This window comes from Pelophylax lessonae (assembly GCF_965119305.1).
Source record: "Pelophylax lessonae genome assembly, chromosome: 1".
NCBI lineage: Eukaryota > Metazoa > Chordata > Amphibia > Anura > Ranidae > Pelophylax > Pelophylax lessonae.
This window is the reverse complement of record NC_138768.1, coordinates 312,447,011-312,591,189: the sequence shown is the minus strand read 5'-3', so window position 1 is coordinate 312,591,189 and position 144,179 is coordinate 312,447,011. Positions and strand designations below refer to the sequence as shown.

The following is a 144,179-nucleotide window of genomic DNA, read 5'->3' as shown; positions in this document are numbered from 1 at the left end:
GGCAGGCACATCAGTATCTAGGCAATATCACACTTGGAATTACATTCCAAAATTCAAGGCACAGGATACACTTTACACGGTATAGTTAGTTGCCATTAACCAAAATATTCGATATATAGTAAAACAGAAAAACTTTACTTTAATATTAAAGAGCTATGTAACACAGAAAGATACATTTTTTTAAGAGAGCCATGATTTTGATCCAGGCACCAATGGCTTTTAATTGCTGTATTACATTTGGTGCAAGATTCATTTTCAGGACGTTGCCTATTATGTGGTCGGACAATTATCTTTGAAGAATGCCTCTTTGCAAATCTGAACTGCAATGTATGATTCGAGGATATTTCCTTGCGTTAGTCTGAACAATCCTGAACAAATCTCATCATTGTTGCCGTCTAAGGTTATACATTTTGTAAATAAAATACATATTGCAAGAAAATCAACATAAACACATATCTTAAAGTCTACAAATTAACCACTTTAAGACCGGAAGGATTTGCCCCCTTCCTGACCAGGTCCTATTTTGCGATTGGGCACTGCATTGTTTTAACGGAAAATTGCGCGGTCGTGCGACACTGTACCTAAACAAAATTCCTTTCTTTCCCACAAACAGAGCTTTCTTTTGGTGGTATTTGATCACCTGTGCGATTTTTATTTTTTGCGCTATAAACAAAAAAAGAGCGACAATTTTGAAAAAAAAAAAAAAAAACAATATTTTTTCACATTCTGCTATATGACATTCCCAAAAAAGAAAATTTAAAAATCAAAATTTTTTAAGATTTTAGGCCAATTTGTTTTCTGCTACATATTTTTGGTAAAAAAATAGCAATAAGCGTATTTTGATTGGTTTGCGCAAAAGTTATTTTTATTGTTTTTTTTTTTACTAGTAATGGCGGCGATCTGCGATTTTGCGGCGGACAGATCGGACCCCTAACTGACATTTTTGACACTTTGGGGGTACCAGTGACATTACTACAGTAATCAGTGCTAAAAATATGCACTGTTACTGTAATAATGCCATTGGCAGGGAAGGGGTTAACCCTATAGGTGATCAAGGGGTTAAATATAAGCCTAGGGGAGTGATTATAACTGTGGGGGGCATGGCTTCTGAAATGACCATAGAGACATGTGATCCTATATAGCAGGATCACATGAGCTCTGTGATCATCCCAGGGAGAAGGACGGTCGGCTGTGTTTATAACAGCCGACCGTCCTTCTCTCTCAGTGGGGAACGATTGCGGGCTTCCTCGCTGACGAGCGGGGGCGGGAGCGCGCTGGCCGCAAAGCGCCTGCCCCCTAGACTCCTGAGAGCGAGCGCCGTACACGTACAGCGATTTGCCTGGGAGCGGCTGTCTGCCCCAGTATATATTAGTATATTATAGTATATACTGCGGCGGGCGGTCGTAAAGTGGTTAAAGTGATTGTAAAGTCTTGGTTTTGTTTCTACTAAAATAACAAACATGGTACACTTACCTGCTCTGTGCAGTGGTTTTACACAGGGCAGCCCGGATCCTCCTCTTCTCGGGTCCTTGATTGGAGCTTCTGGCCCCTCTCTCCTGCCGAGTGCCCCCACAGCAAGCAGCTTGCTATGGGGGCACCTGAGCCGAGCTGCAGCTCTGTCTATCCATTCAGACATGGAGCTGCCCTTTTGGCCCCGCATCCTCTCTCTCCTGATTGGCTAACTGTGTTTGATTGACAGCAGTGGGAGCCAATGGTGCCACTGATGTGTCTCCAATCAGGAGAGAGACGGCTGAAGCACTTGTGGACATCGCTGAATTGAGAGGGGGCTCAGGTAATTATTAGGGGGGCTGAGGGGGGCTGCTGCACACAGAAGGCTTTTTATCTTAATACATAGAATGCATTAAGTTAAAAAAACCTTCTGCCTTTACAACCCTTTTAACTGGTTTGCAGGAATTGCAGCACGGATGCGTTTCTTATTGGTCAATAAACACTAGCATGGATTCATGAAGAATTGTTCTTGCCAGACCAATCTATTGACCTTCTAAGATGAAGTGAGCTGCCATCTAGATAAAGGAAAGCCTGTGGAAGTGGTGTATCTGGACTTTGCAAAGGCATTTTATACAGTTCCGGACAAATGCTTACTGTACAAACTAAGGTACATAGGTATGGACCATAGAGTGAGTACCTGGATTGAAAACTGGCTTCATGGGCAAATCCAGAGGGTGATGATAAATGGCAAGTACTCGGAATGGTCTGGTGTGGAAAGTGGGGTCCCCTAAGGATCTGTCCTGGGACCAATCCTATTTAATATATTCATAAACGACCTAGAGGATGGGATAAACAGCTCAATCTCAGTATCTGCGGACAATACTAAATAAAGCAGGGCAATAACTGCTACGCAGGATGTGGAAACCTTACAAGAAGACCTGAAGAAAATAATGGGGTGGGCATCTACATGGCAAATGAGGTTTAATGTTGGAAAATGTAAGGTAATGCATTTGGGTGCCGGAAATACGAACGTAAAATACTCACAAGGGGGAGAACCTTTGGGGGAATATAAGATAGAAAATGACCTGGAGGTCCTAGTAGACAACAGCCTCAGCAATGTCAAGCTGCTGCAAGCAAAGCCAACAGAATACTGGTGTGTATAAAAAAGAGGATTCACTCCAGAGATAAAACAATAATTCTCCCAATCTACAAGACTCTGACCTGGGCTCATCTCGAGTATGCCGTCCAGTTCTGGGCACCGGTCCTCAGGAAGGATGTGCTGGAACTGGAGAGAGTCCAGAGAAGGGCAACAAAGCTAATAAAGGGAATGGAGGACTTCAGCTATGAGGAAATACTACAAGCATTGAACTTATTTTCTATGGAGAGGGGACACTTGAGAGGGAATAAGATATCAATGTACACCGCGACCCTAGCATAAGGAACAAACCTTTCAGCGAAAAAGAATGTAAAAATGTGGCCATTCACCAAAATTGGAGGTGAAGTGGTTTAACCTTTAAACTGCGTAAAGGGCTCTTTACCGTCCCAGCAGTAAGGATGTGGAGTTCTCTTCCACAAGCAGTGGTATCAGCAGGAAGCATCGATAGTTTAAAAAAACTATTAGATGGGCACCTTAACGACTACAACATACAGGTGTATACAATGTACTATTGACAGCAAACACACACTTACTCATCATAGGTTGAACTGGATGGACTGGTGTCTTTTTAACCTCACTATCTATGTAACTAGACTCATCCAGGAACCAACATTCTCAAGGCCTTTCATGTAACATTATAGCTCAGAAGTGTGAAAGTGTGATGAAATCATCGCTCTGTATCGATGACATCACACATTGGCTTTCAGGGCCTCCTTGCATTCAAAAGCCAAAAATGATCCTCAACCACCATATTGTCAGGGACCAATAAAGTTTACTGGACCTCGGTGCTGTTGCTCTCAACTACTGAACTTATGTAAACATTGTGGAAGGTTAGAGAGGTAAGTATGCACCAAGGATGTACGACCTGGTATTGTAGGAGAACGTTTTTCGCATTTGTCCCTTTGGAAAATTTTGGATGAAAGCTGTGTACTAGCGATCAGCGCAATCGCTTAGAAAGCTGTATTTTTTGTTCAATTTTCTGATTGTGTGTAGGGGCTTTAACTGTTTCCTCCTAATGAAATGCAGAAAACAAAGCTACGGGGACATGGCCCTTTTACAAATTCAGACCTACAAAGAAATGCAATTATGTTAGCTCCGTATTCTTCAAAAATATGTGAAAAATTCCACTTAAAGCCCAGACAAACTGATATTCCTGCTATGTATGGGAATGAGTGTTTCAGTAAAGTCAGAGGGAACTAGAGGTATTCTTTACGGAATATGCTCTGACTTCTGTGTCACTGTAAGCCATATTCCTGTGCTCCAGTGTTTCATTACATTTATAAGCATTATTGACACAAAGCACGGGAAAAATAGAGAACAGACCTCTGAAATCACACTAAAAATCAACAGATGTCACATGCATCAATAAAGCAAACATACATATGAATGTTTGTTACACTCCTCCATGAAAAGGAGAACGCACAGTCGGAACTCTATTGTGTTTACAAGCATTTAAAAAAAAAATACATTTCAAATCTGCATAACTGGCAGAAAAAGACACATTTCAAATAACAGCAAATGACTGAACAATTTGCAACCAATACATTAGGGCAATAAAAATGGTTTACAGGTTGTACCTTACTGCTTGAAAGCATCAATATGTAAGCAGTAAGTGACCTGCCCTGCTAACTGCATGGGATGTCCCAAAACCTTGCCTTATGGGCCATACACACTATAAGATTTTCTGAAGACTTTATCCTTTAGACTTACCAAAACCATATAATATGAGGTCAAACCTAAACACTTTCAATTTGTATGCAATCTGAGCAGGCCCTTGCTCTACATAGAAAAGGTAAATCTGAAGGAAAAAGTCTTCAGAAAATCTTATAGTGTGTATCCAGCTTAAGTGCAGCCAAAACAAAGAACACGAAAATCAGCACAAGAGACATAACATACAGCTGGTAGGATGTGTCCCTTGTGCTGATGCCTCTTCTATTGGGTGAAATCCTGCTCAGTCTATGCTGCACCCTACAGTGGCGGGGCTTAATAGAAATAAGGGAGGAAGAGAAGCTTGTGTTTACATAGATCCCAACTGTCCCTGATTTGGATCGACTCTTCCTCATGCAGAACAAAGTCCCTCTATCGCCCTTTCCTCCTCATTTGTCCCTCATTTTGGTCTGATCTATATAGTTGTGTATAAAATGCACTACTTATCTATCAAAAAGTGTTTCCCAGTTCTATACCTTTTATCTCATTTCTAAATTCCTGCATTTGGAAATTCCAAAAGCCAGTATAAAGGAATAGTGATAAAAACGCACTTGTTGGTTTAACCAATCATTTTCTTTTTTTACAATTCTCCTTTAAGGGGGCGTGGCATGGTATGTGTCCTTTTCCTACATACTTTGAGTATTATATGTCCCTCATTCCCATTTTAGAAAGTTGGGAGGTGTGCTATATGTCTATATCCTAGCAAATCATGAACAACTATGGACAGACTATGTAGGCATGGACTTTGTGTGGCAGAGGCGTAACTATAACCTTCAGGGCCCCGGTGCAAGAAACCATGAAGGGCCCCCCGGACCCCTGATCGGGGCCCTTCCCTTCAAGCCTGGGGTTCTTCCCACTGATCCTGGGGCCCTTTACTCTCGTTGCGGGGCTCTTTGTTATGGTCCCTCAGCGGGAACCTTTTACAAGTTCTGCAGTGGGCCCCCCTTCCTGCCATCTTGGGGCCTCCCCACGGTGGTGGAATGCCAGGGCCCGGTCGCAAGTGTGACCTTTGCGATCCTGGAAGTTCACCCAATGGTGTCAGAAGTTTTTATTTTTTGGTATTTTAATTGTATTATTTTTATAATTTTATTTTATTTTTTTACAATGTCACTGACTATAACTCTGTCCATTCAGAAAAGGAAGAAGCTCGTAAATGACATATTTACCAACCCCTTCCTGGTTCTTTATTGTGACACATCCCCTGCAGCAGCTGTCAGAAGAGGGGAGAGAGCACAGTGGGGGGGAGGGGAGGGAGCACAGTGGGTGGAGGGGACCAGGGGAGCACACAGGGGCCCAGAGACAGCAGAACACAAGTGAACTGGATAGGAGGAGTGGCGGGGGCAGCATACAGAGGAACCAATCTCCTTCATTTTCCTACTGCAGCTACAGGAGGAAAAAATGAGGACAGGGATTTCTCTACATGCTGCCCCCGCCGCCCCTCCTATACAGGTGTACAGGTCCCCTGGAGCATGGGGCCCGGTTGCAATTGCAACCCCTGCAACCCCTGTAGTTACGCCCCTGTTGTGTGGACATATAGAAGAGGAACTGAGTACCAGAAAAACAACTTTATTATGTATCATGAAAAATCTATTACAGAACATTAAAAATTACTCTCCAACATGCAAAGATTCCAATTACAGTACACATGTTTACTTGACATTTCAGGAATCTTTTTTTCAGGAGCACGTGTGACAGAATCGGTACACTGGAACCCACTCCTAATCTTTAATAGAGTAAAATCAGCCAGTAGGGTAGACTGGAATTCATAGCATGGGTATGTTGCCCATATAAGTGCAAATGAGTAAGCCAAGGTGAAGCCACTTCCTCTCAGATGGAAAATTAGAGTACATTCAGTAAACAGCCATGTTTGTATTATGTACTCATAACTGCTTGCCGACCGCCCAGTCTGGCGCTCCCAGGCAAAGCGTCGTACATGTACGGTGCTCGTCTGGGAGGAGCTAGGGGGCGATCGCGCACCACCGGAGGCGCGCTACCACCCCTGCTCGTCAGCTGGGGAGCCAGCGCGTGTGCCCGGTGGCTCCGATGGCTGCTGGCCACTCGCAATCTCCTGCAGCAGTGAGAGAAGGACAGACGGCTGCGCACATAACTGTGTTTTTCAAGCTGGTTTTTATCATCCAAATTTTAAATGTAATCCAAGCTTTTATTAAAAAAAGTTTTAAACGTATTACGCTATTTAGTCTCCCTTTGTCTGTACACATGTTGGAAGGGAAGGCTGGCCAAGCACCACCCATCTAACATTGTGGGATCACTTCATTGATCATTTCCACTTATACCTCAAGCGAATGTGATCCCTATAATTTGAGATCATATCAGTCCAGTAAGTGCTGTGCGTTATATGTGGTGGGAGATTCCTTTCTATGAGTATCCTTTTCCCTATTTTGTTCAAGACATAGTTTAAATACAGCATATTAGACCCCATTCACACTAGCGTGACTTGTCAGGCGACTTGGTCGCCTGACAAGTCGCGGTGGGTCGCCTGCCATTGATTAGCACAGGACCCGTTCTAATAAGTCGCTCCGACTTAGAAAAAGGGTCCTGTACTACTTTGGGGCGACCTGGAGGCGACTTGCATTGACTTCAATTATATGAAGTCCATGCATGTCGCGCCGAGGTCGCCCCAGCAAGTCGTGTCGCCCCTGTGTGAATGGGCTCTTAATTTCAAGAATTACTCATTTGGGCTTAGATATTAAGAAGTTTGTTTGAAACTGTCACATATTGTATGGACTTCATGCGTTTGTAGCAAAGATTTTATTTTTGTAGCAATATTTTTGTAGCAATATTTGTATTTATTTGGTTGATTCACTGAATTGTTGCTATAAGTGCCGGTTCACACTAGGTCGCTCCAACTTCGGGGGCGACCTGTGAAGTCCCGTGCACCGCGACTTCGGCAAGACTTGCATGGACTTCATATAATGAATGTCTATGCAAGTCGCTCCGAGGTCGCCCCGAAGTATTACAGGACGCTTTTTCTAAGTCGGAGCGACTTGAGTCGCTACTATTAGAACAGGTCCTGTAGCACTGCATGGACCGTGACTTGTCAGGCTGACAAGTCGCCTGACAAGTCGCGGTAGTGTGAATGGACACTAAGGCTCCATTCACACCTGAGCGTATCGTTTTCAGGTGGTTTTTTTTGGAGGCGTTTTTCAGGCGTTTTTTTGGGCATTTTTTGCAGGTGTTTGGAGGCAGATATTGACATCTAACAAAAACTATTATAATCTGCCAAAAAGCAAGCTCATGTATTTTTTTGAGCTTCAGGCGTTTTGCTTTAGGTGACAAAACACTCATATGTGAACAGGTGCCGATGAAATGAATATTTTGTTAGTTGGGCGTTTTGAGACTTCAGAGATGAGCGTTTTACCAGCTAAAAAATACTCAGGTGTGAACAGGGCTTAACGGATTTGGATACACTGTTCAAGTATTGTGTATACACATAAAGGTATTTTAGAGGAGCGTCCCAATAATTTTTTCTTTATTCTGTACTAAGCCTGTGTTCGGACTTATTGGGTTGCAGCCTTCTTTACTTATTCATTATTGTTTTTTGAATCACTAATAATTTTGTATTGATCACTTTTTGAAAGGTGGGGGGATAAGCACTGGGTTGTTTATTATACACAAAAGAGAAGTATGGACTTTTTTTTTATTTTAGATTCATACTTACCTAGGTGGATGCAGCATCCGCCTGATGCTGTATCTGTCCCCCGCCAGTGTTCCTTAAGAATCGGCGACCCGTCAGATAATGTAACAGAAGTGACGTTCCATCAGCTGCGCATGCATTCACCACTACCAGGTTTGCTAATCTGCAGTCAGAAGAAGGCGGCAGCAGACATTTTACTACACCCAGCTACACCATGAATTTGAGAGTGTGCAGTTTGCTGTGCAGTGCGGGGTGTACCAACATGGCCTCCGCCACCTTCCTACTGCTGGCGTCCAGCTTCTTTAAAAATTTAACATCAAAACAACATCACAGATGTCAACATACTATATTTGTTTATATCCGCTCACTTTATTGCTTAAATTACTGTTAAATTCAAGACGTAGCTGGGAGTAGTAAGATGTCCACTGCCGCCTTTTTCTGACTGCAAGTGTTCTGTCAGATTAGTAAACCTGGTAGCGGTGGACGCATGCGCAGCTGATGGAACGTCACTTCCGTTACCCAATCTGACAGGTCGCTGATTCTGACGGAACACCGGCTCTAACACTGAGAACCAAGAGCTCTACTGTATTGTCAGTCATCAGCTCTCCGCTCGCTCACTGGAGAGCTGGGCTGTAGAGGGGGCGGGAGCGGAAGGCTCAGGCTCTTACCGACTTGCTAAGAGGCTGAGCTGGGTGCTGCTCCAGGCATGTGGGCGGATCCTGACTCCATTGTCACGATCTTGGACTAGCTCTGTAACGTCAGCAGACAGCGGACTTCAGCCTGCTGTATGCTGAAAACGGTTCACAGGAGTGCAGAAAAAACTGTACTCCTGTGATCCACAGGAGAACTACAGCCAAGCGAGCTTTGGCTGTACTTCTCCTTTACTTTTTTCCTGTGAAGACCAGAAGTTGAGGGAGGCAGCACTGAGAGAGCAGGAGCCAGCAGCATTGAAATATATAAACTGCAAGTACTGGGGTAAGAATTTTAACAATTAGCTTACTGGGGAATGTTTATTTTGTTGTGCTCAGTGTGATAAAGCAGTGGCAGCTGGTTCTCCATTGGCCGGGGGGACTCTGCACCCCGAGCCCACCCTTTTTTGAAGCCTAATAGAGCATCTGGCTCTAATCACGTGCTTCATAAAAAAAAACCCCATTGGAATCCATGTGTCCGGCGCCTTGCATGTAGATTAGGGGGCCGGACGCATGGATGGGGGGCGGCAACCCCTGTGCCCCCAATTAAAAGAGAAAGCTATTGCTTTCTAAAAAAAAAAAACCATAAACATTATACCCACCTAGGTGGATGCAGCATTGATCCCATGCTGCATATGACAGTCCCACTTCTACTGATGGGATTCACTGAAGGGCACCCTTTTTCTTTAATGGGATTAGGTGGGGGACATTCTTCTACTGATGAGATTCATTGGGGGGCAGCCTTCTACTGATGGGAACACTTGGGGGAGGTAGACTTCTAATGATTAGGGTTAATTTGGGCGCAATCTTCTACTGATGAGATTCTTTGGGGTGGTAGATTTCTAATAATGGAGCTAATTTGGGTGCAGTCTTCTATTGATGAGATTAATCAGGGGACAATCTTCTACTGAGGGGATTCAGTGGGGGAGAGCCTTCTATTGATGAGATTCATCAGGGCACAATCTTCTACTGATGGGATTTAGTGGGGGAGAGCCTTCTATTGATGAGATTCATCAGGGCACAATCTTCTACTGATGGGATTCAGTGGGGGAGAGCCTTCTATTATGAGATTCATTAGGAGACACTTCTAGTGATGGGATTCAGTGGGGAAGTGCCTTCTCTTTATGAGGTTCATTAGGGGACAATCCTCTACTGATGGGATCCAGTGGTGAAGAGCCTTATATTGATGAGATCCAATAGGGGACACTTCTACTGATTGGATTCAGTGGGGGGGAGAGCCTCCTATTGATGAGATGCATTACGGGACACTTAAACAGATGGTATTTTTTGGTTGAGAGCCTTCTAGTGATTAGATTCATTAGGGGACAGTCTTCTACTGATGGGATCTAATGGGGGAGAGCCTTCTATTAATGAGATTTATTAGGGGACACTTCTAGTAATGAGGTTCAGTGGAGGAGAGTCTTCTCTTTATGAGGTTCATTAGGGGACAATCCTCTACTGATGGGATCCAGTGGGGGAGAGCCTTCTATTGATAAGATCCAATAGGGGACACTTCTACTGATGGTATTCAGTGGGGGGGGGGGGCTTCTATTGATGAGATTCATTAGGGGACACTTCTACTGATGGGATTGATTCAGTAGGGGAGAGCCTTTTATTGATGAGATTCATTGGGGAACACATTCACTGATGAGATTTAGTGGTGGATGCCTTCTCTTGAGGTTCATTGGACATATAGACAGTAATTTGTCTATGATAGGATTTGTTGGAGGACATAGACACACAGCACTTGTTTGCTGATGATCACACTATAGACATATGACATGTCAGGTATTTTGTCCATAAAAGCTGTCACCTATAAATATTTAGCACCCCAAACACATTACACCTGAACAGAATCCATAAACACACTATTATCTAGCTCCCTGTGGAGTTGATGACCAACTGACAGTACAATGGACAGTGCAGAAGAAGAGCCCCAGTGTCCCGCTTACACGGCTGTGCTCTGTGCTGTGATTTCTAGTAGCAGAAAGAGAAGCTGCTACAAAAGAGGCGGTCCATAGACGTCACGTGATGCTGACTCAGTCGCCCCCCTCCATGCTGCTTTTCTCACACCTCTCCCGCACATCTCGAACTGAGCGGGATTCGGCCACGCCCCTCGGCGTACACGGCCCCTCCCTTAGTGTTCTACATACGCTGAGTAAAGAAGCTCCGCCCACACGGTTCGGAGGCACGAGGTAAGTGACGGAGGGAGCGGGAAGTGCGGTGTGTATGCAGATAAGATAGGTGTGAGGACTGACGGTGAGTAGGAGCGTCATGGTCACCTAGTTAGTGCAGGGAAATCTATAAGAACACGCCAAGCAAAAAGTAAAGCTGGATATGTATTTTGGGAGGGCAGGGGCAGCCTGCGTTCCCTCAGGTGTACACAGCTTGGATTTCAGTTGCTTCTGACTTTTATCCCATTGACTTCCTGTATAGGAGGAGGATCAGTATAGGAGGATGCTGCAGCATGGAGGTGAGTATGTGTATGTATTTTTTAGTAACCCAAACTTCTCTATTAATAGATCTAAAGGAGGTCTCCAGCAACTCGTAGGTTATAGAAGACTTTTTTCACTCCTCACAGAAGAAGTGTCATCGTCACAGGGGCTAAAGAACTGTGTAGGGGCCAGAAAGAGGAATCTTTAGGCTTGGTCACATGGTCAGATGAGGAGCAGTAAAAGCAGGCGGTTGAGCTGCAATTTTACAACCCCCTGACCACTCTTCTAAACGGGAATGCAGCCACCCAGGGCTCTACATATGCTTTCGATGTGTTGCTTTGCTTTGTGGATGCAGCAAAAATGAAATGGCATGTCGCATTTTGGCAGGTGGTAGGGCCATTGAGGAAAACTCATTCAAGTAAGTGGGGCTGTGCCAAAACTGTGTGGGTCGCCATTTTGAGGGTTAAAGCAGATGGTGAGAAGGCCTCCTTGCTGCCTGTCAAATGCCCTCTAAAAGAGTTTGTTCACACCACAATATGGGTGTTCCAGATGTTTTCTTGCATACACATTTACACACTGAGGGGTTGATTTACTAAAGGCAAATAGACTGCACTTTTGCAAGTGCAGTTGCTCCAAAGCTTAGTAAATGAGCAGAAGTTCTGCTGGCTTCCATCATCCAATCGTGCAAGAAAAAATGCTGTTTTTTTTATTTTCCTTACATATGATTGGGTACTCTTTGCAAAGTGAAGCCTTGCCTCATTTAATAAGCTCTGGAGCAACTGCACTTTGCAAAGTGAACGGTCTACTTGCCTTTAGTAAGTCAAAACCAGTGCATTTTTTTTTTTGCATCAGAAGCTCATGGACAGTAGATTATATGGGTTCCAATGCCATAGTTCACACCAGTAAAAAAAAGTAGAACATGCAGCATTTTTTCTACTCAGAACTAAAGATGGGCTCAGGCGATTTCCCGGTCTGTGCAACTGCGGACAGGGAAATGTCTCTCTGCCTGTGATTTGCGGTGTCGGCTTTCTGCCAGGATCGGGCACGTGGGGGTTGGGACTAGGATCCCGAACACGCCCAAGCCCATCTCTACTCAGAACTGTACTGGAACATGAAAAAACTCATCAAAATGCACTGCAAGGCATCTAAATGCATCAAAAACGCACTGGAACATATCACATAAAAAAATAATATTAACCACTTGCCGACCGCCGCAAGTACATATACTGCGGCGGTCAGCTCCTCACTGGCAAAGTAACGTATGGGTACGTCACTAGCCTGTGAGGCTCTGGGGAGCGAGCGTGCGCTGCCGGAGGCGACCCCCCCCGCGCGTGTGCCCGGTGGACCCGATGTCCGTTAGAGCGGGAGAAAGGCAGACGGCTAATGTAAACAAGCCACCTGTCATTCTCCCCTGTGTAAGAATAGTGATCATACGGTTCTACTATGTAGGACCGTTGATCAGTGTTCCTACATCTCAAGCCACAGCCAATCACAGTTAGAATCACGCCCCTAGGGACACACACAACCCCTCCCTCTCAAATAAAGTTAACCCCTTCACTGCCAGTGTAATTTTACAGTAACAGTGCATAAGTATTGCACTGATTACTGTAGTAATGTCACTGGTAACCCCAAAAGTGTCAAAAATGTCAGTCAAGGGTCCGATCTGTCCGCCGCAATGTCGCAGTCCTGCAAAAAAAATCGCAGATCGCCGACATTACGCGTTAAAAAAAAAAAACAACAAAAATGACAAAAATCTTTCCCTTAGTTAGTAAACGCAATAACTTTTGCGCAAACCAATCAAAATACGCTTTTTGCGATTGTTTTTACCAAAAATATGTAGCATAAAACAAATTGGCCTAAAATGTTAAAAAATTTCGATTTTTACATTTTTTTGGGGGAATTTCATATAAAAAAATTTAAAAAATATTGTTATTTTTGCAAAATTGACGCTCTTTTTTTGTTTATAGCGCATGATCAAAAAATCGCACAGGTGATCAAATACCACCAAAAGAAAGCTCTGTTTGTGGGAAAAATTTTTTTTTTTGTTTGCCTTTAGTAAATCAACCCCTTTTTGTGGCTTCAGTTTTGGCTTAGGGCTGTTTTTGCCTGAAATGCTTAAGCTCCATGCACAGCTGTGCATTTTGGGTGCAGTGCATTCAAAAACTCCTGTTTGCTGCACCCTTAATGTGCTTTCATTAAAATATATATATATTGAGTTGAATGGTAATACACCCAAAATTCAACACACCTGAAATGCACAGCATAGATGTGACCAGGCCTTTGACTAAAGCTGCCCATACACTGGTAGACCATTCATTTGAAAAATCTTGTCAGTACATTTGATAATACCATCAGCTGCTTGAAGAATGTCATTCAAAACTACTTCAAAAGTTAGTTTGCTTTTAACATTTGTAATAAATGGAACTTCTTGAATGAAAATCACATTTAATATTAGAATTTTGTTCATTTGAGGAAAACATTCCATCCGGTCCTTTTTTTTTTTATTACAATCCAAAACAATCATTGGAGGAATAAAGGACTTTTGTTGGATGATAACAACAGTTTGCAGCCACTTTTCATTTTCTTCTTGATCCTATGAAGTGGCAAGCCGGGGTCGGCACTTGTCTGTTATCCTTCTGAGTATCCCAACTTGAGCAGTATATTGCTTACTATTGGATCCAAAACAATCATTGATTAAAATAGATAGCAAAAACAATCATATTTATTGTTTTACATTTTTTTTTTAACATTTCTTCAGTTACTTCCTGGTTTCATGCCTAGGAAAATCATGTCATACATCCAGGGAGTCTTCAGGAGGGGAGGAGGAGCTTTTTCAGCTAAGCACATACTCTTACCTGCATTCCTGAGTTAAGGGGTGGTGGATTCCAGGAAGTAAATGCTAAATGACTCCTCTGCCCTTTTCCAAGATGGCCCTGTCCAGAAATGCTAGGGTGGCATTTTTCAAAGTGATTTCTCAGCAAAATAAAGCATGGAAACATTAAAGGCTGGATGGGGGGGGGGGGGTTGGTTTAAATAAAACTTTATAAATAGCATTTTTGGTTTGTGGTGCTCATACACAGTGTAGTTCTGCATTTATGTAGCTACAGGGAATATAAAGGTAAAACTAGTAGTGAGGAATTGGAACCTCTGATGAGGAGATTCATCTTCACTATTTGTCTTGGTAATGATGGTCAATTCAACTGAAATTATTGGAATTAAAATTATTAGTCATTACAATATATTACATTTTCACTGGAACAGGAATATATAGGAAATCTACCAATGGGGACAGTTGTCCTGGTGAGAGTGTTTTTCTGTTTTTCAAGAGATTTCCTTTCACTTCCTGTTGTGTCTACAGGATAAAATGTGAAAGAAAATACTGTATGCCCAATGTGACACAGACGGCAAAAAATAAAAAGACGGGCTTTAATAATTCTTTATTTTATCCAAAACTAAAATAAAAATGTTGTCTTCAGATATATATTTTTATGATACAATTCTTTCCTGAAAAGAATGCTGGATCTGTTTTGCAAAGCTTCCAAATAATATATTTTTTTTCCTTAGTACTGCACGAGGTATCTCTAACGACTTATGTATTGATGTTCTTTCTTCCTCCTTTAGGCTGCCTGAAATCTCTTCCTCCAGTTCCCCTTGATTAAAGTGACAGGTTCTCTTGATAGCCCACCTCTCCACTGATGATCTAATTTCTTGTGCCACCCTCCTGCCGAAGCCCCAAGACTTTTGTAAGCTCAGTGTTGGTATGTGTTGGAACTTAACCAGGGTTATTGACCTTCTATCCTCCCACATGTGATGGTGTTTGGGCCTGGCATTTAACATGCTGCATTCTGGAATGAAAGGGGAAAAGGCCATGTATCCCATACCCAGAAGTAGCATATTTGCCAATGGAGCAGCAAAGGAGAATGGTGAAAGTGAGTATCATTGGAATGGTGTGTTTCTTCTAAAACATGTTACATTGCAGTACAGCCTGAGTGGTTCACAATCTTTTCTGCTATGCATTGAGTTGTGGAAAACGACTTAAGTATAGATTTCCAGCAGTTTCATTAGCACTATTCTAAAAAATATAATGGGTTTTAATAAAGGTGCAACAGAAATAAACGTTGTTTATAATAGCACAATGGCTTAGTGGGGAGCCCTTCTGCCTTGCAGCACTCAGGTCCCTGGTTCAAATCCTGGTCAGGGCACTATCTGCATGGAGTTTGTATGTTCTCCTGTGCTTGAATGGGTTTTCTCCAACACTCCAAAGACATGCTGGTAAGTTCACTGCCTCCTTGTCCAAATTGTCCCGTGTGTGCACATATGCATGTGAGGTAAAAAACTTAGATTGTAATGCCTGGTACACACGATAAAAAGTAGCGGACGAATGATCGTCCGTTTTTTTTTTGTATGCTAATCTTATATCAAAAATAAAGTTTACTAAAGTTATGAAAATTCTCGTACGACAAAATAAAATTTGTGAAGAGATTTAATGTGGTGTAGTGTATTTGTATTGCATTTTTGAATGACAATTGTACTGATTAAACAAAAATAATCTGGTATCATACAAAAAAAAAAAAAAATTGTGTGCATGTCCGATTGTATAATATAGAATGAACTGTCATGATCGGCTCACGAAAGCTCTGTGCTATGGATCAGATTATTGTACCATCGCTCTGAATGCGGTATTTTTCGTACAATTTTCTGATCGTGTGTACGGGGCTTTAGCGTCTCAAGGGCAGGGACTAAAGTGAATGTATAACATATGTAAAGCACAGTATAAATTGTCAGCGCTATATAAATAAACACGCGTTGTCATTCTGCTTTAGCACAGGTTATGTACAAATCCACATCTGGGGCTATGGCAGACTTTTGAAAACATGGCAGCCCACTGAAGAACTCCTACCTGATTTTCAGGATGTGCACAGAAAAGAGAGGATCACACATCAAGCTAGTTATTTTCCTTCACATGCAGGAAATATAGATTTTGGCATTATTTCCCTGCGATTGACTAGAAAATAACGGACTACTAAAAGCGCTAAAAGGGTTTCTAAAAAGCACTACAAATGGTGTTTGTTTTAAATTTGGACAACATTACTTGGTGCATCTGAAAATGGCGAATGTTCCCTGCGTCACTCTATTGACTTTGATAAAGAAATAAACAGGGAAGCTGTGGTGTTAATATTCCATGTGCAGAGCTGCGTTAAGAGAGGAGAAGCCCTGATTATTCAATCAATCTTATTAATATTCATTAGAGATGATAAATATTCATCGTCCTGTTTTAGACGACTTGTTTCTATGGCAACCAGCTACCCTCCACCCCCCCCCCCCCCTGCCCCAAACAAACACACACAGCTCTGTCACTGCACCTCAATCAGACACAGATGCACCCTGTGCTATTCCAGCACTCGCCACACAAATCCACCAGGCCTCAGTCATAAAATGTCAGTGAATCTCTCCGCTTGCATTGTGCACACATCACATATGCGCCTAAAAACTGGAACCATGTATATATATATATTAAGGATAGAACCTGATCACCTAGAATTCTATATACATGTGTTTCTGAGGCTGGGATTTATATCTGATGTAAGTGCCGGATACTGTTATCTGGATATTGATTTCTTCCAGTGTGACTGTGTACATTGCTATACCAGCAAATTACACAAAATGACAATGTGGGATGGATGATGGTAAAATGCCTGATCCAGATGGGTGATTCTGCTGAATGCAGAAAATAACTGTTGTGAATTCATAGAACTGTGCCCATCAATATCTATCATATACAACAAATACAAAATAGTTTTAGGAGGCTTTATTTGTAAAGAATGCCTTGCAGATGCACCGCTTTGATAACCTGATAAATGTTTTATTGTTGGGGTAGTTGGTCTGCCAACTGTCCCTTATTAGTAGGAATGTCCTTTACTTTCATTAAAGGTGAATTACAGAGCAAAAAAAAAAAAAACACCACTTGGGGTCCATTTACCTTTTACACCAGGTGCATTAGACTTCTATGCTCAGCGTAGTTCCAAAGCGATTGCCCTTTGTTAAATTTGTTTTGTTCACATCGCTGTGTTGTGGTGTGCACTGAAAAAAGTAGGACTGTTGGTGTAGTGTACCTTACTGTTTTGTAACTATATTCTGAATCTTACTTCATTTATCAATTTTATTTATCAATAAAAAAGTAGGACATGCAGCAGTATTTTTTTTCACCACACTTTGTTGCAACACATTTCTTTTTTTTTTGCAAATATAAATGTTTAACATCCAGATAATGGGCACATCATTACAAAAGACAACAGATAGAACAAAGTTGCAACACATTTTATCACATTCCATCACGTCTGCTGTAAATAAACATACATTGATATTTTGTAATATTCCAATAAAGGTAAAAAGAAAATATAGTAAAACAGTGCTGTAAACTGTAATCAGCTGATATAGAACATGCAGACAGGAGGAGAGAGCAGAGTGATGACCTAATTTGGTGCTAATAATTGTTCATTGTCCAGTCCACAGGCCGGGGGTGTATTCTTGATCAAGCTGTGTTTCTTCTAAAGTCAATGTCAAGCATTTGGCTGTGTCTGGATCATGTCTCGATGACTGGCTGAACAAATTCAAAACATTTCTATGGCAGGTAACAGTTCATCTATATGCACTGTTTTTTTTGTTTTAAACTACCGAAAAAATAAAAACGAAAACACTGGGGTCAACAAGCCCACCTAAGGGCTATAGTTAAAAAATTGTTGCTTATTGCGGACCTATACGCCACCTCACCCTTAAGGGTGGGGTCACTCAACAACCAATTAATGTACTTAACCACTTGCCGACTGCCTAACGCCGATCTACGTCGGCAGTCAGCCCCTCACAGGCAAAGTGACGTAGGGCTACGTCACTAGCTTGTGAGGGTCTAGGGAGCGAGCGCGCGCCCCCGGAGGCGCGCTCCCGCGTGGTCACGGACCCCCCCGCGCGTGTGACCAGCGGACCCGATGTCCGCCGGTCACTCGGCGATCGGCGGGGGAGAGGGAGAATGTCAGGCAGCTTGTGTAAACAAGCTGCCTGTCATTCTCCTCGCTGTAAAGACACTGATAAAACGGATCTAGTATGTAGATCCGTTGATCAGTGTCCTTACAGCTCAAGCCACAGCCAATCACAGTAGAAAGCACGCCCCTAGGGATACACACAGCCCCTCCCTTCCAAATAAAGTTAACCCCTTCACAACCAGTGTATTTTTACAGTAACAGTGCATATGTATAGCACTGATTACTGTAGAAATGTCACTGGTAACCCCAAAAGTGTCACAAATGTCAGTCAAGGGTCCGATCTGTCCGCCCCAATGTCGCAGTACCGCAAAAAAAATCGCAGATCGCCGCCATTACGCGTTAAAAAAAAAAACAACAAAAATGACAAAAATCTTTCCCTTTGTTAGTAAACGCGATAACTTTTGCGCAAACCAATCAAAATACGCTTTTTGCGATTTTTTTTACCAAACATATGTAGCATAAAACAAATTGGCCGAAAATTTTAAACAATTTTGATTTTTACTTTTTTTTTGGGGGAATTTCATATAAAAAAATGTGAAAAATATTGTTATTTTTGCAAAATTGACGCTCTTTTTTTGTTTATAGCGCGTGATCAAAAAATCGCACAGGTGATCAAATACCACCAAAAGAAAGCTCTGTTTGTGGGAAAAAAAGGATGCCAAATTTGTTTAGGTACAGCGTCGCACGACCGCGCAATTGTCCATTAAAGTCACGCAGTGCCGAATCGCAAAATACCCCCTGGTCAGGAAGGGGGTAAAATCTTCCGGGGCTTAAGTGGTTAAGAACAAAGTTTGAGGATCAAGAGGTGACTATCCAGTCAAGTAGTTGTAAAAATGAGAACCAACTGCGGAATTAGAAAAATTTGAAAAAAGTCTTTATTAGTTAGCAGAAATTCAAAAATACTATTCTTTTCTCAGATTGTCGATCAATTGACCAACAACCCCTCCAAAATACCAGTAATTAAAATTAGGACAATGTTGTCACAAACAAAAAATGAACACCATGTACTCAAACGTGCCCAGGACCACACACACCCAGTCAAACAGGCAATATGGCACTAAAAGTGTTGTGACAGGCTGTAACAAATCAAGCAATTTGGACCATCACTCCGGGGCCAAACGGGCTTTGATATTAAACACCAATCTAACTGGATTATAGCTGGAGTGCAATGGCCCACCTGTTTGTATATGTTACAGTGTTAGTACGCTAGTTGAAAAGGGGGATGTTAGTCCAGAAGCACGCCACTAATAACTCGTTTTGTGAACTTGTAGAGGCTCAACTTGGCCAGTGTTATCTACGGTCCAGCTCTGGCAGTAATATTTGCTAAGGGCAATTCTCCCAATGGTTAAAGGTGGAATCAGTTAAACCATCTGATAAGGGTGGGACTATAGCCATCATGGACAGCAGCCAATATGTCTCAATGTGGCAAAAAATATTATCTAACAAATCCTTTGTATCACCTGATCTCACGTACAATAATTGATAAATACCAACAAGAATTTTATGAATAGGTAGATCTCTCCTATCTCAATGGAGTTATTACCATAAATCAATGGGACTTTATCCATACCACATTTCCCTACCTTATATTTTTTTCCTAAACTTCACAAAAATGCCCAATGTCCACCAGGAATACCAAAAATCTCAGGAAATGGCTCCTTACCAGAAAATCTAAGCAAGCTAGTTGATGAACATCTACACCCACATGTCACCAGTCTGGCTCTGTACCCTGTAGGTCTCTAGTTTGGGTTGGTGTTGTGTAACACCAAATTTAACACACCTGCTCCACATTCACACCTGGGACCTTGTAATACTAAGTAGTCACATGACACCGGGGAGGGAAAATGGCTAATTGCTCCCAATTTGGACTTTTTCACTTAGGGGTTTCCCCACTTTTGTTGCCATGGTTTTAGACATTAATGGCTGTGTGTTGAGTTATTTTGAGGGGACAGCAAATTTACACCTTTAAACAAGCTGTACACTCACTACTTTAAATTGTAGAAAAGTGTTATTTCTTCAGTGTTGTCACATGAAAAGATATAATAAAATAGTTACAAAAATGTGAGGAGTGTACTTTTGTGAGATACTGTAGAAGCACTGTACAGTTTCATACCACATATTCTAGGCATCTCATGCATTTGTAGTGTCTTATCCCAATGTACACGCCATGATTGGAAATATAATGATTTTTTTGTTCAATCTCTCAATTTAATCTTAACCACAATTTTTTTTTAGTTTTGACGGATCCCATTTCCTCCAGGTGCAGGGAGTAGCAATGGGGACTTGTTGTACCCCATCATATGCCAACCTGTACCTGGGGGTGGGAACTGACCCTTTTCGAACCAGAAGTCATGGCCAGCTTTGCTGACTGTGTGGTACTCTGGTATCGATATATAGACGGTGTATTTGTGGTATTGGAGGGCCCAATAGATCTTCTACAGGAGTTCCTTGTAATAATAATCTGCTAAACCTGAGCTTTACCATGACATTCAACACTACATCGTTTTCCTTTTTAGATATCAATATCTATAAGGATGAAAATGGCTATTTGTGTGGTAGCCTTTATCGAAAACCAACAGCAGGCAACAATATATTGCATGCTACCAGCTTTCACCCCCAGCTCTTTAATTCGGTCAATACCATATAGCCAATAATAGCAATTACCGTGATAATGTGCCCAAACCCCTAATAAAGTGTACAACAAAATACTAAGAAAAAGATAGTGCTTTGTATGGGCAATTGGAGAGAGGATGATCACAATTATCACACCATATAATTAAAAATTACTTTCTTTATTGAACAGACATGTATTTATAAAAGAAAGACAAAAATAAAATATACTATAAATACATAGAAAGAATGGATAAAAGAAAAACGCATATGTAGAAATATATTCCCATAGGGAATGCTGATACAGTGTATCCCATTAGATGTTACGGTCTCTAGATAGCACAGTCTAGGGTCCCCAGCAAGCCTCAGCCTTTTATCCATTCTTTCTATGTATTTATAGTATATTTTGTTTTTTGTCTTTCTTTTATAAATATATACATGTCTGTTCAATAAAGAAAGTCATTTTTAATTATATGGTGTGATAATTGTGATCATCCTCTCTCCAATTGCCCATACAAAGCCCCATCTTTTTCTTAATATTTTGTTGTACCATATAGCCAATATTTAAGGATAAGGAGAAACTGCTCAGATAACCAATCTTTCAAAAAGGAAGCAGACCAGTTGAGATCTCGTCTCCTTTTCAGAGGTTATTCTTCCACCGGCCTCAAAAAGGCTTACAGATGTGCTTGTAATAAACCAAGACACTATAAAAAAACAAAAACATCTGACAATATCTCTACTCGCCTCATAACTAAATTCTCCAACCAACATATTCAAATTAAATAAATCATTCACAAATACTGGTATCTTCTATCTATAGACCCTATGATGGGATCAATTGTCTCGGCTTCACCAGCTCTAATAGTTAGACGAGTAAAGTCAATTCAGGACCAATTGGTTCTCAGTGAATACAATTAAGGGGGACTTAGAGACCAATGTAAATACCTGGGTACTTTTACCTTCAGAGGCTGTGGCTGCTGCCATTATATGTGCACCATACGCAGTCCATCCCTCCCTAAAGGTACAAAATTCAAACCTAAACAGCATGCAAATTGTAGAACCAGGGGCGTGGTGTACATGCTACTATCCGATTGCAAATGCTTCTATATAGAAAAGACCAAGCAAGAGCTCTGGCAACGGGCAAATAGACACAGCCTGAGCATGAAGTCCAAAAATAGTGAGCTTCCTCTGGGGAGACATGTGATTGCCTTCCATGGAGGTATCTCTCCATGGAAGGCAATGGATTCCAGACAGAATCCATCCAAGTTCCTGAGGAGGGGACTGGAATAAAAAACTGCTTCAAAGTGAACTAAGATGGATTTTCCATTTAAATGCTACCACATTCCCCGGACTAAATTAGAGTGTGGTCCTACAAACCTTTCCTTGAGGGCATTGTAACAAGAAGAAATGAAAAATAACCCCCCCCCCTCTTTTTTTTTCTCTTTTCTTTTTCTTTCATCTGCATTTCCCTTTTTTTTTTTTCATTTTTTGTGTTGGGCAAATATAGGTAGTGCAGTTCTAGTAATTATGTAATTGAACATCAATGTATACTACTGTATTACAGGGTTTACTATCATTGCCTGAAATGTCAGTTGTCCTGCGGCCGGGTGGCGCTCCCCCTCTTAGAGTGCTCATCTGCATGTAGGCCTCCCCCTTTTGTGCCTACTTTATTGCCCCTACACTCTAGCACCATGGAGATCTAATATTGCTATGATCTCCTTCGGCTCCGCTTAGCTGGCGTTAATGCACTCCCCATCATAGGTTTCTTGACAATTGTCACGCCCTTGTGGCCACGTCTGCTCATCTCTGTCATCTGCTACTGCAAGGCTTGGTAGCATCCAAATATACAATAAATAGTGCAGCGCTAGTAACTAAATATAAAATATAAAAGAATAAAGGTAGAAAGTCCCAATGTGAAGAAGTGTGATCATGCACAAAAATGGTAAATGTGCTCCTCTTAGTGCATTCAATATTACATCCATTACACACCCATTCACAAAGTCTCCTCACCTCAATATTAGCCCGTGTTTCACCAGGCTGGCTAATGTGGCTTTTACACTGTCTCAAAGTTCAGCCTGGTCCTGATCCATATGGCATATCTCATAAGACCGCAGATCCTAAACCAGGAGACTCTCTGTGTAATACCAGACCACTTCCTGATGATAATAGGGCAAGTAAACTCCAATCCTCAAAAATTCCACTCAGCCATAAAAGAGAGAAGAGGTCTGGGCATAGTGCTTTATCCCTCAAATGATACTTTATTGATATACATGTATAAAATTACCTGAAATGGCACTGAGCACAGTGCAGTAAGTATGCCTGACAGAATGACACTCCAATCATGATGGATGGCGGATGACATCACTGGCCCCTCCCTCTCCGTACGCATTACGTCCCTGGGCGGGATTTCCTCATTTCATTTAAGAATGAGTTACATGTTTTGATTGAGTAAGGAAAAGGTTGGGGAGTTTTGACTAAAAAGGAGGCTTTATATCTTGACCCATTGTTCTTGACACCAATTATATACTGTCTTCCAAAAATTCATAAGAATGCGGAACAACCACCCAAACGTCCAATCGTCAACGGGATAGACTCGGTCACAGTGGATTGGGTCAATACATAGATGTTTTTTTGCAGCCCTTGGTGGTCAAAACTGACCACAACTATTGGAATCACTTACCTGTTCCTCTTCTACTTTAATGGTTACTGCAGACTTGAGTTCGCTTTATACCATGATAAGCCATGAAGAAGCACTATCAGCTGTGAATTGGGCATTCGGAACATCTGACCTACCGAGGAAGAACCTAAGGTTTTTACGTAAGTGTCTGAGCTTTTGCCTTTCCAGAAATGATTTCTGGTATAATAGGCAATACTATCTACAGACCAGGGGGGTTGCCATGGGAGCCCGTTTCGCTCCCAGTGTGGCCAATTTGTTCATGGCCCACTTTGAGTTGGAGGTGGTGTTACATGCCCCCCCCCCCCAGAATTGTTATGATACCACAGGTATATTGATGACCTGATCCTCATTTGGGAGGGGGATATTGGTGGTTTAGAGTCATTTATGGACAAACTGAATAAAACTAATAAAAATATTGCTTTAACTTGGAATGTTAGCAAAGAGAAAATCGTATTCCTCGATCTAGAGGTCTCCATTGAAGGGGATCACTTGATGAGCAACCACTTTAAAGGAACTGATCGGATGGCTTATATTCCGCTCGAGAGTTACCATCATCGATCGTGGCTTTGCAATATTCCACGGAGACAGTTTGTCCGATTACGGCGCAACTGTACCTCGGAGTGTGATTTTTTATTACAGTCGGAGGTACTGGTTGACCGGTTTGTTCAGAAGGGTTACTGTAGAAATACATTAACCAGTGAAGTGGCTAAGGTGAAGCAGCTGGACAGAGGTACATTGGTAGCCCCTAAACCAGTTGCTAACCCACCCGCTGGAGATGGCCAGTTTAGATTTATTTTTGACTATAATCTCCAATATAAGATAGTTGAAAGGAATTTGTCTATTCTCAGGCAGGATAGGGTCTTGGTCCCCGTCCTTCCTGACAGACCGAAGTTTGTTTATAAAAAAGCCCCTACATTGAGGGACCGACTGACCCCGGGTGTAGTTGACAACCCTGTAAGGTCGGAAAATAGGCTGTTCTTCTTCCTGTTGGGTTTTTACGCCTGTGGGCGTTGTGTAGCCTGCCGACACTCTAAGGCGAATTGCAAGAAATGCAAAGAATTCACTGCGTCAGCCACAAATAAAACCTATATCATCAAAGGTCTCATTACATGTACTACGGTAGGAGTGGTTTACATGCTAGAGTGTGGGTGTAGCTTACAATACACCGGTAGGACGTCCAGGCCCATACAGGTTAAATTAAGAGAACATGTGGGGAACATTAAAAAGGGCCTTAAGACTCACAGTGTATCACGTCATTTTCGGGATGTCCATAACCGTGACCAAATTTGTGCCAACTTAGTTGCCGTGAATCACTCTGGATTTCTGAGACTAAGGTTTCAGAGGTCTTAATGTTAAGTTTGCTCATAATTGTTTTATTTCAGATCGTTAGTTTTTTTTTTCTTTTTTTTTTTTTTTGTGCAGCTATTTGTGTATTTTATTTTATGTGTTCTTTAATATTTTTATATTTGTGGTATTGTATTATTATTTGTTACCTGTTTTTTGTAAATGGATGGCTGGTTAGTAGTCCTGGTCCCTCTCCCGTGGTTTTTAGGTATAATCACTGCATTTATGCGGCAGTATTTACCTTTAAATAACCTGATTTAGGTTACCTGCCATCCATCGTGATCGGAGTGTCATTCTGTCAGGCATACTTAGTGCACTGTGCTTAGTGCCGTTTCAGGTAATTTTATACATGTATATCAATATCATTTGAGGGATAAAGCACTATGCCCAGACCTCTTCTCTCTTTTGTGGCTGAGTGGAATTCTTGAGGATTGGAGTTTGCTTGCCCTATTATCATCAGGAAGTGGTCTGGTATTACACAGAGAGTCCCCTGGTTTAGGATGTGCGGTCTTATGAGATATGCCATATGGATCAGGACCACGCTGAACTTTGAGACAGTGTAAAAGCCACATTAGCCCGCCTGGTGAAACGAGCTAATATTGAGGTGAGGAGACTGTGTGACCGATTGTTGGATGCACTAAGCGGAGCACATTTACCATTTTTGTGCATGATCACACTTCTTCACATTGGGACTTTCTACCTTTATTCTTTTATATTTATATTTAGTTACTATTGCTGCACTATTTATTGTATATTTGTATTATTTGGGATTTTGATATATTGACCCTTGGTGCATTGCAGCTTTCATCATAATTATTGCTCAGGTGCGCTGATTTCATCATTTCTTTATTGGTAGCATCCAAGCCTCGTCTTGGATGCCCGCCCCTTCTGAGGCACTTATGCGCCCGTGGCCGGATGATGCGGGCCGCTGTCACACTGTAGACGGGGCAGCGCCGCTTGGCCGAAGGATCCCTATTGGCCACAGGCCTTCTTTTTTCAATTCTATGCAGATTATCCTCCCATTGGCTGCCTGTTACAAGCCCTTTGCAATTTGGGTTCTTATTGGTTGAATCTGAATCTTATGCTGCCTTTATAATTGTTATCTGCACCTGATTTAGATATCAGTGCTTTCCAAACCCCACATATGATTACAATGGATCTATCCTAGGTAACTTCGCTCTGACAGCTCTGCAAAACTTTTCACCAATACTATAACTATTTATGTAAGTTTAATCATTTTCTTATTTAGTTTACCATTTTATTTGTTTTTTACTTTGCAGACCCTTATGAGTCACTGAACTTTTCTCACATGGGAACAGTCTTATATAATTTTTTTCAAACAAGACTGCCTACTGCCAGTTTGTCTTGAACTGTTATTAAAAAGTGGTGCCGCGCTCCCAAATGCTAATGTGCTAGTATCCCTTTAAATCTGTTTGCATAGCAATTTTCAGAATCAGCATATTATATCAAACCATATATACCATAAACAAAACAAAACAAAAAATGCATCAGTCCATAAAGTGTCCTTTGGTATGAGTTTGCTTGCATATGCTCAATCTTTCATGAAAAAAAAGGCTTGTGTTCACATCCAAACTACTTCTCCCTTAATTAGCGATCACCGCTAGGGATGCACCGAAATTTCGGCCACCAAAATTTTCGGCCGAAAATGGGCCTATCCCATTTCGGCCGAAAATGGGCCTATCCCATTTCGTCCGAAAATGGGTTAAAAATGCCGAAATTAATGTGAGGAAGGAGGAGGGCGCAGCGCAGGTTTGAAAAGTCCCGCCTCTGGCCGGCCGGCCGCCCTCCTCTCAATGATGTCCCTACTACTACGATGTGTATGAATAAACTGACACACCGAGCGGGAGGGCGGGCGAGTGGCCGCTAATAGCTATAACTATGTGAGCGCTTCACTTCCCTGTCATGCGGGTATCTCCTCTGACAGGGAAATGAAGCACTCACATAGTTATAGCTATTAGCGGCCGCTCGTCTTTTGAAACTGGAAGGACACCGGAGGAGCAGAGTGAGTAGGAGATTTTGCATCCTTGGGATGGGGAGGGATGCTGAGGCGGGGGGGGGGTGTACTGCCGAGAGGAACGCTGAGGCGAGCTTACCAATGGTATTAGTATTATGCAGCATGAGGGGGTTAATGTATTGCCACTGCTGGTCACTGATTCATTAGTGACCGACCAGTGGCAGTTAATTAACCTCTTTGTGCTGCCTTAGTGCAACCAGTATCAGTGCAACCAATGTTAATACTGATACTGGTTGCACTAATGCAGCACAAAGGGGTTAATTAACTGCCACTGGTTGGTCACTAATGCATCAGTGACCAGCAGTGACAATACATTAACCCCCTCATGCTGCATAATATAAATACCATTGGTAATTAAATTAACCTCTTGCCAACCCGTCACAGTACATATACTGTGACAGGGTGGCAGCGACATGTGTACGTCGCTGCCTGTTTTTGGTGTATGCCCCTCTTCTATCTATTTTAAAATTATTTGGGGGAAAAAGTCATTTTCGGTTTTCGGCCAAGGGCATCCTGCAGTTTCGGTTTCGGCCCAGAATTTTCATTTCGGTGCATCCTTATCCTCCACATACATTAGTCATAATTTCTTCATCCGATGTGCCCTCACCTGAGGGATAAGACCAACCAATGGGGATCTGTTTTATACTGTTTCACTCCTTTGGTGGCAATCTTGAATTTAGAATCCTCCTTCGCTTACACTTATCTCCATATGTCCAAATCCTAAAGAGAGAAAGCTACACATAGTGCTTTATCTTTTAAAACAACCGGTTTATTAAACACTAAATATAAAAAACGCTAAATTTTTCCTGGTGCTTAGAGTGCATCAAACTGTAAAAAGCATTCAGTCCTCACAGTGCGGTTATTAGACAATCAGACAGTATTTCCATGGTATGTTCATAATGTGCGCCTCAGTGTGATGACAGATTGGCCCCTCCCCTACACGTTACGCCACAGGGTCATGTGGCTTCCTCAGGGGGATAATTTTGAATTATCTTGAACTACTTTTTCAGCAAAGGATTCCCTAAAATGTAAGCATCTTTTTTTGGCTTTTATACAACCATGGGAGGAGGCAAGTCTATCTGTATATATTTTTTGTAGTACTTTACACATTAAAAGGGCAAAAAATTAAATTACATCATGTTGCATAAATCATTAATTAAACTTATACATGTTATTTATGTCCACACATCATCTATGATATATGAGAATTTTCTCTATATCCTGTGTGCCCCTTGAGGGATCCTTGTAGTTCTTCTCCAGAGGGCTAAAAGTTGTGGCCTGGCGGCAGGAACATATTTTGGCAACAGCACTGCAAGAGTTAAGAGGGAGGTTATAGGGTACACTGTCTCTAATTCTGCTTATGAACATTCCTCACCATAGGCCATTCCAATGCTGTATAGGAATCGAACGAAATTAGATGGACACTCTACATAGTGCCATTTCATCCTACGTTTTACCAATAGTGTTATGAGGAGTCTAGACCAATGGCCTTCACACACTGTGTGATTAGGCTATGATCATCTTCTGTTGGTCTTTATTTCTTGTGGAGGGGCTGCTGAAATGGTTCCACCTTTATCCATTGGGAGAATTGGCCTTAGCATATATTGCTGCAAGAGCTGTACTGTAGATAACACTGGCTGAGTTGAGCCTCTACAAGTTTGTGAAACTAGTTATTAGTGGCGTGCTTCTGGACTAACATCCCCCTTTTCAACTAGTTTTCTGAGTGTAAGGAAAAAAAAAAAAAAGATCTCAAGCTGCTGTTTACATCACGTGATCAGCTGTCATTGGCTGACAGCTGATCACATGGTAAGGGGCCGGGACTGGCCCCTTACTCCGATCTTTGATCAGCCAAGTCTCGTGGGCTCGCTGATCACAAAGCGAGCCGCGCGCACTCTGCAGGGAACGCCCAGGCAGCTCATGCAAGGGAGGACATACAGGAAAGAAATAGGTTAGTTTCCCTGGCTTGGAGATGCTTTTTCTCTTCCTCGCTGCCATCCTATGTGACGCTGGGGTTGCGGCTGTGTAGAGCGGGTCAGCGCAGAGATCCTCCCGTTGTGTGTGTACCCGACAGCCTGCAGCAGAGAGGAAGTCAGTCACAGAGTGTCCATTCACTTCGGCAGTCAGCCAAGCCCCTAGCCACTTTTAGTATAAGCCCCGTACACACGTACCGATTGTCGGCCGTAAATATTCGGCCGCCGACCGATCGGCCGATTGCAGGCTTGTTAGTATGATGCTTCCGACAGCCGACAGCGCATTTTCGGCCGAACAGAATCTGTCGTGCAGACTTTAAAATATTTGTTGGCCGTCACCAGAACGGCCGATTGTTCGCCAGTCAGTACAGAATTTGGCCGACAAACAGCAGATTAGCAAGACTGGGCATGCTCAGAAAAGAAAAAACACACGGAAAGTTAACCATCACATGACATCACGTGTGCAGTCTTTAGCACTTTTCAGCCGACAGGACAGCACCGGACAAAAGACGGCCGATCGTTCGGTACGTGTGTACGGGGCTTTAGGGACACTTACCTGTCCAGGGATCCAGCCATGTCAGCACCCTGAGACAAATCTTCAATCGACTTCAGGTGCAGCGTCTCCTACTGCGCATGCGCGAGTCGCACTATGCTTTCTGAATAGCCCTGCGGACTTCTAGAACCTTTGTTACCCAAACGGCAGCGAGGGGAAGGAGGAGGGGCCAGACATACTCGGAGATCATCTCGGTGATCTTACCCAGAAGTGGGAGCAGCTACCTGTCAAAACCAGGTTTGTTAAATTATTCTAATCCTTCTCCATCTCTCTATGTGGAAAAAAAAATGTAATGGCGCAGAAAATGCCACTTTACTGTGATTTTACAGCCATTCTGCCACGATTTTACTTTGCTTATGGTGTGTTTTTCATAGCTCATGTGACTCAAAAACCACATAAAAAAGTAACACAGGTGTGTTATTGATGCGTTCTTGCTGCATATTCAATGCATGTGAACAGGAAGGTGCAGTTTTGGTGCGTTCTTTTTAACTGACCAAAAATGCAGCAAGCAAAATTTTTAACACAACAATGAAAGCGCAAGGGACCAGAAGGCATACATAGAATTTAAAAGAATGCATTTTTCTTGAGCTTTTCCTGTGCTAAAGGTGCCGATAATGGCGTCAATAAATTAATATTTATTTAAATTCATGATAATTATTAAAAAGTTGAATATAATACAATTATATATAAAAATATATATTTAAAATAAAAAAAAACTGTCATTTTCGATTTTGGTTTCAGCCAAGTGCGTCCTGAAGTTTCGGTTTCGGCACCAAAATTTATATTCGGTGAACCTCTAGTTTCAAATGACATTTATTGTGAAGTGACAGGTCCCCATGAAGAGTAAAAATACTAACAACAATTTTTTAAATTTTTACTTTCAGTTTCGTTGTGTTGCATTTACATTGTGTACATGTGCATTGCGCTAAAATGCAGAGAGGTTGTGTTTTAACGGAATAAATGTGCTCACAATTTTGTGGTGTGAACAAGGCACATAGAAAACCATTGTTTACTATGTGTCCTTGCAGTGACCTGCTTTGATCTGGTGTGGAAAAGCACAGGTCACTGCACATTGTGTGAACAAGCCCTAAAAATAAGGGCCCAATCTATTTGCATAAATGTGCAGCAACGCACGTTAGGTGCTCTGGTACAATGCAGTGTCATTTTTATTGGCACCTTAATACACCTTACAATGGACACGTGTAGCAATGTAGTGCGCTGCCAAAAAATGGTGAATGAACCATCCAAAGGTGTGTTGGGGTGCCACTTATATTAAAAGCTACCACATCACACCAGCACACCTAACATACATTGGTGTTGAAGGTGTGAACAGGCCCTAAAAGGAAGGCCTGGCATAAGATTTGTCAAAATACTAAATAATTATCATTACTATGTGGTGCAGAAGGGGAAAATATAAAATTACAAAAATATACATGTGCATGATAGCCCTCACAGACTGAACAATAATTGGCCTGACTCAAACCAGCTTATGTGTGTAAATTTAATGTCTATGATTTGTAGTCCATAAAACACAAACACAGAAAACTGGTTACTAATACTTATGTAATTTTCCTTTCCTGACAGACTCCATGGCAGCATGCTTTCGGGTAGCCCCGCCTCCTCTCCTACCATATAGGACCCCACTCCCATAAATCTTTGCTCCTTTTCAGCATCCATGTTCCTTTTTGTCCTCCTCTGAAAGGACATGGAGGTGCGTTTCTACCGTTTGGATTTCATCGGGTTTGGCACGGAGCGTGGGTCGCTGTTCCTCCGCTAGGCTCTTGCTCTTAGCAGGGTATGGAGGGGGCATTTGAAGAAGCCTCTGTTGGAGCATTGGTGCTGGCTGAGAAAGCCAAGCTGCTGCAGGTGGCCCCGCGTTGCCCAAAAGTCCGGTGTTGCGTCCCAGTGCCTGACCCGTCCCTATCCCTGTGGAGCTGTATGGTGTATTGTGTTTGGTTGCTTACCTGTCTTACTCAGGTCGTCTCACTATGTCTGCGCATGCGCGGCCGGGTCCGAAACCAAGGATTGGTCGCGCAAGCGCGGATTGGGTAGCGTGATGTAATTCGGGCATGCGAAGTTACCTGCGGGACCGAGGGCGGCCGTTTTAAAAGCGAAAAATGCCTGGAAGCTAGTGGGATGTCTGCAGAGACATTGCAGCTTCCCTGAGCTCCAGGACTTCTGCCCAGAGGTCAGTACATTTTGGGGGTGTCTATTCCTGCCCCTCCCCCCTGCTCCTGGGATAATATTATTAAGGTTTTTCATCTTTCTTCTTATAGTTTCTTTCTTATAGTAGTACAGTTTTACACGCCACTCTGACATGTGGCCAGCCCTCTCTTGGCAGGTACCTTTGGGGGGAGGGGACTGAGTTTTTTTTTTGTCTTCTATGGTTTCTCTTTTATCTTTTAGCTCTTCCAGGTCCGATCCGCAGCACAACGCATGCAAAGAAGATCGGCATTCTAAATTACAGCACCGGTACTCCTCCTCCCGGTCCAGGCGCAGATCCTCTCCCAGCCCAAGGCACCGTAGCGAGGGACAGGCCTCTCCATCCATGTCCCACAGCCGCTCAGATCATCCTCGCTAGAGGAAATGCTGGGGATGTGGGCTACGGGTTCCGGACGGAATGTCCCTCTGCAACCGCTGCTATGCCCAAGCGACTGGCGAAAGGGAAAGCTCTGACCAACACCTGGAACCTGTGGTGCGTTGTGTTCTCAAGGACTCCCTATCCGATTTCAACAGCCCAAGTGCGTCTGTGGATCTGCCACGCTCGCCTGAGAGGGAGGATCAGGGTCAGGATCTCTTTGAGTCGTCTCAGCCAAGCCGTCCTTCCATCTTACCTTTAGAATCTGATTCTGAGACGGAACGACCCTTGTCTGGGGTTTGATTTTAGTCTGGTTTCCCTCTTGGTGAAAGCCGTAAGGGAGGCACTTGACTGGGAGGGCCCAGCGGTCTCTCTTCCCAAACAGAAAAAGTTCTTTTTTTTTTTAATCAGATTATTTTTATTGATAAATTTTTTCAAACACCGTACAAAAACAAAACCACATAAAAGAAAGAGACAAATTGGCAATTACGCGTCACAGCCTCAGGATGGAATATATTGCGCATAGAATAACAAGCCATACACAAACATTGATCGTCATAAGAACATCCCAATGGACATCTCTTGGGAGTTTTAGCGCGTCAAAGTATACATGACATCGAACTGTAACCTAGCTAGGTAAATGGACACCATCGCCAATTAAAAACAAAAAAAAAAAAAAACCCACATAACAAAACAAAACAAAACCAGTGAATTCCATCAAATTGCCCATATGATTTATACTAATACCGATGTCCCGTAGTTAGGTACCCGCATAAGGTACGGATTAACGGGAGTATTCCCCCTCCCGACTGCTTGCGCACAGGGTCAGAGCAAATAGCCACACTACGCTGAGGAGATTACCCCACCCAACAGCCTGTTGGATACCAGGTGAAGAGGGGCCAGACCCGGTACATCAATCCAAGGTCCCCAAATGCGGTCAAATTTATATGCATTCCCTCTGTGTTTGTACGTGAGGTGCTCCCTGTTCAGGAGCATCTTCATTTCCTCAATCCATTCAGCATGAGTAGGTGCAAGGGCGGAAATCCACTTCCGCGCTATTAGTTTCCTGGCAAGAAAAAGAGCCCTGAGGACCGCGGTGTGTACTTCTGGGGGGGTAGAGTTCTTCATCCAGCCAGCCCAGTATACACAGTTTTGGTTCCACAGCGAGAGACAATTTCCAGATATCATTGATTGAGCGCAAAACTGCATGCCAGTAGCGATGCAACTTCGGGCACCTCCAGAGCATGTGTAGCAAGTCGCCCGTGTGCACCTTACACCGAGGGCAGAGGGGGGAATCCCTCCTCTGCCAACGATGCAGGCGCTGCAGAGTCCTGTACGAGCGGTGCAGAATAAATAGCTGCGTGAGCCTGTACGAAGAAGACAGGGAGACCTTAGGTATATTATCAAGTATGCTTGTCCACTCCTCTGAGGAGATGGGACCCAGATCCTCAGCCCAGTCCTCCCGGCACTGATATGTCATAGCCCTAGAAATTTGTCCCATAAAGGCTGTATATAATGAGGAGATCTTCCCCTTTTTAATGGTAGTGCTCACCAAATTAATAAGTATAACAGGATTACACAAACCCCAGGGAGAGACCCTAGTTTGAGAGGCAAGGGCGTGTCTGAGCTGCAAATATTGGAAAAACAGGGAGTTGGGGAGGCCAAACTCATCACGAATAGTCTGAAAATCTTTAAGCACCTCTCCTCTGTACAGCTGGGAGATAAACCTTACTCCATAACTGTCCCATCGCAGAGAACCCCGCAGTTTATCCAGTTCGGGATAATTGACATTGTTAAGAATGCGAGAGTACCTTGAGAAGCCATTGTAAGCAAAGTGTTTTTTAGCCCTCTGCCAAATCCTATCAAGAAGCACCAGGGTGGGACAGCCAGGAGAGCCCCGCAGGACACCAGCCTCCAGTGACTCCACCAGTGCCCCACCTGCCAGATGTGTCCTGACGACCCGCTGAATAAGAACAGAGTCACTGTCCAGCAGCCAACCCGTCATGTGCTGCAGCTGGGATGCCAGGAAATAATAGTAGGGGTTTGGAACAGCCAAACCGCCACCATCTTTAGCCTCCTGAAGCGTCTCTAAACAAATTCTAGATGACTGCTTCCTCCAAATGAGTGCACGGTATACCGTGTTAAATTTCTTGAAAATGTGAATGGGGATCCACACAGGGGCGTTGTGCAAGGCATATAGTAACTGGGGATTCCAGATCATCTTGATCAGATTACATCTGCCAACTACCGACAGAGGCAACCGGATCCAACTGGCTAACTTCTCACGGAATTTATGCAGGAGAGGGAGAACATTTAGCTTAGCATACTGCCTCAGATCAGGGTGGATCACCACCCCCAAATAACGGAACCGGTCCACCACCATGATCTGTGACGCAGCAGGAGGCAAAGCGACCTCAAGAGGGTCCAGTGGCAGCAAGACGGATTTGTCCCAGTTTATTTGGAAACCCGAGAAGGGTCCGAACCTGCCTATCAGTTGCATCAGCGCTACCAGCGAACCTGACGTGTCTCCTAAAAACAATAGTACGTCATCAGCATATAACGCAATCTTATCTTCCCCCGCCCCCCCTCCGAAAACCAATAATAGCTGGAGCAGCCCTAATAGCCGCCGCCAGGGGTTCCACCGCCAGGGCAAACAGCAGGGGCGACAGCGGACACCCCTGCCTAGTGCCCCTGTGCAACGGAAATGACTGAGAAAGTGAATTGTTGACCTGGATACAGGCCATAGGCGCCCTATACAGTAATTTAAGCCAGTTAATGAAGGACGGACCGAAACCAAAGCTCTCAAGGGCCGCCCATAGATACTGCCACTCAACACTATCAAAAGCTTTAGCAGTGTCGAGTGACAGTATTGCTCTATGACCACAGTTATCAGAAGGTAATTGCATATTCAGATACAATCTACGGATATTGGTAGCTGTGGACCTGCCAGGGATGAACCCAGATTGGTCCCCATGAACCAAGTGAGCGATAACCTTAGACAAGCGGTTGGCCAATACTTTAGCTAATAGTTTCAGGTCAGTGGGCAGTAAAGAGATGGGACGATAAGATTCAGGGTGCAGCGGATCCTTCCGGGTTTTAAAAGGACCACCACCACAGCGTCATACATAGATCGTGGAAGCTCCCCTCCCTCAAAAGAGGCTTGGATAACTGTAAGCAGTTCGGGTAGCAAAACTCCACCAAAGGCTTTATACAGCTCTATAGGGAGCCCATCCGTCCCCGGTGCTTTAGAGTTAGGGAATGATGCCAAAGCCTCCTGGAGTTCCTCCAACTTAATGGACGAGTCCAGCATGGTTCGGTCTCTGGTGGATACCTGTGGTAACTGAAGTTCCCCTAAAAAAGTTTGTAGGTCCTCCGGATCATAAGCCACCTTGGAGCAGTACAGATCCTCAAAAAAGCAACGGAAACCCTGCGATATTTCGGCTGTGTCTTCAACCACTCGATCAGAAGGAAGTACCAGCTTATGAATAATGGATGGAGGGCGTTGAGCCCGGGAGATGACAGCAAGCATGTGACCGGTTTTCTCCCCCTCCTCAAAATAAGCCTGAGAGGCGAAGAAACGCTTATGGTCCGCCTGCTGTTGCTGTACAGAACGGTAGAAGCGCTGCGCTTCCAACCAGCGGCCCTCTGTGTCAGATGTGGGGGAGCGCAGGTAATCGCGTTCAGCGCGAAGCACTGCCTCACCGACATCCTGCGCCCAACTCCTGCTCTTAGATTTGATAGTAGACACCTCTCTAATGCATAGACCACGCAAGAACGCCTTCATAGTATCCCACACAATACCAGGAGCTGCAGAGTGTCTGTTGTCAGTAAAGAAGTGTTCCAGTTGGGTACTGAGGGAGGCAGGGTCAGGGAACAGCTGTAGCCAAAATGGGTTCAGCTTCCAATGCATGGGATGCCTGGGTCCAGGAAACTGAAGGCTGACCAGAACCGGGGAATGATCGGAGAGACCCCTAGCTAAATACTCAACTATGGGTGTAAGAGTATGAACTAGATCCGAGCCAAAGGCTAGATCAATGCGAGATAAAGTGGAATGGGACAGTGAATGGCAGGAGAATCCAGCTTCCAAGGGATGTTTTCTGCGCCAGAGATCCACAAGACCCAGCTCCCCCATAAATTTGGCAAAGGGAGTGGGTGTTCTGGATCCTCCAGGGCAAAAGCGTTTATACAAATCTAAGGTCGGGTCAAGGATATTATTAAAATCACCCATCACCAGTACCGGAACCTGAGGGTGGCTCCCCATAAACCGAGACAGACACTCTAGCACCTCAAATGAGAACGGGGGAGGAAGATATACATTTGCAATAAGACATTTAAAGACATTCCAGATACCCACAAGAAAAATAAATCTGCCCTGAGGGTCTATCACAGAGTCCAATAGTTCAAATTTTACCGAGGCAGAGATCAAAACAGAGACCCCCCTTGAATATTGACTGTGAAACAAATGAAATTGGACTGGAAACCTCCGAGAGCGGAGACACCCAGCCGTGTCCTGAGTAAGGTGGGTTTCCTGCAGGCAGACCAGAGCAGGAACACGGTGAGACAACAGAGTCAGCACAACCGTGCGTTTACGGGAGTCCCCCAGACCTCTCACATTCCACGAGAGCATAGATTCCTTGGTGTCAGCCATGGGGAGAGGTCAGTATAGGATAAGGACAGGGGAAGTCTCCAACAGGTAGTCGTGCCAGTTCCCAGCAGGGGACCTCATCCTGAAGCAGTAGGTCAGAGAACCAATGGACACAATCAGTAGCACCAGAGCGGTAGGACACATCAGGAACAGGTAGAGCATCATAGGGGAATTCACCATAAAGTACGCCAGACAAGAAAAAAAAGAAGAGAACTCACAACAAAAAAAACGGTAACAACAAAAACCGATGGAGAGCAGCTGTCAGAGCCACCTCCATCCATGCCCCGCAGGGAACAGTCTGTAGGCCCCATTGGGGCTAAGGGGTAGGAGATGAGGGCCCGAACTCGGACAAAGTCAGAAACCCGGGATTTCCCTGCCACGGGCTTCAAAAAAGGAGCGAACAGTAGAGCCATAGAATTTCAAGCAGAACTCTGCGTCACGACTTCAAACAGGGGACTAATAGACCCGGCAAAGCAAAACTCTTCTACTTGCTTGAAGACAGTGTTATTCCACAGCCGCTCTAAGGTGCCGCTCCTGACGGTCCAGCCAGTTAGTTGCCAGGGCAGGATTCTCGAAGAAGTTTACTGTGCCATTCGCGACCACTCGTAGTTTAGCCGGATACATCATGGAGTAGACCAAAGGGATGGCACGCAGTCGTTTCTTCACATCATTAAATCGCGCCCTCTGTTTTTGCAGGGCAGCTGAAAAGTCAGGGTAAATGGAGATTTTAGCACCCTGTATTTCCATACGGGGTTGCTGGCGGGCCAATTTCAGAATAATGTCCCTGTCCTTGTAGTGCAGGAGCTTCAGTAGGAATGGACGGTCAGGGCCCCCGGGGGGGGGGGGGGAGCCCTGAAAGGCACCCTGTGTGCCCGCTCCACAGAAAAGAATGGTGAAAGATTGTCCTTCCCAAAAGTGGCGATCAGCCACTGTTCAATGAATTCCACAGGCGCTTTACCCTCCGTTTTTCGGGGATGCCCACCAAGCGCAGATTGCTGCGGAGTAATCGGTTCTCCATATCCTCCATACCCCTGAGGAATTCATGCGCACATCTTGCAGAATGGGGGGTAAATCATCCTCCACTGCACTCACCCGTCCCTCCAGGGCCGTGGTACGTTCTCTCATTTTCTGCATGTCCTGACGGATGTGCAGCAGGCCTTCTTTCATGCTTTTCACCTCAATGGACAGTTCAGAAAGGGATGCACCATACGTGTGCACCGCAGTTAAGACATCTTGTATGGTGGGGAGAGGCTGCTCAGCATCCCCCAGAGAACCGGGCCTGGCAGCAGGGGCGGGAGGTGTACTCACTGCGGTCTCCTGGGAAGGCCCAGCCGGGTGATCGGGGCATGGAGACATCGCTGCCGAGGGAGGAGACGGACGATCACGGGGAGCCGCTGAGGAGGTCGTCGTGAGGCATGTGAGTGGTGCTTCGTGGGATCGCGGGCGAATTTCCCCAGTTTAGATATCGCTGTAGGCTGTTTTTCACGGCCCGCGCGCTGGGGAAGCGGAGTGCCGCCATCTTGGGCCTGCTTCTGGGAAGAAGCACCGTCCTCCTTCTTCTTGGACATCGTGGTTCTGAGCGGCCGGGCGTCCGGAGCAGTCACTGGGGTGATGCAGGCACGGGAGCGGAGCAGTCGATCAATTGTAGCGGGAATTCGGGTCCAAATATCAGGATAATTACAATCAGGATCACAGAGCCAGCTCAAGACACGACTGCTCACATGAACGGTTCAGCCACGCCCCCGAAAAAGTTCTTTAACCAGTTGAGCAAGGAGCATTTCAATTTCCCGTTCCTAGGAGAATTGGGTAAGATTATCGCCGAAGAGTGGAGCAAGGTGGAGAGGAAAAACTCCATGCTCTCCAAGATGTCGAAGCTCTATCCGTTCAAACAGGAAGAGGTCAAACATTTGGAGTCGCCACCTTTGGTGGATGCGGCGGTGATGAGGCTTGTTAAATACGTGACTCTCCCTCTGGAAGATACAGTGTCCTTCAAAGAGCCCTTGGAGAGGAGAATTGATTTAGATCTCAAGCGGGTCTATCTCACAGTGGGCATGGCCTGCAAGCCGGCCCTGGTTCTAGCTACAGTGTCAAAAGCTATGGAAGTCTGGACCGACGTCCTTGATTAGACCCTCAAAGGGGTCTCGGAGGAAGGGGCTAGGAGTTCCCCGATTCAGGAGCTGAGGATGGCCGTGGGATTCCTGGGAGAGGCATCCATTGACATCATCCACCTTCTGGCCCGAGTTATGTTGTCCTCCGTCACTGCTAAGCGCGCCCTTTGGCTCCGGCCCTGGGTGGCTGACGCTGCGTCCAAGCGGGTATGGTATTGGATCCCCTTTTAGGGTTCTTCTCTCTTTGGAAATAAGTTGGATGCCGCTATATCTCGGGCCACTGGTGATAGGTTGGGGTTCCTACCCCAGGATAGGCGCCTGGTTGGCCAGAAACGGGCTCCTCCAAGGAAGCAAAATGCGGGTCGTGCCAGGGAGGCGCGTAGCTACAAGCCCGGAAAGAACTTTGGGAGAAGCTGGAAGTCCAGGCAGTCCTCTTTTCAGAAAACCTCTAAAGGAAATTAGTCCGGTGATCGGGAGGCTATTAAGTCTTATTGAGATTGGGCCCGCAATAGTAGCACTATCTTCCTGCCCGAAGAGAAAATCCCAGGATTGCTCTTGCTCTTTCTTCCTCCCATCTCACTGCCCGGCAGTGCCTGAGGATAGTTAGGACTCTTGTAGCCATAGCTCCCATGGTGAAATGGGCATTATGGAGGATGCGGCCCTTCCAGAGAGGCTTCCTCCAGCATTGGACGTCAGGGGACATGTCTCAACGCATCTTTCTAACTTAAACCGTGAAAGTGTGCCTTCCCTGGTGGTTGCTGTGGGAGTATCTCCTCAATTGTCCTTCCATAGCCCCTGTTTCATGGGTCACGGTAACCTCGGATGCCAGCAATACCATGTGGAGAGCTCACTGTCTGTGGGAAGTGGCGCAGGGCAGATGGTCCTTTCCCTTCCGCGGAGTAGTCTCCAATGTCCTAGAGCTTCGGGCTGCCTTCAGGGCACTGCAAGCCCTTCGTCATCTGACTCGGGGGGGGGGGGGGCCTCGGTGATGCTCAGGCTGGACAACACAACGGTTGTGGCCTATGTGAAGAGACAGGGAGGAACTTGCAGCTTGTCCTTGCTCTGGGAGACAGAGCCAATTATGTCCTTTGCAGAGAAGATCCAATCTATCGGCAGCTTATGTTCTGGGAGTACAGAACATGGAAGCGGACCTTCTCACGGGTCAGACTCGACAACAACAAGTGGTCTCTCCATCGGGAAGTATTCAAGTGGGTTCTATCTCTGGGGTTCTCCCCGGAGGTAGACCTCTTTGCAGCCCCTTGCAAGAAGAAACTTTCAAAATACTACGCAAGGTTTCGAGATCCCCCGGGCCTTCGGGGTGGATGCTCTTATGGACCACTGGAAGTTTTGAAGAGCCTATGCCTTCCCACCAGTTCCAATTATTCTTCAGTTTCTCCGGAGGCTGAGGGTGGAAGCGGTGGAGGTCCTAGCGATAATCCTGGACTGTCCCAATAGGCCCTGGTTTCCTCTTTTGACGCTTCTCAGTTACCAGGATCTGATCTCCCTACCGCTCAGGCCGGATCTGTTGTCTCAAGGTCTTAAGCCGCACCCATTTCCGGCACGTCTGCATTTCAAGGCTGGGTTCTTGAGAGGGGGAGGTTGGAGGCCTTTGGATGCCCAGTGGAAGTGATCCCCACACTTATGAACGCTAGAAGGAAAAGCACCAATAGGGTATACGAGAGAATATGGTCGAAGTTCTCTAGCCATTGGTCTCCTAGGTCCGGCTCTGGGGAAGCACCTATGGTCCAGTGCAGGTGTCTAGAGTGTGGAGTGTGTGGACTGCAGGTGTCGGCCATCTCAGCATTTAGGGGAGTGTCTTGGGCCAAGCACCCACGGCCACATCTTCCTTTCGTCAGTCAGATTTTATTTTCGTTCTTCATGGAAAAAAAAAAGGAATGCGTGCTTCATCCAGAGCGGTTGCTGCGTGGATCGTTCAGGCCATTCAATGAAAGTACAGAGCAAAGGACTTGGCTCCTCGGGAGGCTTTGACGGGACATTCAACCCGAAGGGTCTCTACATCGTGGGCAGTTTCTAGGCACGTTGCTCCTGAAGTGATCTGCAGGGCAGCTTCCTGGTCGTCTATCAACACCTTCCTGTCCCATTATTGTGTCGAACCGGCTGCCCTTCTTGTGGTAATTTTGGTGTTCAAGTGCTGTCGGTTGATGGTACCAATTAAATGTTTTGTTCAGCATCTGCCCACCCAGGTGTGTTTGGCAAATTATTTCCCGAACGTATGCTGCCATGGAGTCTGTCAGGAAAATGAAAAATTATTGATCAAATACTTACTGTAATTTTCCTTTCCTGATGGACTCCATGGCAGAAGGAGTCCCCTCCCAGTTCCTGAGTAGGCTAGTTACAGAACATGGATGCTGAAAAGGAGCAAAGATTAATGGGAGTGGGGTCCTATAGGGTAGGAGAGGAGGCGGGGCTACCCAAACGTATGCTGCCATGGAGTCCATCAGGAGGAAAAATTACAGTAAGTATTTGATAGACAATTTTCCATGTTTCTGATGTGCCTCCATGCCATCACAACATAGAGAGCAGAGCCAACCTATGTGTGATGGCATTGAGATGTCAGGAAAATGTCAATTTGATTACCAATACTAACCATAATTTTCCCTTCATGGAGTGCCTCCATGGCATTACACCATCCTGGGTGCCTTCATGACATTACACATGGGTTGACTGTTCCCTGTGTGTGATGCCATGGAGATGTCAGGAAATGTATTTTTGCCCAAAATTGTCACATTAAAAGTTGGTAAATGTCATCATGTAGTAGTAATTGCTTGTTGGCATTATGGTTGCTTATTGGTAGCTGCACAGATTTAGGCCTGGTTCACACCTATGTGTTTTTTTTAAGGCCTTTTGCAGAAATGAATTACAGTTCATATAACACGACTTCCTATAGGACATGTTCACATCTATGCTTTTTATTAGCCACTGCGTTTTTGGAAAGGGTCAGGGACTTTTTTACACGCAAAACAGGGCTTTTTTTGGTTCAACAGACTTCAATTTAGAAGCTGCAGAAAACCATTTAGTGCGATTTGCGTTTTGTGTTTTTTATTCTGCCCATCAACAAATTGGCCAAAAAAAGCATAGAAAACGCAAATTGTGGTAAAATTGCATGTGCAAAAACGCACAGCAAAAAGCACTGCAGAAATGGATCAAAAGCAAACTGCATAGGGGTGATTCGTTAGATTTTGTAATGTATTGTATTTAGTTGTGTTTAAAAAGTTAATAAAGGCTCAAATTTATTTTTACTATAAAATAACAAACATGCCATACTTACCTGCTCTGTGCAATGGTTTTGCATAGAGCCTCCCCAATCCTCCTCTTCTTGGGTCCTCTGCTACCAGGCCCTGGCTTTCCACCACTGTTAGGGGGCCCAAAGAGGCAGGAAGTGAGTCCACCAGCCTGCTGCCTGAATGATGATCCTCTTTGGCTGGAGCTGAGCAGCCTTAACCCTGGGCAGGAAGTGACTCTCTGTACTGAGCTGGGCAGCCTTTCATTTCCCTGGGTCGGTATTAAGCAGGGAGCTGCGGAGAGCTGAACCTGAGCCAGAGCTCGGCACTGGAGGGCGGAACCTTTACTTGAGCACAAGTGACGAAGCACCGGAAGGGTCTGAGGAGGTTGGCGATGAAATAAGTGTGGAGCTCTCTGACTGCTGCTTTTCCCTCCACCAGGAGCCAGTTGGAGCTGTGGTGAGCACTGTGGTCCAGGAGAGGAGTGTCCTGGGAGAAGGAATCAGCAGGATCACAGTGAAGGAGGGCAGAGTGTGGGCCACTCTCTTCATACCGCCCAGTGAGTGTGCCCAGAACAGGGGATCGGGGTCCCTGGGTGTTACATGGAGCATCCCTGGTATGAAAGGGAATCAAGGTCATCAGGTGTACCATGGGGAATCGGAGTTACTAGGTGTGACATGGGGGATAAGGGTCATCGGGTGTAACAGGGGTTCGGGGTACCTGGTGAGCCATGAGGAATTGGGGTCCCTGGGTGTGCTATGGGGGAATTGGGTGCCCAGATGTGACACAGAGAAACATTAGGGTCCCCAGGTGTGCCATGGATGAACATCAGGGTCCCCAGGTGTGACATGGAGGAACATCAGGGTTTGACATAGAGGAACATTGGGGTCACTGGGTATGACAGCATGACATGGAGGAACACGGGGTCCCTGGGTGTGCCATGGAGGAACATTGGAACGTCTATATCGGTGCCATAACTACTTTGTGTTGCCGCACCGATCCCAAAAAGTATTTTCTGTACTACTTTTGGTGCTTTCGGAGGGCGATTTCCATAGACATCTGTGCAGGAACCCGCACAGATGTCTAAAAATCGCCCCCCAAAGTCGGACTAAAAACTCGCACGATTTCAAAACGTCCTCAGTGTTAACCAGGGCTAAAGCTTTATTCACATGGGCTATGAACACACCCTGCGATTTCCAGCAGCAAGAATCTGCAATTTCCTGGCAGGACACAAAATGCATGCAGCCATGATCACCGCAGGTAATCACTGGCTGTGTGAACAGTCACGAATAGCTGTGGCCCAGTCAGTCTGTCATTGTTTTGTATTGGCTGAGTGGCTGCAACTATTCTCACACACCTGTCATTCAAGATGCCGGAATCCACAGATTCTTGCCGCTGGAAATCGCAGGGTGTACTTATCGCCCATATGAATGGACCCTAAACAATTACAAAGAATGCTAATTAGGCAGGAGCTATACTGGAAAACATTGTGCTGTAATTGGACAAATGTTACAGCAGGGAACATGCACACAGTTTTTCCCAAGCAATTATCTCTAAGTACACGTGCTTGAAAAATCAGGAAACTATTGCTCTCTACTAGTAGATACGTCTTTAGACCGTTGTTCTCTGGAACTGGTACACCTGCATCTAGTTCCCTTATAGAAGTGCACCTGCTTGTCTCTACTTGTTCCATGCATAGTCCAAGCTCTGCAGGTGGCTTAGTCAAGTAGCCAGTGCATTTAAATATCTCAACTAGTGTCTTTCCTACTATTGTCAATGAAATAACAGACTCCCTGGCTAGTTAAACAACTGAGCTACTATTATGGAATTGCTGCCTCCTGCATTGGTATTCATTTTTCTACATGTAGCCTAAGCTTGGAACCTGATGTGTATCTTTTCCTCATATTTGGGTAGGTATAACAAGGAATGTAAGATGGGTTCTTATATGAAAGGGTAGAGGACTGAGTGTCCTAAAATGAAGGAAGTTCAGCTAAAACGTTTTATTTTTAAGTTTTAGCTGTTTAGAAGCTCTAGAAGCGATGTCGGGGTTTAATTGCTATCTGATCTCCATTGTTTTTCCACACTTCCTGTCACAGTGATAATGGTTGTACTAGGCAGGAAGTGAGGGAATATCTGAAAGAGTGATACAGACAGCAGTAACAACCTGACAGGGGTTCTAGCCTTTCTCAACTCTATTAAAAATGTATTTGTTTTTCCTGCTATCAGAGATTTTACTTCACTTTGTATCTGATGAAACTATTGTCACGGGGACAATAAAAGCAAAATCGTAAGTAAAATTTTCGCACAATGATCTGCTGATTTTCTGATCATTAGTATAGTGCTTTTGACAGCTGTTTCTGACTTTTCGGACGACAAAAATTGAAGGTGGAGGCTATAAAATTTTTATCGTATGTGAACACAATGTTTGATTTTTGTTCAACTAGTACAGTTTTTGTCTGAAAAAAAAAATGTAAGAGCAAGACTACGCATGCTCGGAACGGGAAAGAATACATTACAATACAATTCACCTCATTACATCACTTCTGAAGTTGTATTCTGTCGTACGAAAATGTTCGTCTGTTGAGTAACATGTTTACTTTCGATAAGAGACTAGCACGCAACAAAAAACGGAGGATTAATCGTCCGATAATCTCATCGTGTTTACGAGGCTTTAGTGAGGGAATATTTCTTTAACTGAGCCCTGGATAGCAGTAAAGACCCAACAGGGATTTTAATCCTGCTCTACTAGATCTATAAATAAGTAAAATAATAAAGAAAAAGTAAAACGTGTATTTTTGCCGAACATACCCTTTTTTACCTGATAAATAGTTGCTCATGACAGTTTACATGCATTTGCTTTGAAAACGTGTCCATTGTCAACCTTTTTTGAGACCAGGTAAATTACCTTTTGACTCACTGGTAGTAGTGACTTCTGTCCTGACAACAGACAGACATCTCAGAATGAAGCCTGTATCATATGACACTGGCAGCTACAGAAAACGTACAAGTGACAGACAAGTCACTAGTGTATTAAATCCCCCAGAACCAAGAAGCAGACTCATTGAAAACAATAAAGGGTCAGTCCACCTAAAGCAGGGTATACATGTTCAGTTTTTGAACGAAAAAAAACCAAAAAAACTGATAGATCCCTGCATCAACACAACGATGCGATGTGTGATGCAAGGATCTCTCCCACTGAGCTATTGTATTCTGACAGAAGAGCCCCCCCCCCCCCCCCCCATCAGAATACACTGATCAGCACTGCAGCTGTTGGCTGAAAACGCTGATAGAACACTGATTTTCTAGCATGACTGTTGGACAGAAGCCAGTCAGCTGTATACACGGACCAAATTTTGGTCCGTGTATACTCAGCTTTAAACTAATATTTCTCTTACGTCCTCCGACAGTCGCCGCCTCTCCATATTCGTCACTATGGGGTTATTGACCTTTGCTCCGTAGGAGTAGCTAGGCAACAGAATATGTCAATATTAAAAGCTTTTAGCATATCCCACCCCCAGGGGGTGGTCCCCTCAGTCAATACCCTCCTGCTTCCTGTATCCATACCTCAGTTTTCATTGTCTAGCTATCAGGAGTAGCAGGCTGTTTCTGTGCTGGGGCTTTTTGTCTCAGCCTTTATCTTCTTTTTTGATTTTATTTGAGTTTTTTTCTCTCTCTTTACTTAGCTGTTACTTTTTTCAGCATTAGTTAGTTCTTCTGATGAAGAGGATCGTGCGGGCTGGGTCTCGGGCTGGCCCCCCTGGTCGCAGGTTGTGGGCCAGTGGCTTCCCAGCCTGCCATCGAGCGTTCAGTCAGGTTTTTTCCTGGCATGTGTGAACGTCCCATCCCTGTTCGCTGCAGGGATGCTGCGGTGAGGTGGCTACCTCACTGGACGCCATGCGGTTTCGCACCGCAGTTCTACTGCATCCTGGCTGCGACTCTCCCTGTCTTTTGTGCAGCGGCTTGATCGCTTGGGCGGGCTCCCCACGCCGTTCGGAAGGTAAGTGTACTCTGTGTGGGGACCTGTCTGTTTATTGGGTGTCAGTCTGGGACTGTGTAACCCTGCATTTCTGTACACACTATTGGGCTCCCTGTCTGGTTTGCTGCTTTATGTGGGCTGCAAGGAGGGGGGCCATCCTGCACTGTGCTGTGTTGCTAGCGGTGTATTGTTTTCTGTGTGACATGCTGTATGCTGTGGGGCATGATGTGAGACATGTTTATGCATACATGCGGCGGCCGCTGCTGCGGTCCGCCATTTTTTTTATTATTAGCATATGCTGGCCATTACTGTGTGAGGAGAGCGGCGCTTTTGGCGCCAAGCGCCGCCATTTTGGCGGCGATCGCTAAGACCACATGTCAGCGCTGCATGCTCTGCCTTTGCAGTCCCCCACCGGCGGCCATGTTTGTGGAGCCTTCCATAGGCTTTATAGGAGCGGTCTGTATTACATCACTTCCTTTGCCCTTAGACCAGCGATCGATGCAGCAGCCTGAGGGATCTCTCCAGGTTTACCTTCCTTATTCCTGTATTCCTTACCTAAGTTTTTTTGTACTTCTCCCTGTGGGGGTCGGTGTGTGCTGTGTGTGTGCGGTGGGCTACGCTCGCCGCGCTCTTAAAGGGGCAGTACCCCTTTTTTTTCCTGCAAACTTTTGGGGCATGGATTCTCAGGAAAGCAAATTTCCTCCCACTTTAGTGGGGGGCCAAGGGTCTGCTGCTTCCCCCGAGGGGGGCGACTTGGCTACCATTGTGGCTAACCTAGCTGCTCAGGTGCAGATGCTTGTGGCTGCTCAATCCCCAAACGGCCCAGAGTTTCAATTTCCTCTGATTCAGAGGGTGATGGGGCTGCTATGGCTGGGGTCCCCTTATCGGGGTCCCGTTCGTCCCTGGACTTTGTAGGGTTGGAAGGGGAGGCAGAGGTTGAAGGGGTTGATGATTCCCCCCCTGGCTCGTCTGAAGAGCTTGCAATCATGGATGAATTGGTTGCTTCTATCAAACAAACGCTGCATTTGCAGGATAAACCATGTCCTCCTGCCGTCCTGGCCTCTTATGGGACGCAGCGGAGACGCAAATCATCGCAGGTTTTTTCCTTGCACTGAGGATTTTCAGTGCGCTGTTAGTGAACAATGGCGCAATATAAAGAAGCCTTTTGCTGTGCCAAGTAGGTTCAAGCTGCGTTACCCCTTCACACCCGCCCCTGATGAACGTTGGTGTGTGCCGCCTCCGGTGGGTCACGCTGTGGCGGTTTTGAATAAATCTACTGCGATTCCGGCAGAGGATACCCCGGTGTTCCGGGATCCCACAGACAGGAGACTGGAGTCTCTTGCCCGCCATACTTACTCGGTTACCGGTTCCATGCTAGAAGCTATTTTTGCTTCCCTTATGGCAGCTCAGGCTGTCGCAGATTGGACGCAGGTGCTCAGGCGCGTCCTGGTGGCTGATTCTGCCCCGCCGACGACGTTAGCTATGGTGGATCAAATTCATCAGGGTGTCATGTATTTGTGTGATGCGGACTTAGTTGTAATCCCTTTGGCTGCATGTGTGCACAGCGTGGCGGTGTTGACACGCCACTTGATTTGGCTGAAATGTTGGTCTGTGGACCAATCTTCTCGCAAAACTTTAGCTAATCTGCCCTATACGGGATCTCGCCTTTTTGGCGACTCCCTGGATATGCTGATAAAGGGGATCTCTGGGGGTAAGAGCATGCTCTTGCCCCAGTCTCACAAGGCTAAGGGTGCTCAAGGTAAGAAGCATGCTTCGTTTAGACCCCTCTCAGGGGTCCTTTCGTGCCTTTCGGTCGCACTATAAGGGCAAACCATTCAAAGGTCAAGGCTCCCAAAAGAAGCCGTGGACAGGTAAGCAGAAGTCCGACCAGTCCGGGTCCGCTGCCCATAACAATGCGGCCTGAAGGGGCGCCCTCACCCAGTTCTGGGGTGGGGGGACGTTTGCTCGGTTTTCTTCAACCCTGGCTGGCCCGCGTTCGGGACAGGTGGGTTCAGGAGATCGTTCGGTCCGGTTACAAGATCGAGTTTCTCTCTCGGCCGGCGAGCAGATTTTTTCCCTCAAATCTTCAACTGTCTCCGGAGCGTTTGCGAGATCTGCACCTGGCGGTGCGGGACCTGTGGGCTCAGGGAGTGGTGGTTCCGGTGCCTCATCAGGACAGATTTCGGGGGTTTTATTCAAATCTGTTCACCGTGCCCAGGAAGGAGGGCAAAGTACGTCCAATTCTGGACTTAAAAGCTCTGAACCGCTTTGTGCGGGTTCGCAAGTTCCGCATGGAATCCCTGCGCTCGGTGGTGGCTGCTCTAGTTCCGGGAGAATTCATGGCATCCATCGATTTGAAGGATGCGTACCTTCACATCCCCATTTTCGAGGGTCACCGGAGGTACCCTCGATTCGCCTTGCGGAGGATCATTACCAATTCGTTGCGCTACCTTTTGGTCTCGCCTCGGCTCCGCGGGTGTTCACCAAGGTGCTTGCGCCGGTTCTGGCTTTATTGAGAGCCCAGGACATCTCGGTCCTGGGGTATCTGGACGACATTCTGGTTCGGTCTGCGACCAGTCAGGGTCTGGTGCAAGACTTGTCAGTCACGATGCAAACTCTACAGGAGTTTGGTTGGACGATAAACTTTCCAAAATCGACGCTGTGCCCGTCGGTTCGTCTTCCCTACCTGGGAATGATCCTGGACTCTGTTCAGGCGAAGGTCTTCCTGCCGGAAGACAAGCTCAGGACACTTCAGGAAGAAGTACGGTCTCTCCGGGACGTTTCGTGCTCGTCCCTCCGGACGGGCATGAGGTGTCTGGGATAGATGGTCTCGGCCTTCGAGGCGATCCCCTTTGCCCAGTTTCACACGAGGGGTCTCCAAGCGGAGATCCTGTCCAGGTGGGACGGGCGACCGCAATCTCTGGATCTTCAGATCTCATTGAGTCCTCGCACCAGAAGGGATCTTCTGTGGTGGCTACAGTCCCCGGCGGTGTCGGGGGGCAAGTCTTTTCGCCCTCTTTCGTGGACGGCGATCACCACGGATGCCAGCCTGTCGGGCTTGGGTGGTGTTCTGGGCGTTCTGTCCGCCCAGGGTACTTGGTCGGAGGGGGAATCCTCCCTTCCGATAAACATTCTGGAATTGCGGGCGATAAATCTCTGCCTTCGACGTTGGACGGACAGGCTTCAGGGCTGTCTGGTTCGGGTGCAGACGGACAATGCCACAGCGGTGGCCTACATAAACCACCAAGGGGGCACCAGGAGTGCCCGAGCGGCTCGGGAGGTGGCCGACATTCTGTCTTGGGCCGAGACGCACGTCCCGGCGATCACGGCGGTTCACATTCCGGGGGTGGAGAACTGGCAGGCGGATTTTCTGAGTCGCCAGACCCTGGACCAGGGGGAATGGTCGCTCCACCCGGATGTCTTCCAGATGTTGTGCGCGAAGTGGGGTCTTCCAGATGTGGACCTGTTCGCGTCTCGTCTGAACAACAAGGTGGGAAGGTTCGTGGCAATGATGCGCGATCTTTGGGCAGACGCGTCGGACGCGTTAGTGGCTCCGTGGCATCAGTATCGACTGATGTATGCATTCCCACCGCTTCAGTTACTATCCAGGTTCCTTCGCAGGTTGTCCTCGGAACCGCTCACGGTGATTCTGGTGGCGCCAGACTGGCGGTCGATGCTCCATGGCGTCTGCCTCTTCGAGAAGATCTTCTGTCTCAAGGACCGATATTCCATCCTGCTTTACAGTCGCTGGCTTTGACGGCCTGGTGGTTGGAACCAAGGTCCTAAGGGATAGGGGTCTCTCCCCGGAGGTCATTCATACTTTGATCAACGCTAGAAAGGCTTCTTCGGGGAAGGTTTACTACTGTACTTGGAAGGCCTGTTTTGCCTGGTGTCAGTCCAGGGGGTTTTCCCCACGCTCATACTCGGTGTCTAGGGTGTTGTCTTTCCTTCAAACGGGTGTGGACCAGCGTTTGGCGTTGGCCACGATTAAGGGTCAGATTTCTGCGCTGGCCGTTCTTTTTCAACGCCCTGTGGCGTCTAATTCTTTGGTTAGCACTTTTGTTCAAGGGGTGCGACACCTGGTCCCTCCTAGGAGGGAGCCTTTGCCTCCATGGGACTTGAACCTCGTTCTGTCCGTGTTGCAACATGCTCCCTTTGAAAAGATCAGGGAGATCTCGTTGCCTCTGTTGTCCAAGAAGGTCGCTTTTTTGGTGGCGATCACTTTGGCTCGCAGAGTGTCGGAGCTGGCAGCCTTGTCCTGCAGGTCTCCGTATTTGGTGATTCACTTGGATAAGGTGGTCTTGCGACCTAACCCTTCTTTTCTTCCGAAGAGGATCTCGGAATTTCATCTCAATGAGGACATTGTCTTGCCTTCACTTTGCACGAAGCCTAAGCATCCGAAGGAGGTGGGTTTACATTCCTTGGATGTTGTTCTGGTGATCAGGGTTTACCTGTCAGCGACTAAATCCTTTGGCAAGAAGGATTCTCTATTTGTCCTTCCTGAGGGGCCTCGGAAGGGCTTAGCGGCGTCGGCTTCTACCATCGCCAAATGGATCAGACAGACTATTGAGCAGGCATATATTTTGAAGGGAAAAGTTCCCCCTATGCCTGTGAAGGCGCACTCTACCTGATCTCTGAGTACGTCTTGGGCCTGTCATCATCGGGCTTCTGTGGCCCAGGTGTGTAAGGCAGCGACTTGGTCGTCCTTCTCAAAGTTCTACAAAGTGGATGTTCAGGCATCGGCAGATGCTTCCTTTGGCCGCAAGGTTCTTAGTGCGGCAGTACCTTAGGGTCCCTTATTTTTGGGCCCTTGGCTGTTTGGGATGTTTTTATCCCTGGGTTATTTGTTTTTCCTGGGTTGTTGCTCTTGTTGAGCAAAGTTTTTTTTCATGCTGCCCAGCTGGTTTCCTTCCTTTGGTAAGGTTCCTTTCTCTGATGTGGGTCCTGCGTTGCCTTAGGCGCGGCTGCGTTTCCCACCCCTCATGTATGCACTGCTTTGGGACGTCCCCATAGTGACGAATATGGAGAGGCGGCGACTGTCGGAGGACGTAAGAGAAAACAGAATTTTTGTAAAATCTTACCTGTAAAATTCCTTTCTGAGTCCTCCGACAGTCGCCGCCCCCGCCCCTCTTTTGGGGTTTGTTTATGTACTCTACTGCTATTCTACTGAAACTGAGGTATGGCTACAGGAAGCAGGAGGGTATTGACTGAGGGGACCACCCCCTGGGGGTGGGATATGCTAAAAGCTTTTAATATTGACATATTCTGTTGCCTAGCTACTCCTACGGAGCAAAGGTCAATAACCCCATAGTGACGAATATGGAGAGGCGGCGACTGTCGGAGGACTCAGAGAAAGGAATTTTACAGGTAAGATTTTACAAAAATTCCGTTTTTTTCTTTGTGGCTGCTCTCAGTAGGACACCATTGGTTCTGATTCTTTCAGGGGAATGCAATAAAGCATAAAAGTCCAAATGCTGCGCTTAAAAGTAAAGCCTATGAATGCCAAAAGTCCATGCAGAAAAGTGTGTTCCCATCTCCAATGGTCTTATAAATGAATGGAACACACCAGTCAGCCTAGGGATTTAACCACTTGACCTCTGGAAGGTTTTACCCCCCTAGGTTGTGGATGGCTATGAGTCAGCCAAGGGATTTAACCACTTGACCTCTGGAAGGTTTTACCCCCCTTCATGACTAGAATATTTTTTGCTATTCAATACTGTGCTACTAAGCCCCGGAGGATTTGGCTGCTCAAAGACCAGGGCCTATTTTGTGATTCGGCACTGCGTGATTTTAACGGACAATTGCGCAGTAGCGCGACGCTGTACCCAAATAAAATTGACGTAGTTTTTTTCCCCACAAACAGAGCTTTCTTTTGGTGGTATTTGATTACCTGTGCGATTTTTACTTTTTGCGCTATAAACCAAAAAAGAGCGACAATTTTGAAAAAATAACAATTTCTCTTACGTCCTCTGACAGTCGCCACCCACTCATACAGTCTTCACCGATGGGTATTGACCTCTTATCCACAGGAGCAAGCTAGGCATAAGACTTGTTAAAAACAAAGCAATTTACATAGACACACCTACAGGGGCTGTCCCTCTGGTCCAATACCCCCGGCTAGCCTCATTCCCAATTCAGTTCGTCTTCTGCCTAGTTAGGAGTAAGATAGGCTTTCCCTGTGCTGGGGCTACATGTCTCAGCCTTTCTTCTGTTTATTACTTTTGTTTTCTTTGCACTACTAGCTTTTTATTTGTTCTGTGCTTAGTTAGTCGGATCTTCGGAAGACTACAGCGTTTGCGGAGCTGGGAATCGGACTGGTCATCCTGGTACTCCAGGACAGAGGATCTTATGGAATCCCAGCCCGCCATCGAGCTTTTAGCGGGCTATGCGTGCGCCCTGGCCTAGCAAACAACCTGCCCCTGTCCTCAGGGGCAAAAGCCAGCGAGGTGGCTACCTCGCTGGGATGCCTCAACATGCGGTTTTGACCGTGCGACGCATCCTATTTCGGCTGATGGCTCCCCCGCCATCTGGGGTGGGGGGTTCCCGCGATATCGAGGCGCCCACGCCATATGGAGCGGTAAGTAACTTCTGTGTGGGGCCTCTGTTTGGGGATGACCGTCTGCTGATGTCTGTGCTCTCCCCTCATGTCTGTATCCGGGGCTCGCATCCCTCCCGGTCCCTGCAGGGGGCTCTTGGCGCATGTATCGCCGTGGGGAGGGGGGGGGGTTTGTGGGGGTCCCTGTCCACTTTATCAGTGTGTTTGGGGGTGCAGACATGGCGGTGCGGACCGCTGCGGTGCAAAAAGCCGTGGGTCCGCCATTTTGGGTATGGGCAGCTGCTCTGGCCTCACTGTGGGCACTTTCTGCAGCTCTCTATGTAGTGTTTTTGGCGCCTTCGGGCGCCATCTTGTGTGTGGCAAGGTGTTCTTCTTTGCACATGTTCGGCGGCCATTTTCCCGGAGCCTCCCATTCAGATGCATTGGCAACCATTTTCCCTTAGACCAGTTCCTGTTCAGCCTCTAGCAGGTGACATCGCTTCCCTTCCTGTATGCAGAGATCGTTTCCAGCAGCGTGGTAACTCTTCTGGGGGTTCTTTTTGCTGGTTTTGGGGAATATTATTCTGTTTTCAGTGCTTTTCCCATCTCGGGGGGGGGGGGGGGTACCTTAATGTAATCCTTATTGCGGTGCATTAGGGTGGGTCACCGCGATCGCGTCTTAAAGGGCCAGCGCCAGAGTATTTTTCTCCTGGAGTCCCATGACTGCAAATTCCCCCCAGCCTTGGTGAATGATTCAGGTACCCCTGAATCTTCACCTTCTCTTGACCTTCACCTGCTGCACTTGCAACTTTAGCGTCCAAGGTGGATTTATTGATGTCAGAGCGGGGTTCTAGAAAAAAAGCTAGGATTTCATTATCCTCTGATTCTGAGTCTGATATGGTTGCCCTGTACAGTTTACCCCCTGAGGGGTTTTAGTCCTTTCATGCTGATGTGGAGGGGGAGGAGGAGGATGATCCTTCTCCTGAAGCAGCTAAAGAACGCGCTGCTGTGTCTGCGCTTTTTGCTTCTGTTCTGACACTACATTTAGAGGATGAGCCCATCCCACCGGGTAAGCAGTCTTCCTTTGGGACTCGCAGAACCCGAAATGCGGCACAGGTGTTTCCTTGTCCCGCAGAGTTTCACGAAACGGTGAACGAACAATGGCGTAATTTAATGCGCCCTTTTGTGGTACCAAAACGGTTTCCATTCCGTTGCCCTTTCGCGTCTCCTACGGATTCGCGATGGACCGTGTCCCCTAAAGTGGATCACGCGGTGCTCAGGTTAAACCAGGCCACTCTCATGCCCTCGGAGGATTCTCCGGTGTTCAGTGCTTAAACGCACTCTGGAGGCGGATTCCGCCCCTCCGACTACTGTGGAGATGGTGGAGCAGATGCGTCTGGCAGGTTCTGTACCTGTGTGACGCGGCCTTGGAGGAGGCTCCTCTAGCAGCTCGGCTGTCTGGTGTCACGGTGCTGCTCCATCGTTTAATGTGGCTGAAGAGCTGGTCGGCTGATCAGACTTCCAGGAAGATGGTGTCTGACATCCCTTATGAGGGGAATCGACTTTTTGGGGATTCTCTGGATGATTTGGTTAAAGGGGGCACTGGGGGCAGAAGCACTCTGCTGCCCCAGAACCCCAGGGGTAAGTTTGTCCGCGGTAAGCAGGGCCCTTCCTTTAAACCAAGTCAGGGGTCCTTTCGTGCCTTCAAGGCACAGGACAAGGGGAAACCCCTTAAGGGCCAGGGTGGTCAGAGGAAGCCCTGGGCGGGCTAGCTAAAATCCACCCACGCCGGCCCGGCGGGTCCTTCCGCCTCCACCTGAAGGGACGCCCTCACCCATTACAGGGGTGGGGGGGACATCTGCACAGTTTCCTAGAACCTTGGCTGCTCCGGGTTCCGTACAGGTGGATTCAGAAAATCATTTGATCGGAATACAAGCTCGAATTCCTTTCGCGGCCAGCAGACAGATTCTTTCCCTCAAATCTTCATTTGACCCCAGATCGGTTGCACGATCTTTGTCGGGCGGTTCAGGATCTCCTCGCCCAAGGGGTGGTCATCCCGGTGCCTCATCAGGACAGGTTTCGGGGGTTTTTACTCAAATCTGTTCACTGTGCCCAGGAAGGAGGGCAAGGTACGTCCATTTCTGGACTTGAAAGCGCTGAACCGCTTCGTGCGGGTTCAAAAGTTCCGCATGGAATCCCTCCGTTCGGTGGTGGCCTCCTTAGGTCCAGGAGATTTCCTGGCTTCCATCGACCTCAAGGATGCTTATTTACACATCCCCATATTCGCAGGTCATCAGAGGTTCCTCCAATTCGCAATCGCGGAGGATCACTATCAGTTTGTGGCGTTACCTTTCGGTCTCGCTTCGGCTCCAAAGGGTGTTTACCAAAGTGCTGGCTCCTGTTCTGGCCCTGTTGTGGGCACAGGGGTTTGCGGTCTTGGGATATCTGGACGGTCTCCTGTTAAGGTCGAGTGCCAGCCCGAATCTCTTACACAATCTGTCAACTTCCGTTCAGACGCTCCGGGAGTTCGGATGGACCATCAATGTTCAGAAGTCGACCTTGTCCCCTTCTGTTTGTCTCCCTTATCTGGGAATTGTCCTGGACTCTGCCCAAGCAAAGGTTTTTCTGCCGGAGGACATGCTCCGGACTCTACAGGACGAGGTCAGGTCCCTCCGGGACAAGGATTCCTTGTCACTCAGGACCTGCATGCGGTCCCTGGGGTTGATGGTGTCAGCCTTCGAGGCAATACCGTTTGCCCAGTTCCACACACGATCTCTTCAAGCGGAGATCTTGGACAGGTGGGACAGGCATCCTCAATCCTTGCAAAGGAGGATATCTCTGAGTCGCCAAGTCAGAGAGGATCTTCTCTGGTGGCTCCTGTCCCCAGCTCTGACGGAGGAAAAATCCTTCCGCCTGTTGTTGTGGGCGGTGATCACCACGGATGCCAGCCTGTCAGGCTGGGGTGGCGTTCTGGGCATTCTGTCTGCCCAGGGCACTTGGTCGGAGGAGGAATCCTTCCTGCCGACGAACATCTTGGAATTGCGAGCGATCGGATTATGCTTGCTCCGTTGGTCGGCTCATCTTCGGGGCCGCCCTGCGTGGGTCCAGACGGACAACGCCACTGCAGTGGCTTGCATCAATCGTCAAGGGGGCACCAGGAGTGCCCGGGCGGCCCAGGATGTGACCGAAATTCTGTCTTGGGCCGAGACGCACGTCCCGGCAATTTCGGCAGTTCACATTCCGGGTGTGGAGAATTGGCAGGCTGATTATCTGAGCCGCCAGACCCTGGACCAGGGGGAATGAACCCTACACCCGGAGGTTTTTCAGATGCTGTGTCCGAGATGGGGATCCCCGGATGTGGATCTGTTCGCCTCTCGGCTACCCAACAAGGTGGGAAGATTCGTGGCACAAACGCGCGATCCTCTGGCAGTCGCCTCGGATGCGCTGGTGGTGCCTTGGAATCAGTATCGCCTGATTTATACCTTTCCTCCGACTCGGTTGTTGTCCAGGTTCCTTCGCAGGTTAGTCTCGGAACCGAAGTTGGAGATTCGGGTGGCCCCTGACTGGCCGCGCCGGTCTTGGTACGCGGCCATCGTCCAACTGGTCGTCGAGACTCCGCGGCCCGTTACGAGACGATCTGCTGTCTCGGGGGCCAATCTTCCATCCTGCTTTACGGTCGCTGGCTTTAACAGCGTGGCTGTTGAAAGCCAGGTCTTGAGAGATCGGGGTCTTTCGTCGGCGGTCATTCCTAACCTGCTCAAGGCTAGGAAGGCCTCTTCCGGTAAGATTTATTACCGTACCTGGAAGGCTTATTATGCCTGGTGTGAATCCAGGGGCATTCATCCTCGTTCCTTTTCAGTGGCGAAGGTGTTAGCCTTCCTGCACTTTGGTGTGGACCAGCGCCTTGTGTTGACCACGATTAAGGGCCAGTTATCTGCACTGGCGATCCTTTTTCAGCGCCCCTTGGCGTTGAATTCTTTGATACGCACCTTTTGTTCAAGGGTTGCGTCATTTGGCTCCTCCTCGGAGAGCACCTTGGGACTTGAACTTGGTTCTGTCCGTTTTGCATCGTCCTCCCTTTGAATGCATCATGGAATTTTCTCTGCCTCTTCTGTCATGGTAGGTTGCCTTTCTGGTGGCGATCACATCTGCCTGCAGAGTGTCGGAGTTGGCGGCCCTGTATTGCCGCTCCCCTTACCTGTGGTTTATAGGGATAAGGTGGTCTTGCGACCTAACCAATCCTTCCTTCCTAAGGTGATTTCTGATTTTCACCTTAATGAGGATATGGTCTTACCTTCGCTGTGTGCGAATCCTGCGCATCCTAAGGAGTTTGCTTTACATTTCTTGGATGTAGTCTGGGCGATCAGGGTTTACCTGTCGTCCACTGAATCCTTCAGAAAGTCGGGTTCTCTTTTTGTCCTTCCTGAGGGACCTCGGAAGGGTACGGCTGCGTCTGCGGCGATCGTTTCAAGATGGCTCAGACAGACGATTGTACAAGCCTGTTCAATTAAGGAACGGGTACCGCCCTTCCCTGTCAAGGCGCACTCTACCAGAGTGGTGAGTGCGTCATGGGCTTTCCGACATCAGGCTTCGGTGGCCCAGGTGTGCGAGGCTGCGACTTGGTCGTCCGTGCACACCTTTTCCAAATTTTACAAACTTGATGTTTTGGCATCAGCGGATGCCTCCTTTGGCCGCAAAGTTCTGTGTACGGCAGTGCTTTGAGGGGGCCCTGGCTTTGCTGGTCCCTGTCTGTTGGGTTTGTTTTCCCCTTGGTTATTTGCCTTCCTGGGTTGTTGCTCCAGTTGAGCTTTTTGGTTGCCCAGAGGGTTTACCTTTCTGTTCAGATAAGGTTCCTTTCTCTGACTTGGGTGCTGCGTTGCCTTTGTGACGTTTGCGCTTCCCAACCCTCATGTCTACACTGCTTTGGGACATCCCATTGGTGATGACTGTATGAGTGGGCGGCGACTGTCAGAGGACGTAAGAGAAAACTGAATTTTTGTAAAATCTTACCGTAAAATTCCTTTCTCTGAGTCCTCTGACAGTCGCCGCCCCCGCCCCTCTTTTGGGGTTTATGGACTATCTACTGCTTGCTACCAAACTGAATTGGGAATGAGGCTAGCCCAGGGGTATCGGACCAGAGGGACAGCCCCTGTAGGTGTGTAATGTAAATTGCTTTGTTTTTAACAAGTCTTATGCCTAGCTTGCTCCTGTGGATAAGAGGTCAATACCCATTGGTGAAGACTGTATGAGTGGGCGGCGACTGTCGGAGGCGACTGTCAGAGATTTTTACGGTAAGATTTTATAAAAATTCAGTTATTTTTCACATTTTTTTTATATGAAATTCTCAAGAAAAATGTAAAAATCTAAATTTTTTTAACATTTGTAGGACAATTTGTTTTCTGCTACATATTTTTGGTAAAAGAAAATCGCAATAAGCGGATTTTGATTGGTTTGCGCAAAAGTCATTGCGTTTACTAACTACGGGAAAGATTTATGTCATTTTTATTGTTTTTTTTTTTTAACTAGTAATGGCGGTGATCTGCATTTTTTTGCGGGACTGCGACATTGCGGCAGACAGATTGGACCCCTGACTGACATTTTTTACACTTTTAGGGGTACCAGTGACATTACTACCGTAATCTGTGCTATAAATATGCACTGTTACTGTAAAAATGACACTGGCAGGGAAGGGGTTAACTTTATCAGTGATCAAGAGGTTAAGTGTGTCCCTAGGGGCGTGATTCTAACTGTCAAGGGGCGTGTCTAGTGATGTAACCACAGAGACATACGATCCTACATAGCAGGATCGTATAGTCTCTGCAGTTACACCAGGGGGAATGACAGGCGGCTTTGTTTACATCAGCCGCCTGCCTTTCTCCCTCTCCAGCGGGAGATCGCGAGTGGCCGGCGGACATCGGAGCCGCCGGTCACTCGCGCGGGGAAGTCAGGGAACGGGCAGGGGCGGGAGCGCGCCTCCGGCGGTGCACACTTGCCCCCTAGAGGCTCGTGGGCGAGCGACGCACCAGTACGTCGCTTTGCCCAGGAGGGGCTGACCGCCGCAGTATATGTACTTGCGGCGGTCGGGAAGTGGTTAAACTGGAAATTGCACAGTCATGCAACATTGTACACAAATTAAATTTATATGATTTTTTTTCACACAAATAGGTGCTTTCTTTTGGTTGTATTTGATCACCACTGTTTTTTTTTTTTTTAAGCTTTTATGATCATTGATGATCATTGTACCAGCAGTGTTTTGAACTGTCATGAATGGGTTACATTCACAACAGCTGTGATTACTAGTGATCTGTGATTGACTACACCTAATCACATGGTATAGGGTGCTGTGTTTGGCCCAGGTACCATGTGATAGCTTTGGGCCAATCACAGGAACACTATAGGAATCACAAGCTGTTAAGAATTAAATTCATGCATAAAAGCTTTGATGACATTGTGATCATGTCAGGTATAACATGATTCTCCAGTAGCTGAAAGCAGCAGGGTATCAGGATCCGCAATCAGCTGTGTCCGTTGCATGAACAGGCTGGATCACGTACATATATGTGATCCATCCTGCCCGTACCGCCCGCCTGCATTAAAAGTACTGTGGGCGATCTTAAAGCGGTTAAGAAGATCACCAAATTAAAGAACATTAGAGAAATGCTATGGTTTTCCATTGAACATATTGGCAAAGACCAGGCCTTCTCCAACAAAGTGCTTTAAAGGAATGAATCAGACAGAGCTCAGACTCGACCTGTTTGCCGAAAAACCAAAGGCACAATTTCAGAAGACTTTTTCCACAGTATACAATTACATCTGTTGATATGTGTGCTGAATAGATGAATAAGAAGGCACAATTTCCTTGAGCTCTTTTTAAAGTACTGTATAGCACCTTTATCTGCAGACACTGTAAGACTAGCTATACATAGACTAATTTCTTTTGTTCAGTCTGCAGGCCTGATAAGTCCCCTATGTGATAATACAGAGGCAGTGATACATAATCTATATGGAAACATTAGGGGTCTAACAGACTCATGATGCCTCTTCTGTTTTCAGCCACTACAGATCGTGGACAGAGTCTTCAGTCCCCCAATCTGAAGCCTATCCTGCCACCAGAACACTGAGCCTGGGAACCAGAAGGAGGCATTTGGAGCAAAAAGCAGAAGACCAACACTCCTGTCAGAAAGGCCCTAGGACACTGTAAGCATTAGACGGTATTGAGATCAGTGGGAGAAAGAAGATAAGTTAGGCTTAAGTTAATTTTTAGGCTTGCTTTATCTGTGACACTATGTGGATAACAAATGATCGTGTTGTTAAGGCCTTGTAATTAATGATAGAAACTAGCAAATGTGCGCCCATTCATTGTTCGATATGAAATTTTTCCTAGCGGCAAGAATAAGGCTGTACATAAACTGTACATGTTTCATTTTTCCCTCTGAGCTATTGTAATCTTCCAGCGGGAGTCTTCCCTGCCGGTATAATACAATGATCAGTGTTGTTGGTTAAAGCCGGCACAGACTGTTCGGGAAAAAACTAGCAGGCTGGTTGTAAACAAGCCAATTGATTGATCGATATGTTTAGCCCATACATGGATTGAAATGTGGCCAATTCAGCAGGGACTGATTTTGATCCCTCTATGGCTCTCTAGTCCTGTTTATTTAGTTCTGTCTATTGATATGAATATTTTGATTTGATTACTGCTATGAAGTATATAACATAAAGTTCAGGGTGGAGTGTTGTCAGAGATGTCGACCCAGCCAAATATTTTAGGGTGATGAGCAAGTGGCTAATTTGATTAAAAAGATTTGGCTTATTATGAATACAGAGGGTAAAAAAGGGGCAGAAATATTAATCATATTTTATGTGTTTTATAGAAAGCAGCAGTTTCATGGACATCTGGTAACAATCCAGGTTATGAAAGTTGTCATTATCAGCTATTCTCTGTAAAACACAAATATTGCGTTAATTATCAAAATCCCAGCTTAACAGAATCAGAACTGACTGGTATATACAATGTATAGGAAAACCCTTACAATTATAATAAGGATATGATCCTCATCCAGATTTGAATAACCTGGAACTTAAAGGAGAAGTCATCTGGCTGTACTCCTGTTCTGCACTCCTGTGACCAGTTTTCATTAGACAGCGGGCTGAAATCCATTGTCTGCTTACAGAGCCGGTCCAGGCTCAGGCAAGATCACAACAATGGAGTCAGGATCCAACCACTTGCCTGGACCGGCACCTGGCTCAGCCTCTCAGCGAGAGCCTGTGCCGGCCACTCTCGTCCTCTCCACAGCACAGCGCTCTAGTGGGGGGGGGGGGAGTCAGAGCAGAGAGCCAGTGACTGAAAGTCAGCTGGTCTCTGCTCAGGGAGCCCTGAGAACCGACCGATCAGTGGTCAGGTTCAGTGTTAGAACCGGCGGGGGACAGATACAGCATCAGAGCCATGCTGCATCCAGCAGATTCCCATACTTCCCTTCCAAAGTCCAATTCCAGGCTGCTTTTTAATGTGTCTATGCAGTGGAGTTCCTCTGGCTCTGCATGAATCAAGTGGTCATTTGTCTATGGGAGGGGGATAAGTACAAATAATTTATTCATTGCTCCCCTATCCGGTGCTCTCCTCCACTGTCTGATGCTCTGCCCTTCATTGTCCTTCATGGCGGTATCCTCATCCGGGGGGGTGTATGTGTGGTCGTTGGACCTGGAGCAAACTTTTGCCTGGCTATACCAGGGTCTTAGGCATATGAGGTGTACCCACCTCGCCTTCCTCTGTTTGGATTTGAAGGCCGTGGGGTCTTCCTCTATCTGGCCCCTCTAATATTTCGTTCCCGGGTGTCCATGACAGGGTGTCCAGGATTCTATCAGGACCTATGTTATATGACAAACTAATTTCCATGTTATTCTTGGCATATGTATTAGGCAGTTTGCTCCAACCACAACGTACCGACCCCCTCGTTACTCTTTGTAGCCTACCAGGCTCAGTCCATTACAAAGTTTTATCACCTGAACCTCCTTTCAGATGTTTGCTTACACCACGTGCTCCAGAGGAAGCTTACTATGTTAAGCGAAACATGTAGGGCAACTGGGATTTAACTCAACATCTGTTTATTCACATTGTACAGACGACCTCCAGAGACGGTTACCATCCCTCTCTATGGCCGCCTTATGAATACAGGTTACTTTGTGATATATGTGATTGTTGTTACAATTATAATTACCTAGTAGGCTGTGCGAATTCATTTGCACACCGTTTTAAGGCTTTGCCGCCTGATTTTATTGTATGTAAACTGTATGTCTGTTATTTTGTATATTTCTTTTCTGTCTTTGTTTTAAATGTTTTCCTGTGATTGTTCAATAAAAATATACATTTTTAATATCGGTGCCAATAAAGTCCAAATTTCTTTTTCCTCTATCTTCCAGTATCTCTCCAGAGTCTGGACCGAGTAAGGGTCACAGGAGTGCAGAATGAGTCCTGTGACCTACAAGAGAAGTAGGGCCAAAAGAGATTAGTGTGTAAAGGTAAAATCAATTACAAGGCAGTAATAATATTTTCTCTCTCGTTCATTGACAGATGCAGTCTCTGATCTTCATATCAGTAGGGTTATACTGCCCCCTACAGGAGTAGGACACTAGGCAGAAAAAAGTTCTTTGCAAAGCCTATGGGCATTGCCAGGGAGTATACCCTCTCTCCCTGCTATAGGATGTCAGTTTTAATCTGCCTAGTCAGTGCTGTCCAGTGTGCATTCACGGCCACGGCCTTGGCTTATGTCAATCACCAAGGGGGCACCAAGAGTGTCCTTGCGGCCTTGGAAGTGGCCGGCATCCTCTGATGGGCGGAATGCTTTGTTCCAACTCTTTCCGCTGTTCACATTCTAGGAGTGGAAAATTTGCAGGCGGATTTTTGACAGACCTTGGATCAAGGGGAATGGTCTCTCCATCCGGAGGTGTTCCAGCAGTTGGGGCTCTCCAGATGTAGATCTGTTGGCGTCTCAGATCGACAGAAAAGTGCAAAGGTTTGTGGCCCACGCCCGGGACCCTCTGGCAGATGCCACGGACACGCTGGCCTGTGGGGTCAGTATCAGCTGATGTATGCCTTTCCTCCTCTCAAGTTGCTGGCAACACTTTTTCGCAGGATCGAGGCGAAAGGGATTTCGGTCATTATTGTGGCTCCGGACTGGCCTCGCCGAGCTTGGTACGCCGACCTGGTCAGGCTAGTCGCAGACGCTATTTGGAGACTTTCTCTCAGGGAGGATCCACTGTCTCAAGGGCCAATATTCCATCCTGCTTTACAGTCACTGGCTTTGACGGCTTGGCTGTTGAAAGCCAGGTGCTGAAGGACAGGGGTTTGTCTGCTTCAGTGATTCCTATTCTGCTTAAAGCAAGGAAAGCAAATTCTAGGAAGATGTATCATCGTACATTCAAGTCGTATATTGCGTGGTGTGAGTCTCTTGGGATTCCCCCTTGCTCTTACTCGGTGGCTCGGATCTTAGCTTTCCTTCAATGGGGAGTTGATCAAGAGTTAGCCTTGAGTACTATCAAGGGTCAAGTTTCGTCCTTGGCAATTTTGTTCCAAAGGCCACTGGTCGCCCATTCCCTGGTGCATAGCTTTATCAAGGGGGTGCAACACTTGGCACTTCCGTTGGCACCTTGGGACCTTAATTTGGTGCGGTCAGTTCTCCAGAAACCTCCTTTTGAAAGTATTCTGGAGATTCCTCTTCTTACCCTATCCCAGAAGGTGGCCTTCTTGGTGGCTATTACTTCTGCGTGTAGGGTGTCGGAACTGGTGGGGTTGTCCTGTCCTCCTTATCTGGTGGTTCACAGGGATAAAGTGGTACTTCGTCCAGATCTGTCCTTCCTTCGAAGGTGGTTTCCAGTTTTCACTTAAATGAGGACATCGTGTTGCCCTCTTTGTGTCCTAAGCCTAAACAGCCTAAGGAAATTGCACTGCATACTTTGGATGTGGTTCGGGCACTCAGGGTGTACTTGGCGACTACTGAGTCTATTTGAAAGTCAGATTCGCTCTTTGTACTCCTGAATGGCCCAAGGAAAGGGCTGCCTGCATTTGCTGCGATTTTCCAGATGGATCAGACAGACAGTTGTGCAGGCTTATTCAATTAAGGGTCAGGTTCCTCCTTTCCCTGTTAAGGCGCATTCTACTCGGGCGCTTAGTGCTTCCTGGGCCTTTTGCCATCAGGCATCTGTGCTTCAGGTTTTCAAGGAGGCTACCTGGTCGTCTGTTCACACTTTCACAAAGTTTTACAAGGTGGATGTGCTGGCATCTGCAGATGCCTCTTTTGGCCACAAAGTTTTGCAAGCTGCCGTTTTAAGGGTGTTTTATTCTCCCTTGAGGGTGTTTAATATTTTTTCAGGTGGGTCTCATCTTGTTGTTCTGATGAGTCCTATGTTGCCTGGTTGGCTATGGTTTAGCCCTGGGGAATTATTTTTCTGCTGTTCCCATCCCTCATTTTTATGGCATTGCTTTGGGATGTCCCTACTGATATGAAGATCAGAGACTGCGTTCGTCAATGAACGATGGAGAAAATTGTTGTTTTGTCTTACCGTAAAATCCTTTTCTCTGAGTTATTTGATGGACGCAGTACCCGCCTCTCTGTTTGAGTTGGGTTGGTATTATTTTCCCTGACACTGTTTTGACACAAAACTGACATTCTATAGCAGGGAGAGAGGGTATACTCCCTGGCACTGCCCATAGGCATAGCCAGAACTTTTTTCTGCCTAGTGCCCTACTCCTGTAGGGGGCAGTATAACCCTACTGATATGAAGGTCAGAGACTGCGTCCGTCAATAAACTTAGAGAAAAGGATTTTACGGTAAGACAAAAATCCAATTTTTTGTTTCTGTGTGCGTTCTTTATAATTCATAGCCTCTTATCATTTCCATGTACTTCTTCATTCTGAAATACTTGGTTGATCCTGCCAGTCACCTTTCTTCCTTGTTCTAAACTGACCACACAAAGCACAGAAACGGATCTGTTCTTGCGTGGTCAGTTTTCATCCTTTGGCTGGCTTCTGAGGGGTACAGAACCTGGCACAGACACACAGCATGCCTGTATCGGGTAGCTTCTTCAGCCACACCTCCCCCTCCCAATCACAGCCTGATTCTGGCACACACCTTCTTCCCAATCACAGCTTGCCTCTTGAACATGCCCCCTGCTCAAGCACAGTCTGCATCTTTGCATCAGACAGAATAGACTATGTGTGTGCACAATGTCCTGTGTCCTCCCACTATCAGGAAGAAGAGGTGCATGGCCACAAGACAGAATTTTTGAACCTTTTAAAAAAGATAAGAAAGATCCTTTCTGAAACCAAGCAAAAGCAGTTATGGTGCCTGCATAGTTATAACTGTATTAGAGAGTATCTATACCATGTATGTTCACATCTACTTTAAAGTGGTATTAAACCCAAAGGCAAACATTTATTAAATTACAGTTTACCAATTCCTACATGGTATGACTGCATTCATTTTCTTTTTTAGACTTTTTTCTTCTATTTTCATCTGGTGGTCCAGCCAACAGATCTGTTGTTTTTCAAAAGAACAAACTCTCCAGCAGAATATATCAGTTACAGAGATGAGGCAAACCATCCAACAGGGGTGCTTACAATGATTAGCTTTTATCTATTTATGTAAAACCTTTACCCCAAAAGGGAAAAAAAAAAGTTTGCTGTAACTCATAAAATGTAAGCTGGGCTTAGGTTTAAGTTTTTAGTGTTTTTTTTTTTTTTTTGTTTGTTTTTTTTAATCTGCTAACACATCTATTCTAGCCACCCCCCACCCTCCCAGACTGACAATGATGCTGCCCAAAGTGCTCCCTGTGCTCCTTTATCCAGAGTGGAGGCACTCTAATATAGGAGGTGTGTTACTGGCCAGATCACCAGGTGAAAACAGAGGGAAAAAAGCCTAAGAAAAGAAAAGTGGTGCAGCCACCACATCCAATGATTGGTAAGCTGTAATATATTACAATTTTGGTTTTGAATTTAATAAGGCTTTAATATTTTAATAATAAGGCTTTAATATTTTAACAATAATGTTTCCAACTTAGCAAAATCTGAATTTTGTTAAAACATATTTGCTAAGCTTTCAAAGATATATTAAAGCTGTTCAGGAGCTACTGTATGGTCTCCACTTGCTAGGTGCTTCTTAGTAAGAGAAGCCTCCTTGCAGTATTGTACATGGTTGGCTTTTCAGTTAAAGCCTATGAAGATTATGATGGGCACATGCAATATAGCATAGCCCTGCCAGCTGAGAAGACTGGAATGCTGGCCAGCACCCCTTACTGTGTATCCCCCTGCCATTCAGTACCCCATGTCACCCTGCACACTTGAAACTTCACATCATTGTCCCTCTGACACTACGCCTGCCTGCTCTGTGCACTTCAATAACACCTAACTGCCCTGACATTGCAGCTCTCTGCCACCGAGCACCTTGTCATCTTCCTTCCTTCACTCAGAAACCCCATGTCACCCTGCACCCTTGCCACTGCCCTACGCCAAGAACCCTAGCCTCTGGTCCTCCCCTGCTCTTCATCATACCTGCCATTGATTCCCCCTGTCACCCAAAATTCCTGCCACTACTCCCTCCTCTTCCCAGTACCCCTGCCCATGTACTGTTTGTCAGTTCGCCCCCCCCAACACACACACACACACACATCTACGACACTGCACTATACCACTGCCAACCAGCACCTCTGGCACTGCTGCACCCACCTTCCCATCATCCTTTACAGCTTAACCCATTGCCATTCATCTCCCTTAAATCAGCAACCATATGTCACCCAGCACACCTAATGCTGATCCCCCTGGCACTGCTCTCCTGTGTCACGCAGCATCCCTGCCACTTCTCCCTTTACTTTCCTGTCACTCAGCTCCTCTGTCACTGCTTCCTCCTGCCATCCAGCGCCCTCTGTCACCCTGTAAACCTGTCACTGTACCTACACCCAGTTCTTCAGCTGCACCCTTTGACATCTAGAACCCCTCGGAGATCAGTTCCAGGTCCCTGTGGTGGGTTGCAACTGGTTTCTACCTATTGCAAACTAGTAGACAAATCTTGAGAGTTGACATGTATACAGCATACAACACAGCAATGTATAGAATGGGACACCCTACTCCAAGATCCCATCAGTGGATTAGCAGGCTTGCGCTTGTCAGGCTGCAGGAAGATCTGTACATTCTGACCAGCACCTTTTCTCTTGCGTCCTCCGACAGTCGCCGCCCACTCATACAGTCTTCACCAATGGGGTATTGACTTCCTCTCCACAGGAGTAGCTAGGCATAAGACTTGTTAGAAACAAAGCATTTACATAGACACACCCATGGGGGCTGTCCCACTGGTCCAATACCCCCCTGCAATCAGCCATCCCAGCTCAGTTTGTCTTCTGCCTAGTTAAGGAGTAGATGGGCTTCCCTGTGCTGGGGCTACAGTCTCAGCCTTCTTCTTCTATTTTATGATTTTATTTTCTGCATATGTCATTTTTTCTTTGCATTACTAGCTGTTTTATTTTGTCAGCGTTAGTTAGTCGGATCTTCGGATGAAGACGGCATTTGCAGAGCTGGGAGTCGGACTGGTCGTCCTGGTTCTCCAGGACAGAGGGTCAGATGGAATCCCAGCCCGCCATTGAGCATTTAGCAGGCTATGTGTTCGCCCTGGCCTCGCAAACGACCCATCCCTGTCCTCAGGGATGCAGCCTGTGAGGTGGCCAACTTCACCGGACACATCCATGGTTCGTCCGTGCACTACTGTTGTCCTGCGCTTTTTGGCTGACGGCAGTCCCCTGCCATCTGAGGGCGGGCGGTTTCCCGTTTGATATGAGGCACCCCACGCCATTGAGTACAGGTAAGTACACTCTGTGTGGGGCCTTTGACTGGGGCTGGCAGTCCTGTGTGTCTGTGGTGTCCCCTCATGTCTGTGCGTTTTGGGCTCCTTGATCCCGGTCCCTGCGGGGGTTTTTTCTCTCACAGCCAGCTCTGTGTGGATTTTTGGGGATCCCTCTCCTGTGTCACTTTAGGGTGCTTGGAGGTGCAGACACGTGTGGCCACCGCTGCGGGGTTAAAAAACCGCCGGTCTGCCATTTTAGGTGTGGGCAGCATGTCTGGCTTCACTATGGGTGCTTATACAGCATAGTATGTAGTGTATTTTGGCGCCTTGCGGCGCCATCTTGTGTGTGGCAAACGATCGTTCAGAACACATGGCGATGACCATTTTACCGAAGCCTCCCATTACTTTCTATAGGCAACCATTTTTCCTTAGCCTGCAGCCTCAGTTCAGTCTCTGGCGGTGACATCACTTCCTTCTTTCACTTAGGAGCGACCGACTGCGGTGGTAACACACTTGTGGGGCTCTGTTCTGCTGTCCTTTTGTCCTCCCTTGTACAATCTTCCTGGCTTTCAGTTTGTCCCTGTGGGGGTCTGTGTTCCACAGTCTTTGTAGCGGTGTGCTGCGGGGGTGCGCGGCACGCTTAAAGGGCCAGTACCTTACAAAAAACACTTTTTTTGCAATGGAATCCCAGGACAGCAAATTTCCTCCAGCCTTGGTGGGGGACTCAGGTTCCTCTGAATCCTCTGCCCTGACTAATTTGTCTGCTGTGGTGGCGACTTTGGTGTCCAAAATGGATGTGCTGATGACTGAACGTGCTGCTAGAAAAAGGCCTAGGATTTCTTTTTCTTCTGATTCTGAATGTGACATGGTTGCTGTAGGTAGCATACCCCTTGAAGGGTCTCGCTCTTCTCAGTCTGAGGGGGAGACGGAGGTTGCAGGGGTGGATGATTCCCCCCCTGGGACGCCCGAGGAACGCGCAGCTATGGATGTGCTGATTCTTGCCGTGAAAGAAACACTACATTTAGAGGATGAGCCCACTCCTCCGGGCATTGTGTCCTCTTTTGGTACACACAGGACCCGCAAGACGGTGCAGGTTTTTCCTTGCCCCGCTGAGTTTCATCACACAGTGAATGAGCAATGGCGCAGTTTAAAACACACCTTCACGGTGCCAAAAAGGTTTCAACTGCTTTACCCTTTCGCGTCTCCTACGGTTTTGCGCTGGTGTGTGGCTCCTCAAGTGGATCACACTGTGGCCAGATTAAACAAGGCTACTCTGGTTCCCACTGAAGATTCTCCGGTATTTAGGGATCCTACGGATAGGAGGCTGGAATCACTTGCCCGCCATTCTTACATGGTGGCAGGTTCCATGCTAAAACCTATTTTTGCCTCTGTCATGGTGGCTCAGGCTGTGGCGGATTGGACCAAGGTGATAAGACGCACCCTTGTGGCGGATTCTGCCCCCCCCTACTACCTTGGAGATGCTGGACCAGGTTTATCAAGGGGTCATGTATCTGTGCAATGCGGCCTTAAATGAGGCCCCATTAGCTGCGCGCCTGTCCAGTGTTGCGGTGCTGAACCACTTAAGCCCCGGAGGATTTGGCTGCTAAAAGACCAGGGGTTTTTTTGCGATTTTTTTTTTTTTTTTTTTTTTTTTTTTTTTTTTTACTGCGTGACTTTAACGGACAATTGCGCGGTCGTGCGACGCTGTACCTAAACGAATTTGACATCCTTTTTTTCCCACAAACAGAGCTTTCTTTTGGTGGTATTTGATCACCTGTGCGATTTTTCGATCATGCTCTATAAACAAAAAAAGAGCAACAATTTTGCAAAAATAACAATATTTTTCACATTTTTTTATATGAAATTCCCCCCCAAAAAATGTAAAAATCAAAATTTTTTAACATTTTCGGCCAATTTGTTTTATGCTACATATGTTTGGTAAAAAAAATCGCAAAAAGCGTATTTTGATTGGTTTGCGCAAAAGTTATTGCGTTTACTAACAAAGGGAAAGATTTTTGTCATTTTTGGTGTTTTTTTTTTTTAACGCGTAATGGCGGCGATCTGCGATTTTTTTTTTTTTCCGGTACTGCGACATTGCGGCGGATAGATCGGACCCTTGACTGACATTTTTGACACTTTTGGGGGTACCAGTGATATTACTGCAGTAATGAGTGCTATACATATGCACTGTTACTGCAAAAATGACACTGGCAGGAAAGGGGTTAACTTTATTGGACAGGGAGGGGTTAAGTGTGTCCTAGGGGCGTGATTCTAACTGTGCAGGGACATTGCTATTGGTGTAAAAACAAAGATCAACGGTTCTACATAGTAGAACCGTCTGATCTTCATTTTTACACCAGGGAGAATGACGGGCGGCTTGTTTACATAAGCCACACCGCCTTTCTCCCTTCACAGGAGCGATCGTAGTGTGACAGTGTGTAGTGTCACACGCACTGACTTGTCTGTGAACGAGCCGCGGCGGGCGCGCGCCCGCCCGCAATTGGCTCGCAAGTCAGTGACAGGCGAGTGACGTATCCATACGTCACTCTGCCTGGCCGGGGCTGACCGCCGCAGTATGTAGTCGTGCAGCGGTCGGCAACCGGTTAACCGTCGACTGATCTGGTTGAAAACCTGGTCAGCTGACCAGAAATCCAGAAAGACGGTGGCTGACATTCCCTATGCGGGGTCTCGCCTTTTTGGAGACTCCCTGGATGAATTGGTTAAAGGAGTCACTGGGGGCAAGAGCACTCTGCTGCCCCAGAATCCTAAGGGCAAGTTTTTCCGCGGCAAGCGGGGTCCCGCCTTTAAACCAAATCAGGGGTCCTTTCGTGCCTTCAAGGCGCAGAACAAGGGTAAACCCTTCAAGGGCCAGGGTGGCCAGAGAAAGCCCTGGGCCAGCAAACCAAAGTCCGGCCATGCTGGTGCGGCGGCTCAGTCTGCCTCTGCCTGAAGAGGCGCCCTCACCCATTTCAGGGGTGGGGGGACGTTTGCGCGGTTTCCTCCAACCTTGGCTGCTCCGAATTCCGGACAAGTGAGTTCAGGAAATCATTCGATCAGGGTACAAGATCGAATTCCTTTCGCGAACTGCGGACAGATTCTTTCCCTCAAATGTTTATTTGACCCCAGATCGGTTACAAGATCTACTCGCCCAGGGGGTAATCGTCCCGATGCCTCATGGGACAGATTTCGGGGGTGTTTACTCAAATCTGTTTACTGTGCCCAGAAAGGAGGGCAAGGTGTGTCCGATTCTGGACTTAAAAGCTCTGAACCGTTTTGTGCGCGTTCGAAAGTTCCGCATGGAATCGCTCCGCTCGGTGGTGGCCTCCCTGAGCCCAGGAGAATTCCTGGCCTCTATAGATCTGAAGGATGCGTATCTACACATCCCCATTTTCGAGGGTCATCAGAGGTACCTCCGCTTCGCTATTGCGGAGGATCATTATCAGTTTGTGGCGTTACCTTTCGGTCTCGCTTCGGCTCCAAGGGTCTTTACCAAAGTGTTGGCACCTGTTCTGGGCCTGTTGCGGGCACAGGGCATTGCGGTCTTGGGATATCTGGATGATCTCCTGTTAAGATCGAGTGCCAGTCAGAGCCTGTTGCGCAATCTGTCCACTACGGTCCAGACACTCCAGGAGTTCGGATTGACCATCAACGTTCAGAAGTCCACCTTGTCTCCATCGGTTCGTCTCCCATATTTGGGAATGGTTCATGACTCTCCTCAAGCAAAGGTGTTCTTACCGGAAAACAAGCTCCGGACCCTGCAGTCCGAGGTCAGGTCCCTCAGGGACAACGAATCCTCGTCACTCAGGACCTGTATGCGGTCCCTGGGGTTGATGGTGTCAGCCTTCGAGGTGATACCATTTGCACAGTTTCACACGCGATCTCTCCAAGCGGAGATCCTGGCCAGGTGGGACAGACTACCTCAGTCCTTGGACCTGAGTGTCTCTGAGTCGCCAAACCAGAATGGATCTCTTGTGGTGGCTTCAGTCCCCGGTTGTGTCGGAAGGAAAATCCTTCCGGCCGTTACTGTGGACGATGATTACCACAGATGCCAGCCTGTCGGGCTGGGGTGGCGTCCTGGGCAACCTGTCTGCCCAGGGCACTTGGTCAGAGGAGGAATCCTCCCTTCCGATAAACATATTGGAATTGAGAGCAATCAGGCTGTGCCTGCTCCACTGGTCGGATCGTCTTCAGGGCCGTCCTGTACGGGTGCAGACAGACAATGCCACTGCGGTGGCGTACATCAACCACCAAGGGGGCACCAGGAGTGCCCAGGCGGCCCAGGAAGTGACCAGTATTCTGTCTTGGGCCGAGACTCATGTCCCGGCGATATCGGCAGTTCACATTCCGGGTGTAGAGAATTGGCAGGCCGATTATTTGAGCCGCCAGACCCTGGACCAGGGGGAATGGTCCCTGCACCCGGAGGTTTTTCAAATGCTGTGTGCGAAGTGAGGATCCCCGGATGTGGATCTGTTCGCGTCTCGGCTAAACCACAAGGTGGAAAGGTTCGTGGCAAGAACGCGCGATCCTCTGGCAGACGCCTTGGATGCGCTGGTGGTGCCTTGGCATCAGTATCATCTGATATATGCCTTTCCTCCGATTCAGTTGTTGTCCAGGTTCCTTCGCAGGTTGGCCTCGGAACAAACACTGGTGATTCTGGTGGCGCCGGACTGGCCACGCCGGTCCTGGTACGCGGACATTGTTCACCTGGCCGTCGAGCCTCCATGGCGGCTGCCAATGCGAGAGGATCTGCTGTCTCAGGGACCGATCTTCCATCCTGCTTTACAGTCGCTGGCTTTAACGGCATGGCTGTTGAAAGCCAGGTCCTGAGAGACAGGGGTCTCTCCGCAGAGGTCATTCCTACTTTAATCAAAGCTACAAAAGCCTCGTCTGGTAAGATTTATTACCGTACATGGAAAGCTTATTTTGCCTGGTGTGAGTCCAGGGGCTTCTCTCCTCGTTCATACTCGGTGGCGAGAGTGTTGGCTTTCCTCCAGTCTGGTGTGGACCAGCGCCTGGCGTTGGCCACGATTAAGGGCCAGGCGTCTGCACTGGCTGTTCTTTTCTAGCACCCTGTGGCGTCTGATTCTTTGATTCACACCTTCATTCAAGGGGTGCGTCACTTGGCCCCTTCTAGAAGGGAGCCCTTACCTCCATGGGACTTGAACTTGGTTCTGTCCGTGTTACAACATTCCCCGTTTGAAAACATCAGGGAAATCTCGTTACCTCTGCTGTCTAGAAAGGTTGCCTTTCTGGTGGCGATCACTTCGGCTTCCAGAGTGTCGGAGTTGGCGGCGTTGTCTTGCCGCTCCACTTACCTGGTGGTTCATAGGGATAAGGTGGTCTTGCGACCTAGCCCGTCCTTTCTTCCAAAGGTGGTTTCTTATTTTCACCTTTATGAGGACATTGTTTTACCTTCGCTTTGTGCGAATCCTAAGCATCCTAAGGAGGTTGCCTTACATTCTTTGGATGTTATAAAGAAAAAAAATATAAAGAAAAAAAGGAACAACTGCGCTAATTCAAAAACAAAAGAGCAGCAACTTCAAGTGCGACCGACACCCCAAAACAAATTATATAAAAATAAGTTGCGCTAAGGATTGAACCATCAAATGAAATAGTCCATAAATGTCCAATAAACAAAGATGAGTATGGAGACTTGTGCAGGTACCGCTTACCAAAAGCTGAATAAAGGAAAGCCAAATGGAGAGTGGTTCCAACTGTCCTCAGAAATTGTGACACGATGGACCTCCCGGTTCCGGTGTGGATCTCCTCAATAGGACATTCTAAATAAAAGAAAGCAAACACCATAGTGTAAATCCGAAAAATAAATAGGGAATAGCACCCAAAATTGAAGATATGCCTTGTGCAGCTACCACTTACCAGAAATATGAGAAAGAATGGCCAGATAATAAAGGGTGACTCCAACACGCCTCAGAAAATACGGATCAGGGGACCTCGCGGTTCCGATGTAGATCTCCAGCAGTATGATGTATAAGGTTTATATGAAATAAAAAAGGGCAAACGCCATAGCGTGGTTTTACGTGGTTTTACGCTATGGCGTTTGCCCCTTTTTTATTCACAATTTCTGAGGACAGTTGGCTTTCCTTTATTCAGCTTTTGGTAAGCGGTACCTGCACAAGTCTCCACACTCATCTTTGTTTATTGGACATTTATGGACTATTTCATTTGATGGTTAAATTCTTAGCGCAACTTATTTTTATATATTCTTTGGATGTTGTCAGGGCGATCAGGGTTTACCTGTCGTCGACTGAATCCTTTCGAAAGTCGGATTCTCTCTTTGTCCTTCCTGAGGGACCTCGGAAGGGTATGGCTGCATCTGCGGCGACCATTTTAAAATGGATCAGACAGACAATTGTTCAGGCCTATTCGTTGAAGGAACGGGTACCGCCCTTCCCTGTCAAGGCGCACTCTACCAGATCGGTGAGTGCGTCCTGGGCCTTCCGGCATCAGGCCTCGGTGGTCCAGGTGTGCAAATTCCAAATTCTACAAAATTGATGTTCTGGCATCAGCTGATGCCTCCTTTTGGCTGCAAAGTTCTCTGTGCGGCAGTACCATAGGGACCCTGGTTTTGTTGCTGTCCCTGACTGTTGGGGTTGTTTACCCCCTTGGTTATTTGCTTTCCTGGGTTGTTGCTCCTGTTGAGCTTTCTTGTTGCCCAGAAGGTTCCCTTGCTGTTCATGTAAGGTTCCTTTCTCTGATGTGGGTGCTGCGTTGCCCTTTCTATGGTTGCGTTTCCCACCCCTCATGTCTGCACTGCTTTGGGACATCCCCATTGGTGAAGACTGTATGAGTGGGCGGCGACTGTCAGAGGACGTAAGAGAAAACTGAATTTTTGCAAAATCTTACCGTAAAATTCCTTTCTCTGAGTCCTCCGACAGTCGCTGCCCCCGCCCCTCTCTTGGGGTTCTTGTACACCTTACTGCTTGCTACCAAACTGAGCTGGGATGGCTGATTGCAGGGGGGTATTGGACCAGTGGGACAGCCCCCATGGGTGTGTCTATGTAAATGCTTTGTTTCTAACAAGTCTTATGCCTAGCTACTCCTGTGGAGAGGAAGTCAATACCCCATTGGTGAAGACTGTATGAGTGGGCGGCGACTGTCGGAGGACTCAGAGAAAGGAGTTTAATGGTAAGATTTTACAAAAATTCAGTTTTTTCCCCCAGGCTTATCTCTAACATGAAGATCCATCCATTTCTTTCGCATTATTTCCCTACCCCTCTCACTGTTGGCCAGTTCACAAAACACAACAAAAAAACTGTATGGAAAAAAAGTTAGTAAATATACAGTATCTCCCAAAAGTGAGTATACCCCTCACATTTTTGTAAATATTTTATTATACCTTTTCATGTGACAACACTGAAGAAATGACACTTGGCTACAATGTAAAATAGTAAGTGTACAGCTTGTATAAAAGTGTAAATGTGCTGTCCCCTCAAAATAAATCAACACAGCCATTAATGTCTAAACTGCTGGCAACAAAAGTGAGTACACCCCTAAGTGAAAATGTCCAAAATGGGCCCAAAGTGTCAATATTTTGTATGGCCACCATTATTTTCCAGCACTGCCCTAACCCTCTTGGCCATGGAGTTCACCAGAGCTTCACAGGTTGCCACTGGAGTCATCCTCCATGAGAACATCATGGAGCTGGTGGATGTTAGAGACCTTGTGCTCCTCCACCTTCCCTTTGAGGGTGCCCCACAGATGCTCAATAGGGTTTAGGTCTGGAGACATGCTTGTCTAATCCATCACCTTTACCTTCAGCTTCTTTAGCAAGGCAGTGGTCATCTTGAAGGTGTGTTTGGGTCATTATCATGTTGGAATACTGGCTTTCAGACAAGTCTCCGAAGGGAGGGGATCATGCTCTGCTTTAGTATGTCACAGTACATGTTGGCATTCGTGGTTCCCTCAATTAACTGTAGCTTCCCAGTGCCGGCAGCACTCATGCTGCCCCAGACAATGACACTCCCATTACCATGCTTGTCTTTGTGCTCCTCACCTGGTTGCCGACACACACGCTTGACACAATCTGAACCAAATAAGTTTATCTTGGTCTCATCAGACCACAGGACATAGTTCCAGTAACCCATGTACTTAGTCTGCTTGCCTTCAGCAAACTGTTTGTGGGCCTTCTTGTGCATCATCTTTAGAAGAGGCTTCCTTCTGGGACGACAGCCATGCAGACCAATTTGATGAAGTGTGTGGCGTATGATGTTAGCACTGACAGGCTAACCCCCTACCCCTTCAACCTCTGTAGCAATGCTGGCAGCATTCATACGTCTATTTCCCAAAAACAACCTCTGGATATGACGCTGAGCACGTGCACTCAACTACTTTGGTCGACCATGGTGAGGCATGAATAGGCTCAGAAGAGTGGAACCTGTCCTGTTTAACCACTGTATGGTCTTGGCCACCGTGCTACAGCTCTGTTTCAGGGTATTGGCAATCTTCTTATAGCCTAGGCCATCTTTATGTAGAGCAACAATTCTTTTTTTATCAGGTCCTCAGAGTTCTTTGCCATGAAGTGCCATGTTGAACTTCCAGTGACCAGTATTAGAGAGTGAGAGCGATAGGACCAATTTTAACACACATGCTCCCCATTCACACCTGAGACCTTGTAACACTTAACGAGTCGCATGACACCGGGGAGGGAAAATGGCTAATTGGGCCCAATTCGGACATTTTCACTTAGGGGTGTACTCACTTTTGTTGCCAACAGTTTAGACATTAATGGCTGTGTGTTGAGTTATTTTGAGGGGACAGCAAATTTACACTGTTATACAAGCTGTACACTCACTACTTTACATTATAGCAAAGTGTCATTTCTTCAGTTTTGTCACATGAAAAGATATAATAAAATATTTACAAAAATGTGAGGGGTGTACTCACTTTTGTGAGATACCATACTTACCCTCAGCTTTATTGGGAGGAATGTGATCCTTCAGGGGATGCTGAGTAGCCCAAATTTGATGAGATGCTTTTCGAGTACAGTGAAGGAGAATCTTCTTGTGAGATTTGGGCTACTCTGCATTCCCTAGGATATTGCAGAAAGGCCCAGGATGTCACCCACACCAAGGCACCCTGGGCGTAAATGAGGAGTGTTTAATAAACTGGTGTGAATGCGCCCTTTATCCATAAAGACCAGTTATGTTTTATAAACTGTTGCCATATTACTGTAAAATGACCTTTGCTTGGTTGCTGTAAGTCTTTGTATTCCTGTGTAAAATAACCTGATATAGTTGCTTAAACTTTTCTGGATTGCATACATTAGCGACTACTATAATAATATATTACAGTGAACTAATCTCTATAATAAATGTATTACAGTTAAGTAATCTATTGGTGACTAATATTTTATGTATCCAACTGACAAACATTGTTTGCACTTAACCTATCTATATACCCCCAATATATCTATATACGATAGATAGATATTTTTATTTATTTCAGGTACTTAGATAGATAGATACATACATACATACATACATACATACATACATACATACATACATAGATATATACATACATAGACAGATTTATTTATTTATTTTTAAGTTGCACGGGCAGCTTTTCTTTTGCGTGTAATCTGTGTGTCTAAGAATTGTACATATATGTGTATATTTGGGAAGGATGTGTATATCTGTCTGTATGTAAGGTGATAGTGATTTCTTCTTTGCTTCTGTCTCTCTCCTCTGTGTTGTCATTCAGACTGTGTCCTCATTATCTGCTGATCAATAAATTGAGTCTTCACGGAGATGTGAGGAGGCACGAAACAAACAGGAAGACAGAGAAATGGAGACAGAAGATACAGGTAATGTACCAAATAGAAAATGGAGCAGGAAAAAAGCATATAAGGGGGGTTGATGTAGATAAATTAAAGGGCATATGGAAAGAGCAGATTTCTCTGTTTCAGGTAAATTGTAAGCAAAACAAGAAATGCAAAGAAGACAGACAGTGTGGGTGAGAAAGTGGAGAAGCAGGGGCGTTTTGCAGAAGTCATGTAGCATAGTGCAGGCAAAATCCCAAATTGTACCCTTACTCTTTAAATCGCTTAAGAAACAGAACTGGGGCACACATGCACAGAACTTTTGGCTTTGGTTCTGTGTAGGACTAAATTGTATTAATAAATAAAATGGATGGAACAGGAAAATATTGGGGTATCCTGCGTAAAAAGTGACAGAGCTTTTTTACCTTTACGAAAGGAGCGATTTCTGTGGGTAGGACAGAGGTACGTAAATCGGATGTTTACATGCAGTGTACATTAAGCCATGATTTTGGACATGCAGTTACATTGCAGAAAGCATAAAACACCGGTCCAGACCATCAGCAGACATGACCTGAATGGTGCACTGTGTAGGCACAGTTGTAGACATGTGACAGAGTTGTACCTTGCCACAAATGACCACCACAAACTGAAGACAAAGGCAGAGGTGAGGACAGGCAAAAAGCAATAATTGAGAGGGCCATGCAGAGGGGGGATTAGAGGAGACACATAGTGCATTTGAGGTAAGCATGTTAGAAGGAAGAAGAGACTGCAGAAGGAGATGCAGGTGAAGGAAGATAACTAGTGTAGAAGACAGGCATACTAAATGGAGGGAATTCATGCCATGGGGCATAGGTGACAATAGGAAAGGTGAGAGATTCAGGATAAATTATAGCTCGATTACTAGAGAGTGACAGACATGAGAGCAGATGTGAGACTCATTGTGAAAGAAAGAACCTCAAAAGAATTATATAGGTGTAAAGGGGGAGGGACCGTGTGAGGATTCAGACAGGAAAACTGTGGGAGCGAGGAAGCTACGGGAAGAGAAAACCAAAAGAAAAGTGTACAGAAAAAGATCAAAAGAGAGAGTTCAGCAGAGTGAGGAAGAGGGAAAGCGGGACAGAGCAAACAATGAAGTGAGATATTAAAGGAATGAGTGAGGGAGAGAAGGAGGGAGAGAGAGAGAGATTATAGAATCAAAGAAAAAAAAAAATCAGCCCAGGGAGAGTGAGAGAGACAGAGCAGTGTTGACAGACAGAAATTAATCAATAGGCAGACAGGAAGAGAGACAGGGGAAAGAGAGAGGCTCTGAAAGAGAGACTGTTTCTAAAAAGAGAGGGAAAAGGAGAGAAAGTGAGAGAGGCAGTCAGCGAGAGGAGAGAGATAGAGGAGGAGAAGGGGGAGGAAGGGGGGCATCCATTTTTGTGGCGGGGATTTGAGCTGCTTTTGTGTAACTCTCCCTGAGAGATCGCATGCTTGATGAAAGGCCCTTAGAAAATGCAAATTGCAGCACGCATGAAAAGCACAAAGAGGCATCTCGCTGTCCCTGCCATGGGTTTAATTCTTCACCAACCACGTAGCGCTGACGTCGGGAGCAGATAATCTCTTCTCTGCCCGGGAGTGTGAGTATAACACACAGACTTTACTGCTTGGGGAACACTATTTTATCCATTTATTGTCCGGGATCGGGGACTCGTATCCCGCATCAGGGTCTGGGGAGGACAGATGGAGTAGTGTTTGGGAGGATGTGTTTTTTTTCTGGAGTGGGGGATAATTTTGGTTTGTTTTTCTGTAAACAGTGAAAGAAGGGAGTGAAATAAAATGAATTATTGGTTAAAAAACTTAGCAGGTGCAGAGGGTTAGTAGAGAGGAGGGGGGGGTAAAGAGAGAGGGAGGGTAAAGAGACACACAGAAACGGGAGAGAGAAAGAGAGAGAGAGAGGAAGGGAGGAAAAAGAGGAGAGAGGGAAACGGAGAGAGGGGGCGGAGAAAGGGAGTGAGAGAGAAGGAGAGAAACAGAAAGAGGAACGAGAGAGAGTGAGAGTGAGAGAGAATCCTGCGAAGGATGCAGAGAGGCATCGGACGGAATGAGACAGGGAGAAAGGAGACAAGTGTCAACATGTAAAATCCAAAATAGCTTGATTAAGAAAGACTGTTTAAAACCAGGAAAGAAACATTAGGAGAACAACAGAGCAACTTTTTCCCTTTAAGTGTGTGTTTTTTCTTCTCTCACTCTCTCTCCTTCTATGCCGAGCATGGGGAAGGGGGGTAGGAAGAGGGGGAATGTGAGAATAAAGGAGGGAGGGTTAGGGGAATGAGAGGGTCTTTGTACTGTGAAGCAGTGGGGGGGTGAAGAGAATGAAGGAGGGGGGAGTCACAGAATAAGGTGAAAGGGTTTTTGGTGAAAGAAAGAGAGGACAGGGTGCAAGAGGGAGGGGGGAGAGATACAGGTTTAACCCTGTGAATCATGGAGTGAGCAGAAGACAGTTTGATAGTAAGTACTTTAACCCCTGTCTGTGACAGAGCAGCCTAGGCTACTTTACATGCCTTCCTGTTGGCAGAGAGGGGGTTAAGTGGGGTGCAGCAAAGGGTGGGTTCTCACCCCCGCCCCACATATACATGCCCGCCTGTCTGTCTGGGGCCTGGGCAGGGAGGGGGTAGAATGAGGCCTTGTGATTTTCTGTCTCTCGCTCTCTCTGTCTCTATTACATGGCTGAGTGAGTCTGAGTAATGAATGTGTGATGAAATTACACGGGCGCACACATACACACAGGAATATGCACACTCACAGATACATACAGAAAAACACAGGCATGCAGAAAACTTATCAGCTCGTGTAAGTCTATCCACAGACAGCAGACAGAACCTGTCACACTGCAGTACACATATGAGATTACATGTACAGACACAGTTATGTATACAGTTACAGTGATGAACACTGGGCTTTTCTCAAGGGTATACAAACACGCACAGAAAAGTTATACATACATAGTCTCCAGGGTCTCTCTACACAAGGAAAACATAAGCACATATACCAATAGAGAAAGAAAAACACAAACTCCTCACTCTGACATTTTTCAGTATTTCAGAATGTGCTTTGACACAGAGCAAGAGAAATAATTGGTAATAGTCATGTAAATAGAAGGCATACAAAGGGGTTAACAAACTCCACACTCAGGCATTTTTCAGTAATACAGAGGGCAAGGGGAAATAATTGGTGATAAAATAGTTATGTAAATAGAAGGCATACAAAGGGGTTAATAGTCTTTGCAAACAACATGGATTACATGTCCTGAAAAGAACTTATATACATTTACACAATCTCAATATGTGTTTTTAGATAATAATACTGCTGTGTTGGGAACAGTGCTGTATCATTTGCAGGATTAATATTCATTAAATTGCCGGAGACTTGATCCTCCCATGTCATCTGTGCCCCAGAATGTATAATGGCGACTTGATGCACTGCAATAGAGGCACAGGTGCACCGACCTAAACATGCAGGGTTACGTATAGAATATATTTCACTCATCCATATAGTGGCATATAAAAAGGGTATAGGTGGCCACAGATATTCAGTGAGCAGAATTACAGGGTCAGCATGAATGTGTTTGCAAAGAAAAAAAAAAAAAGGGTCCTGCTTGTGATAGTTTACTATCTGTGATGGGAGATGATATTGGAGATGGAGGTTCCTCCTGCTGTGAAATGTACAATAGCTTGCATTACAGCTCTAAAGTATCAAGGCGCTTTGGGAGTGCTAGGAGAGCCAGCCACCCATATGGTGCTATTGAGGAATGGAAGGTGAAAGTGTGTTGCCCACATGGTGCATCCCCGTAGGGAACACATGGTGGCCACACAGCTGATTCCACTGGCAGTGATGTCTGTAGTACAAATATAGACAGACTAGCTGCACCTGATAACCTTATCTCATTCAGGATATTTCTGTTATATTAAAATAAAAAACATTTCTGTATATTGAGATAAAAATTATTTTAGTGATTATCTTCAGCCTGTAGTTTTAAATCTTTTGAACTGCAGACTTCTTTGGGATGTTACAGTATACAGCTTCATTCAAGATTTAATACAGAATTCCAAATAAATCTGTATATCTTAAAAAAAAATGCAGTCATTTTATATGCCACATATTCTGTTCTAAATATCTGTATTTTCTTCCCTTAATAGTACCTGTGTATTTATCTGAAAGTGATTTCATACAGTATGTAGACAATACAGTTAAAAAGTCACTAAACTTTTAAGAATTTTGTTAATATGTTATTTGACCCAAACTTTAACAGGAAAAAGCATGCACGAACTCTTACAGCCAATTGTCAGTCACCTTTTACTGTTCATGCTGCAACAAATCAATGGAAGGTGAAAGGCAATTGGTTGCTGTTGGTTACTACACTTTTCATGTCTTCGCTACATGTTGTGCTACCTATTTCTACAAACCTGACTAGGCGATTTAAACAGACATAAAAAGTACAATCTGTGAGCAAAATGTAGGTTTTTGTTTAGCAGCGACAGCATTTTTGCTGTAAATTTGCTGTTGTAATAATATTGCTGAGGGCCGTTCACAACTAAATTCTGAAATGTTAAGCTTTGTGTGATGTAGTAGTATACATATTGGGGACATTAAGAATGTTTAAGTTGGCCATGCCCTCTGGTGTCTAACTTATGAAATATCCCATTTACCTGACACCCACTGTTCCTTGCTTGTTGGCAATCTTTCTGTTTAAGTCCCTGTTCACATTTGTGCGATGCGGGAAGGCTGCGAATATATAGCGTGTTCCCGCATCGCATCCGAAACCCCTGGCAGTTCACACTGCCATATGCGATACGCAGGGAGTGTCAATTAAGAGTTGATGACACCCCCAGTTGAGATCGCATATTGCAGTGCGATCTGCAAGTTCGCACAGAATCGAATCGCACTAGTGTGAACCACCATGCGATCCGATTCTGCTGCGGATTAAAAAAAGGGTCATGTGCGTGTTTAGTGCGATTGCGGTGCGAATTTAGTCATACAAACTGTATGGCCGAATTTGCACCGCACAGAAATCGCATGTAATTTTAGGAGCAGTGCGCTCCGAATTACATGCGATCTCTTTGATCGCACTAATGTGAACCGGCACTACAACATAAAAGAAATGCCAGATTATTTTTTCCTCTCTGCAAAGGTAAACAGAAGAGTGAATGAGAACCCACCTGCCCAATTACTGCCATCACCATCCTCCCTGTGCAGCTATTTACATTTCACATACAGACTGATTCTTATACAACTTTGCTATTGAGTGACAATACTTGTCCGTGTTCAGTGCCATTGCACTGCTGTAAAAATTGTTCCTACTGAACTGTGGTAGAAGAAATTCACCAGAAATGTGCACATATCTTTTGTGCTGTACCACAAGTCACTGCAACCTATAGGGCACAGTCATCCTGGTTTTTAACAAATGGAGAAAATGAGATTGTCATTGTTACTCATATCAACCTCTCAGACATTTGTATCTTCTAACTTGCTGTATAAAAAAATAGGAAGCTAACTGGGTGCTTTGGGTACACAGACTTATGCTTTCCTCAAGCTTATCAGTGAAGGCTAGTAATAGGTTGAACATAGAAGGACAGATATCTTCTCTAAAACAATGGGAGGGGAGATATTTACCCATCCTCACACAGGTTTAAGCCACCCATGGATTCAAAATAGACCAGTTCAGCAGAGACTGGACAAATTTAGATCTATGTATAGACTAGCTGGTTGTACAAAAGTTGATTTATCAATCAGCTTGTGTACAACCAGCCTGTTGGATTTTTTGCCAATTGATCATTGCCGCCGGCTATAGCCGGCAACATTGATCATTGTATCATGCTGGTGAGGAAAGGTCCCCACCAGCAGAATACAATAGCTCAGCGGGAACGGTTCCCCCGTTTACACTGAACCCTTTAATTGAAAGAAACAAAAATGAATCATGTATGGCCTGCCTGCATCACTGAGCAGAGGAACTTGCTGTGATGATCACCTGAAGTAAAAGTGAACAACTCATCCTGTGTGTAAGGAGATTTTTCCAACAAGGTGGAAAATCTTTCTTTGTGATAACCAGCCCATCTGAGACATTTGTTACCATGTGAAGAGCTTGAATTTTCTTGCTTGGCACCGTTTATGACCATTCTATGTGCATTAAGAAAAAACGAGATATACAGTATTACCAAGTATGATTTAGCTTAATGCTGGTATACTAGCATTTGTAGCCAAATCTGTTGCTTCAGTGATCACATTTTTGCTATTAATACAGGCTTAATGCAATATTCACACTGCAGCCTTGCAGCCAAGTGTTACAAATACAAAATAGTATGCATATGCAGCTGGGGTATGCCTAATATAGATATTATATGTACATAGTAATGGGTATATTCAAACCTGGCTCCTGGATAAAATGCCTGTGGAAAAATTTGCACGGTAACTTTAGTCCTGGCCACAGCACAGTATAAATCTATAACAATGTTGAATAATTCACACAGTCTGCTCTTTCATTGGTCCTGCAGCATTTATTCTATTAATGTAGGAACTACTATAATGAAAGTAGGACAGACCGTGAGAATGAGAAATAGCAAGTGACACATGCCATTGCCTAGGGATACAGAGAAAGGTAAGTTTCAGTGCTTTGTTTCTAGTGTCATACAACTTTATTACATTGGATTGTGCTTGTCCTTATTCAGTTTTCAAGTGGCAAGCAGAAAATGGCAGATTGATAACATTCACCTCTGTGTCTATTATCTTCTGATCCACTGCTTAAAAGTTCCTATGTGACCTACTGCCTTTTATGCACATCTCCTGGATGTCTCTAGTGTCTTCTGTGAAACCAACACATAACAGAGTGACATCATAGGAGCGGGCCATAGGTCTAGACAGCTTGCAGTGGAATTTGGGATCAGGGACACAAAGGTGAGTGTTATTTACAAACCTCTCCTACTCAGCTGACAAAATCCTATCTTGCTTGTGCATTTATGCAGGGCCATAACCCTAATGAAAGGGTGCCTAATTTTAGATTTAGATATGTGTTCGGCCGCAGGCCGGTATTTGTGGGAGGAGCTAGCGGGCTATATAGCGCCGCCCCTCCGCTATGCCGGCCTGCTGCTGCGCTGTACGTCATTCGGCTGGTCAGGTGTGTTTTGGTGGTCACCTGACGTCGGCCGGATATCGCGGTATCGTGGACCGGACTTCCGGGCAGGACGCGAGAGTCACCGCTGCTGGCTCCGAGCCCCGCTGGTCCTGCGGCATCCCAGCTATTCCTTGCCTGTACTGGGGCAGCCTTCTCGGGCATCCGCCCCATCTTCTCTGCTTCCGGCCGCCGCCTGCTCGTCCAGCTGCCAGCTCTGCGTGGCTGCTTCTCCCCGCTGTTCAGCAGGGGATCAGGTACCTGTAGGGCATGGGGGGGGAAAGGGGGGGGGGAAAGTCTTCTGCACACACTGCCTGCCTCCTGTAGGCCACAGCTAATTCACAGGCTCTCTTGCACACACTGCCTGCCTCCTGTAGGCCACGGCTAATTCACAGGCTCTCTTGCACACACTGCCTGCCTCCCTGTAGGCCACGGCTGAACCACGCAGACTCTCTTGCACACACTGCCTGCCTCCCTGTAGGCCACGGCTAAACCACACAGGCTCCTTGCACACACTGCCTGCCTCCATGTAGGCCACGGCTATTCCACCTTCTGGCTCAGGCACACGCTGCCTGCCTCCCTGTCAAGCCACGGCTACCCCCTTTTTAAGTATTTATGTTCTGTGCACTCACTGCCTCCTGCCAGCTTCGGTACCTCTGCCCACGTCCTCCTGCATTTTCGGTGCCCACCTTGTCACTTAGGTACCCTGCGTGGGGGGGGGGTTGGTGCTCGGGGGTTGGGGGGGGCCTCTTTGGCATGGCAGGGTTGTGTTGTTCCTGGTTCCATGTCATGTTCCGGTGGGGGGTATGGGTGACCCCCCCTTGACCGTTGCCTTTTCTCCTGCAGGTTCTCATCATGTCCTTCAATGCCGGCATCAGGTACTATGTCAGGTCCAGGTTCCTTTGTGTACCACACGGTTCCGGTTATCTAGTCTTCACAGACGCCGCTGGCGTCACCCATAGACACCGTTAGGCTACTTCTTCCCTTTCCTCCACTCACTTAGTCTTCGGTCTGGCTTGCGCCCGGTGGTTAGGCCCCCGCCGGTTGCTCTTCAGGCTCATTCCACTCTTCTGTGATCCACCTGGTGATGCATCGGTGCCTGGGCACCGTCACGGCTTCATCACCACTGTGCATACCGCACTTCATGTCGTTGTCCTCTTTGTTAGCACTGTCGTTGTTGCACTCCAACTGTGTTGTTCTTGTCTCGTGTTGTCCCCCCCCCCTCCCCCGCAGGGCGAGTTCATACTGGCTGTCAGGGTTCAGGTGCTGGCCCCTAGCCCCCCCCCTTCATAGCCGGTCCCGCGAGGCCAACTCCCCATCTCGTCGGAGATTCCCCGCCCCTCGGGCCAAATCAAAGCTAGCGCCTCGCTCCACCCTTCTCATGGGTTTATAGCTAGGGCCTCACCTGTCACGGCCACTCGTTTTGATTCTGTACTGTCACCGAGAGGCCAACGTTCCCGCCACCACGTCAGTGGCTCATGCCCCTCGGCCAGAATCATAGGTAGAGCCTCTCATCAGCCGCTTGGCATCTAGCAGGGCCTCACCTGTCACGGGGTAGTTAAGTTCTTCGCCTTTGGGCTTTAGCTAGCCAGCCAGTGATTCTTCCAGCACGTCACGGTATTAATCGGACTTGGGCTTTTTGTTCTTTGTTTTCTTCAACAGCGGGCCTCAAGGAGCCATCCTGGAAGAAGGATCTTCATCCCCCTCCACGCCAGCCAGGCCCTGCACCCCCGCCAGATCTGGTACCCCCAGGGGTCGTCGGGTTCCATCCTCGCTGGGTTCATATGGGTCTTGGACTATTCCGAGAATTTCGGCGGTGCTACGCCAGAAGGGGATCCCGTTCCCAGCCACGGCAAGGAAAGCGGAACTTTTTAGGCTGATGACGGAACATCCAGAAGATCCGGGATTGGGCACAAGCTCTCAGGGTTGTACGTTAGCTATGCAAGGGACCCTGGACTCTATCCTGTCTTCCCTGCAGTCCATCGGAGACAGGCTGACTAAGCTGGAAGACGCCAGTCCAGCTCAGAGGGGTCCTCCTCCTCCCTTGCCGGTGTTGTCCCCAGTTCCCGCCAGTGATCAGGGTAGGCCCCCAGTTTCCCTTTTCCCCTCTTCTACGGTTTCTCCTATAATCACCCCGGCCCACATGGTCCCCCCAGCTCTCCGCAAGGATATCTTGGAAGGGAAGGATGTAAACTTGGTGGCTCTCCTTATCGCCTCCCAGGATATGGTGGAGAATAAAATCTATAATTACGGGGATTTGTCCGTTGTTATGAAGGCCAGGGACCCCAGGCTCAATAAGAAACTCACGATCCCAGAGTTTGTCCTGGCCTTCGGTATCTACAGGGACGTATTGTGTTCCGTATACCCACAGCGGCGGGAGGAGTTAGATCTTTACCTGCATAAAATCGTGGATCTAGGGCACAAGTACGGAGGTTTCACCTTCTTTGACTTTCACAAGTCAGTCTCGGCCAAGGCGGCAGCGGCCTTGGCTCAATTTAACGTACGGGTCGATTGGAGTCTTTTGGACACCGAGCTGTTCTGCAGGCACTTTGCAGGCTTGGCACCTCCCTCCTGTGCCACATGCTCCTCCACTTCACACTCTGCCAGCCTGTGTCCCGTGGAGGCGGAATCCTCCCCGGCCGGGGTTCCGGGGGGGGGGGGAGCTGGCAGGTCAGAACAGCGTGGCCTTAGGGATAAGCTGGGTCGTCCTATCGTTTTCCTAGGTAAGGCCCAGGTTTGTAACAATTTTAACGGGGGTGCATGCAGCTTCAGTGCCTGCAGGCTGCTCCACGTTTGTTCCATTTGTTTTAGGGCCCACACCAAATCCATGTGCCCGTCCAGGATCAACCCTAAACAATGACTAGCCGGGGTCAAGGTTGAGGTGTTGGAATTTTACCTGCAGGCTCATCCTTCTCCTCACCTGGTGGAGTATCTGGTTCAGGGGTTCTCGGGAGGGTTCCACACGGGGCTGGTGTCTCTTCCTTCTGGGACATTGGAATGTCCCAACTTGCTGTCGGCCAGGGAGGACCCGCAGTCGGTGGACCTTTTGCTCGAGAAGGAAGTGCAGGAGGGGTTCATGTTAGGTCCCTTCCCGGCCCCCCCCTTCTCCTCCTGGCGTACCAACCCCATCGGGATCTCTACGAGCAAATATACTAATAAAAAACGTTTGATAATCGATATGTCGGCTCCTCATTCTTCCACCAACCCTAGCCTTAATTCCCTTATTCCATCAGCCGAGTTCTCTCTCCACTATACCACCGTGGACAACGCCATCCAGGCCATTTTAGGGGCAGGTAGGGCCGCTTGGCTTAGCAAGACGGATATCGCCAATGCCTTCAAGCTCCTGCCCATTCACCCCTCCTTATGGCATGTCCACGGTGTTAAGTGGAGGGAGAAATATTATTTTGCCATCAGGTTGACTTTTGGGTCCAAAAGCAGCCCGAGGATTTTCGATACATTCGCAGAGACTCTCTGCTGGCTCCTTCTGAACATATCCAGGTGCCCCACGGTGTTGCATTACTTGGACGATTTCCTATTGGTCGAGCGAAGTCAATGCACGCCGGTCAGTTTGAGGAGCACCATGGCCTTGTTTTCCACCTTGGTGGTCCCTCTGTCACCAGGCAAGACGGTCGGTCCTGTCACCAGGTTGGATTTCTTGGGGATTACCCTGGATTCCGTGTCCATGCAGTCTAGCCTCCCTCAGGACAAACTTAATCGCATTCGCGAGGTAGTTGGCAGGTTTTTGGAACTAGGGTCGTTTTCGAGGAAAGAGTTGCAGTCCTTGATCGGGTCATTGAACTTTGCCATGCGCATCATCCCCCAGGGCAGGTCCTTCATCTCCCGGTTGCTGCGGCTGTTGCCAGGTCTTCCGGAGGGCGTCATTTCCCACCTGGATCCTCCTGCCAGGGCGGACCTGGGTATGTGGGTTGAGTTCCTGGAAAGCTGGAACGGCATCTCCATGTTCATCCCGCCCATCTCCTCCCAGTCCCCCGTGTTTTGGACGGATGCGGCTGCCAATTCCGGGTTCGCGGCCATCTTTGGGGACTCATGGTTCAGGGCTAGTTGGCCGGCTGAATCACTTGCCTTACCAGCTTTCCAGGAAACCTCAGCTTTGTTTGAGTTATACCCTATTGTGGCGGCTGCTGTCACCTGGGGTAGGTGCTGGTCAGGGATGGCAGTCAAATGTTTTAGTGACAACATGGCGGCCTGTGACATTGTCAATAGGGGCCGGTCATCATCCCTGACCATCATGAGGCTGGTTCGCAGGCTGACCTTGATTGCTGCCACTCACCAGTTTTTTCTGTACTGTGAACATATCCCGGGCCACTCTAACTCAGCCGCTGATGCGCTTTCCCGGTCCAAATTGCAGGTGTTTTTCGCCCTTCACCCGACGGCCGACAGATGCCCCACGCGGACCCCAGAGTTCGAGGAACTGGTCCTGGACTAGCCCGGATCGTGGCGCATGGACGGGAGCTGGCCCGCATGGCTCTGTCAGCCAACACCAGGAAGGCCTACGACCGGGCCTGGTCAATCTTCCAAAGGTTCTTAGGGGAATTCGGGTTGGACGACCATTCGGTACAGACGATGGTCGCCTTTGCTGCCTTTTGCCACCTCCAGCTCAAATTGTCCGCCAGTACTGTCAAACTGTATCTGGCGGGTGTCCAACACTTTGTCCTAACGCACCAGCCAAACTCCTTACCTTTTCTCAGGGCATATCCCCTTAAGAGCCTCCTGAAGGGTATTGGCAAGGTGGATCGCCATACCTCGGTCAGGCGGTTGCCGATTGATGGGGAGAAATTCCGGGCTCTCTCCAACTTGCTGGACTCGGCCCCTTTTGAGCCACTTACTAATACGGTTGTGAAAGCTGCCATGTACCTAGCCTTCTACGGCTTTCTCAGGCCCGGGGAGTTTACGGTTACTTCCTCAGCAGAGGGGCGCTCTTGTCTCCACAAACGAGATCTGGTCAAGCGGGGGGATCATTATGTTTTGACGCTCCAGTGTACTAAGACCAGGCAGGTGGGCTGCCCCGTTACCATCCCGCTTTACCCATCAGGGAATCTTTGGTGTCCGGTCAAAGTGTTGGATGAGTTCATGGCCCAGTCCCGGCGCTCTCCCAGCCATGCTCCACTTTTTACGTTACTGGGCGTTCCCCTCACCACGTCCAAGTTCATTTTCTACATCCGAACTCTTTGTATCAGACTGGGTTGGGACCCTGCAGCGCACTCTGGTCACTCCTTCCGGATAGGTGCGGCTTCGGCTGCCTCCGGGAATAACACGCCAGGCCATATCATTAAAAGGCTTGGTCGGTGGGAGTCAGACGCCTTCCAGGTCTATATTCCTCACCCAGAGAAGGAGTTGAGACTGGCATTTCATAGGCTTGTGACTTAAGTTGTATTGAATAAAGTGTGTTGTTTTGCTTCCTCTTTTGCCCTCTTTATTTACAGGCTACCCCCCTTACGTCGGTTCAGGCACACCACACCGACTTTCCACACTAGGGACTCGACTTTAAGTGTTGACCACAAGTGTTCGGCCGCAGGCCGGTATTTGTGGGAGGAGCTAGCGGGCTATATAGCGCCGCCCCTCCGCTATGCCGGCCTGCTGCTGCGCTGTACGTCATCCCACCCTCCTTCACCCCTTTTTTTTCTCAACCTCTTACCTTTGGGGTGCCCTCTTTATTTACAGGCTACCCCCCTTACGTCGGTTCAGGCACACCACACCGACTTTCCACACTAGGGACTCGACTTTAAGTGTTGACCACAACTAGTGTTTTTTTTTTTTAACTGACCAGTTATGTCTAAATGGTACACTGAAAGGAAATTTGGGCCACAGCAGAAAAAAAGGTTAAAATACTGTTATTTAATACGTTAAGGAAACCACATCATCATCTACGCGCCAAGCACTGACATAGGTGAAATGCAGAAAGATAAAAAATTTCATTTTCTGAAAGTTAAAGGACTACATTCTTGTTTAACCACAAAGCCAATATTTTAGAGTCTGGGTAAAAAACTTTATTGCATTGTATAGATTTCATTTATTTGGATAACATGCATAACATTGCATGCCTGGCCTTAAAATTATGTTTCTCCCTATTAATGATGCCACTGATCCTTAGTGTAGGGATAAAAAGAATAACCTAAAGCTGGCCATAGACTGAGCAAAATATAGTGGCCCTGTTTCCACCCTCCTGCCTAACATCTTTTGATTGAAAAATTGAAGGCACCAGGCTGACAAATGTAAGCTGAACGGCAGCTTTTTACAGTCAGATGTTGCAGCTAGTCAGGTATTCTGACAGCTGCTGGCACTGGCTGTCAGAATACAATAGCCAGCACTGCATATGCATTCATCCATGCTGTATAGTATAGTGTGGGTAGTGGGATTTGTTGCATTTCTTTCAGTCTACAGGATAAAAAAAAACATATCAGTGTATGGCAAGCTTCAGTTTGTGATGAAGTAATCTATCATGAATACCAAAAAATTATTTTCTAAAGTTGTCAGAAGCCACACATTTTCAGTGGCTAATACTATGTTACTGCTAGACAGAACACTTCATGTATTGCTGAAGTATACGGATACTTACAGTATAATGATCTGTAAAGCAGCAAGGGCCCTCTACTACAGATGCCTTGTCTCCTTGGGATTGTGATCTTACTTTTTATCTCCAGTACTACAGCTGATTAAAATAGTTATCCCAACTTAGCCACTCTGTTGTTGGCAGAAAAGCGCTGTTATTTTTTTCTACTGTAAACTAAAAATGGAGCCCTCTTTCAAACCCTCCAATGTGGTAACCTGAATCCTCATCCTACTGCTGTTTTACCTTTTTGATTTAGTATTTTTTTTAATATTGCTTGATTCATAACACCTCTCATGAACAGCTGGCCTCTGTTACAATAATAGTTAAGCATAATTTTATATTTATGTATATATATTTACACTTATTACAGTATATGGAGTGATAATAGACTCTAAACAGGATATGTAAATGACTTTTTAAGAGGTCTACCTTTTTAGATTTTGGTTCCTCTATTTGTGATTCCCAACATTTTTAATGAATGAATTCTCAATTACATCATGCTGGAGATGTAGGAAAGTGTAGGAAAAGTATGTACAAATTTTCATTTTTTTTTTAGCAATGTTGAAGATGGTGAAGTGAGCAAATGAGTGAAATACACTGTTTTCTATGGCATAGGAAGTGAATGGCTTCCCATTTCAGGACACTGAGTAGAAGACATTTTGTAGTGTGCATATTTGTGCATGTGTGAACATATATTAGAATACAATAGCATGCTTACAGCTATAAAAAAAAAACATTTCAAAGCACAGTAAAAGTGAATAGATTTTATGTACTTGATGCCCTGCCTGTTTAATATAAAATATCTCACCTTTATGCTGGTACACTCATACTGAGGCGGTGGCTCATGTGGGTAAGACAACAATGACTGCAGCATTGTGTGCAATAGTCATTATGGGTATTACTATGCCATATGCATACTTAATGCTGACAGGGATATGATGCATGTCATCTGAAGTGTCAGATCATTGCATTTCTAACAGTTGTTTTGTACACGACTGCAGAGGAACTGCTTGATTTCAACAATACAGAAGCAAGTACTTAAGCATCAGAGGCAAAAACTCTATTTCCAAAAATAATTGCATTTGCACAATCCATATTGAGGGGGACTTCTGATGAGCATATTTTCTGTTGCCAGAGAGAAGCAGTAGTTCTTATGATTTAATGAAGTAAATGTTACTAGCATTTTTTTGTTAAGGACATCTCTTATGAAGTCTTGGTAGGAATAATGCACATAGCTCTTTCCTCTTTCCTTCTTACGTAGAAAGGGTAAAAGCATGCATGGTTCATGTAAATATTTACCCCAAATTATCTCTAAGTGACCACAAAGGTGTAAAAACATTATCATTATGTTTGCTATTATCTTTATATGGTTTGCATAACAATGCTAAAATCCATCACTAAACTACATGACAAACAACAAATGCACCAAGTAACTAAGTCAAAATACCTCTTATGGTGGTTTATACAATATCTCACAAAAGTGAGTACACTCTCACATGTGACAACACTGAAGAAATGACACTTTGCTACAATGTAAAGTAGTGAGTGTACAGCTTGTATAACAGTGTCAATTTCCTATCCCCTCAAAATAACTCAATACACAGCCAATAATACAATACACGCTGGCAACAAAAGTGAATACACCCCTAAGTGCAATTGTCCAAATTGGGCTCAAAGTGTCAATATTTTGTATGGTCACCATTATTTTCCAGCACTGCCTTAACCCTCTTGGGCATGGAGTTCACCAGAGCTTCACAGGTTGCCACTGGAGTCCTCTTCCACTCCTCCATGAGGACATCACGGAGCTGGTGGATGTTAGAGACCTTGCACTCCTCCACCTGCCCTTTGAGGATGCCCCACAGATGCTCAATAGGGTTCAGGTCTGGAGACATGTTTGGCCAGTCCATCACCTTTACCCTCAGCTTCTTTAGCAAGGCAATGGTCGTCTTGGAGGTGTGTTTGGGGTCGTTATCATGTTGGAATACTGTCCTGCGGCCCAGTCTCTGAAGGGAGGGTATCATGCTCTGCTTCAGTATGTCACAGTACATGTGGGCATTCATGGTTCCCTCAATGAACTGTAGCTCCCCAGTGCCGGCAGCACTCATGCAGCCCAAGACCATGACACTCCCACCACCATGCTTGACTCCAGGCAAGACATACTTGTCTTTGTACTCCTCACCTGGTTGCCGCCACACACACTTGACACCATCTGAACCAAATAAGTTTATCTTGGTCTCATCAGACCACAGGACATGGTTCCAGTAATCCATGACCTTAGTCTGCTTGTCTTCAGCAAACTGTTTGCGGGCTTTCTTGTGCATCATCTTTAGAAGAGGCTTCCTCTTGGGACGACAGCCATGCAAACCAATTTGATGCAGTGCTGCGTATGGTCTGAGCACTGAAAGGCTGACCCTTCAAACTCTGCAGCAATGCTGACAGCACTCATGTCTATTTCCCAAAGACAACCTCTGGATTTGACACTGAGCATGTGCACTTAACTTCTTTGGTTGAACATGGTGAGGCCTGTTCTGAGTGGAACCTGTCCTGTAAAATCACTAAATGGTCTTAGCCACCGTGCTGCAGCTCAGTTTCAGGGTCTTGGCAATCTTATTAAAGCCTAGGCCATTTTTATGTAGTTTATATAGAGCAACAATTCTTTTTTTCAGATCCTCAGAGAGTTCTTTGCCATGAGGTGCCATGTTGAACTTCCAGTGACCAGTATGAGAGAGTGAGAGTGATAACACCAAATTTCACACACCTGCTCCCCATTCACACCTGGGACCTTGTAACACTAACAAGTCACATGACACTGGGGAGGGAAAATGGCTAATTGGGCCCAATTTGGACATGTTCACTTAGGGGTGTACTCACTTTTGTTGCCAGCGGTTTAGACATTAATGGCTGTGTGTTGAGTTATTTTGAGGGGACAGTAAATTTACACTGTTACACAAGCTGTACACTCACTACTTTACATTGTAGCAAAAGTGTCATTTCTTCAATGACGTCACATGAAAAGATATAATAAAACATTTACAAAAATGTGAGGGGTGTACTCACTTTTGTGAGATACTGTACATCTGTTGTTTTGTACATTATCATTCAGTCTAAACCAACCAGTTTGCATGATTTTTTTTTTTTTTTTTGCAGGGTTTGCATTACTCCAGTACAGTACAGACAAATAAAATGAGTTAAAAAAAATGTATAACTACTTTACATTTAAGTAAGCCAGCACATAGATTTAAAAGATCTTCAATAAATGCTGCAGGTGCATGGATACCTGTCATAGTAGACTTTAGAGCAGAGATGGCAAGATATTTGGACACCTGACTATTAGATTTGGTTTACAAAGTAAAATGTATTTCTCAACAACTCCCTGTAGACTAAATACAGTTTCTGGCATTTGGGAGAATTCATCATAGGACATCATTTGGGATTCTGACCCTCTAGTTATACACCTAGACTCAAGTACATTTTTTGTAAATTACACTTCTTAAAGCCCACCTCAAGAAATGCCATCCTGGGGTCACTATGGTCAGAGGGTTACAAGCTTGCAAGTGATAATTTAAAAGGGTAGCACAACCCAAGCTCACAGTAGACATTTCTTCGGGTCTGCTGGAGCTCTAATATGAAAACTATCTGTTGTTGAGTTGGTATGTTGCTACTTTCCCTCTGGTGAAAGGGCAAAGGGGCATTTTGGATTCCCTGCCCATTCATCTTGGCCTATAATTAGTTAAATATTGCAGATGATAAAAAAGGCATTATAAATTGAAGTGAAGCTCTCTCTCTCCTGTTGATCATTTAGATGATTCATTAAAAAATCAACAGTTAGCTTTGGAAGGGCATCAGTTTTTCCCAAGTCACTTGTTTAATATTGTTAAATGATTCTCTATGAGAACAACTATAGCAGTACTGGACCACGGCATGACATTCGTTCACAGGAAAGATTGCAGGTACTTTCAACCAGCAGTACGGCAAGCCAAACGTTATACATTTTTTTTGTTCAACCATTGGGTCGAACAAAAACAAAAATGTGCCAATTTCTCCATCCACACATTTGATGTAGATGGGGGGAATCACTCTCACAGCGCTATTGTGCTGTGCTGGCAGGGAGCCTTTCCCCTCCTGCAGATTACAGTGATCAGTGTTGTAGGCTATGGCTGGCGACAGGGCAGTACATCCAGGCCTCCTGTACTGGGCTCAGGTCCCATCAGTTCAAAAGGGGGCCCAGGCACCGGCCAAACAGGAGGGCCTGTTCTACTGCTTTGTGAATCTTTTGAATCCCTTTGCAGCACTGCTGCCTTTTCCGCTCCGGCTGTGTTGCAGGGAGATCAGTTCTGTAGTATCTGCGAGCCCCCTGCCACCTTCTGTCTAATCCACTCTGTATGCCCCCCTTTCCAGCAGCACTGCCAGCTTCCCTCCACTTCTCTACCACTGGCAGCTGCTGCGGGCACACAGGAAGATCGTTTTGGGATGGAAAACAGGGGGCCAGGAAATGCATCAAATTTACCGGCCCTTCCTTTCCTGAATTAACATAGTGAGTGATCGTAATGATTCCTCTTATGTCCATTCATCACTGAAGCATAGTAAACTGTGTTGCTCATTGATGGACACCGCTCCTAGTAGTCATAACTATTAGGTTATACTGCCCCCCACAGGAGTAGGAAACTAGGCAGAAAATAATTCTTGCTACACCCATGGGTAGTCCCAGGGGATATACTCCCAATATCTGCTATAGCCTCTTATTTTTTTTCTGCCTAGTCAGGAGTAGGGACCTAGTTCCTTGCTGGGATCTTTGGTCCTGGCAAATTTTTTTAGAACATTTTTTCCTCCTGGATTTTTCCTGTGAGATCTACAATTAACTGCCGGACTGGACGACGGGCTCGATAATCTAGATCCAGTGGTCACCCCAGTATGGCCAGCAAGCGCACGCAGACCTCAGCTCTGCGTTAGGTCGGCTGCGACATAGCCCTACCAGACAGGAGCTGGCCTGCGAGTTAAACGCCTCGCAAAGTCTAATACGACTGGGTCCCGGGCCCAAGTTACAGCGTTCCTCCTGGAAGACAGTCCCCACATTTGGATGGAGAGGAGTTCTGTCTGGAGCGATGCCCGCCTGGTTCCTGGTATGGTGATTAGCTGTCCCCCTCTCCCCCTGGAGGGTTTTGGGGTTGACGTTGGCCCATCCTTCGGACGGTCTGATCCCCAGGTTCCCCTCCTTCCCACAGGCACCCCCTCCCCCTTGCTGAGTCCCTCATCCTGCCCCCCTCCATTCCACATACACTGGGGCTGTTTGGGTGGTCTGGCCACTTTCGTGGGGTGGGGGCAGGGTGTTGACTAGCTATGGGGGTCAGAGGGGTGCACCGCCGGCGACCAGACAATTGACTGTGCAGAAAAGGTTGTACCTGGTGGAGGGTCCTGCCAGGGCCCCCCATACTGCGGATTTGTCCTTGAGGCCTGGTCTCCCAATCCTGGGTCCCTGTATGCCTCATGGTGCCACGCAGGGCCGCCATTTTGTTGTAGCCTGTGTGTTCTATACACGGCAGCCATGTTTTTATAGTCCGGAGGCTATTTTGCTATGCTTTGTCATTGAAAATAGGGGTGGAAATGACAGTGAAGCCCTGTGGGCAGTGATTCAGGCGGTGGGAGCCCCTCCTCATCCCCTGGTGCTGACTCCTTGATCATTTTACTTCCTGATCGCCGCACGTGTAGTGAAGATTATCCTGGTGGCTGCAGGTGCCTGTCTCTGCGGGTGGTGAGTCTGGTGGTGTCCTCTCCCTCTGCTGAGGATTGATTGGTGCTTTTGTGCCTGGCGATCGCGTGGTGCTGCAAGTGTGGTGGGGGTTGTCCCTTAATAGTGTTTAACACTTTTTTTGTGGGGCCCCCCTGGTGACTCATGGAGTCTTTGGGGGACATTTCCCCACCTGATCCCCTCCAGGTCCCATCAATCCATCCATGCACTGACGGTAGTCCTGGAGTCTCTTGTGTCCCGGGTGGAGGTGGCTTGTGGGGGACTGGCTAGCAAAAAGCACACCCCCCCCTCCCCCGCCTTCCCCTGCCTCATCTGTCTAGGATGATTCCTCCACGCCTGCGACTGCGCACGAAAAGGCGCTGGTGGATGCACTGTTTGTATCTGTGTGTGAGACCCTGAAGATTGAGAATGCAGCTGAAGCTGCGACAGAGGCGCAGGTAACCTTTGGCACTCAGAAGCCATCCAGAGCAGCAAAAGGTGTTTCCTTTCCCTGCCTATTTTGACAGAATTGTCGCTAAAGAGTGGGGATGACTGACGCATCCCTGTGGGGTCCCTAAGCGCTTTACTAGGCATTACCCCTATGAGGAGTCCCTTCTTAAGAAGTGGACTGTGCCACCGGTGGTGGACCCTCTGGTTTCCAGATTAAACAAAGCAATCATGATTCCGGTTGAAAAGTCCCCGGCCTATTAAGGATCAGGCTGACCGGAAAGCGGAGACTGTGGCCCACCATATGTACACTCTGGCTGGTTCGGCAATGAGGCCGGTATTTACCATTGCCCTAGTGTCGCAAACTCTGACCGAGTGGGCTAAGCTCTTATGCCGTGACCTGGAGGGAGAACAGCTCCTCCCTGCCTTTGCTGAGCCGGCGGACCAGCTGGTGCAGGGGCTGCAGTTTATCTGTGATGCCTCTTTGGATGTGGCTCCCCTGATGGCTCGCCTCTCTGTTTAGGCAAGACCTCATTAAAGGTCACAGAGGGGGGAAGAGTACTTTTCTTCCGCAGGCTACTAAAGGCAAGGAACCTTGTCTTAGATGTGGGCCTTCCTTCTCAGCTCATAAGAAGTTTTTTCGTCCCTCAGGGTCAACTGACAAGGGTTGGAAGCTTTCAGGGCCTATTCAGGAGTGATCCAAATGAAATTGGTCTGGCAAGCCAAGATCTAGCTACTCCAGACCCGTGGACAAGGCTCCTTCAGCATGAAGGTGCGCCCTCACCTGTATAGGGGGTGGGGAGACGTCTTCTCTGGTTTCGAGACCCGTGGACTTCCCTAGTGTAAGACGTGTGGGTCCACAAAGTCATTTGGTCCGGCTACAAGATTGAGTTTCACTCTTGTCCCCAGCAAGGTTTTTTTTCCTTCCAACCTGCCCCTGTCCCCAGACCAGTTACAGCGTCTGTTTGGGGCGGTACAAGGGCGGTACCCCTGTCCTTTCAAGGGGTGATAGTCCCGGTTCTGACTTTGGAACATTTTTCAGGGTTTTCACTCAAACCTGTTCACAGTCCCCAGGAAGGAAGGCAAAGTGCGTCCAATCCTGGACCCCAAGGCGCTAAACTGCGAGTGCGGGTACAGAAGTTCAGAATGGAGTCTATTTGAACGATGGTGGCATCCCTGCGTCAGGGGGATTCCCTAGCTTCTATTGATATCAAGGATGCCTACCTTCACATTCCAATATGTGCCAGTCACCAGTGTTTTCTCCGGTTTGCTGTGGGAGAGGAGCATTATCAGTTTGTGGTGTTACCTTTCGGTCTCGCCTCTGCTCCTCTGGTCTTCACAAAAGTGTTAGCCCCAGTGCTACCCTTGGTACGCCAACATGGGATTGCGGTACTGGGCTACTTGGATGATCTCCTTCTGCGAGCGCATTCAATCGGACAATGCCACAGCCGTGGCTTATGTCAATCATCAAGGGGGCACAAGAAGTGTCCTGGCGGCTCTGGAGGTAGCAGGCATTCTAAAGGTAGGCAGAACGGTTCGTTCCAGCCCTCTCCTCTGTACATATTCCTGGGGTGAAAAATTGGCAGGCGGATTATCTCATTCGGCAGGTGTTGGACCACGGGGAGTGGTCCCTTCATCTGGAGGTGTCTCATCAGCTGTGCCTCCAGTGGGGCATTCCTGAGGTGTATCTGTTGACGTCTCGGCTCAACAGAAAAGTGCAGAGGTTTGTGGCTCGGTCAAGGGATCTTCTGGTGGACACCACAGACCCGCTGGTGGCCCGTGGGGTCAGTATCGCCTGATTTATGCCTTCCCTCCTCTCAAGCTTCTGCCATGCTTCTACGCAGGATCGTGGCAGAAGGGATTCCGGTCATCTTAGTGGCTTCGGACTGGCCTCGCCAGGTTTGGTACGCCGATCTGGTGTGGCTAGTTGCCGACATTTCTTGAAAGCTTCCTCTCAGGGAGGATCTTCTGTCCCAAGGCCTGATATTCCATCCTGCTTTAGAGTCGCTGGCTTTGACAGCTTGGCTGTTGAACGCCAGGTGCTTAAGGATAGGGGTTTATCTGAGTCGGTGACCTTGTTGAAAGATAGGAAATCTACTTCTAGGAAGATCTACCATCCTACTTGGAAGATGTACATTGCATGGTGTGAGTCTCTTGGGGTTCCTCCTCACTCCTTCTCGGTGGCTCGGATCTTCACCTTTCTTCAACGGGGGGTTTGAACAGAAATTGGCCTTGAGTACCATGAAGGGCCTGGTGTCGGCTTTGACGGTCTTCCAACGACCTTTGGCCACACACTCCCTGGTGCGTACCTTTCTTCAGGTTGTCCGACATTTGGTTCCTCCAGTGTGGGCTCTGTTGCCGCCTCGGGATCTTAATTTGGTGCTTTCAGCTCTGCAGAATCCTCCTTTTGAAAATATTCGGGAGATTCCCCTGCTTATGTTGTCTCAGAACGTGGCCTTTTTATTGGCTATCACTTAAGCGCTCAGGGTTTCGGAGCTTGCAGCATTATCCTTTCGTTCTACCCTGTCTGTCATTCCTTCCAAAGGTTGTCTCTGATTTTCATTTGAATGAAGACCTTTTTTTGGATTCCCTGTGTCCCAAGCCTAAACATCCGAAGGAAATTGCCTGCATGCCTTGGATGTGGTCCGGGCAATTAGGGTGTACCTGGCAGCTACAGAGTCTTTCGGGAAATCAGACTCTCTATTTGTGCGCACAGTTGGACCTCAAAAATGGTTGTCCACTTCCTCTGTGACCATTTCCAGATGGATCAGACAGACGGTGGTTCAGGCCTATTCCATCGGGGGTCAGGTTCCTCCTTTCCCTGTCAAGGCGCACTTTACTAGGGCGCCTAGTGCCTCCTGGGCCTTCCGTCATCAGGCGTCAGTGACGCAGGTTTGCAAGGCGGCCACCTGGCCGTCGGTGCACACTTTTACAAAGTGGATGTGTTGGCATCTGCGGATGCTTCCTTTGGCCGCAAGGTTCTGCAGGCTGCTGTTTAAGAGGACCTGATCCTCTTTGAGGGTGTTTTGTTTTTTTCAGGGCTTTGGTTGTTTGGTTGAGCCCCTGTTGCCTGGTTGGCTAATGTTTAGCCTTGGGAATTTTTTGGTTGTTCCCATCCCTCATATTTAACACTGCTTTGGGATGTCCCAATGGTTATGAATACCAGGAGCTGTGTCTGTCAATGAACGAAAGAGAAAATGTGATTGTTGACTTACCGTAAAATCCATTTCTCTGATGTTCATTGACAGACACTGATTTTTACAAAACTGAGTGGCTATAATAGAGAGAGGGAGTATACCCCCTGGGATTGCCCATAGGTGTAGCCAGAATTTTTTTCTACCAAGTGTCCTACTCCTGTAGGGGGCAGTATAACCCAATGGTTATGAATACCAGGAGCTGTGTCCGTCAATGAACATCAGAGAAATGGATTTTACGGGAAGTCAAAAATCCCATTTTACTATGCTTCAGTTTGTGAATGAATAGGAAGCTGCAGAGCATTTCCTATTTATTCACCTATGCAGCTGAGGCTGCAGAGAAAGTGAATAATGCATCTATGTCCTCAGTCACTTATGAGACATCAGGGGTCTGTTTAGACCCCTCATATTTCACCAAAGGCTCCCCAACAGTACAGGTAAAATGCAATGAAATAAAAAATACAATGGTAAAAAAAAAATTAAAATTAAAATTCTAAAAAATGATTAGAAATTAAACGCTCATTCACATGTGCTTTGCGCTCTGAAGATCAGTCAGCATTTATATCACTCTTCAGAGAGCATGTGACAGGAGGCATATTGGGGGAGGGGTGGCTGTATGGGGCCCGTGGTTTCTAACAGCAGTCCTGGCCCACACGTAGATCGAAAATTCAGCCAGTCCTTGCTGAACCAGAAGGATTTCAATTCATGTGTGGCTGGCTTAAGTCTTATTAAAGTATATACAGTATAAAACCAAACAGTTTGGATAGAGTAGGGAGTGTTTTTTTTTTTTTTTTTTTTTTTCTCTTTTGCGGTCACTAGGAGAAATCTCCTCTCCAGGGACACAAAATAAAATGAAAATAAAATCCCTCCAAAGTGAGGGGATCCCTCCTAAGCTGGCCAAAGGTAAATAGAATTTTGAACAAAAATTTTTGGGTCTTAGGAAAATTCTAACGAACATTCGAATGTCATTGAAAGATTTTGTTTGCTTTTAACATTTGATTTTGGAATGATTGGACTTTACCGAACAAAAATCACATGCACTGTTAGAAATTGGTTCGTTCAAGAAATTTTTATCCTGCTCCTTCAAATTTTCTTGTCACTGCACTAGAAAATGAACATCGATTTGACGCACTAATGATTAGAGAAATGATTAGGCTTTCTTAGAAAAATTGATTTTCTTCAAAATTCTACCCATTTTTGGCCAGCTTTAGGCTGGCCATAGACTGATGGTTTTTTTTTTTTTCTTTCAGTCAGCAAACTGAACTAAACAAAACAAAACAAAAAGATCCCCCCCATCCAAACAAGCAAAGTGGATGGAAGATTACACCTCGCTGGGACTTTCTGACAGCAGGACTCTCCACTGTCAGAATATACTGATCAATGGCTGCAGCCACTGATTGAGAAACATTTTCCAACAAGGCCGTTAGGCTCTGTTCACATATACTGCGCCTGCGGGTCAAAGCATGGGGTCCAGTGCATTCCTGTTCCCTGATTCGTGCGAATCCGGTCCGAATTTCTGCCTGAATTTGCACTTGAATTGGACCAGAAGACACACAGGACCATTCTTCAATGCGGACCGCGGCATTGAAAGCCAGTTACACTCGCCTGTTATGTGAATTGGATTCGTGGAACCCCACATCCAATTTGCATATGTGTCAACCCGGCCTAAAGCCCCGTACACACGATCAGATTATCGAACGATCTGTCGTCCGTTTTTTGTGGCATGCTAGTCTGATGTGGAAAGTGAAGAGGTTATTTTCATATGACCGAATTCTACTTCAGAAGTGATGTGATGTGTTGGATTGCTTTGTATGTGTTCTTTCGTCTCTGAGCATGCCTAGTCTTGCTAATAAGATTTTTCCCCGTCTAAATCTGTACTAATGAGTCGAAAATCGGACGTGTGTTGACAGAGGACAAAAATTTTATAGCCTGCACACCAGGATTTTGTCAGCCGAAAAGTCGGAGTCGGCTGTCAAAAGCACCATACTAACAATCTGAAAATCGGCAGATCGGTCGTCGGATGAAATTTCCCTTCCAAATTTCTTATTATGTGTACGGGCCTTTAAGCTGGCCATTTACTAGCAAAAATATAGGGCAAACTCATTTTCGAAAAATGAAAAATTGGACGTTAGAGCAGACCATCGTGCCATCATATAATGACCGAATTTCGAACGATAAATCGTTCAATGGACATTAACCACTTGCCGACTGCCGCGCGACTATTTACGTCGGCAGTCAGCCCCTCACAGGCAGAGTGATGTAGGGCTACGTCGCTAGCCTGTAAGGGTTTTGGGAGCGAGCGCGTGCCGCTCGGTCATGGACCCCCCCCCCGCTCGTGTGCCCGGTGGACCCGATCCTCCGTGACAGCGGGAGAAAGGCAGGCGGCTAGTGTAAACAAAACCGCCTGTCAGTTCTCCCTGTGTAAGAATGGTGATCAAACAGTTCTACTATGTAGGACTGTTGATCATTGTTCTTACACATCAAGCCACAGCCAATCACAGATAGAAACACGCCCCTAGGACACACTTAACCCCTCCCTCTCCAATACAGTTAACTCCTTCACTGCCAGTGTAATTTTTACAGTAACAGTGCATATGTATAGCACTGATTACTGTAGTAATGTCACTGGTAACCCCAAAAGTGTAAAAAATGTCAGTCAGGGGTCCGATCTGTCCGCCCCAATGTCGCAGTCCCACAAAAAAAATCGCAGATCGCCGCCATTACGCGTTAAAAAAAACAAAAATGACAAAAATCTTTCCCTTTTGTTAGTAAACGCAATAACTTTTGCGCAAACCAATCAAAATGTGCTTTTTGCGATTTTTTTTTTTTTTTTTTTTTTTTTTTACCAAACATATGGTAAAAAAAAAAATTGGCCTAAAATGTTAAAAAAAATTTCGATTTTTGCATTTTTTGGGGGGGGGGGGGGATTTCATATTAAAAAAATGTGAAAAATATTGTTATTTTTGCAAAATTTACGCTCTTTTTTTGTTTATAGCGCATGATCAAAAAATCGCACAGGTGATCAAATACCACCAAAAGAAAGCTCTGTTTGTGGGAAAAAAAAGGACGCCAAATTAGTTTAGGTACAGCGTCGCAGGACCGCGCAATTGTCCGTTAAAGTCACGCAGTGCCGAATCGCAAAATAGGCCCTGGTCAGGAAGGGGGTAAAATCTTCTGGGGCTTAAGTGGTTAATGGATCAGTTTTTCGTTCAGTTTGTCACATATGTTTAGTGCAAACAGGTCGGCCGGGAAACACATTAACCTCTCAATTTATTGTTCGACGGATTTTCAAAACTGTTCCTTCGATTTTTTTTTTTTCGGCTCTGAAAAGTTAAAAACGTTTTTTTATTTGTGCCCGTTAACTGGACGAAAAACTAACGATCAGACCAAATGACAGATTTTCGAACGATGTTTCAGGTAGTGTATGGCCAGCATTAGATCAACTTCTGTCAATTGGGAGCAGCCAAAGATGGATAGAAATTCAGCTGGTCCCTGCTAAACCAGCTGAATTTTGATCCATTCATTGTCAACTTTAGACAAGTGTCACTGGAAACCTTTTCCGCACTGAAAAATTCCCCTCACCTCCTATTTCAGAGACAATGTTGGTTTTCCCATCACTTTCCTTCTCTGCGACAATGGTCACCAGACAAATAGAGTGGGAAAATCACCCCAGCGCAGGCTCAGACAGCAATTAAAACCTAATTGGAGTTTTAACCCTTCTCTGTTCTAGCTAAAACTATAACAAAAAGGTTTTGGCTTCATATAAACTTTTAACTGACGGGTGTATGAACTGGACTGTGGAATGCTCTTAGGACTCCTAAGCAGAGTGAGTGGTATTAGCAAGGAGGAGTGAGGGCCTGCCTTATTATATCCCTCCAGCAATGGAGATATACAGATGCCTGCTGGTATGTCTTGGGGGGGGGGGGGGGGGAGCAAAGGTAAAAATTTAAACTGAATGCATAGTGCAGGTTCTGTAAAATTCTATATAAGAATAAATCTCCTAATGTTGATTCAAAATGATGGAGTATGCTAATGCATTTCAGTAATTTTGTGTTGGTTTTTATGATTGGCTTTGATTTCTCTGCATTTCAGTGTTTTATAAATAGGTGAATTGATGGTGGTATGTGCCAAATTACTGGCATAATGTACAGTCTGGACCTTTTTGGATATTGGATATAAAAATATAAAATGTAGAGAAATTGTAATAGCGTTATTTTTAATAGGTAGGTGCAGTATAGTGTGTGTATATGTGTATGTATGTATGTATGTGTATATATATATATATATATATATATATGTATATGTGTGTGTGTATGATATATATATATATATACCCCAGTGCTACAACACATTGAAAAGATTTAGGGTACCATTCATTATAATTGCATTTTAGAAACCTCCTCTGAAAATTTACAGCTGATCACTTTTTTTAAGCATAGGATTGTATCTCTAATCCTTGAATCGCTTGGCACCATTATATATTTGTGAATCATGGCTTTGGACATTTGTGCGTGAGCACTCTGGGTCCCCTTGACCTTATTGTGGAGTTAGTATCAGATATAAGTTGCGCTGTTGTGCAACGTAAAAATCTTTGCGTAATATGGCCCTAAGTGTTGTGGGACCCTCATTGATTTTGGAGCAAAATTTAAATTTAACTCCCATAATTTCTGGTTCTGAGGCCTGTTAGGAAACAGGTTGCCAGCAATGGAAGCACACTGATCAAATTTAACTCTTATTTTAAGTGAATTGATGTACATTGTTGCATTAGCACGAGCTCCTGATTGTAAACATTAACCTGGAGTTGCCTGTGACAGCGTGGTCACAGTGCTGTAAGCATGTTCCCAACACAAAGCAGTGGTACTGGTTATACACATATATATTAACCTATGGCATTAAAGCTGGGCTGCCACATATGTGGCAGTAGAAGCCCAACAGGAGTTTGAATCTTCCCCATGCCATCCAAAACTAGAAGTAAATTTGGGCTGGAAATATACTGGTGGCTACTGGTTAAAGTATATTTCAAGTCCAAAATTTCTTCTAGTTTTGGATGGCAGCACAGGGAAGATTAGAACTCCTGTCAGGCTTTTACTGCTATCGGCGGCATTGTTTTATCTTCATTTCCTGTCATCGTTTTATCTCCACTTGCTGTCCTGCTGACTACATTTTACTAGACAGGAAGTAATGCATCAGAGACACAGGCCGAAATAAATATCTGACGTGTTCTAGCCTTTCCTTGTTAAAGAAAAGTGTTTTTGTCCATTTGTATTGTACTTTTGGAAATTTGGAGAGTTTCCCTCACTTCCTGTCTGGTAAAAAGGGTCAAGGTAAATCTTTCTAACAGACCCTTAGATAGCAATAAAACCTGACAGGGGTTATAAACCTTTTCTTCTCCATCCAAAACTAAGAAAAAAAAAAAAAAGTTTTGTCCGAATACACAGTTTTAAAAAAGCTGCAACTGCTCATTGCCCCAGCCCTTGTCACTATTACTTTTTCTGAACAGCTTCATCTATACGTACATGTGGGGAAAATTATGAAAAAGGCATGTTAAAGGGGAAGATCAACTTTAAGCCCTTCTCCTATTCATTTTTTTGGCACTTTTTGATGGGGGTTGGGGGCGGCTACCTTGTTTTGACAGATGCCTGCTCCCACTTCCGGACGGATCGCCGCAGTAATCCACTGGAAGTTCTCCTCCCCACCCACAGCCTTCTGTGACACATCATAGGTCCCAGAAGGCTGTGGGACCATTCACAAAGTGCAGCGCAGCTCGCGCATACACAGTGAGCAGCTGGCTGTGAAGCCGCACATACTTACAGTAAACACACCGGCGGACCCGAAAAATGATGAAGAAGCTGTTCAGGGGAGCATAGTGCTGGGCCCCTGGACAGCTAACTGTCCTTTTATTAAAAGTCAGCAGCTACAATATTTGTAGCTGCTGACTTTTAATTAAACAAAAAAGGCTGAAGAACTGCTTTAGGTAAAAAAGGGAAGTTATGGTGTAAATTATATTATTAGATGTAAAAACTGTATTCAGTTATCAGAATAAAATATACTTTTGTGATAGTTGTGCTTATTAAAATATTCTAAGGAAAAAGAGCAGTAGGGCAAAAATTTCATAAGTATGTCATTTTCAAAATAAGTGGATTAAAGTAATACTGAAATTTTGGAAAGGTTTAGATGTGATTCATATAAGGAGTGTGTTTTTATTGACATTTACATGTTTACTTAATCACACCCCAAACGTCACCATTGTGTCAGCAAAGGGACATGCTCCCACATGGGAAACACACCCAACAAGCCTTTCAGACGCCTGGATGTCCTTTTATACTTGATATATACAAAAGAGGGATATATGGGTGAAAACATTGAAGAACTATGAGTTTAGATTCAGAAACAGTAGCAGAGGCCTGGAACGCTGTTGCATTTGGAACAAACTTTTATCATGATATACTGTATGTTAGTAATCTAGCTGGAATAGGTTCTGAGTCGTCATATTAATGACTCTTGTATATGGGCATTCAGGGAGAATTTGAGCCCTGTCAGCATCAAGATTCATCTGGTGCACTTCAAACCAAGATTGTCTGATGATGTTTGTAGGGTTAATTAAACAGTACAGGCAGCTTGCCTGCTGTGTCTATGAGCACTGCCTGTCAGTGAATGTTGCAAGGAGATCCTGTTTTTTTTAGCTGCATACTGTATATAAACAGCACCAGTGCAGTGGCATTTGGGGTATTCTGAGTTTAGTGCTGATAAGTCTTGGACCTGATCACCAACGTACATGAGCCCCTACATTGGCCACATATGATCATACACTCTGGAAATTTCTTATTCATATTACAGTATCTCACAAAAGTGAGTACACCCCTCACATTTTTGCAAATGTTTTATTATATCTTTTCATGTGACAACACTCAAGAAATGACACTTTGCTACAATGTAAAGTAGTGAGTGTACAACCTGTGAAGCTCTGGTGAACTCCATGCCCAAGAGGGTTAAGGCAGTGCTGGAAAATAATGGTGGCCACACAAAAAAATTACACTTTGGGCCCAATTTGGACATTTTCACTTAGGGGTGTACTCACTTTTGTGCCAGCGGTTTAGACATTAATGGCTGTGTGGAGTTATTTTGAGGGGACAGCAAATTTACACTGTTATACAAGCTGTACACTCACTACTTTACATTGTCGAAAAGTATAAATTCTTCAGTGTTGTCACATGAAAAGATAATAAAATATTTACAAAAATGTGAGAGGTGTACTCACTTTTGTGAGATACTGTATATGCACATACAGTAACTTAATGGGCTGTGTACCTGTTGCCCTCCATACAGGGCCACCATTAGAAATCATTAGGCCCCATACAGCCTACCTGTCAGGGCCCCACTCCCCTGCTGAGTGTGAATGTCTGTACTAGTGTGTGCAATGTGCAGCTGCAGTACATCATGTCTGTGCAGAACAAGGCGTTCAGAAAGTGCAGTGAGTAATATGTAGTGCAGGGCATTGAACAGTAAAGCCAGCCATAAACGGTTTGAATCTTGGCTGACTCCGCAGGGCTGAGATTTGACCCTTGTATGGGCAGGCTGAATGTACCCAAGTTAATCAATCGATTAACTTGGGTACAACCAGCCTGTCGGATTTTACATCCAATTTTTGCTTGTGGCTATTCTAGCCACTAGCAGTAATCACTGTGTTCACTGTGTTGATGGAAGAATTGAGCGATTTTCTTTTCTGCAGTATGAGAATATTGGGTGGGGGACACCTGTATAGTAAATCCTGTCACAATGCCCTAATAAAATAGGAAAGCACAAAATGTATCCCAGGTCTCCCCAGAGGGGGGAGGACACTGGGAAATTGTTTTTTTTTATGTGCCCAAAAGTCAAAAAATATGTATCGTAGCTAATAGCAATATATGATTTTCTTACATACAAAAAATGATAAAATTGCAAAAAAAAAATACTTTGCACAATAAACTGTCATGTTATACGTATCACCATATAGTAAAATGATCTCTGTTTTGGGTAAATCCCACAAGATTAGAATCAGCGCCTTTCTCTCAGAGTACGGGCTTCTTCAGGATCCAATTTTCAATGTTTCTAAGCCTCTAGAACAACATTCAGGAGAAATGTACAATATGGTGTGTTGTATACATACATCCAAAAGGGTCTAAAATATCTTCTGATCTAAGATAGAGCATTCAATCTATGGTGTTGAATCAGAGATTGTGGATGGAGTCGCCATCAAAAAAATAGGCATCAAATGAGAAAAATGCACAAGAGATAAAGGAGAGTGAGATCTACCAACCCTCCCATGGGGGGCATTAGGTGTCAAGACCGATATATCTTTATGTGTCCATAGTGATACAGGTCAACTATAATGATTGGCATCCAAAAAGTCACCCTTGTCCCAGGTCCAAAGATGGCGATACCGGGTTGGTAGATCTCACTCACCTTTATCTCTTTGATGCCTATTTTTTTGATGGCGAATCTCGGATTCAACATCATAGATTGAATGCTCTATCTTAGATCAGAAGATATTTTAGACCCTTTAGAATGTATGTGTATACCACACCCTATTATACATTTCTCCTGGATGTTGTTCTAGACTCTAGAGGCTTAGAAACATTGAAAATTGGATCCTGAAGAAGCCAGTACTCTGGCCAAAATGCTTTGATCCTGATCTTGTGGGATTTACCCAAAATACAGATCATTGTACTATATTGTGATATGTATAACTTGACATTATTTTATCTAAAGTATATTTTTTTGTAATTTTAACATTTTTTGTATGTAATAATAAAAGAATACATTGCTTTTACCTATGATAAATAGTCCTTCCCCCCCTCTGGGGAGACCTTGGATACATTTTGTGCTTTTTTTGATAATTGTATGGAAAGAGGGCAGTCTGTAAGTAGTATGTATGGGCAAGGTAGTCAGTAAGCAGTATGTAGTGGAGTGGCAGTCAGTATGTATAGGCAGGTAAATACATATTCGCCAGCACACCAAGGCTCTTGCAAAAGCAGTCCAAAACTTTATTGAAGTTACGATCACATCAAAAAATAGTGCAACGTTTCGGAGCCGCACAGGACCCCTTCGTCAGGCATGTGATGATGTATGTATGGGCAGGACAGTCAGTGAGCATTTTGTATGGGCAGGACAGTCAATGAGCAGTATGTATGGGCAGGACAGTCAGTGAATATTATGTATGGGCAGGGGAGTCAATGAGCAGTATGTATGGGCAGGACAGTCAGTGAGCATTATGTTTGGGCAGGGGAGTCAATGAGCAGTATGTATGGGCAGGGGAGTCAGTGAGCATTATGTATGGGCAGGGCAGTCAGTGTACAGTATGTAGTGACAGGGCTGGGAGCAGTTCCCCAGCCATTGGTGTGCAGTGTAGTAGCCAATGTAGGTGCATGAAGGAGGGAATTCCTCCAGGAGAAAACCTCTCCCCATCAGCCAGTTACCCCAGTACAGAGGCATACTTTACCCAGGAGAGAGAGAGCCAAAGACAGCCCTTGCCCCCCTGGTGACCCTATAGAGCCCAGGTATAATAGGGGAGGACTGCTTGTACTCCCCTATAGGCAGGGGCAGACTGGCAACTTTTGGCCCAGGGGGCAAGTACAAACCAGAGGCCCATGGTGCAGCGACTCGCCCCCCCCTCCCACTCTCCCTCCTCCTGACCCCCATTCCATGCTGAAGCTCCACTCCAGGTACTCTCTACCCACCGGCCGAATCTGGGTTCCCAAGCTGGCCAGCGGAGGCTGATTGGGGGGAGCTGGGAAAGCTCGGATTGGGCTGCCTGGGGGAGGAGAGTCTCCAGTGGAGCATGGAACCGGCCTCTGCTCAGACATAGTTTACACCATCCATGCTGGGGGGGGGGGGGGGGAGGCCTGCGCTCTGTCCTTGTCTTCATCCCGCACTCAGTAGGTCAGCAGTGGGGACTTTTTACTTCTCTCCACCAGGAATCCTTTAGGCATGTCTGTGGCAGAAGCAGTGCAGCATTTTTATGGTGCATCAGAGCAGCCTGGGGGGCAATTGCTCCCTGGCCCAGTCCTCCCCTGCCTGTAGGCAGCCCTGCCTCCATATTCAACATAATGGTAACCTATTTCTACTAAAATGGCATCAATTGAATGGGCAGCTTACTCCCAACAGGTGTCTCCTGGGTTTTCCCAATTATTGCTTTATTAATACTGTACTCCATACATGGCGAGAATGCTGCATGATTTTTAAAATAGAGAGTAGATAAGGATTTTAATTGCTATATTTGTAACCCTTCTCCACTCTACTAATAAAACAAAGTTACTATTGTTGTCAGAGTGCTTGTTTGGGGGGGGGGATTACTTCCAGGCTTTAAAGGATAACTGTAATTTTAGTGCAGTTACCCTAAGGCCTCTTTCACAAAAAAAGAAATACAGGTAGAGGAGTCAATTAATACAGGGCTGCTGTTAGAAATCACAGGGCCCTGTACAGCTTACCTGACAGGGCTGACTGCAAAAATATCAAATACACTAAAATCATTATTAGTGGACAGAAACAAAACAAAATTCCTGTTAAAGCTCTGTGTGTTAATGAGGTATTGGGGGTCATTCACATGGGTGCTGTGGCCTGTACAGTGTGAGTCAGTGGTTGGTTTATGTGGCTAGAGCTGTGTGCATGCAGCCTACTACGGGGATTCAGCAACTATACAAACACAGCCACAGGTCCTAATTTTACAGGCATGTGGGTGCAGATTTACAGCCCTGAACAAAGATGGTGTGCATTCAGGGCCGCTCACCCACACCTACCAAATTAGGACCTGTGGCTGTGTATGTACAGTCTCTGCTTCCCCTTGGAGTAACAAGCCGCTCCAGCCACATGAACAATCCACTTATTCACACCGCCAGAGTACATGTGTCACACATGAAGTTGGGGGGCTGTAAAGACCCCATGGCTGAACTGTGCTTTTACCACCCACAAACCGCTACCCCTTTAGTAACAGAGGCAGTGGTTAGGGGTGTGCACATGCCACGGTTGCGATGCTGTGCTTCACAAACATGGCAGAAATTATACCCCAGCCTGACAAGGCCCATTTAAGGGAATAGCGCTGCTATGCAAGCCCTAGTACAGGGTTATTGCAGGAGGTGAGGAGGCAGTATGCCTCCTCACCGCCTGCTAAATGCTCTCTGAAGAGTGATCCAAATGCTGACTGCTTGTTAGAGAGCAAAGCATGTGTGAATTTTTTTATGGAATTTAATTTTAACATTGTTGTTTCTGCCCTTTCGGGGGCTTTGTTGAAACATCAGGGGTCTAAACAGGCCCCTGATGTCTCATATTTGAGACTGACAAAGGGACTTAGGACCTAGGTTCATCAGTCCCTTTCTTTGCAACCTCAGCTGCGCAGATGAATGAATAGGAAGCGCTCAATGGCCTTTCGTTCATGTGCAACAGCCACAGTGCTTTGCTTTGTGGAAGTGGCAAATTTAACATGGCATGTCAAGGTTGCAGTGAATTAGCCCCAGTTAATGGCTTCTTAACCACTTAAGCCCCGGAGGATTTGGCTGCTAAACGACCAGAGGGCATTTTGCGATTCGGCACTGCGTGACTTTAACGGACAATTGCGCGGTCGTGCGACGCTGTACCGAAACGAATTTGGCGTCCTTTTTTTCCCACAAACAGAGCTTTCTTTTGGTGGTATTTGATCACCTGTGCGATTTTTTGATCACGCGCTATAAACAAAAAAAGAGCGTAAATTTTGCAAAAATAGCAATATTTTTCCCTTTTTTTTATATGAAATTCCCCCAAAAAAAAATGTAAAAATCAAAATTTTTTAATATTTTCGGCCAATTTGTTTTATGCTACCTATGTTTGGTAAAAAAAATCGCAAAAAGCGTATTTTGATTGGTTTGCGCAAAAGTTATTGCGTTTACTAACAAAGAGAAAGATTTTTGTCATTTTTGTTGTTTTTTTTTTTAACGCGTAATGGCGGCGATCTGCGATTTTTTTTTGCGGTACTGCGACATTGCGGCGGACAGATCGGACCCTTGACTGACATTTTTGACACTTTTGGGGTTACCAGTGACATTTCTACAGTAATCAGTGCTATACATATGCACTGTTACTGTAAAAATGCACTGGTAGTGAAGGGGTTAACTTTATTTGAGAGGGAGGGGCTGTGTGTGTCCCTAGGGGCGTGATTCTAACTGTGATTGGCTGTGGCTTCAACTGTATGCAGAGTGATCAATGGATCTACATAGTAGATCCATGTGATCAGCTCTCATACAGAGAGGAGAATGACAGGCAGCTTGTTTACACAAGCTGCCTGACTATCTCCCTCTCCCCCGCCGATCGCAGAGTGGCCGGCGGCGATCGGGTCCGCCGGTCACGCGCGCGGGGGGGTCCGTGACCACGCGGGAGCGGGAGCGCGCCTCCGGCGGCGCGCGCTCGCTCCCTAAACCCTCACAGGCGAGCGACGTAGACCTACGTCACTTTGCCTGTGAGGGGCTGACCGCCCACGTAGATAGTCGTGCGGCGGTCGGCAAGTGGTTAAGCACATTCTGAAAAGTGATCTGATGTGAATCTCTTTTCAAACATAGGCTTGTGTGAACCTAGCCTGAAATGTCTACCCCAACAACTTTCCCTTTAACTATACACCCCTCTCCCAAAAACCTCCAAAAACTTTACTGTGCAACTTGCTTTGGCATCTTACAGTGCATTGAAAGTCCCCTGGCCATGTTCTGCTTTATTTCGCATATTCGTAGAAGAATCTCTATTCATTCCTATGGAAAGGCCTTCGACTGCTGGGAAGAATAATAGACTGCCTTTGCCTCTGTAGGAATGAGTGGAGCCTATCTCAGTGAGGAGAATGTGCAGTTCTCAGCAGGCCGCACAGCAAAGATGTCAGAGGCGTGGGGACAGGTATGTATAAGACTCGAAGGGGTTGCTTGGGAAGAAGCAACATTTAAATAACTGTGCTAAAAATACTCTTACACTTTAACCACAAATATTTAGCATAAAATGTTACTATTTTTAGGGACCCAGACATGCTTTGTTGAACTGTTCTGTTTAATTATTGAAGCTGCAAACCGCAGAATCTAAAGAATTTGCTAAAAAGTAACACTTTTTTTTATACTTGGAATAAAATATTTTTTTTACATTTTTTGTGTATTTTTTGTAGCTTGTGAATGCTAAATTACAAACACAAAACCCAATAAAAATATTACTAGATTTTATGCTTAATGTTTCTCTGTTAGTCTGAATACCGTAAGCTGACAGGCAAGGGACTGGTATTTTCAGAAGATGAGATTATCATGTTTTCTTTATTGTGCCAGGGTTGCAAATAACAGTTATCTGGTAGGGTTTTAGGATAGTTTCATCCAGCCAAAGAAGGGCTATCTGCTATAGGAGTAAATACTGTATATACATACAGTACATTTGTACTGGACAGAACATATAGAAAAAGAAACAGCGCACAGAAAATTCACTGTTGCTAAAAGGCCTTGATTTTAAAGTGTGAAGTGTAATTTGTGTGTAATCTTCCATATTCATTGATTCAGTGTTATATCCAGAATACCATGTACAAAACGTAACTCCCTTTTCTACTGAATTATCCCTTCACACTACTATGCTATGACTTGCAAGGAAAAAGGTAGCAACAAAGTATCTGGATCAAGGGTACAAACATGGAGGTGCCATAATCATTCCTGAGCCACCGCAATACCTGACACTTTCACCCCTTTCCTGAATGACAATTACTTACTCATACAAAACTGTACCCAAATTAAATATATATAATTTTTTTTGGGACAAATAGAGCTTTCTTTTGGTTGTTTTTAATCACCACTCGGTTTTTTATTTTTTGCTATATGAATGAAAAAATACAGGAAATTAAAAAAAAACTTTTTTTAGTTTCTGTTATAAAATTTAGCAAATAAATAATCTTTCTCCATATATTTAGGCCAAAATGTATTCTGCTACATTCATTTGGTAAAAAAAAACCCCAAATCAGTGTTTATTATTTAGTTATAGGGTCTACCAACTATGTTATATGCAGTATATTTGAAAATTGATCAGTTCTGATGTACTGACTGTCTATCTCATTATTTGAGGCCTTAAAATGCCAGGACAGTTCAAATACCCCCTAATGACCCCTTTTTGGAAAGTAGATAGTCCAAGGTATTTAGAGGCATGATGAGTTATTTGAACTTGTAATTTTTTTTGTCATTATTTTTTGGAAAATAAAGTTATTTCTCACACACCGCATAGGCATACTTAGAATACATACCAAAACACAGTTGGCTATGCCTCCTTAGTATAGAAATATCACACGTGTGATGCATAGAGGGACCCAAAATTTAATGAGCATGTTTAGGGTTTCAAGGAGCATAAATTAAACAAATTATGCATCTAATTTTCTGACTACCTATTACATTTTTGAAGGCCCTGGAGCACCAGGACAGTGGAAATACCCACAAATGGTCCCATTTTGGAAAGCAAACACTCCAAGGTATTTCCAAAGATGCATAATGAGTCTTTTAAATTTTTTTTTTTTTTTTTTTTGCCATAAGGTTTTGGAAAATGCAGGAAAGAAATTAAATTATTTATTTTTTTCACACAAAGTTGTCAATAAGATAAAACACATTCTGCTATTTTCCCTGAGTATGGGGGTACCACATATGGGAGACTGTCACAACCTAGCCACACAGAGGGGCTCAAAATCCAAAGAGCACCTTCAGACTTTCTAGGGGCATACATTATACATCTAAATTCCTGACTATCTATCACATCTGTGGATGCCCTGGAGCCCCGGGACAGTAAAAACACAGAAAAAACAACCACATTTTGGAAAAAGCAAACATTATTGTCTAAAGTATTGTCTAAGTGGCACGTTGGGTCTTAAGGTATTTTCGAAGGGGCATATTGAGTCTTTTGACTTTTTCAGTGCCTGGACTGAATATGTATAAGACATTGTATCTTGTGCATCACACAATTCAACCAATTGTATCAAAACCAATGTACTGTAATAGTCGCCTCTATACATATGTTCAGGGAATATAGTTTAGTGTAGCATCATCTAAAGCAATCCCTGTTCCTATAAGCCAAGCAAGCCTAGTTTACTGGTACATGGCTACCCCCAGGAATGCCAAGTTCACCCACAGAAATTACAGGAGGCTAGAGAAAGGAAGAACAAAAGAGTTCCTGTAGTTCCAAGAGTATAATTGTCCACAGGGAATGGCTAGGACTGGTGTCTCGCAGTAACTTAGTCAGATGCGCAGATGGATCAGTTCAGACGTGGGCAGAGATCTGGTCAGCAAACAGGCAAAGGATTGGTCCAGGCAACTGGCAGAAACATGGTCTATAAACAGGACAATCAGGAACACTGATTATAGCGAAACTGTGGCTAGTGTGGTGGTGATTGGATAACTATGCCTGGCTGCATTATTAGCGCTAATTTACCAATGGGGGGGTTGAAACCTTATGGTTGAGTTGCACTTTACCAACTCTCAACCGCTACCCTCCTTAGCTGCAGAGGCAGCGGCTGGAGGTGTACACATGCCGTGGCTATGGTGCTTTGCTTTGCAGCTTTGGCAGATATTATACCCCCTGTATGCCTTTCGATCATGAACTTTTCAAGATAACGGGGGGTTGCTTGTGCAGGGTCCAAGGGGTTAAAGCAGGTGGTGTGAAGGCAATATAATGCCTCCTCACTGCCTGTTAAATGCTTTCTGGAGAGTGATCCGAACATGAATGGCTCTTTAGAGAGTATCGCACATGTGAACAAGTCCTTATGGTGACACAATGACTGCTGTGACAGTGATCAAGGACACTTTGACTGCTGTAGCGCTGATCATGTACACTATAACTCGTGTGCCAGTGATCCAGGACGCTGTAACTTGATCAGGGACACTTTAACTGGTGTAGTGGTGATATGGGACAATGTGACTGTTGTGGCGGTGATCAGGGACAATAGAAGTGGTGTGGTGATCAGGGACACTGCGAATGGTGTGGCGTTGATTACATACACTGTGAGTGGGTGGTCGTGATTAGGGACACTGGTGACAGTATGTAAAAAAAAAAAATATATATATATATACACAGCTTCATCTCATAAAATTTTAATATTATCAAAAAGTTAATTTATTTCATTAATTCAATTCAATAGTCCATATAGAAGATCCGTGAGACAGGAGTGTGACAAATAATGGAAACAAGTGCTCTAAAAGTGTCATCCACAACCACATAGATTGGCCTCTCACCTGAAAACCAAAATATAAGGGACAATATCTCCACTCAGCAGCCTGAATATATAGGAAGGTGATGCAGTAAAAGCTGGTAACCACACAGAGAAGGTACAGCTGACCAGACAGGATCAGACCAGCTGTAATTTCTCTGTGTGGTTACCAGCTTTTACTGCATCACCTTCATATATATTGAGGCTGCTGAGTGGAGATATTGGCCCTTACATTTTGGTTTTCAGGTGAGAGGCCAATCTATGTGGTGGTGGATGACACTTTGAGAGCACTTGTGTCCATTATTTGTCACACTCCTGTCTCACGGATCTTCTATATGGACCATAGAAGCTGGGTCTTTTTGTTGAATACATACAGTGCCTTGTGAAAGTATTCGGCCCCCTTGAACTTTGCAACCTTTTGCCACATTTCAGGCTTCAAACATAAAGATATAAAACTGTAATTTTTTGTGAAGAATCAACAAGTGGGACACAATCATGAAGTGGAACGAAATTTATTGGATATTTCAAACTTTTTTTAACAAATAAAAAACTGAAAAATTGGGCGTGCAAAATTATTCAGCCCCCTTAAGTTAATACTTTGTAGCGCCACCTTTTGCTGTGATTACAGCTGTAAGTCGCTTGGGATATGTCTCTATCAGTTTTGCACATCGAGAGACTGACATTTTTTGCCCATTCCTCTTTGCAAAACAGTTCGAGTTCAGTGAGGTTGGACGGAAAGCGTTTGTGAACAGTAGTTTTCAGTTCTTTCCACAGATTCTCGATTGGATTCAGGTCTGGACTTTGACTTGGCCATTCTAACACCTGGATATGTTTATTTGTGAACCATTCCATTGTAGATTTTGCTTTATGTTTTGGATCATTGTCTTGTTGGAAGACAAATCTCTGTCCCAGTCTCAGGTCTTTTGCAGACTCCATCAGGTTTTCTTCCAGAATGGTCCTGTATTTGGCTCCATCCATCTTCCCATCAATTTTAACCATCTTCCCTGTCCCTGCTTAAGAAAAGCAGGCCCAAATCATGATGCTGCCACCACCATGTTTGACAGTGGGGATGGTGTGTTCAGGGTGATGAGCTGTGTTGCTTTTACGCCAAACATAATGATTGCATTGTTGCCAAAAAGTTCGATTTTGGTTTCAGCTGACAAGATCACCACATGTTTGGTGTGTCTCCCAGGTGGCTTGTGGCAAACTTTAAACGACACTTTTTATGGATATCTTTATGAAATGGCTTTCTTCTTGCCACTCTTCCATAAAGGCCAGATTTGTGCAGTATACGACTGATTGTTGTCCTATGGACAGAGTCTCCCACCTCAGCTGTAGATCTCTGCAGTTCATCCAGAGTTATCATGGGCCTCTTGGCTGCATCTTTGATCAGTCTTCTCCTTGTATGATCTGAAAGTTTAGAGGGACGGCCAGGTCTTCGTAGATTTGCAGTGGTCTGATACTCCTTCCATTTCAATATTATCACTTGCACAGTGCTCCTTTAGGATGTTTAAAGCTTGGGAAATCTTTTTGTATCCAAATCCAGCTTTAAACTTCTCCACAACAGTATCTCGGACCTGCCTGGTGTGTTCCTTGTTCCTCATGATGCTCTCTGCGCTTTAAACGGACCTCTGAGACTATCACAGTGCAGGTGCATTTATACGGAGACTTGATTACACACAGGTGGATTCTATTTATCATCATTAGTCATTTAGGTCAACATTGGATCATTCAGAGATAATCACTGAACTTCTGGAGAGAGTTTTCTGCACTGAAAGTAAAGGGGCTGAATAATTCTGCATGCCCAATTTTTCAGTTTTTTATTTGTTAACAAAGTTTGAAATATCCAAAAAATTTCGTTCCACTTAATGATTGTGTCCCACTTGTTGTTGATTCTTCGCAAAAAATTACAGTTTTATATCTTTATGTTTGAAGCCTGAAATGTGGCAAAAGGTCGCAAAGTTCAAGGGGGCCGAATACTTTTGCAAGGCACTGTATATGGACTATTTTATTGGCTGTTTTATCAGTTATTTTATTAGTTATTATTAGCCCTACACTCATTACTGTGTGATTTTGTTTATTGGTTTTGTATTTTGACCTATAGTGCATAGCTGCTTTCACTTGAGCTTTTTTGACTGTGAGCTGATATTTACCCGTTACACCATGTACAGTGTAGTATGCATTAAAATACTTGGTTTGGGCTCTTTTTTGCATGTATTACTGCATCAGTGCGGTATGGCAAAGGAGACTTTGTAACTGTGAGTTGCATGCTGTCACTTGTACATGCCCAGCATTTTCCAATGAAAATTATTGGACATCCAGAGAGCAAAGTCAAACAGGGTGCTATGAATTTATGAAGGTACAGTACATTTGCTATGTGGTTGTTAAATGTTCTTAGAATAATTCTGGGGTGAACTTTCACTTTACTTGTTCTTTTGTGCATGAGAAAAACAATGTTTCTGAATAAATGTAAATGCTTTCCTTTAAAACATAAAAATACACCTCTCAACATCTGATATACCTAAAACATCTGATTTTTTTGTGCTTTATCTTTGATTAGGAGAATAACCAACATCCCAGGAGCGACCATTGAGACATCTTAGCAATGGACTCTGCTCCACCTCTTCTCACTCAAACTCTTCCTTCTCAGTCTCCTCCTGTTTCTCATATGAATCCTTCATCACCTCCACAATCTATTTCTCAACAGATCATATCCCCAACATCTCCTCAACCTGCTTCCCCTCCAAGCCCACCATCACCTCTTCATGTCTCTTCCTCTTCTGCTTCTCTTTCACCTCCTCATATCACAAACCTGTCTCTCCCTTCTCAGAATTCTCCATCAAAGTGTTCACCTTTACCTCGTATCAGTCCTGTAGCAACTTCTCTCCCTCTCACTTCTCCAGTTTCCCCCTCCCCTGTCTCACTGTGTGCACCTCCTGAAAGCCTTTCTCCTCAAAGAGTTAGTTTCTTTCCTCCTCCTGTTGCTCCAAGTCCACCTCCAAGTGCTCTTTCTCCTCCTCCACTATCTGAATCCCCTCCTCCAGTCTCTCATTCTCCATCTCCAGTTTCTATGTGCCCACCAGCTGACTCTTCTGCTCCTTCCACACCTCCGGGCTCTCCCAGTGTAACAAATATTCCACCCTCCCCACAAAATCCTGACAACTGTCCATTATTCTCACTGCCTCCAACTTCACCATCTCCTCCTCCATCTTCTCTTTCACCATCTCAAACATCACCTTCTCCTTCCCCCCCACTTGCATCTCTACCTGCCCCATCTTCCCTACTTGGGATTTCTTTTGCTGATGAAGAACTGGATCTTCAGCGCCATTCCAACGGTTTTTCTGATGGCTCAAGCTCCAAGTCCCGTCAATTTCCATGTACGATATGTGGGAAGCAGTTCCGTTTTATCAGCATTCTAGCACTTCATGCAAGTACCCACAGGGTGCGTGGAAACCTTGCACAAGGTCGTGGAGGGCGCAAGACTCTTTTTGAGACAAACTCACAAAGGCCATTGCTGCTGGGGCACCAGCATCAGAAAGAACCGAATTCCCCTGTAATATCAAATTCAGCTACAGAAGATGTGCAGGAGGCAGTCCCTCTATTGTCCATTCCAGCTACACATCCCACACTTCGCCATCCCTGTCCTTTCTGCAAAGGTAAATTTCGAAAGGCAGCTGAACTGGAACGCCACCTCAGAATTCTTCACAGGCCTTATAAATGTCACCTCTGTGACTTTGCAGCATCTCAGGAGGGGGAGCTAATAGTTCACGTTGAGAGGAGACATTCAGCTCCTCAGCGACCCAAGATTGTTCCACCTCCACCGACACCAACTCCAACTCCCGCCCTGCCTCCTGCTGAGTTTAAATGTGAGATTTGTTCCCAGAGCTTCACCCAGTCCTGGTTCCTAAAAGGCCATATGCGTAAGCATAAGGACTCCTTTGACCATCGATGCTCGGTTTGTGGACGATGCTTCAAAGAGTCATGGTTCCTGAAAAACCACATGAAGGTCCATCTTGGCAAGATAAAAGGGGTAGGAGGTCAGGAACCCCCTGCACATCAACCTTCTCAGTCCACCCATACCACTACTTCAAACTCCCCATCATCTTCCTCATCTTCCAGACTCCTTGGATATCAAAATTTCTATTCTGGTCTCCTATTGAGATTGCCTCCTCCGGGGGATGCTACCTGTTCTCAGATGCTCCAGGCTACGGCAAGAGCAATGCAAAGTGGAGATAGTGAGCAAGATGGAGCAGGAGCATCTGCAAGAGGGCAGACACTGGGTACATCGGTTGGAGAGGGAGCCTCACCCAAGGTTATGTTACCACAGGGCTCTTCTGGAATTGTACTGAAAACAGTGGGGTTTCCAGGTAAGAATGTACATCTTGCTATGTTGTTTCCCAGACACTGGTTCCAACTTATTTAAACTAGCTTATTTAATCACATAGAACTGAATAATGCTCAGGGTTATTATGTACAAACATTATGGAGGAGTGCAAAATGAACAAAAGCAGTGATTCAACTCTAGTCACTTCTATCCCCCTCCTGTGTATACTGGAAATCTCTTCACAATAAATATTAATGAAGTGAAGCTAAAATTATAAATTTAATGAGTTTTTTTTTTTACATATTTTGTGTTGAAGACTTTCACTAATCAGAGAATCCTGTTGACTATTTGTTTTTATCTATGTGGCCTAAGTCATTCATTTGGGAATATTTACTGCATTAATCATAGTCGTATATTTTCACTAATGCTTACCATAGCTTTATACATACTTTCTTGCCTTTGAAATTACCTGTGCCAAGAAGGATCACATTTTTTTTTCAAAACCCTATGTACTATGTCTGATAGTGATTTGGGCCTTAAGGGTGGATGCTTTGACAATTGTGCCTATGGAGTTATTCCTGATTTGTGTCAAGCAGTTTCCCTTTTTCACCAGGTGGTATGCAGCTTCAAAGAGGGCAAAATAAAATAGGTCTGCACTATGCATACATTATAGTATTTTATGTAATATTTGTGAAAATTATTGGGTCGACATATCTAATGTCTAAAGAAAACATGAAGATCTCATTTATGGCTTTTGATTCTATAATAACAAAACTAGATAAAAATGTATACAAATGTAAATATGCAAATTCATAAAACATAATTGGATATACATTTATTAAAACACTTCCATTACCCACCATTTTTTTAAACTAATTAAAGTCATGTCTATATATATATATATATATATATATATATATATATATGCAATAAGTTCCCCAAGGATTTAAAGCCGGGAGAGAGAGTAACATTAGAAATAGTGTGTATGTGTGTTTATTTCTGCCAGTACATTAAATATAAAGAATATATAAAAAGTATGTTAACAGTAATGTAATGCATTGAAACTCAAAGAATTAAAATCATTTAGATTAATGTTGCAATAAAGTATTGATACTATTGAAATGTACCATACTGTCAAAACACAAATAACATTTAAAGCAACCACAAATGAAAATAAAATAGACTTTAGTGAACATCCTCAGGGCTTTCTAAAGGATGCAGAGTATTCCATAAATGTGCAAGCATAGCTGTGCCAAACTAGTACATTTTTTTGTCAGTACAGAGGAAGGGAGAAAGAAGGAGAACAACACAGGTAGATGCTGCCGGCCTTGTTTATTTTGGTGGAAAACAATTTGTGGTTGCCCATCAGACATTTGCATGCCACCTTAGGTGTGTAATAATTGCCCAGCCAATCCCCCCAAATAAAGAGTGCTGCATTCATGCTTACTTAACCACTTCCATACCGGGCCAATTCTGACACTTCTCACCTGTTTGCGCAGTGGATTTTCAAACGCAATTTAAAAAAAAAAATGAATTTTATTGCACACATACATAATATAATACCCAGTTTTATGGTACAAATTAAAAGAATATGTTACGCCGAGTAAATAGATACCTAACATGTCACGCTTTAAAATTGCATCTGCCTGTGGAATGGCTCCAAATTGCAGTACTTGCATATGCAACACTTTAAACGCCTTTTACAGGTTACCAGTTTAAAGATACGCAGAAGGTCTGCCACTAGAATTATTGCTCCTGCCCTGACATTTACGATGATACCTCACATGTGCGGTGCGATCACTGTTTACATATGCGCGCGGGACTTGCGTATTTGTTCACATTTGCATATAAGCACGTGGGGATGGGGGGCACGTTACATTCTTTTTTTTTTTTTTTTTTTATTGTTTATTTCATCACAATTTTTTTTGTTTGTCTCTTTATTTTATATATATATATATATATATATATATATATATATATATATATACACATACATCTACATTATTTCCCAAAAGTAAGTACATCCCTCGAATTGTTGTAAATATTTTATTATATCTTTTCATGTGATGACACGTTGTTGCAATGTAAAGTAGTGAGAGTACAGCTTGTATAACAGTGTAAATTTGCTGTCCCCTCAAAATAACTCAACACACAGCCATTATTGTCTAAACCGCTGGCAGCAAAAGTTAAAGTGAAAATGTCCAAATTGGGCAATATTTTGTGTGGCCACCATTATTTTCCAGCACTGCCTTAACCCTCTTGGGCATGGAGTTCACCAGAGCTTCACAGGTTGCCACTGGAGTCCTCTTCCACTTCTCTATGACGACATCATGGAGCTGGTGAATGTTAGAGACCTTGTGCTCCTCCATCTTCTGTTTGAGGATGCCCAACAGATGCTAAATAGGGTTTAGGTCTGGAGACATGCTTGGCCATTAACTTTCCACTCAGCTTCTTTAGCAAGGCAGTGATCGTCTTGGAGGTGTGTTTGAGGTCGTAATGTTGGAATATTGCACTGCGGCCCAGTCTCCAAAGGGAGAGGATCATGCTCTGCTTCAGTATGTCACAGTACATGTTGGCATTCATGGTTCTCTAAATGAACTGTAGCTCCCCAGTGCTGGCAGCACAATGTATGGCAAGACACACTTGTCTTTGTATTCCTCACCTGGTTGCTACCACACACGCTTGCCACCATCTAAACCAAATACATTTATCTTGGTCTCATCAGATAACAGGATATGGTTCCTTTAATCCATGTCCTTAGTCTGATTGTCTTCAGCAAATTGTTCGCAGATTTTTTTGTGCATCATCTTTTAGAAGAGGTTTCCTTCTAGGACGACAAACATGCAAACCAATTTAATGCAGTATGTTATACAAGCTGTACACTCACTACTTTACATTGTAGCAAAGTGTCATTTCTTTGGTGTTGTCACATGAAAAGATATAATAAAATATTTCCAGAAATGTTAGGGGTGTACTCATTTTTGTGAGATATTGTATGTGTGTGTGTGTGTATGTATGTATGTGTGTATATATATATATATATATATATATATATATATATATATATATATATATATATATATATATATATATATATATATATGTATACTTTATTGCTGAACAACATCCCATGTAACGGCATGGGCTGTGAGAGGTCTTTTTATAGATATTTTAGACCCCAGATCTCTCCTCTGGCCTCCAATGCAGCCGATCAGAAACAGATCCGTCTGATCGGCTGTTTTCCTGGGCGCTAACGGCGAGGTAAACAAAAAGCCTAAAGTGATGAAATCCCCGTCACTTCCGGTTTCCAGGGTCACAGAGAGGGAGGAAAAACGTTGGTTTTTCCCTCTCTCTCTGTGTAGTGATGTTGTCGTCACCAGTCGCATCGATCCCGGGCTCCGCGATCAGAGAGCATAGCCTGGGAAAGGCGGAGGGAGGTGTGGGACCCCCTTCCGCCACCAGCAGAAGTGATGAAGTGACAGGCATCATCCCGGTATAACCACTTCAACCTAAGGAAATCCATGGATATCCTACGGTATTGAAGAGGTTAAAGTTGATGTAAACCCTAATAAAATATTTTGTTTGCTAAAACACTGTGTGTCGTAAACAAATGTAATTTTTTTAAATAAAACACTTGTTTTCACTTTTGTTTCATCCTTTGTTAAATCTCAGTACTGCCAATGCCCTGCAGCCTCTTTCTTTCTACATGTATGCACTCTAGTGGTAGCTGCATGTCATTTCCCAGGGTTGGTTTTCCTGATTGTGACAACAGTGGACCCAGAGCACATAATGTGTATTGAAATGGCCACTTGAAGTCTCCATGTGAAGCCCATATGTGTGGCAACACTGGAGGAACAATTTGGGGTCAGGGACAGAGAGTTCTCACCCTAAAACAGGACGTGTATAAATAGGGACCTTCATGGCAGGATCATCAGGTTTTTTTTTTTTTTTTTTGCTGCAGATTTAAAAACTGAAAATGACATTCAAAAGGACAATACCATGTTAAAGCCCATATGAGACTTTAGTTATTTGGTTTACATACACTTTAAGTGCTGGTCTGAACATGACTAGATCCATAAATTGAAAGGATCCCTTAAGACCTAAATGCAAGTCTGATTACGGAAACCTTCTTTAGCTTATGTATTAGTAGCTTTACCTTCAGAACGACCTTAAGGCTGGGTTCATACTATTGTGAACACAGACATCGCATGTGATTCACTCTGCATTGTTGTGCAGATCACATGTGATATCTGGACAATGCAAATTTATCTGTACAGTTGTATTGCTGAACTCGCATTGGATTCGCACAAAAGAGGTGATGGAACTTTTTTTTTTTTTTTGCACTGGAATCAATACGCTTTCACATCCATGCAGTCCGATTCCTGTCCATATTCACAGTTTGCGCTGCAATCCGCGAACCAATCTGGGAGCGTCATTACCTTTGTATTGACACCCGCAGTGGTTTGCAGAGGGCAGTGAGAACTGCCTGCGGAGGAGATGCAATACTGAACTAGATGCGTGCACTAGAACCCAGCATCCAGTAGTGTAAACCCAGGCTAAAATATTTTTAATTCTAGGGAAAATATGTAATAGATAAGCTTAGCAGTTCTTAGACGTGGCAGCTACATTTTTTTTTTTAAGACTAAGGACATTTTTAGCACCAAAAAATACCTGATGATTCTTCCAGAAATTAAGTGTGCTTGTCTCTTCCTACACACTGAACTGAAATCTTACAAAATGTTATTAGCCTTCCCAGTTTTCTTCTGTGAACTTTCTATGTAAGGCAGATGAGGAGAGATATTAGTAGTCAGGAGAGCAGCCTAGGGTGACAACACTGTCCCTTCCAAAGTACAGTGCAGTGAGTAAGTGTTGTCACCCTAAGACAGGAAGTGTTTTACTGGCAGAATCACCAGGTGAATATAAAGAATAAAAAAGCCTAAAAAGAAAACAAATGCAGCTACTACATCAAAGGACTGGTAAGCTGCAATATAGTGTTTTGGGATTAAGGCTACATTTCCACTATTGCGGCTACAAAGTCGGGCTACTTCTAGCCCGACTTTGTAGTGTGACTTGTTTGCGGCTACTTCTGGGGATTTCAGTGCGACCTTCCTTCTATGAGGGACAAGTCGCACTGAAGTCGGCCCAAAAGTAGTGCAAAAACTATTTTTCAAGTCGCAGCAGTTAGAATGGGCCAAATTGAAATTAATGGCTTTTGACTTGCTGTGCGACTTGACATGTGTCAAGTCGCACAACAAGTCGCAATAGGGGAAACGGAGCCTTAGACATTATTAAATTTTGCATTATTGTAGCGGACATGTGAACTGTTCAGTCACTCATCTTTCGGTATACTATTTAGTTATCAGTGAATGTAAGTCCACCTTCACATTTCAGGGGAAACTATGGCCCATAAAGCCTGTTTACACAAATAAGTTATTTTAAAAGTGTATATAACCCTCCTAATTTATTTTTTTTTTTTTTCAGAACGTTTCCTATCTTGCTCCTTATTATACTGCACTCATACTGGAAAATTACAAAATGTGTGCAGAAAAGGTGAAATTGCTAATTGAGAAGTGTTAAGCCCTGTACTCACGGGCCGAATGTCGGGAGGCATCGGCCGGTTCAATAAAAACCGGCTGACATTCTGACATTCGGCTTGTGTGTATGCCGGCTTCTGTCGGATGTGCATCCTGGAAAACCTGCAGCCGACTGGCTCCCAATCAGCACTCTCAGCTAGTGGCTGAGAGCATTGATCAGAGTGTTCTGTTGGGGGGGGTCATTCCCCTGTCAGAACACAACAGCTTAGTTGGGGCCAATGGCTGAGAGCTTTGATCAGAGTGTTCTGTTGGGGGGGGGGGGGGTCATTCCCCTGTCAGAACACAACAGCTTAGTGGGGGCCAATGGCTGAGAGCTTTGATCAGAGTGTTCTGTTGGGGGGGTCATTCCCCTGTCAGAACACAACAGCTTAGTGGGGGCCAATGGCTGAGAGCTTTGATCAGAGTGTTCTGTTGGGGGGGGGGGGCGTTCCTCTGTCAGAACACAACAGCTTAGTGGGGGCCAATGGCTGAGAGCATTGATTAGAGTGTTCTGTTGGGGGGGGGGGGGTCATTCCCCTGTCAGAACACAACAGCTTAGTGGGGGCCAATGGCTGAGAGCTTTGATCAGAGTGTTCTGTTGGGGGGGTCATTCCCCTGTCAGAACACAACAGCTTAGTGGGGGCCAATGGCTGAGAGCTTTGATCAGAGTGTTCTGTTGGGGGGGGGGGGCGTTCCTCTGTCAGAACACAACAGCTTAGTGGGGGCCAATGGCTGAGAACATTGATTAGAGTGTTCTGTTGGGGGAGCCATTCCCCTGTCAAGCCACAACAGCTTAACGGGCGGGGCCAATAGATGGGAGCGCTGATCAGAATTTTCTGTCGGGGGGTTAGTCCCCCTGTCAGAACACAACAGCTCAGTGGGGGAGATCGCTGTACTAATGTTGGATTGTTAGTACAGCGGCTTCGACCAGGGCTAACAGTTTTTTTTTTTTTTTTTTAGGTTGAAGAAAAAACCTCATAGTGTGTACCAGGCTTTAGCCAGTTTAATTAGGGTAGTGCTTGCCATATTTGCCTTCAGTGCAGGTTTTGTGGAAATCAGCACAGATAGTCACTTTCATTAGTAGGACACCTTTTACCCAATCCTGTGCATACATAGAACATGTGATGTTTTTGTACATCTTCAGGAGTAAATAAAGCTGAACCTCAGGCTAAGGCCCCGTTCACACTGGGGCGATCCGACTTGGGGGGGCGATCTCCGAGGTCGCGGTGCGAGCAGCGCGCCGCGACCTCGGAGCGGCCGGCACGGACTTCATAACATTGAAGTCTATGACGGTCGCTCCGGGTCGCCCCAAAGAAGCTCCGGACCCTTTTTCTAAGTCGGAGCGACTTGTGTCGCTCCTATTGGAACGGGTCCGCAGCTTCCCTATGGAAGGCGACCTACGGCGTCCTGTGAGGCGACCAGGTCGCCTCACAGGTCGCCCCAGTGTGAACGGGGACTAACAGCTATATTTACAAATAAAGCATAAGTAGGGGCTGTTTTACCTGCCAAAAGATTTTTATTTCCGTCTATCTGGTCCTGAGGTTAAGTGTCGGTTCACATTTGTGCGATTACAGAGATCGCATGTAATTCGGAGCACACTGCTCCTAAAATTACATGCCATCTCTGTGCGGTGCAAATTCAGCCATACAGTTTGTATGGCTGAATTCGCACCGCAATCGCACCCAACATGCACAGGATCCTTTTTTTGGTCCGCAGCAGAATCGGATCGCATGGTTGTTCACACTAGTGCGATCTGATTCTGTGCGAACTTTCAGATCGCACTGCAATATGCGATCTGATCTGGGGGTGTCGTTAACTTTTAATTGACACCCCCAGCGTATCGCATATGGCAGTGTGAACTGCCAGAGGTGCGGATGCGATGCAGGAACACGCTGTATATTTGCAGCATTCCCGCATCGCACAAATGTTACTCTGCTTTGCCACACAGCACAGCCCCTCCTGGCAGAGGAGGGGGCCTGATCTTTCTTTGCTTCAGTTTCACTTTCACTTTTAGGTCTCCTTCCCACCCCACCCTGTGACTGGACAGTGAAAGGAAAAGCAGCAGAATAATGAAGTCATCTTAGACCAGCCATACACGGTTCTAACCATTAATGGACAGGCTGAATGTACCAAGTTGATCGATCAATTATTTTGGATACATCCAGCTCCATGTATCACCGGCCTTACTTGTCCTCCTATCAGCATGATTCTTGCACTACAGCACACTTGATTGGCTCCTTTTCTCATTCCAGTCTGCACTGTACTGTACAGGGGATTAGTAAGGCTGATACCAAGTCATATTCTGGTACTTACACTGCCTGCATTAAAAAAAAAAACATTTGGGGATGTATTTATGCATACAATAATATGTGTCTTTCATATTTGTCTGGAGTTCAGTTTTAAAACTGGTCTTGCAAAGGGTGTTGCTTGGAACCCTTGAAATCTTGCTCTACAGCTTCACTCTTAAGCTTTGATTTTTAAATGGATGTAATCTCCTCAATGAAACCACCAGCACTGCGAGGAAATTCTTCCATTCTGTTCCTTTGAATTTTCTCATCAATGTGGTCAAAAACAAATGATGATTTAAAGTGTTACTAAACCCAGGATCCTGCATTCACTATATCTGGTCTTCCACAGTACACAGAACATAGAAATGCAATTATTTTAGTAAATATAAACTGCTTAATACTTTTTCTCATCATCAGTATTTAGCAGTGTTGTGACTTCTATCAGTTCCTGGTTAACATTTGTAGAAGGAGTTTTCATACTGCACTGGCTGTCTAATCAGGATGCAGGACCCCTGAACCTCTGTCTGGACAGTGCTGGTTGGCCCTGTGCTAATCAGATGCACTCTCCCAACTAAAAAAAAAAATTCTCTAGCAATACACTGAGCATATGCATGCAACTGGGCGAATGCAGCCTGACTCCAGTAACTGTCTTATCCAGACCTGTTTTGGAGTCAGTGGAAGAAGAGGAGGATCTGTGCATACAGGATCAAACAGCCTTTTTACATAATGTAGAGGATTAACCCCTTAGGTTCCACAGTGAGTATAACAAGCATGCTTTACTGCATATACAGACTGATTTTACTGTTGTGGGTTTAGTAACACTTTAACCCCACTAATGATTATAAAATCCAACTAACATTTTTCTTTTTAAACCACTTGCCGACCGCCGCACAACTATTTACTGCGGCAGTCAGCCCCCTACAGGCAAAGTGACGTAGGGGTACGTCGCTCGCCCACGAGCCTGTAGGGGGCCCCCGCTCATTCCCTGCCTAGCCAGTGCGTGTGACCGGTGGCTCCGATGTCCGAAGGCTACTCGCGATCTCCCTCTGGAGAGGGAGAAAGACAGACGGCTGATGTAAACACAACCGTCTGTCATTCTCCCTGAAGTAATGACAGAGGCTATGCGATCATGCTAAGTAGGATCGTATGTCTCTGTGATTACTTCACTAGCCATGCCCCCTAACAGTTAGAATCATGCCCCTAGGGGCACACTTGATCTATCCGCCACAATGTCACAGTCCTGCAAAAAAAATCGCAGATCGCCGCCATTACTAGTTAAAAAAAAAAAAATGACATAAATCTTTCCCGTAGTTAGTAAACGCAATAACTTTTGCGCAAACCAATCAAAATACGCTTATTGCGATTTTTTTACCAAAAATATGCAGCAGAAAACAATTGGCCTAAAATGTTAAAAAATTTTGATTTTTACATTTTTTTTGTAAAAAAAATTCATATAAAAAAATTTGAAAAATATTGTTATTTTTTCAAAATTGTCGCTTTTTTTTGTTTATAGCGCAAAAAATAAAAATCGCACAGGTGATCAAATGCCATAAAAAGAAAGCTCTGTTTGTGGGAAAAAAAGGACGTCAATTTCATTTGGGTACAGCGTTGCACGACCGCGCAATTGTCCGTTAAAGTCACGCAGTGCCGAATCGCAAAATAGGGCCTGGTCATTGAGCAGCCAAATCCTCCGGGGCTTAAGTAGTTAAAAAAAAAATCAGGATTAAAGTTTAGTAAAGCAATTCAGAACATTCCAGAGCATACTTATAACCATATATTCAATGGCATATTATTAATAACAAAATTAGTCGTTCATTGGTTTGCAGTACAGTACCCCCACACACAGCTCTACCCCCATACAACATATTAGGGAGCCCATCCAAGCAGTATAGAAAAATTTTAATTCACATTAACATTCTGCTCATTACTAGGTCCACCGGTGCTAGATCAGGAATATTCAACCAACCACCCCATATGTTGTCATATTTTGTGGAACACCCCCACTGTTGCTAGATAACCCAATCATAGTGGAGAGTAATACACATGTGATCAATCGATTCCTGGAGAGAGGGAGGCGAGGTGTTCTTCCAGTGCAATAGAATAGTTTTGCGCACCTGAAACAGTGCTCTAGACAATGCCTCTCTAGTATGTGTCTCCAACATTATGTCATACAATACACCTAGTACACATAGTTTAGGATCTAGTGTGATATTGGTTTAAAATGCTTGATAATTGTATTTATAATAATCTCCCAGTACCTGTGGAGCTTAGAACAGCACCACAGCATACAAATCAAGTCCTAGTGATCTATGATACACTTTGGGCATATTGGATCTGGTAATAATACCATATTATACAATTAGTGAGTTGGATATAGTGGACATGTAAAAGATTGCACGATTTGTGACAAATTCAAAGAGCTGAAGTACACAGCTTTCTGCTCTATTTCCCATTGGTCCCCTGTCATTTCTCCAACATCAGGTACCCAATTCGCTAAGGCTGGGCTCCCATATATGCATATTGGATGTGTTTTAAACAGCATCCAATTCGTATGACGTGTGAATGTTACCGACTCTCAATGAAGATGGTTCACACATGTCCGGGGCAGCTGCGGTGTGGTTTCAAAAAGGGTCCTGTGCGTTTTTGGGTCTGGTTCAGGTGGAAATTCAGGCAAAAATTTGCACATGAATCGCACCTGAACCGGTGAGCACACCACATGCGCACAGCTGAACCCAGCCTAATACCTTATAGGCATATTTCTAGGTAGATTGTAAGCAACATTGCTTAGCGCCTCAATATTAAAGGAGTTGTAAAGGCAGAAGGTTTTTATCTTAATGCGTTTTATGCATTAAGATAAAAAGCCTTCTGTGTGCAGCAGCCCCCCTAATACCTACTAGAGCCCCATCTCTGTCCAGCGATGTCCACGAGTCCCTCGCCCATCCAGGACTCTCCCTCCTGATTGGCTGAGACACAGCTGCGGCACAAGTGGCTCCTGCGGCTATTAATCAAAGTCTGTTAGCCAATCAGGAGAGAGGGGGTGAAGCCAAACGGCAGCTCTGTGTCTGAATGCTGTGGAGGAACTCAATAGGAGGGAGGGGCCAGGAGCTCCAGCCAGGGCTCGAGAAGAGGAAGATCCGGGCTGCCCTGTGCAAAACCAACAACTGCACAGAGGAGGTAAGTGTAACATGTTTATTATTTTTTTATTTAAAAAAAAACAAGACTTTACAATCACTTTAAGCCTTTTAGGGTCCATTCACACTAGCGCGACTTGTCAGGCGACTTGGTCGCCTGACAAGTCGCGGTGGGTCGCTCGCCATTGAATAGTACAGGACCCGTTCTAATAGGAGCGACACAAGTCGCTCCGACTTAGAAAAAGGGTCCTGTACTACTTTGGGGCGACCTGGAGGCGACTTGCATTGACTTCAGGTCGCCCCACCAAGTCGTGTCGCCCCTGTCTGAACGGGGTCTTAAAGTTGTAGTTTGCTGCATCATATTAAGAGCCCATTCACATTAGCGCGACTTGTCAGGCGAATTGTCAGCCTGACAAGTCTCGCTCGGTCGCGGTCCATTGATTAGCACAGGACCCGTTCTAATAGGAGCGACACAAGTCGCTCTGACTTAGAAAAAGGGTCCTGTACTACTTTGGGGCGACCTTGGAGCGACTTGCATAGACTTCCATTATGTGAAGTCTCTGCAAGTCGCGCCGAAGTCGCGGTGCACGCGACTTCACAGGTCGCCCCCCAAAGTCGTGTCACGCTAGTCTGAATGGGCTCTAAAAGCAGAATTGGGTGAAAATTGGGAATCGGCTGGAAAGTTTGAGCAGAGATCATAAGCTGGAGCTGCAAGTTAAATCCTGAATGAGCTATTTTTCCATAATAATGATTGAAAATTGAATTCAGAGTGCAAAATATTTTAGGAAATATTACCACTAAGTTAATATGTAATAGGTAAAGTTGCTGGGACATAAGTATGATTTTATTCAAGTTAGACCTACCAATCAGGGACAGCCATAGCTTTTGCCACAATTTAACTTTTTCCTTAAATTTGGAAGTCATGTGATAAATATTCAATTGAGGGTATTCCATTATATTGGGAGAGATCGAAATCCCTAAATATTTAAAAGACAGGACTACTGATACTGGACAAAAGAATGACAAAAGCGGGTCTACATTGCCCTCAAGCTGCATCAGCTTAGATTTAATTGTTAACCAAGAATACGTGCTAAACTTTGATATAGCGGATTGAACAGACATGGCTGCTTTGAGAGTGGAGTTAGTATCACTCAGGAGTACAAGTATATCATCCGGGGACAACAGAGGTTTTTCATGTATATCACCCATAAGCCCCATAACATAATCTAAAGCCCTACTCTGAGCTGCCAATGGCCAAGGCAAACAGTGGTAGGGAGAGAGGGTGCTATTGCCCATTACTCCTGTCCAGTGCAAAGGGAGATAACGGTCTATCCCTCGTCTTTATAGCAGCTTCGGGGAATCATATAGCAATTTCACCCAGGAGATAAATACCTCCCCAAACCTAAACTGGTTACCCAGAGGTACCGTCATTCAACGCTTTTGAAGCCTTGTTGGTATTAAGGGATAACAAAGCTCTCGATCCCACATTGTCTGCATATTGAGGAAAAATATGCGGAGGTTAATTGCTGTTGATTTTGTGGGCATAAAACCTGCCTGATCCAGATGTATTATATATGTTATAACCTTGTTTAGCCTCCTGGCCAGTACTTTAGCCAATATTTGATGATCAGATTGAAGTAATGAAATAGGCCTTTACAAATTGGGATCCGTAGCAGATTTACCAGGTTTTAAAAGGAGTATTATATTAGCTTTACTCATAGGGGTGGGCAAACATTGCCTATGAAGGGCGTTATTATATGTTTCTAACAGTTTTGGCAAAATAAGATCTTCAAATTGCTTGTATACTTCCATAGGGAAGCCTTCATCTCCCCAGGTTTTAAAGTGGGAAATGAACCTGAACTCCTTCTACAGTGATTGGGGAGTCTAGGAAGGCCCATTATGGATTGCAGATATGAGGATAATGAGTCTGAAGTGTAACGAACTTTAGATTGGTACAAGATTAAGTAAAAACAGACCAATTCCGCCATTACTAAATCTGAAGAGTTAATTAATAACTAACTTTCCTAAAATGAAAACTTTCAACAAAATTCTACTAGTGTGTTCTATATGACCCTGAACGCATATTACCCTAAACATGAGTACTACTTAGTGCAAAGTCCAGTCCAAGATTTTGACAGGCTCTTGTGCCTCCCAGGCCTTTGATTGATGTACCAAGGATTTCTGCTTCTTCCTAAATTGACAGCCATGCGGATATGGGTAAGTGGCCCAGAACGTACACTGACTGTTTAAGGATGCTTATTACACGCCTGTCAAATTAGGGATAGCAGCTGTGTCTGTGCCCATAGGCTGCTCCACACAACAGCAGGCAGCTCCAGCTGCCTAAAAAATGGTCCATTTATGGTATATGAGACCTCAGCACTCATGTGAATAAGACCATAAACTGGAGGAGTACAGACAGAGCCATTAGTAAATTGTAATAGTCTGTGCTGTCCTTCCGCTCTCTGTTCCTACGTGGTTACGAATAAAAGCAAAAAACTGTTTCTCTCTAAATTTACCACGGAGTACAGTACCACTTGACATAGAGCTTAGCTTCTTCATTCTTTAGAGAGGAGAATTTGTTTTTTAAGGGTTCTCTTTATTATACGGTTTTGCAGAAGAAAACTAAATACAAACAAAAGACCACTACAAATCCAATACACCCTAGACCCAGACTCCCAACACTATTAGAACAAAATGTATTGGAACTAGACAGGAAACATGATGAGATGCAGTACTAACACACTAGACATTACCTAAAAACATGTGATTCAGGGGAGAAGAACAAACATTAGGCATAACACGCACAGATCTGCACTAAGCATAATAAGTGTCACCAGCCCTAGAACAAAATTCCAGTCAGGTGGAGTGCACATTACATTTATACATGGTTGGAGATACAAATTAATAGGAAAGCAATAATGTGATAGTGTTAGTATAATTGTAAAGTGTTCATGTTAATGCAGCATTTCATTTAATAAAAACAGACATGTTTGTATGATTTTATGTTTACAATTATTGAATTTTAAAGCGAGTTTGCTTCTTATGGATCCTTTCACACGGCAAGGTCCGCTTTTTCATCCGCTCAGGCACTTTTTGTTTTTTTAAATGGACACGGATGACACTTTGGAGTGTCTGTTCCGTATGTCCGTTTATCATCCCATCCCTTTGCGGATGATATACGGACATAATGTAGGTCTATGGGGATTGCAGATGTCAGCGGGTGACACCGCTGACATCCGATTTTGCATCCGTTACGTTTTTTAAACGGAAGAAAAAATAGGGTTCTCTTCTGTCTCAAAAAACGGAACTGAGCAGAAAGGACGCAAATCGGATGTCAGCGGATGGTCATCCGCAATCCCATTGACATGCATTATGTCCGTTTTTCATCCGCAAACGGATGGGATGAAAAACGGACATACGGACCGCCCGTGTGAAAGGACCCTATGTCTTTAGAAGACCTAGATTGCTAGAATACTGTACAACTTTCAGTGAGGAAGCTAGTACAAAGGTGTAGTTTGAACTAAAACTTGGAGGGTCACTCCAAGTGTTACCTGTTCTTAAGGTGCCCTTAAGTGGGGTACACAGTAGTAGAAAATCTGCCGAAAATTCCCGTCCGAGGTAAAATCGTAAGATTTTCAGCAGCCGATGCCGACCTTTTCAACGAAAAAAAATACGGAGGGACAAACACGACTAATTTTCGTTTAATGTGTATGCAGTACGTCCGTGAAAAATCGGCTATGAAAGACCATGCATGATCTGAAGTCTAGAAATAGACAAACCCAAAAAAAAAAATCAGTCAAGAAATTTCGTGAACATTATGCACTGTCAACTAAAAACGGTTATGACCGCTGAGCATGAAAGAGAAAAATCTGAGGATATTTCGTCCGATTTTCATAAAGTGTGTACGAGCCTTTAGTTACCAGATTCCTGTTACCTAAAACATCTAGTTTCATCAGGATTAGAGGGCAATTGTGCTTCATCTGAATGCTGCAAAGATAAGACAGGCATAAACCACTTAATTATACCAAGTAAGGCTCCTGAAATCAAACTTTCCAGTCTAGATGTTTCTGTATTCTGCAGGGGATAATGAACACCTCTATTGGTTAGAGATGCTCATTTTCACACAGGTAGATGTACCAGCTTGTCATAAAAATCTTCCCATGAATGGGGTTGATTTTCTCTTGGAGAAGTGTCAAACATCAAACATTTTCATGTGTGCACAAATGTCACTTTTGGACAATTATCACAGTGAGACTTAACACTGGAACAACAATTCAAGGACAGGCTGCCTGTGGCCATTCTAGGTGACCTTATGGGACCTCCGGCTTGATAAAACATGGTTCTAGTTACTGCAATGTGCTTACACATTATTAGGTTTTGTATGTACAGTATATGGGGGATTAGTATCCATTCTTTTAACTTTGCTTCCTCGCAGCCAGATGTCTGGTGTACAGTTCCATAAAGCAAAAAAAATACCAGAAATTCACCAAATCTCTCTGAAAACTTCCTAAATGTTCAACACAATATATAGTATGCTCTGATCATGTTTTGCAGCTGTGCAAAAAAAAAAAAATATATATATATATATATATATATATATATATATATATATATATATATACAAAGAAAAATACACTATATTGTTAAAAGTATTGGGACGCCTGCCTTTACACGCATATGAAATTTAATGGCATCCCAGTCTTAGCCCGTAGGGTTCAAGATTGAGTTGGCCTACCCTTTGCAGCTATAACAGCTTCAACTCTTCTGGGAAGGCTGTCCACAAGGACCATTCTTCCAAGTCCAGTAAGGTCCACAAAGACATGGATGAGTGAGTTTGGGGTGGAGGAACTTGACTGGCCTGCACAGAGTTCTGACTGTAACCCAATAGAACACCTTTGGAATGAATTAGAGCAGAGACTGTAAGCCAGGCCTTCTTGTCCAACTTCAGTGCCCAACCTCACAAATGCACTTCTAGAAGAATGGTCAAACATTCCCAAAGACAACCTCCTAAACCTTCTGGACAGCCTTCCTAGAAGAGTTGAAGCTGTTATAACTGCAAAGAGTGGGCCAACTCAATATTGAACCCTGCGGACTAAGACTGGGATGCCATTAAAGTTCATGTGCGTGCAAAGGCAGGTGTCCCAATACTTTTGCCAATATAGTGTACTGTATGTACATACAAAGAGACTAGATTTGCGTTTATTATTGTGCTATTATTCTGCTATATATTGAATGTTTTGTTTACATTGTGGATAGAGTTCCTTGGGCTTGGCATATCTCAGTACTATATGTGAAGCGGTTTCCCATTAAAAGCCTAGGATGAATACTGTTTCCACCATTTATGAGAGTTGGGGAATAACTGGGTCTTTGATGGGGGTGAATGTGTCAATGAATATGGGAATGGTAGTTTGAATCTAGTTTTTTTCCCACTGTGAATATATAAAGCCTCCTTAGTAGATGCACCCACTTTTCAGGAGGCCTTCCTAAAAAATCTGGAAATAGACATTATAAAGTAGACCTGAGGCAAACTGGCATACAATAAGACACACCACACTGACATGTTCTCCAGGTCATACACTGTATTTAAAGTTTTCATGGTGGATACAGTTTGGCGCAGCTGCAAATAGCAGAGGTTCAGGATGAAGTCTAAATGCCTAATGCTCTCAAAGTTGATATTTCATGTTTGAAAAGGCATAGACTGATCAAGATACCTACCAGGTGTTGGCATCTACCACATCATCCAAAAGATATGTGACAGAATGCAGACATAGAGGAACTCTTTTTGTTCTCATTTAGTATAATGTACAGTATATTTAAGAGAGCAGCTTACATATCCTCCTACTAGAGATTGATAATTTATACATATACCGGAGACACATATTCTTGGCTTTGTTCTTCTCAAAGGGACACAGAGAAATAAGATATTTGTGTGATTTTTCAGCGCTCACCTTATTTCTTCTATAGATAAGAATGGATGGAGTGTGAACTCTTCTCAGAGGCCTCGTGGAGCAACTGGAAGAGACTGTCCCTTCTGTGCCAAATCATTTCGTTCTTCCCATCATTTAAAGGTGCATTTGCGAGTTCACACAGGTAAGAAAGTAGCCAAACTTTTCAATTGTATTATTTTTTATTAACCCCTTGACCTCCGGAAGGTTTACCCCCCTTATGACCATACCATATTTTGCGATACGTCACTCTGTTATTTTAACTGACAGTTGCGCGGTCATGCAACGCTGTACCTAGACAAAATTTGTGTCCTTTTTTTCCCATAAATAGAGCTTTCTTTTAGTGGTATTTGATCACCTCTGCGGTTTTTATTTTTTGCGCTATAAACAAAAAAATACCAACACGTTTCTGCTATAAAACATATCCAATAAAAAAAATGTAAAATCCAATTTTTTTCATTAATTATATGTATAACATATGTATTTTGCTACATATTTTTGGTAAAAAAAATCCCAATAAGCGTATATTCATTGGTTTGCGCAATAGTTATTGCGTCTCCAACTATGGGATATTCGTTTTTTTTTTTTTACTTATAGCGGGACTGACTGCGATATTGTGGCGAACAGTCGGGACTCTAACCGACACTTTTTGGGGACCAGTGACACGAATACAGTGATCAGTATTAAAAATATGCACTGTTACTGTACTAATGACAGTGGCTGGGAAGGGGTTAACATCAGGAGCAATCAAATTGTTAAATGTGTGCCTGACCAGTGCTTTACTACTTTGTGGGAGGTGCTTGTACTAGGGGAAGGCATTGATCAGTGCCCCTGCTTAGCAGAGACACAGGATCCATGCCTTCTGTACTGACAGAACAGTGATCTGCCTTGTTTACATAGGCAGACTGCCGTTCTGCCTGTGTGCCTAAGCATCAATGGGGGCCGGCGGACATCGAGACCACTGTACCCGCCAATCAGCGGGAAGCGGCCGCCAGTGGCCCGCGCGCACACCCCAGACCTGAAAGTTCAGGATCACATATTACGTACCTGATCCTGCACAGCAGAGCTGCCTTGCCACCATATGTATACAGTCAGCGGTTAACATACAGTATGTAATTTTTTCATTCTTTTTCTATAAGAAAAATTGCATTTTCTTATAAAATACAGCTACAAATGAATTGTTTCCTATATTTAGCCTTACTACCGGACATAGGGGAACCTATTTCCATTAAATGAACTGACTGAATCTGATCCTTTCCACGGCATTATGAATGAATATGTGAATGAATACTCTCCCTATCGTTTAGCTATCCTGCTGTTGTTTATGAATCTTGATTTCCTGGATTTCTGAACTGCAGTATTCTTTGCAGATTGGAAAAATCTGCATGGAAGAATTCAGAAATAGAAAAGAAACATGATTCTCCAGAAAGCAACCCATCTGCTTGATGGGTGGATCAGATTGCTGCTCTCTCTTTACTATTGTATAATTATATAAATATTTCTCCTTTGCTGTTCATGTATTTCTCCAATTCTATGCTTGACTGTTCTCTTTTGTATTCTTCTGCTACACAGGAGAACGACCATATAAATGCCCTCATTGCTCCTATGCTGGCACTCAGTCTGGGTCTTTGAAATATCATCTACAACGACATCATCGGGACTCCAAACTTTCTTCAGGTGTCCCTTTAAGGGGTAAGAGTATTCAGCAAAGTGCATCCCAGCAAGAGCGGCTGCTTCCTGCTGTGTCTTCTACCTGGGGAAGTCCTGATCTGCCTACCCCCTGCGAGGATGGAACTACCTTGCCACTCCGTCTCCACTTGAGTGAGGGCCAGGGTCCCAGTGCATTTCCCAGAATGCCTAGCAGAGGCGGCCAAAGGAGAAGGAGTCCCTCACATCAGCCAACTAATGGGAGACCCGAGCATGAGCCCTTGGATTTGTCACAAGGAAACCCTTTCCACCGCTGCATGTACTGTCCATTCGTCACCTCTGTGGGAGAACTAATGAGTCTCCATCTCCAAGTACACCATGGGAGAAGATCACGTAGAAAGGGGGGCTACATTAGAGGAAGACCAAGACCTGTGTTCTCCCCCCAGTCCCAAGGCCCAAGTCTAAGAGACAGTCCAGAACCATGTGAAAGCACTGAGTGAACAGAGCACTGAAGGGCAGATGGTATGAGAAGTGCCCTTTGACTGCCCAAAATCCATGATCCACATAAAAAGAGAGAAGAAATGATTAGGACTGCTGAAAGATGGTGGGTAGATAGAGAAGATGAGAAGGCTTGTGCTGGGTAGAGGGAAAAGAAGGTTAGGAGCTAAAAAGGAGTCATTAATTTGGGTAGAACATGTGAGTGTTTCTATACCAGCTAGGGATGGGTAGAATGTGCCAGAGACAGATAGGAGGGGGGCAGAATGTGAGAAGTTCATGGAGGTACCTGTAAAAGAAAGCTGTGTTGGAGGAATAATTGATGTCTTGGAAAAAGACATTGACACTGTTTCTCAGGAGAGACAGTCATTGGCGGAGAGAAACAAAGGGACAACATTTCAAGATATAGCTAGGAGATTGGCTGGGTAACAGAGGTAATGAGATGGTAGACTGATGGAAAATATTGGGAATAACGCACTGTAAACGCTATAGCGAAAAAGTCAGAGAGAGCACTTTTCACTAATGTGACAGAATGCTTGCAACATATCTGAGACAAAAGAAACAGCTAGCAATAGGAACACAGAATGGTAGTACTAGGTTGAAAGAAACTAGAGGTAGGGTTAAAAAAAATAAATAAAATAGAAGCATTAGTAATGATGATTATTTTGCCCAAAATTCCCCTCTGGTTTCTGTTTATTGCTGAGACTTTATTTTTGATAATTTGGATCGTTATTCAGACCCATCTGCAGGTAGATACCCCTAAACACCCTTTTTTTCCACATTCCTTCATTATTTAGGTTTGTGCTCAAAAAATACATTTCCACGTTTAGAGATTTCTATATTTTTTTTTATTCTTTTCTTGTAGAAAAATAAATAAATCTTTAAAAAAATAAATCTCTTTTAAAGTAACAATGTGGCTTTAACCTTCAAAAAAGACTCATGAATTTGAGAACAACATTGTACATAGTAGCTGCTGATGCATCACTCTTAGGGACCGATTTATAACAGAGAGCAGATACCGCTAGCCACTCTTCACCATACACCACAGTAAATACTTCATATTGCCTCTGCATTATGTTTCATTTATAAAATGCAGAGTTGTTTGTTCATGTCATGGAAGAGCAGGCAGTCATAGGTGAAGAAAAATATATAAAGTATGGTGGTTGTGTTGTTGCCTTTCAGCACACCTGGACTTTTGTGCTACAAGACCTGGCTAGACATCTCTATGTCTTCTGACACCCTCCCATAGGCCTCATGCACACAGGGCGTTTAGCCCATGTGTGTCAACTCCGCACAGCTCCAGCCAGGCTGCCAGCAGATTGTCAAAATTTGACAGGCTAAAATGCATGGCGGCTGGATGCTGTACCCAGGGGTACTTGCATTTAGTGCTGTATGCATTCAGTGGCATATGTCCCCACTCAGTACAGGATCCAACGCCACTTATTTCAGCCTGTCATAGTTTATGGCAGGCTGCTGGCAGCAGAGCTGGATACTGCATCTGTGCCTACTGACCACACAAAAACACCAGGATTTGATGCACATGTGCTAAACATCCAATTTGCATATAGCCTAACAGGGAACCTTTAAACTCTACCTTCGAACACTTTTTTGCTAAATGGATATTCCAAGCCAGGGCAGCAAAATAACCAGCTTTTTTAAATAGCAACCACTACTTGAAGTTTCCACATTGCACAAATTTCTAGTTTACTTCCATGAACTGAATATAATGCCTTAATAAAGACAGTTGGAGAGTTCCTCATGACATTAAGCAACATTTGGACATTTTCAGAAGGAAACTGGAGACCAAACCTGTAAAGACTTCCAGGGAAACTATAATGGCCTTGGATCTATGTGTATATACTGTACACACACAATTACTGTTTTACAAATAAACATTTTATAAATGACAAAATACTCCCAGAGAACTACAGTATGGGTTAGTTGAAGAGATGAGACAGCAGTGGAGGCCTGCCTTGTGGCTTTGTTTGACTAAAACTTCAGACTCTTATTTAGGGAGAAGCGTAGAATTTACACACATAGTAACCTCCATGCTGCAGCTGTCCCCCATGGCTAAAGAAATGAGAATTGAACAATCACATGACTACTGATCACTCAGTCTTCTCTAAGCAGAGAGCGCTGCCGTCAATCTCTGCTCTGCTCACTGGAGGCACTGGAGAAGAGGCTGGCTCAGGCCCCCAGCGGCAGGCTGAGAGGCTGAGCCAGCTGCTAGTCAGGCACCTGGGTGGATCCCAACATAATTGTCAAGATCCTTCCAGACCATGGAGCGGCTGTGTGACGTCAGCCAACAGCAGGCTTTAGCCTGCTTAGTGTGATTGTAGGTGACAGGAAAGCTCAAGTAGGTGCACTCACAAGACCCACAAGAGAAGTATGACCAAAAAAACCTTTGGCCATACTTCTCTTTAAAAGGAAGAATTACTGCTGATCAATTTGTATGTAAATTGTAGCTTGATATATGGACCCTGTTAACCTCCCTGGCGGTATGATTATGTCAGGAATTATGTACCAAAAGCGGTACAATTTTTTTCATGGAAATTTGGCGTTATGTATTATAGGCCTACAATTCTTAGTAATTACTGACTTAAACCTGACCAAAACAAGACTCTAGTAGACATCCCAGATGTGATAAATTTGAAACACAAACGCATGAATTATAATCGAATCAATAATATAATTTTATTATATAATATATAATATATATAATAAAATTATATTATTGATTAGATTATAATTCATGCGTTATATTTATATATATATATATATATATATATATATATATGTGTGTGTGTGTGTGTGTGTGTGTGTGTATATATATATATATATATATATATATATATATATATATATATAAAATGTGTTTGTGTTTTGTGCAACGTTTGAATTTCCCTCCCAGTTCCGCTCCCATGCAGCATTGCTGCTGCAGGGAACGGAACTAGGAAGTCATCATACCGACAGACGAGAGGCGGGACTATCGGCTGGCGGTCACAGCAATGAGAGATCATCACTGGATCGCCAGGAGAAGGTAAGAGACACCGCTGCGCTCTCTGCACATCCACCCCGAGCGTGACTCGGGGATACCGCCAGGGAGGTTAACAAAGGTGTCTTTCAACAGGCTGTAGAATATAAGAAATACATATGTGAGGATACATTTAAATCTCCTTCTGCTGTCCTAAAAAAAAATGCAAAATATGAATTTATAATGAATTTTTTATAATTACCTGACTGTAGTAAATAGAACATTGTACAAAATAATTTTAACAAACCAAACTGATACATGCTATTTACTGAGTTTATTTCACTGCCCTGCCTAACAGTATAAAGTGTGTCAGAAAGTAGGAGTTAGCCTTTACGTTTCACAGCCTGGAGCATTCACACAGACTGAAGCTGCAACCCTAAATCATTTCTACGCTGCTTTTTGCCCAGCGCTTCCTTTGGTGTTATGTGTACAAGATCTTATACAAAAAAAACAGCAGATACTAGTAAGCACATTGCTGACACCAATCGATGCTGAGTACTATGATCTACAGTCAATAGATGATGCTTCAAGAGTCATCAACACATTGGTTTACTTTGTTTTATGTAAATATAGGTGTATTTCAAGGAGAATTTGTAGAATGATTTTACCGCTTTCTGTCTTAACATTAGGGAGATATTTACTGTTACAGGTTACCACCATCACCTGGTGAGGAGAATCTCTTTAATAGAGACAACTGTTTTATATTATATTTATATATTTTATATATATTAATATTTGACAGAAGTTCTAATTCGCTTATTCAAAAATAGTTTTATCTATCGTTCATTGACGGACGCAGTTACTGATGCATATTAGTATGGTTATACTGCCCCCTACAGGAGTAGGACACTAGACAGAAAAAAGTTCTGGCTACGCCTATGGGCACCCTCTCTCTTCCTGCATAGGATGTCCGTTTTAATCTGTCTAGTCAGGAGTAAGGACCTAGTTCCTTGCTGGGATGCTCTGGTCCTGGCGACGTTTTTCTAGTTAATTTTATTTTAGTTAGCTTTCTCTTTCCTGTGAGATCTACAAGCAACTATGCCGGATCTGGGTGACAGGCTGGATGTATAGATCCAGTGGTCACCCCAGCCGGCCAATGAGCGCGCGCAGACCTTAGCTCCGCGCTGGGTTGGCCGTGGCATAGTCCCACTGGACAGGGACTGACCCGTGAGTTAAACGTCTCGCCAGGTCACACACGACAGGGCCTAGGCCTGAGTCACAGCATTTCTATTTGGCCGACAGCCCCCCCACTTCGGGGGAGAGGGGTCCTGTCAGGAGGTGGTGCCCGCCTGTGTTCCTGGTATGGTGAGTGAATGTTCTCCCCTTTTCCCACTGGCGGATTTTGGGGTGGATGCGGGCCTCTCCCTGGGACGGTCGGACCATCACAATCCCTGGTTCCCCTCTGTCCTGTTTTGCACCCCCTCTTCTGCCCCCCTTCAATGCGGGGGACTGTTTG

At 45.0% G+C, this 144,179-nt stretch overlaps 1 protein-coding gene across 2 annotated transcripts; it reads left to right on the top strand.

The window, feature by feature from the left end:
- The first annotated feature begins 76,949 nt into the window (after positions 1-76,949).
- ZNF219 (zinc finger protein 219) lies at positions 76,950-140,547 on the top strand. Of its 2 annotated transcripts, none has more exons than XM_082266846.1 (4): positions 76,950-77,052; positions 118,847-120,653; positions 137,567-137,692; positions 139,120-140,547. In XM_082266846.1, exons 2-4 carry the CDS (start codon positions 118,892-118,894, stop codon positions 139,692-139,694), a joined length of 2,463 nt encoding a protein of 820 aa, XP_082122972.1. In that variant the 5' UTR covers positions 76,950-77,052; positions 118,847-118,891; the 3' UTR covers positions 139,695-140,547. The 2 variants fall into 2 exon arrangements, with proteins under 2 accessions (XP_082122972.1, XP_082122971.1); XM_082266845.1 differs by lacking the exon at positions 76,950-77,052 and adding an exon at positions 78,050-78,626.
- The last annotated feature ends 3,632 nt before the right edge of the window (positions 140,548-144,179 follow it).

Excerpts from the sequence above, each read along its gene's own strand:
- ZNF219 (XM_082266846.1), top strand. The coding sequence starts at position 118,892 with ATGGACTCTGCTCCACCTCTTCTCACTCAAACTCTTCCTTCTCAGTCT. Across the intron at positions 120,654-137,566 it reads GAAAACAGTGGGGTTTCCAG|ATAAGAATGGATGGAGTGTG; the intron begins GTAAGAATGTAC and ends TTTCTTCTATAG. Across the intron at positions 137,693-139,119 it reads GCATTTGCGAGTTCACACAG|GAGAACGACCATATAAATGC; the intron begins GTAAGAAAGTAG and ends TCTGCTACACAG.